The sequence below is a fragment of the Colias eurytheme genome, chromosome 5 (assembly GCF_061535395.1).
Source record: "Colias eurytheme isolate Ceu_HAF_F1 chromosome 5, ilColEury1 Martin Lab GWU primary, whole genome shotgun sequence".
Lineage (NCBI taxonomy): Eukaryota > Metazoa > Arthropoda > Insecta > Lepidoptera > Pieridae > Colias > Colias eurytheme.
In genome coordinates this window covers 92,957-205,561 of record NC_142984.1, presented here as the reverse complement: position 1 = coordinate 205,561, position 112,605 = coordinate 92,957, and the positions used below count along the sequence as shown (strand labels likewise).

General features: G+C 36.0%; 8 protein-coding genes and 1 pseudogene across 9 annotated transcripts; 5 read left to right on the top strand and 4 right to left on the bottom strand.

Annotated features, from left to right (window-relative positions):
- Nucleotides 1-4,686: 4,686 nt before the first annotated feature.
- Nucleotides 4,687-18,625, top strand: SPARC (secreted protein, acidic, cysteine-rich). The gene is made up of 9 exons (XM_090101653.1): nt 4,687-4,819; nt 9,911-9,979; nt 10,221-10,373; nt 10,707-10,785; nt 11,020-11,135; nt 11,505-11,651; nt 11,996-12,198; nt 12,658-12,805; nt 18,269-18,625. The coding sequence occupies exons 2-9, from the start codon at nt 9,917-9,919 to the stop codon at nt 18,314-18,316; spliced, it is 957 nt and encodes a 318-aa protein (XP_089957779.1). The 5' UTR covers nt 4,687-4,819; nt 9,911-9,916; the 3' UTR covers nt 18,317-18,625.
- Nucleotides 18,626-20,646: 2,021 nt separating this feature from the next.
- His2Av (Histone H2A variant) lies at nt 20,647-23,069 on the top strand. The gene is made up of 5 exons (XM_090101652.1): nt 20,647-20,799; nt 20,943-21,020; nt 21,194-21,307; nt 22,155-22,354; nt 22,534-23,069. The coding sequence occupies exons 1-4, from the start codon at nt 20,797-20,799 to the stop codon at nt 22,347-22,349; spliced, it is 390 nt and encodes a 129-aa protein (XP_089957778.1). The 5' UTR covers nt 20,647-20,796; the 3' UTR covers nt 22,350-22,354; nt 22,534-23,069.
- Nucleotides 23,070-25,231: 2,162 nt separating this feature from the next.
- Nucleotides 25,232-45,935, top strand: SF1 (splicing factor 1). Its single transcript, XM_090101651.1, has 16 exons — nt 25,232-25,699; nt 25,781-25,885; nt 25,967-26,099; nt 28,372-28,573; nt 28,938-29,084; nt 30,056-30,131; nt 31,257-31,409; nt 32,019-32,125; nt 32,402-32,568; nt 41,987-42,145; nt 42,772-42,897; nt 43,105-43,243; nt 43,398-43,487; nt 43,603-43,685; nt 43,991-44,051; nt 45,171-45,935. Exons 1-16 carry the CDS (start codon nt 25,413-25,415, stop codon nt 45,281-45,283), a joined length of 2,148 nt encoding a protein of 715 aa, XP_089957777.1. The 5' UTR covers nt 25,232-25,412; the 3' UTR covers nt 45,284-45,935.
- On the bottom strand, nt 35,603-41,012 carry LOC149908209 (uncharacterized). Its single transcript, XM_090102162.1, has 3 exons — nt 40,912-41,012; nt 40,526-40,832; nt 35,603-40,171 (listed from the first exon to the last, which is right to left on the bottom strand). Exons 2-3 carry the CDS (start codon nt 40,820-40,822, stop codon nt 35,603-35,605), a joined length of 4,866 nt encoding a protein of 1,621 aa, XP_089958288.1. The 5' UTR covers nt 40,823-40,832; nt 40,912-41,012.
- Nucleotides 45,936-49,155: 3,220 nt separating the features above from the next.
- Nucleotides 49,156-52,661, bottom strand: mats (MOB kinase activator-like 1). Its single transcript, XM_090101650.1, has 5 exons — nt 52,508-52,661; nt 52,102-52,268; nt 51,367-51,594; nt 50,948-51,111; nt 49,156-50,387 (listed from the first exon to the last, which is right to left on the bottom strand). Exons 1-5 carry the CDS (start codon nt 52,519-52,521, stop codon nt 50,307-50,309), a joined length of 654 nt encoding a protein of 217 aa, XP_089957776.1. The 5' UTR covers nt 52,522-52,661; the 3' UTR covers nt 49,156-50,306.
- A 213-nt stretch (nt 52,662-52,874) lies between these two features.
- ND-MLRQ (NADH dehydrogenase (ubiquinone) MLRQ subunit) lies at nt 52,875-54,040 on the top strand. The gene is made up of 3 exons (XM_090102233.1): nt 52,875-53,035; nt 53,452-53,598; nt 53,918-54,040. Exons 1-3 carry the CDS (start codon nt 52,994-52,996, stop codon nt 53,972-53,974), a joined length of 246 nt encoding a protein of 81 aa, XP_089958359.1. The 5' UTR covers nt 52,875-52,993; the 3' UTR covers nt 53,975-54,040.
- Nucleotides 54,041-54,413: 373 nt separating this feature from the next.
- On the bottom strand, nt 54,414-68,965 carry ALiX (programmed cell death 6-interacting protein-like protein AliX). Its single transcript, XM_090101646.1, has 13 exons — nt 68,696-68,965; nt 68,435-68,553; nt 68,235-68,362; nt 68,011-68,164; nt 67,516-67,640; nt 67,121-67,436; nt 66,735-66,858; nt 61,354-61,531; nt 60,193-60,387; nt 56,704-57,183; nt 56,336-56,491; nt 55,829-55,934; nt 54,414-55,618 (listed from the first exon to the last, which is right to left on the bottom strand). The coding sequence occupies exons 1-13, from the start codon at nt 68,893-68,895 to the stop codon at nt 55,416-55,418; spliced, it is 2,484 nt and encodes an 827-aa protein (XP_089957772.1). The 5' UTR covers nt 68,896-68,965; the 3' UTR covers nt 54,414-55,415.
- A 3,243-nt stretch (nt 68,966-72,208) lies between these two features.
- Nucleotides 72,209-95,976, top strand: LOC149908203 (uncharacterized). Of its 2 annotated transcripts, none has more exons than XM_090101647.1 (9): nt 72,209-72,322; nt 74,510-74,599; nt 77,275-77,400; nt 82,876-83,326; nt 88,223-88,367; nt 88,486-88,535; nt 89,326-89,557; nt 91,109-91,305; nt 94,891-95,976. In XM_090101647.1, exons 1-9 carry the CDS (start codon nt 72,216-72,218, stop codon nt 95,104-95,106), a joined length of 1,614 nt encoding a protein of 537 aa, XP_089957773.1. In that variant the 5' UTR covers nt 72,209-72,215; the 3' UTR covers nt 95,107-95,976. The 2 variants fall into 2 exon arrangements, with proteins under 2 accessions (XP_089957773.1, XP_089957774.1); XM_090101648.1 differs by having other exon boundaries at nt 93,463-94,981.
- LOC149908204 (uncharacterized) lies at nt 81,796-82,649 on the bottom strand (annotated as a pseudogene).
- Nucleotides 95,977-112,605: the final 16,629 nt, after the last annotated feature.

Below are 112,605 nucleotides of genomic sequence, written 5' to 3'. Positions count from 1 at the left end.
GGTTACATTATACAGAATATTGATTATAACATAGACAATATTTTTTTATTTGAATTAAGGTTTATAGTATTGTAAATCGTTCGAAAACGTCAAGGTGCCGTACGTCGGAATGTTCGTCGCTTACTTAACGCCTCGACTTAATAATTACAATAAAATTTTGTTTTGGAAACTGCAGTTTTACTTTTAGCTTCGTGCAACCCCATCTTCAGTTGGCGTTAAATGAACGACGCACTTGTCTCTGACGCCTTATGGTTGTTTCGTGAATCCTTACTACGGATTTGACTTGCAATAAAAGGGCCAGAAGTGTACTGTGACATGTTATTGTAATTTAAATGCAAATTGAATATTTTGAGATGAATAGATTATGAAAAACAAGAATTTCATTTATTTATTCATTCAAGTTCACTTAGAGGTATGAGGGAACTGGCAATACATGTCATAGTAAATCTGCCTGGTATAACTATATATTACGAATTTCTTTCAAATTTTATAGAGATGGCATTATTAAAAAAAAGACAGCCTCTATATGGTAAGTCTTGATTTACACCATAGCTCAACCATCAGGCGTGATCAAAACATATTATTTCGGCCAATAGGCAAGTTTTCTCTATCGCCTTTACAAAGTAATTATTTGTGTAAAGACAAGTTGTCTCGATTGCTATTGGTCGAAACATATATTAGAGATTTTACTCCTATCTACGCAAAGTGCGAAATATGTTTATCAAATTATGGTCCGTATTAATGTACATTATTATTATTTTTAAAAAATCTGTATATCTAAGTCATTTCAAAAGATTGTGTTTCTTATTTGTTGAAAACATTACAATACTACGGTCCATAAAAATGAATGTTTGTCCTGTAACGTGTGTAGCGTCCCGTCTTTACATCTATTTCCAGAAGCTTAATTCTACCAATAAAACATTTTAAATAGGCTTTGTGGTTTTGTTGATTTTTTCCCGCTTGTACCGAAGTCTAACATTTTCAGCCTAAATATTGCTGTGTAATTTACCGTCAGAGTTGTGTGGACGCTCCACATGTTGTGTGGCAAATCATTACATAGGACTATATCTTAGTGACCGTCTTACACTTCGTTCTATGTATATTTGTGTATTTTTATACCTTTTTTATTAGAACCTATTATCGACCTTGAAGAGTTCTTATTATTTTTTTTCATAAATTCGAATTATGTTACTGTGACAATCTAGTAGTGGTTTTTGTATACGTAGCGATATATCTTAAATGCCGATAACCACGCGAGGTGTCGCTGTATTTTTAATATAAATTGATAGTAATTAACACTTTGATCTTTAAATGTATGCATACTCGTAATTTGGAATAGCTTAGGATAGTAGAGTATTGAGTTTTAGATTATAATCATTCAATTATCAATCTAATTCGCTACATTTAACATAACTTCTAGTAAAGAGCCTTGAATTAATAATCACTGCATTAACAACAAAAAAATAACGCCTCAATTGTTTGTTAATATGCAAAAGACACCAAATTTCAGAAAAGGTTTCGCTCGTTCATAAAATACACAAGAACCTAAGAGTGCAAGTGAGAACAAGCTATAGGTTATAGAATTTTGAATGTATTCTTAATTGGCACGGGTTATACCTACAAAATATCGTCGACTTATGGCTGGCGTCCACTAGGCGGATCGGGCCGGGCCGCATCGCAACGCAAAAATACGCCGGCCTATGTTTTGTATGAAACATCGTCCATTAGCGACGGATCGGGCCGGGGCGGGCCGCAACGCATTGGCGGATATCGCTGCGCAGGCGGATTTCTGCCGGCGGTGCGCTGCGGCCCGGCCCGCCCCGACCCGTCTAGTGGACGCAGGCAGGCGGATGTAAGCGGCGAGCGTCTGTTAGATAAAATCCGCCTAGGCGGTCCGCCGCGCCCCGTACAGGTGGACGCAGGAGCAAACAGCGCGTCCATTAGAGACGGCCCGTTGCGATGCGGCCCGGCCCGATCCGCCTCTAATGGACGCCTAGCATTATAATGCGAACTGATCGCGCTAGTTGACGTGTGTAATGCGTATGCATTAGGTAGCTGCATGTTGCTGTGGGTGCGCCTCATCGTAAATAAATTGTTTATCTACCGCCACTTTCAGGAAATTGTTCGTTAGAACTGTGTTATCGCCGTGTCTCAAAGCAAATTCATCAGTGTCAGTAATTAAGAATCAGCAGGCAAATTATGAACTTTTTTTAATGAAAATAAACAATACAAAAGTATTTTTGTCATGGATACTAGAAGCAGTTTACACAAAACGACGTGAGAAAGTGCCATTCCTTCAAGACACAATATTATGTGCATTAAAGTTGTGTTAATTTTGAAAACATTCATCTGATTGAAATTTGTTGTGATTGGGCGGGTACCCACAGCGCAAGAATGAAATGTCACTAAGTGTTTGATTACACGTATCTCCGTACTGACTGCACTGTAAGTGGTTGTATGTGTGTGCGGTGTTGCTGCGTCTTAGCGTTATTAAGATTTTATTTTTTCAAGAATAAATGGTATAGATTACAGCTATTCCAATGAAAATTATGTGACTATATTACTTCCTAGAGTAAAAGGCAATGTTATTTTTATGAGACTTTGTCCAGTAACAGCCAAAAAATTTGTGAGAAGTAAAAAGATCCCAACAAAACACGAACCAGAAATAATGAAATTGAACGCGTTAAGATGAAGCAAACCCACACATAATGCTATCGTTTGTGAAAATTTGGATGTACTTATTTATTGTAAATGTACCTACCTATTTTCCCATCGCCGGCTTGGGGTTGTATCATTTATAATATATCTATCATATTATAGGTACATATTATTAAGAACCCGGCGGAGGCCGCTCGCAACTGCAATTCGAAGCGAAGTCAAAATACGCTCGAATATTGTTGTCTCTGTTGCACAATTCCCGCCGGCCCCACGCTTGAATGCGACAGCACGACGACCGATGAAAATTTGTGATCAATTTGAATGTGTGCCGTAATACCAAAAATGATGAATGAAAACTCGATGCTTTTCCAATTTTTTTTGCATATTGTGTAACTTAACAATATAAGCCATGTTTCGAATTACATTATATTAAGAATATTGCCGTTTTTAATACAGAATTGATGAGTAGAAAACATATCATATAAACTTAAAAAATGTGAGAAATACAAATTGTTTACAATTCGTTGTATTTAAGTATTTTGCAATAAAAATCATTTGGGAACCTAGATAAATACTGTCTTATTCCGAATAACAGCACAATAAAGTGGAAATATGCTCAAACTGAAAATGATTTTGGTATTACGTTTGTATGGAAAAATTGTCGTCCGCCGGCCCCTTAATATATTCTTATCCGCAACACTGCCAACATTTAAAACATATATGTATCCTATTGAATAAAGAAAATTTTACAATACTGACATGACTATAATAACCATAAACAATACACGATTGTTTTGATTAACAACATAATATAATTTATACCCATTTGCTGCCAGCACATAATTAATGATATAAGATTGTGAACATCAATATAAAGCCAAGTGTTCATATAAAGTATTTGTTGAGCAACAGTTGTTCAATGTTGCTGGCGGAGGTTGCTGGAAACTGTCTAAATGTTGGCACTGCAAGGGCGAAAACATTAAGACAGCAACTCTGCAACATGTTGAATCAACTCAAATGTTTACCAAGAATACTTTATATGAAATATTCCTCTAGAGCGATTCACTTTCTTGTCTTTCTGATTGGCCTCAATCAGACCAAGGTGCAAACGAACAAATATAAAACAGTATAGAGGTGTGTCCAAAGGAGTGACTTATTATTGAACATAGGTAAATAGGCTTCTTAAATAATATCACAACCCAAGCCGGTCCTTCGACTATACTACAAAAGACCCTGGAACGATAGCGATCATAGAAATTAATGTATATTTTCTAGCCATTAGAATTATTTCCAAATTTGTGACTAGGGGTCTTCAAATTCTTGTCAAATGTAATGGTGTAGTGTGCGTGACACGCGCGTGTGTACGTTCGTGCGTGTGACGCACACCACTGCAACAAGTTGTCCTCTGTAATAGAGATGTACTTTTTGTAACAATTCGGTTGTTTTATTTGGAAACTCCTCTCCTGTTAATTGATTCTATATAACTAAGTATTAACTCAAGATCTTTATAGAAAGTTTTTTTCAATATTTTCCAATTAACTAATAGACTCTATAACCTATACCTATTACCTACTGAGTTAAAATTAAGGATTAATAACATAATGTTAATATAATAGTAATTATTTAAAAGAATGATAACTAAGTGCAGCGTAGACAAAATTGAACAACAATTTTATCTTCGTAAGAAATATAAATAAATGATCTCATGCTAACCGTCCGGTATTGATTACAATCAATTAAAATATGTAGGACATACCGAAAGATTTAGAACTTTTTGTTGTTACATTACATTCTTTAGAAACGACCAGAAAAATTCAATTTATAATTTTAAACTTGATTCATTTTACAATTTTATCCTAATTCCTGGCTGCCTGTGAGTGTAGAATGTAGGTATAGGTATTTGCAAAATAAAAACCGTGTTCTACTAACTTTAAACTTCAAGCCATAATCAAGCATTCACAATAATAATTTAGGATCAACAATTTTTAACTAGAAAACAAGCCCAAGAAAATGGGTTACACATATAATTGCGTAGTGCGCATACGCATATATTCGGCGATCGATCAACACCTCGCACCAACGACCGAGCAGTCGCGTCGGCGGCGCGCGCTCACATTAGGAGCAGCTCCTCGACTTTACACACCCTGTGGACAGCGACAAGGTAAGTACATCGATATTACATACAAAATATATGTATGCAATATTCATTTATTTTTATTACCATTCTAAAGTGTTTATACATTACCTATTTCCCACATAAATTTTGACTTGTGTTACGTTCATTATTCAAATTAATATGGCAAAAATGAATAAAAATTAGGGACCCCAAATTCGATCCCGTTTGATAAACTGGTTTCTGGAACGTCTCCTGTGTTCTATTCAAGTTACAGGTTGTTTGAGCTTTATTGTGAGCTTTTCAAATTGGATTTAACTAGGAAAGTAATAGAGTAATTATAATAATATGTAATATACATTTAAAATTAACTAAGTACTAGTTAAATGAATAAATTTTTGAAAATGCAGAAATTAATTCGATATTTAAATAAATTAAATACATAACATGTTGTTTATGATATTTCATGCGAATGCATTTTAATTAAATACAGTCCAGAAGTCCTGTTTATTAGAAACGTAAAAATTAAATAAATCATTACTTACATAAGTAAGTAAATACGTTTAATTTAAATTATATGGAATACCTTATTCAGCACGCGAGAGGAATTTTGTTTGTATATTAGTGAAATCAAACAACAATATTATACAATATACAGGTCATTGTTTTGTGTTACTGTTTCGATTTTAATGTCTGATTTAGCGTACCTATACTAGCTTAAACTTCATAACTACGTATAAAATATTTTATGTAGGTATTACTTTGCTGGCCAGGACATTTTTGAAAATAAAATATGTACCTTATACTTTCAACTACGAATAATTAATCGGATAAATCGGAATGATTTTCAGTGATTTTTCACAATTTTCCCTTACAACACGAAGTTATTAATGATTTTTTTAATGTATGATAACTAGATGTTTACGTAAAATATATTCTGATTATTATTGTCAGGAAAACACGAAGGCATCAAAACTACATCGGCGTGCCAAGAAACGTTAATTTAAATTTCTTTCATACGTATATTCGTGAATAAATAATTTTTATTAGGTAATTATGTAGTTGCAACTGAAGTAGGCATTGTGGCAGTGATATAGGTATACAGGGCATTTCCAGACATTTATAAATGGATAGGATTAGATTTAGATTTAGACATTAAAAAAAAACTATTTCCGGCAATTTTATATATTTATTTATTTTATTTATTGAAATTATTCTTACAAATTATTACAATAACTTAAGTCTTAAGTCCCACAAAACTGCACATGCAGTTTGTCTGTGTCTAGTTACCAGCTGGCGCCTGGAACTGCAGCACCGTACTAAAAAAATGAAGCTAATTCAGGATACACCTTACAAATTATCTGATGGTACCGGCTTTCATCCACGTGAGCAAGAAACAAACATACACAAAACCCGGACAATACATAATATTATGTTTGTATTTATGTGATAGGTAGTTTTAAATCGAATGGTTCCTCTTATTATTATACAAAATATATACTTAGATAATAATTATATCTAACTGGTAGCAATAATTTAGGCCGTTATCATCGCACATCCCAATAAGTCCATATTCGCTTCAATTAACCCGTTTATCGCAGCAATGTGACACAAAAGCTGTGTTTTTAATATTTTTATCATCGAGGCGGGGTCACGACTATCAACGGACACCAGATAACTTGGCTTCCGTCCGTGCGAATAACCAACCATGTTTGCCGCGATTCACATGTGACCCAATTTTTTTAAAATTTGAGCTTTTCCTCTCATTAAAGTTATCAGAACTTGCAAAAAAGTTCAACATAAACATTGTCACGCCATAACTATAAATAGATCCAAACACATTTATGTTACAATATTTAGGTACCTACGAAGCAACAACTTATGGTTGTTGTAAAATAAAGCTATTCTTTAATTATTCAAACATTTTTAATAACTTTGTTTTTCTTAGTATATTTCATCTGGATCTAGTGTCCTCTAGGGCTCCATGTAATGCCATAGCTATAGGTAGCAAATGAATTAAAATCGTATAGTCGTGGTTTAAATCATTTTAACAGAGGACCAAAAGCTCGTTAGATGGCCACGCTATTTTAAACTGAAACCTACCTAAACCTAATATTAATGTAGATGTAGATTACCTCTAAAAGCTATTCCCTGAATAACGCATCACGGTAGACGGCACAGTTTGGATGCTGTGTTATGAGAAATCGTAAATTTTACGAGTTTCACCCAACAACGTGCGACCGGCGCACACAGCCCGCGATGCCGAGGGGTTATCGATGCCTTCATATTTATTTTAATCTATTTTAAAATATTTAACACAATCTTACTAGGTTACAAGTGCATGTTTTGAAACAATCAGTTAAAAACTTGTTATTTACGTCGCTACACTATCAACGAGTGCTGAAAGGGTTTTGTTAAAGCTCTCGTCTGTCGTAAATTCCCCATAATTATATCGTTTAGACTTTAGATAGATGGGTAATATATATTTGTATATCAACTGGAACTTGAATGGATAATTGAGAATGAAGTACCATCCATGTTAATTTAAAAATTATAGGTAGGTACAAACAATAACAAGCAAAGTAGCAATTATTCAGGCAGATATCTAATCCGGCTACCGGAAGGACACGTAATACTTGGTCAATAAGTTTGTGCCTACACAGTGGGCAGTGAGCACATCCTGATGACCTCCGCAGATGTGCGTCTGCAACTCGCATCAATATGATTAAGCACGTTTCATTTCGAAGCTTTTCATTCATCCCAACGCTGATTTATACAATGGCACCTTAACAACTTGGTAGCGTGTTAATCATATCAATTTACCCAACGTTAGAATAATCACCGAATAAAAACGGATTTATATTTCAATAAATTAGGTAATAATTCCTGAAGTCAAAAATAAAATATTTAGAATGCTTATTTTGTTAGACCTATTGATAAACGGTTAAACGTTAAAGAATAACAAAGTAGGGTAGGTAAGTACTTGGGAATTAATTTTATTTTTTTTCTGCTGTGGAACTTCTATTCTAGAAAATGTTTTACTAATTCAGCGTACTCGCCTTGAGTATCTAGAGTAACTCTCAATCTATTTCCAATATAGTTCAATTTCGTGGTGCAGATGATGCCCCGCCGCAGTTGACACGCTGACCGTCTGCAAGTGGAAATGCCTCTAGGGCTCGTATATCAATAATTCAATGACAATGATCATTCCAACGCTGTCATTGAATTAAATTGCGAGGTGACCGTTTATTGTGATTTGGGTCAATAGAAACAAATGATACGCGCCTTCGTCACCACCAATTACTCTATGGTCCAATTTCTTTCTCTTCGCATACGCAAATGGGTCGAATGAATAGAATTCGAATTATGGGATGCCTTTATAATTAAACCATAATAAAGATGTACCGCAATTTTTTATGATGTTTTGATTATTCAGCCAATATTAAACCTACTTATCAGTAAAGAACTTACGCTACTTGAAGAACTTGCAAAACATGTAACTACTCAAGATTTCTTCGTATCGTTTTTTCAATTGAATTCGTTTGTCGACCAAAACAAAATATTGCTGAAGGAATACATTCATAAGCTGCGGATCAGCATTAATAGAGTTAGCATCTGTGAGTGACATCATCGCAAGTTCGCAAAAGTTCAGAACGTGACCTAGTTACTGAAGCCATCATTTAATGTTTACTGCATACCTGACGGGCAATAGATATGCAAAATTTTTATTTGTATTGAAAAGCATTATCGTAAACTTACTGCATGCTGTGCAGGTGGCGCTTATCATTGAACTGAGTCGCAAAGACATATTATGAACTAGAAAAACTTATTGCTTTAATATTTACAATACATACTTAGATTTTCTTTAATCATTAATCATAATATGTTATTACTTACTGTGAAATAAAAATAGTTAATGTAAAATTAACAAAGTGTCAAATATATATTTTTTAATCTCCAGTTTTTATAAGCAATATATAACCATTGTAAGACGTTTAAGCACTTTCTTCACATTAGTCATAGGAAACGTGATAGTGTGGGGTCACTCGGCAGGTCGGCGGACACTGAACTTGCAAGACGAGCGGGTGCGATGCCCCTCGATACTGCTGACTGGCGACATCCACGTGGTGATCGTTAACGTCATTATATTTACACCAGTCCATATAAGTCCTATCACCTTACATTCTAACCCTATTCTAACTGTGCGAATGATCTTTCAATTGCACCCTAAATCTTTTAAAAGAGTAGGTAGTAAGCTACCTACCTACTGGGCAAGGTAGTAACAATCCTGAATTGCGCTCAAAATAAATTAGACAATAGCTGCTAAATGATGTTACGTGTAAGTGCAGTGTACAGCTGCCCTAGTTAAACATTGTATAAACATAGGATTACTGCTTTGGCCGGAAGCGAAACACCTCGATACAAGTCGTAAAAGCTCAGACAAATACTTGGCGGAAAATTAACTCGCACCTATAAACTATTTATTGTGGTGAACGATATTACTAAAATATATGTTTGCATATTTTTAAAGAATATTTGCTTCACGGAATATATGAATCGGATGTTAAATTAATTACAATGGTCGGAAATATGAATTAATGTCTCATTATTAAATACACCGGTTTAGCAAATAAATCTGCATTTATTTAAACGTAAAATCGGTTTGTGTACGGCCTATGCATAGTTATTCAAACCTGAAAATTCCTTGACCTGAAAATTTTTCTAAATTTTCATCCATAGTTACAACCATAATATGCCTCAGTTGTGTAGCGTTGCAAAGAACTGCAGCAGGCAGCAACTTAGTCATTTAATTTTATCGTTTTGAAATATTTAATACCTATGTACAAACAAGCTGCAGTTATAAAAATTATCGCTCCTGTCCCATTGCGTCATTATCGACATAATAATATGTATATTGTTATATCTACTGTCCTGCCTCGTTATGTTGCAATTGATTCCTAGAAGCTGCGGAGTGATTCATTGCAAAATTTACGACTGAACCAATTCAAGAGCGATTGCAGATTACTTTGCTATCTTTTATAAAATTACGAGTGAGGATAATTTTCATAATAATAAAATCAACTGAATATTCTGGTATCCTTATTTTGAATTCCAATAAACGATTGATATCTATTGCAGGATAAGATGAGGGGCCACCTGCTGTTGCTGACCTTAATGGTCGCAGTTATCTGCTCCACTGAAGCAGTTGTAAGTTATTGTTGTTGAGTTTTATAAAATTATTTTCGTTATAATCTGTTTAAAATATCTCGTAGGCACTTTTCAACACGCTTTTATTAGCTTCAACTGATTTTGACCAATTTTAAAGGGACAGATTTAATTAAAACTTTCTACACATCGGTGACAATACAATAATTTCATGAGTTTAAGCGTATTTTTGCTATATTTATAACGATCATATGTAAGTAAATAAATGAATATGTGGTGACAGCGGCGGCGGCACCGTCGGCTGCGCACGACGACGACGACCGAGCCGGCCATGCTGGCGGCGGCGCGGCTGTTCCCGCCCGCGCACCGCGCCGACAGCGAGGCCGAGCACATCGAGCTCGCCATGGCCGAGAAGCTGGACGAGAAGCGCTTCCAGGTGAGTTCACTGATATGTGTCAATATTTTTGATGGCAAAGCCGGTTGGAAGCTGCAGCCTAGCATTCACTACTGTATACACTGCGAACCGAGTTCCGAACCGAACCCATCCGTGGACAAATCCATCATCTTATACACATTACACAAATGCGGCGAACGCGTCGTAGGTACATTCACACGCAGATCCGCGTATGGGCGCGCCAAAAAATGGTAGTCATGAAAAGCTAATTTTATAAATTAAGTAATTCATCAATCATAGATATTTTTGGCAAGACCCATTATTTTATTTCATTCTTCATTAAAACACATTTGCTCAAGTGATAATATTTTTCAGGAATCAGAAAAAGCACGCGTAAATGAATTAATGAATGAAAACTCCAATGAAGAAAATGACAACGAAGTGTTCATGGATGGTGAGAACAAAAATTATAATTAACATCCTTTAACTTTTTTAAATCGGAATTATATAAGTGTATATTTTAAAATTTTACTGCTGCATCTCATCTCTTACAAATCACCTTTATAGAACGATGATGTAAAATAGAAAAACCATCTGCAATATATTCCAATATTGATTCACATTATTATCTGTATACATTGTATAAACGTATACATTATTTTTATCATATCTTGCGTGTTACCAATAGACCCGTGCCTGAAAGTGCACTGCAGCGCCGGGCGCGTGTGCGAGATCGACGAGCACGGCGACGCGGTCTGCAACTGCATCAAGGAGTGCCCCTACGAGACTGACTCTAGGAGAAAGGTCTGTTTTTGTAACATCATTACATAATATTATTAACAAACTTCTATTAAAATTTAAATGATCTAGAAATTAAAGACTTTTTAACGGATTTTAAAAGCGATTTATTCATTATAATTTTTTTTCCCGACGTGGTCTGGTCTTTAATTTCTAAATGTATATTAGGTACTCGCGTAAAATCAAACACTAGAAAATACTATCAAGAAAACTGCCTGATACACGCACAGGCAGAGTTTTGCTTCGGACTACTTTAAATTGAGACTATGATTGTGTGCAGTTGTATGTTTATATTTTAAGTCAATAATGAAATTACTTTCATACTTTTTTTTTGCTTTATGATGTTTATATTATCATTACATGGTTTTTCGCCAGGTGTGCACCCAAAACAACGAGACCTGGTCATCGGACTGCGAGGTGTACCGCCAGCGGTGCCTGTGCCTCGACAACTCGGAGCTGTGCAGAGGACCCGAGTACCACCACGTGCAGATTGAATACTACGGCGCCTGCCGTGAAATGCCGGTATGTTATAACGTTTTACATGTTAAAACTGACCTTTAGGATGAACATTAAAGTTAACTTATAGTTTTTTTTAATTCAGTAAGAGATTCCGATACAACGATAATTTACAGTCTTCTAATTACATAATATTATATAATTATAATTTATTTAGCTCCATTCTGAGATATGATTTACTTATTATTTCTTTACATTTTTCAGTTAGGCCAGCCACTTTTGCTTATAACTTTGCTTTTGCTTATATTTTTCGTGGTCAAGCGCTTCCCTATCCGACTATAATTCTTTGCCAATTTAGCTCTAAGCAAACCCTTGTATCATGTGCTATATCCCGTATTGTGTGTGTGCAGGAGTGCACGGAGAGCGAGATGTCGGACTTCCCGCGGCGCATGCGCGACTGGCTGTTCAACATCATGCGCGACATGGCCGAGCGCCGCGAGCTCACGCCGCACTTCCTGCGCATGGAGCGCGAGGCCGAGTCCAACCTCACGCGCCGCTGGACCAACGCCGCCATCTGGAAGTGGTGCGACCTCGACACGCACGACAACGACCGGTCAGTTCTTGTGCTCACCACGATAATAGATGTGCATAGTCCTTCCTAGTCAGGAATATTCAGTTATAATGACTGCTGTTCACTTCACCAGTCCGAGATATAAAGAAACGATAAGTAACGAGAATGTTGTCTAATACATTTAAATAGTAAGCTGAAATGTACGAATCATCAATCAGGGTACATTGGGTATCATAAAATAACAAATTCTTAAAGTTATTATATAACTGTTTTAATTAACAATACATAAATAGTTACTTACGTAACTACTTACTTACCACAGCGTCCTTTCGTAGTAATCTTTACTAATAAATATACTAATCTAAATCTATGCTTTCATCCAAATACAATCAGCACTATATACGCGACAACAAAATATACGTTCACGTATGTATACGCCCGCATGCGTATATATGTGTGCGTACGTGTATGTAATTCTCTACAACACATGTCTGTGTGCAGGTTCGTGTCCCGGCACGAGCTGTTCCCGATCCGCGCGCCGCTGATGGCGCTGGAGCACTGCATCGCGCCGTTCCTGGACCGCTGCGACGACGACAACGACCACCGCATCACGCTCGCCGAGTGGGGCAAGTGCTTGCAGCTCGATGAGGTACGTGCTGCAGCTTATATATATATGTATAATATATCTTATTCGATAACGTCATTATTCACTGTCTACCCCCTATTATTGGTTTTTTTTGTCCTCTTTTACATGAATTATATTTTCATAGCTCCATTCTTCAGATATAGTATTACCATGTAGTTTCCCTAACGTACTAGGTAGTGTCGCACTTTAAGATTTATATCGATTGTTTTTACTCGATTCGAATTTTAAAACCGTTATCTATAGCCTACGCATCCCTACCGCTCCAGTGAATTGCTCATTCCTTTTTAGTGCGCGGTAGTGAACGCACGTCGCTTAAAATTACATTTCAAATATGCCGAAAAGAAAGGCGGAAGACAAAATTAAGCGGTATAAAGAAAAAATAAAACGTTTAGAAGAGAAAACGAAAGGGCGTAAACATCGCCGTAATATTATAAATTCGGACTCAGAGAGTGATATCGAAAACCAAGGTAAGCAATTTTTAATTTTACAAGTGTTAACGAATTAATAATAATGTGTGCAATACAGTGTCTATAAGTCTGCCTGGAGGGTAACCGCGAGTTATACACGATGGTTAGACATGACACAAAAATTTAAGCCTGGAGGTTGACTGCGAGTCATACACGAAGGCATAATACATACAATGTACATTATGAGCATTTGACGAATACAAAAACTTTATTTTTATAATTATATAAACCTAATGTAAAACAACAAAGATTCATAAGATATTATAATAATAAGATATTATTTTTTATTTTAAAACTACCTCCAAAAAAAAAAAAAAAAAAAGTTATTTAAATTTTAACCTTATACTTTCAGATATCCAAATACCCGAAAATGATAATATTGAGGGAGTTGAGATTATGCACCATGATTACCCTAATATACAGGATGAATCATTACCGATGATACCGGTTGACATACCGTTAGCGAGTACATCAGTTATAGGCGACCCATTGTTATCGCAAAGATGCATGGACGGAGAAAGTAAAAATGATGGCGAATTATCTGAAACTCCAAATCCTCCACAAGACCAAATTAATACGGGTCCAGAATCCTCAAATGAATTACATATAGAACTTGATCCAGAAATACGTCTTGCATTGGGGGACCCCATTGAAGACAGTCCTAAATATGGACCCAATATTCACAGCGACTTGACACAGCGCTGGTTGCCTATATTAAAGAAAGGATTGACCAAAGAAGTTAAAGAAAACTTGTTGAAGGAATATCATATTCCAGGTAACTGCAAATTACTAAAATCACCCAGTTTAAACCCCGAGATAGCCGCTGCTGTCGCAGAAGCAGTTCGGAGTAGGGATAAAAAGATGGAAGTAAAACAAAACCAATTAGGCTTTGCTATTACTGCTATTTCAAGAGCTATGGAAACCATCATTAATGATGGAAATAAAATTACTGCTATAAAACATCTTTCTAATGGTTGTAGAATTTTGACAGATCTACATTATACAGAAACACAAATTCGTACTAAATGTATTACTCCGTGTCTAGATAAATCTATACTGAACATAATCCAAGAAGAGGAAAGAGACGAATTCTTATTTGGTAGTCAATTGTCGGAAAAAATAAAGGCTGCAAAAGCCATTGAAAAACAAGGCTCACAAATTAAAAGAAGCATACCGCAACGAAATAATCAAGCACAATCAACAAAAGGCAGATACACGGGAAACTGGCCACCTCCTCCTCGATATGCCTCGTCGTCGAGCAGGGGGGGGCGCGGAGCATACATGACGAGCAGATTACATCCGAACAGACAATTTCGCCCTCAAGCAGCGCAGCTGCCGCCACCGCAGTCGCAGGCGAAGCCAGCAACCAGACAACGTGCCCCAACACGTCAGTAGTTCAGGTACATGCAGGTCGATTAACTTTTTATTATGATTGTTGGCTACACATAACAAAAAATAAAACCGTGTTAGATTATATTTTAAATGGCTATCGTATACCATTAATAAATAATGTTTTACGGCCGTATATACCAAATAAATCTGTATCATATAAAGAAAAACAAAAAATTCAACTTGCCATTAATAACCTTCTTGACTTAGGAGCTATTTCTGTATGCGAAAAACGCACTGAACAATTTCTTTCACCGATTTTTTTGATTCCAAAACCTAATGGGACAGATCGTTTTATTTTAAATTTAAAATATTTCAATAAATATGTAGAAAACGAACATTTTAAGATGGAGGATTATAGAAGTGTATGTACTTTATTATCAAAGAACAGTTACATGGCTAGTATTGATTTGAAAGAGTCATATTTATTAGTTCCTATACACCCAGAACATAAAAAGTATTTAAGGTTTCAGAATGAAGACGATTCACAAAATTTAATCACATATGAATTTAATGCAATCCCTTACGGCCTATCATCAGCACCTAGAACATTTACAAAAATTATGAAGGAAGTAATCGGTTACTTAAGGAAACGTGGTTTTAGTTCAGTAACATATTTAGATGATACCTTGTGTATCGAGAATTCTTACGAAAAATGTCTTTTGAATGTAAATGAAACTGTGAGAATCCTCGAATGTTTAGGTTTTATCATAAATTTCGAAAAGAGCTCGTTAGAACCAAAACGAACATGCAAATTTTTAGGTTATATGTTTGACACAGAAAATATGACTATGTACTTACCAGAAAACAAACAAGGTCATATATTACATTTAGTGAAAAAATTCAAAACATTACATAAATGTACCATTCGAGAATTCTCTCAATTTATAGGTGTGTTAACAGCCGCATGCCCGGCAATTAAATATAGTTGGTTATACACAAAGAAATTTGAAAGGGAAAAGTATCTCGCCCTCAAAAAATCTAACAATAATTACGATTCAATTATGAGACTGTCAAATAACATTTTACCAGATTTAAATTGGTGGGAAAGTAATATTTTAATATCTAAAAGCTTTATTACGCCTCCGATATACAAATTGACAATTTTCACGGACGCGTCAAGGTCAGGCTGGGGTGCTGTCTGCAATAATATGCGCGCTAATGGCCACTGGAAAGAAAGTGAGCTAAAATATCACATTAATTATTTAGAGCTTAAAGCAGCATTTTTTGGCCTTAAATGTTTTGCCTATAATGTTACCAATTGCGCTATATTGATGCGAATCGACAACACAACGGCTATTAGTTATATCAACAGAATGGGTGGTATACAATTCCCACACCTTAATGAATTAACGAGATCCATTTGGCAGTGGTGCGAAGAACGCGACTTGTGGTTATTTGCATCTTATATCAACTCCAAAGAAAATAAAGAAGCTGACACCGAATCACGCAGAATTAATCCCGACACTGAAATAGAACTATGTTCGAATGCTTTTCAAAAAATCATTAATAAACTAGGTAAAGTTGATATAGATTTGTTTGCATCTCGCACCAATGCCAAATGTAGGGTATACGTTTCCTGGAGACCAGACCCAGATGCACTTACGGTTGATGCTTTTACAATATCATGGTCAAAATATTATTTTTACTGTTTTCCCCCTTTTGCAATAATTCAAAAATGTTTACAAAAAATTGTCAGCGAAAGGTCTACTGGAATTTTAGTTTTTCCTTATTGGCCCACCCAAGTGTGGTTTCCTTTGTTGAGCAATATTATAATATCAGATATTATTTTTCTAAAAAATGCAATTCGGTCAGATTACAGGCTACATCTTCCCACGCAGACTATCCTGGCAGCAGCCATTGTCTCCGGGAAGCCTTCATAAAACAAGGCATTCCATCAGAAGCGATATATCTAATGGTCTCTTCGTTGGCGGAAAACACTATTAAACAATATAACACATCGTTCAAACTTTGGTGGAATCATTGTTTAACCAATCATATAAACTACTTAGAAGCACCAAAATCAGAGGTAATTTTATTTCTTACTAAGCAATATGAGAATGGAGCTTCATATGGCACATTAAATAGCCATCGTTCAGCTATATCACTGCTGCTAGGCAATAATATAGGTTCTGATGTACAAGTGACACGGTTACTAAAAGGAGTCTTCAAATGTAGACCTAATATACCTAAATATAACACCATATGGGATCCACAAGTAACTTTAGACTTTATGGATAAATGGTTCCCTCATACAAATTTATCATTATGTCAACTTTCAAAAAAGTTGGCAACTCTTTTGGCCCTATGTACAGCACATCGCGTACAAACATTGTCTTTAATAAAAACTAATAATATTGTAGTTCAAAAAAATCAAATTATTATAACCATTACAAATTTAATTAAAACCTCTGCTATCAATCGCGAGCAGCCAACCTTAGTCATACCCTATTTCACTGACAAACCTAGCATTTGTCCTGCAAAATGTTTAGAAGATTACCTAGAAATTACTAAAAATATTAGAAATGGTTCTTCAAACTTATTTGTAACTTACAAACGTCCCCATAAGCCGGTGACGTCACAAACCATCAGTCGATGGATTAAAAGTATGTTAGCAGAGAGTGGCATTGACGTGACGAAATTTAGCGCTCATAGCACACGTCACGCCTCAACATCGGCCGCCCGCGCCGCAGGCGTATCCATAGACTCAATACGCAAAACAGCTGGATGGACGGCTTCATCACAGACGTTTGCAAAATTTTATAATCGTCCCATTATTTCACAAGAGGTAGCTAGGTCTGTCTTTGATAATGGTATTGACTAAGGTTGATTGATTATATAAAAATTGTATAAAATTATTGGAGATTGTTATTTATTTTGATTGTTATATTGATTGTTATATTTATTTTGATTGTTATATTTATTTTGATTGTTATATTGATTTGGAAGTTATTAAAATAAAAAATCATTTTGGTTTCAATAAGCTGTGTTTTATTTTATTTTATTTTATACGATTCCTACCAAAACTTTTAGAAAATATCTATTCATTACTTCAGTTCTCTGAACATCTACATGGTAATACTATATCTGAAGAATGGAGCTATGAAAATATAATATATGATCAAACGAACTTCTAGAAGGAAGTTCGATCATTATTATATGAATAGCTCCATTCGAAGATATAAGAACCCACCCACCTCAACCCTTTGTAAAAGTTTTGGTATCTCTAAAAAGAATGAGCAATTCACTGGAGCGGTAGGGATGCGTAGGCTATAGATAACGGTTTTAAAATTCGAATCGAGTAAAAACAATCGATATAAATCTTAAAGTGCGACACTACCTAGTACGTTAGGGAAACTACATGGTAATACTATATCTTCGAATGGAGCTATTCATATAATAATGATCGAACTTCCTTCTAGAAGTTCGTTTGATCATATATTTTATAGCGTATTCTGTTTTACTGCTTATCTAAATTATTTTACTTATTTTAGTATCAAGCTAAATCCTAAATTTGATGAAATTTTATTCCCATTTAATATGACACATTCGCAATTTTCATAACAATACAAACACACAACAAATACTTCAAATTTTATTTTATTTTTAGTATGAGCTGGAAGACCGTTGCGACGAGTTGTCGGACGACGCGCTGTGAGGGGCCGCTGATCCTCACTTACAACACTAGTGTACAAAACCTTATCATAAGCTGAATGCCTCTAGCTTTACTCACTCTAGAATACACTTATTGCATTTACTTATTAGTTTATTAATTGTATAAAACTTAAATAAAGAATAGCAATGAACAAACCGAATATTTCCTTTGTAAAAATTTTAATTAACATTATGTTTACTGTCTTCTCAACGATCACTGAAATCACTGTGATTATGGAAACCAAAAATTTGTAATTAAACTTATACATGTTATGTTACTTAAGTATTTTAATAAATTTTACTACTTACCAAATTGTTTTTTATTCATAGTAAGTTGTTGTTTCTTATTTTATTCTTGCTGAAAGCTATTACAATGCTTTTACATATTATTGTGAAAAAAAATTTACGTACTTTATACAATCAGACTCACAATCGCCTATTAATTTAGTGTTTAATAAAACGTTCATTGAAATCAACACGTTATTTTAGGCAATAATGTTCAAAATTTATTGTAACGCTCATTAAACAACTGTAGTCAAAGTACTGCTGCGGTTTTGAAAAAACTGAACCCATGTAGGATTACTTTGTTCTCTGCCTGTCTGTATGTCTGTCAAGACCCTTTTTCTTATAGTAATCAAGCAGAAATTTATATTGAAGCCCTTGAAGCTGTGAAAAAATCAAACTTATAATATGAGCCAAATTAAAACATAATAGGTTTGTTTGGAGCCTCGGTGCACGAGTCAACCTCGCACTTCGCCGATTTTGAGAAAGTTCTGGCGCGTTGTGAGTAAAATTTCAAGGTTGTGTCATGAGTCATGACTATAGCGCTACGTCATGGAGTAAGGCGACGATTTTGGTATCTTTGAACCTTGCCCAAAAAGTCTCACTTCTGACACGTGTGTTCGGTACACACGCTCTTATTTCAACTTATTCAATAGCATAAAAAATAAATAAGTAGGTGCTTATTTTGTTATTATTCCATTATTAATTAATGCCTAGCAGCTGTACTGGGCTACTTAACCTTATTGGAATTTATCACGGGTAGTGGGGCGCCGCGCCAGCGCGGCCCGGTCATTTCAAAACTATGTAATTGTGTATTATCTGGCAAGCAAAATCTCCTGACCTAAGAGTATTAATTAATTTGCATGATGTAAAGAAATAAAGTCTCAAGCATAGCGCAAGCGCATTTAAAATTACAAGGGTTAAAACTTAAAACCGTATTTTTAAATCTATGTTTGTTATGGGTTAAGAGGAGGCTCCCTAAATTTTATGTGAATATGCATTAATCTTGCATTAATATTCTGAAACAGTCACACATACCTACAATCAAAATGGAACTTTAGTAGATTTATTGGGTCTTTTTCTTTCCATGCACAAGACAGTTACGTAATTGCTTACGTAATTGTAACATTTTCGCTCGATTCATTTTTTTATTCAAAAATTATGCCCTTTTTAAGGATTATTAAATTTTTTTAAAGATTTACTTGGACTTTATGTCTAAAATAAATGTAAACAGTAAGAAAATACAGTTTACTATGCAATCCCAAGATATTTTTTCTCTAGATCAATTATTATTTATTACTTTAGGAGCCTCCTCTTAAAATGAATATATTCCAGTCGGCATGTCAATCATGGGTAGGTTCTACTAATGGTACTCGAGCCTCGAGGATGTTTATTGTACATATTGTATGTATTTTGTTCTAAGTAATATAACGACATTTTTTAATTGAGGTGTCGAGAAAATATAAGGTGCCCTGTTATACATTATACTCTTTGATATAAGGACAGACAGACGCGGCGGAAGACAACTTTCTTTACATTTTACAATAACTTCTGTCATTTTTAAAGTCGCTTTTTAAATAACTTTCTAAGTATATTATACATTACTACAGGACCTCACATTTTACACAGCATAGGTATCTTTTATTTTTTAATATCACTATTTAGTTCAAAATTATGCAATATTTAGAAATATTTCCTCAACAAATTTTGAGTTGTTGGGAAATAAATTTAATATTTTATTTTATACAAAAGAGTAAATCTCTATTAATTGAGGCCGTTCTGATTATAATATTAAAATTTACTTTATTTTTCAAATAGTGAAGTTAATTTAAATAGAAAAAGAAATTATTATAATAATCATGAAAAATCTTGTTAAAAATATTTTCTTTGCTAATTTTAGCATCTGTGCTACAAAACATCATCCTTGACTTTGACAATCATTGTCATAATGCAGTAGTGTTCGTTTAAGCCACTATTTGGCTTGGCAGCACTGAGCTAACCCGCCATTTTGAAGCACGCTTATTGGTATGCTTGGTCGATTTACGTCCTACGCAGTTTCCGCTTACTGTTGTTAGGTTGGCCAGCCTGTAAAAATTTCATCAAATAGCGCGGCGCTGCCATCTTTGTCTTGTCGATTTGGCTTGGCGCCTTTCCTGTGTTGGTTATTCTCAGTAGTGGTGATAGTGTGTTACACGTTTCAAAATGGTGAGTTTTGCAAGATTTTGTGAAAAATAGTTGGTGTTGTGTTTATTCTTTTACTTATTTCGGTGGACAATGTTGTGATTTACTTACTGGCAAAGTTTCAGCTTCGTACGACTAAATTAAATAGGTTTTTTCACGATTTTTAGGCTGGAGGTAAAGCTGGTAAAGATTCTGGTAAAGCTAAAGCGAAGGCGGTCTCAAGATCAGCAAGAGCAGGGCTACAGGTATGTTAATACACCATTTTAAATTATTTTATGATTTTACAAAGCATTAAATAAAGAAATCAATGTATTTTTACATATTTGATAAAATTAAATAATACGTATGACCGAATCAGTATGGCGGCTTTTTCTGTGAAGTGCTAAATCGATGATAACAAAAATGTTAATAATTTCAGTTTCCAGTTGGAAGAATTCATCGGCATTTAAAAAACAGAACGACAAGCCATGGACGCGTTGGAGCTACAGCAGCGGTATATTCTGCTGCTATTCTCGAATATCTTACGGCTGAGGTAAGCGACGCCTTATCAATATGGCGGCTGGGAATATAACAATTCTAATGTTATAATTCTAGCGTTTTCTAGAAATTTTCCCTTTGTTTTTGCATTTGTTATGTTCCGTTATATTACATTTCCATATTTTTTTACAAATTTATGTTAATTATTATAATGTTCTATTGACATTAATTTTGGCGGGAAATTAGTTCGTTTGTATACACTTTACATATAAATATATAATTACTTTGTCGTTATTAGAAATCATTTTCTAATGATAATTACAAAGCCATTTATTGAAAAATTTGCAATAGTTTATTTATACTAGTCATTAATAATTAAAACGTCTACTTATTTCATCACTTTGTGTTATTATTACTCGATAAATAAAATTGGCGCCAACATTGCTTTCTCCAATCTATTATTATAAATTATTATTGTTCTTACTCTTAATAATAAGATGAATGGAGTGGTTTTTGTGTTTACGATAAATATATATGTAGTTCAGGAATCAGGATGCAAAATGCAATGCTATTTTGATTTATTGATGTAATGACCTATGTCAGTTAAACAAATACTATGTAGGTACATAAAAATTTTAGTTTAGTTTAGTCATATTTTTATATTGAACTGATTGTTATCATGGTTTTTATAATTTATATAATATTAAATACTTACCTATAATAATGTTAAAATTACATCCAATGAATGTGTTGTCACAAATGCAAGTTTAATTGCATTTGTAAGAAGTAAATCAATGCTATTAAATTATTGTTTATCGTAACAAAAGCATATTTAAATAAAATATCTGATAGGTATTTCAATTGTTTTTATAAAAATGAAACCATTATTTATTTCATCCTAGGTTTTGGAGTTGGCTGGCAATGCATCAAAGGATCTTAAGGTGAAGCGCATCACTCCCCGGCACTTGCAGCTGGCCATCAGAGGAGACGAGGAGTTGGACAGTCTCATCAAAGCCACCATCGCTGGGGGTGGTGTCATCCCTCACATTCACAAGTCTCTCATCGGCAAAAAGGGAGGCCCTGGTGCTCCAGTCTAATAAAGGTACTACTCCATTATAACACTACTTTTAATTATTTGTATTACAAGGAAACATTTTCTCTTGGTTTTATTTGTATCTTTCATAAATGTAGATTTTAATGTGTAAATGTTTTATATTTAATCTTGCTGCTATAAAGTTTGTTTTCAGCCATGTTATTTCATAATAATCTTGTTTGTTTCAGTGTATAGCAAGAATTTCCGCATTGCATTTCACGTTGGGTACATTATCAGCATTGTAAAATTCATCACGCATTGGTTAATAGTTATTAGTGATGTGGACAGTGGAGTGACTTCATTGAACTGTCGGTCTGGACTAACTTGTAGCATAAGGCATAGAATATTTAGCTTAAGGAGATTTAAATATGATTGTATTAGGATTAAGTTTTATTTCCTCTGTTCATGATGGGAATGTTTTATTTAGTAAGCATTGTGTTCTACTTTGACTTATAAAATTTGTTGTTGCGAGCCTCGGCGGGGATCTGTTGTTATATCCCTGTCGCCAGCTGCATTGACATAATTTTATTACAATATAACTTTATCTACATTTTTTGTTTGTAAGCTATAAGCTATTTAACATAATTTGCAGCATTTTGTAATTTTTTTAAGACAAATTGTAATAAGCAATGGTATATTGTTTGTAATTTGGTATGATTGAACTGTTACAAGTTGTAAGAAATGTATTTTGATCTTTAAAATATATTGGAAAACAATTAAATAATTTTGTCTACTTCATTTCTATTCCTCTCTATTTTAGTATAGTAGTAGACTCACAATAAACTGATTTATTACTATCATCAATAACTACGGGAATGCATTAATATTTAAATACATATAACCAGATTTGTTTTCACAAATCCATAATCTTTTATTTTATTTATTATCTTAATACTAGCTGTGCCCTACGGTTTTACCCGCAGTGCTCCACTCCTGTTGGTCTTAGCGTGATGATATTATTTAGCCTATTGCCTTCCTCGATAATTGGGCTAACACCGAAAGAATTTTTCAAATCGGACCAGTATTTCCTGAGATTAGCACGTTCAAACAAACAAACTATTCAGCTTTATAATATTAGTATAGATGAGTATATAATACCATTGTATTATATTTACAGGGGTAATAATTATTTTGGAGTTATCATAAAAATTTGAATTCAATCAACTTATTATTTATAAATCAACTTGTTTCGCTGGGTGACTAAAATAATTAAGTGCCTATGCCACGCCTATGCATACATACATTTTATCACAGCATTTTATAAATTATAGTAATTATAATAGACTAGCTAGGCATTTGTTGCGGTTTGACGAGGGATAAAAAAGCCTGTTACATAGGTACTCCTGAATAGTGCATTCGAAGATTACAAACTAGCTCTTTATTAGCGATGGCGAATCCGTTTAAAATATGATATATTTTACAGTACACATTTTTCAAACAAATGAGTAGGTACCTAAACTAAATGATAAACTATTTTCAGCCTGAACTGCTGTAGGTACTGATTTGGATGGTTTTTGTTCAAGACGTAATCCTTAGTTCCTAAGTAGTTGATATAAATTTGTATGGAGTCCATCCAAAAGACATGATTAATTTTATCATTGTAATTAAATTATCCTTAATAATATTCTTCTTATCTATGAACTTCCTAATTATTATTATAAAAGCGAAATTTATTTTGTTTGTGTGTCTGTCTCTTGACGCCTACACCATTGAACCGATTTGGATGAAACATCGTGCAAAGTATTTTGAGATCTGAGAAAGGACATGATACCTATTACCTACCGAAAATCCCACGTGAATTAGAATTGTGCGAGTAAAATCCCGGGACTGTAATATATATTTCCGACTATGCGTATGCGGGCGAAAGCAGTAGTTGTGTATAATATTTTTTTAGAAAAGCAAGTATAATATATATTTATATATGTTATTTTGTAGGTATTTATCACTGATCAAAATGTTATGTGATAGGAATGTAATGTTGAAATAAAATGTTCAGCAGTTCAAGTGTGGTGTGTCCGTAACATTCTGGTTAAGGCTGGTAACTGGCCTATCAAGATTATATTTCAGATGATTAAAAACAGTGATAATACAAAAGTGCTTTGTAATAAATATACGAATTCGAATTAATAATGAAATTAGATGTATATTATGTAAAATCCTTAGTAAAATCACTGTAAAATCTTGTAAATTATATGCCTGTAGCAAACGTCAAATAAATGTCAGGCTGTATGGTTTTAAACCTTTGCTTCTTTATATGAAAAATCTTGGTTTTTGACATTATATCATTATATCATAGATGACTGTGTAACAGCGTTCCCAACCGTACGATAATTATCGTACAAACACGATAATTTGGTGCTTACGTACGATGTACGATAGCATGTTATTATCGTACGCTGATTTTACGATAATTTCTATCAGAAAAAATTCGAGAATTTATATTATTTCACCCATACAAATATGAAATTTTGACGTGTTTCATATCGAACTTTCATGGGAACAGTGAAATTTTGTCAGATTGAATTTTAAACTTGGCGCGTTTATTGAACATAAAGTGGAAATGGAGGTCTGTAGTCTGTACCACGCGTAAAACCAAAGAGTATAATGAATATTAGGGCACGTAAAACGTTTGGGTTTCAGTGTAAAACGTAGTGATTATATCCTCTTTGTTTCAGTGTCCCGTTGATTTGACAGCGGTAGTTAAACAAAGATTAACTATAGAGAACTTGCATACTTATCAATATTACAATTTATATGATTTATTTATTTATAATTGACTTTATTCTAAAAAGTACGATAATTTCGAACCAAAAACGCCTAATGTACGATAATTTTACGCCCCTGGTACGATAATCAGCTCACTTCAGGTTGCTAACACTGCTGTGTAATGTCAAAATCAAAACTCCATTTTGATTTGTCGTGTAGAATGTGGATTTGTTATTTGTGAATTTTTTAAATTGTTTTTTGCACGATAAACAAAGCTTTTTAGTATATAATTTTAACAATAATTGAAAAAAAGCAATACATAATAATATTATAGGAGTTAAGTTTCGATTAAGTAATAGTAATGAGTTCGCGACACAGAAGTCGTTCCAAATCTAAGGATAGGGATAGGCACAAGGAAAGAGATAGGGGCCGTGATCGTGAGCGTGATAGGGATCGGGATAAGGAGAGGGATAGGGACAGGGACCGGGACCGAGATCGTGACCGTGAACGAGATAGAGACCGTGATCGTGATCGTGGTCATCGTGATCGGGAACGTGACCGTGATCGCGACCGCGACAGAGATCGCGATAGGGACAGGGATCGTGACCGGGATCGCGATCGTGATCGCGACAGGCATCGCACCAAACGGTATGTTTAACTCAATTTGTCTTTATATGTTTCACAATTTATATCTGTAGCTAGGTCTATATTTATCACTGTTTTTCACAGGCGAAGCAGCAAAGAACGAGAAAGAAGTCGAAGCCGTCACAGAGAGAAAAAGCGAAGTAGAACTCGCTCTCGCTCACGCAGCAGGGGAAGAAAATCCAAAGACAGGTCATTTATTTATTCAATGGTTATATACTTTTTACTTTTGGATTATAATATTAATGTTATATGTATATATTACATTAACAGGGATGGCACAATTGCACTGCTGGACCAGATGGTGGGCACAACTACGAAGGCTACCGCCCGACAGGTCACCACAAACGGCAACATTAACCCGGCCACGCAGGCTGCTATACTTGCTGCAGCTGCCGTAGCACAGGTAAGAGTCCTCCTTAATACTTATTGTTTACTAACCCCTCGTATGTTGAACCACCGGCTCCCGGTTTGTCACATTTTTGCCGTGTCTGTTGAACAACCGGGGGCCGGTGAGGGTTCAAGTGTTTTGTTTTTACTATAAACAACGTCATTGTATATCAACCTATCCTTTCTAACACATTACAAATGCTTAAAGAAGAAACAGGCCGGCTAGTGACGCCAAAACTTGCGCAGCGCTAGTGAAAAAAATTTAAACTAGCGTCATTCAAAACTCCGTCATCGCACGTGGTGACTACGTATTTTTGTTTTGGTGAAAACTTGTACTAATCTTAAAGTGATTCGCTGAATATTAAAAGCAACGATGGATGGGTTATTAAATATTGATTATTTATACTAATTATATAATAGTTCTGTTAATTTTCACTAAAAATCGGTCTGTAACTATCAGCATGTGCAAGGTCGAACGCGTGATAGCGATTTTATTATCGTTATATTTCAGCCAGAAATGGATAAAAAGGCAAGTTGATGTTAAATCTAAAACGTAAAACTACTTAGTTTTGATATATTTCATAGGGTAGCATTATATTTGTTTCAAAAACATGAAAATATGTAGTGAAATACGATACTACGTTGTATCCACCGGGAGCCGGTGCGTCAACAGATTGCGTATTTTTAGGATGCTACCTAAGTATGGATATGCCTCAGGAATATTTTTGTATGCATTAAAATTTTAATTTATTGCTGACTGCGACATTACCGAAATATGACCAGAATAGATGTTTTGAATGTATGATAGTAAAAAACAAACACATCTAATAAGAGTCATACCTTGAAAATATTATGTTTTACGAAAAGTCGTATCCATACTTTTATAGCCTCCAGGTACCAAAATGAAAAATTTTTTGCTACTTTTAACAACTTATATCTTGAAATATTTCCTAGAACTGTACTGTTTTGTTGATTTGTTTTGATGCTTGAATCTATCTAAATCTTAGAAAATGTCTTAAAGTTCCGTTAGTTGCAATATTTTTTCCAAAAACTATGTTTTTAAATGTACGTAATTTTTGACCCAAATTTTTGACCCATTTTTGTTTAACTCCTACTCAAGATATATATAATATAGTGCTGCGATGCTTTCGTAATACATAGTTTATAAGCTTAAGTTTCTAATAAACAAAACATCGTGTCCATATCGGCATGCGTCATTTAAAATAAGGTTGAAATACGATACCCACTTTTGATGACTCGTTCAAGTGGCGGTTTTTTGTGACGATATTAAGATCGTGTGTTGTGTAAAAAATTTGTATGGTGGCACTTGAATTTTGTGTTTTATTTTAAACCTAATGTGATAAGTTGTAAATAAAATGTCTTAATTACTTCCAAATGTTGTTTTAATTCAAATTATAACCGAAACTTATCTAAATATCACAGTACCCTATGTTGAAAGTTCTATGTTAGCTTTGATTGAGTATTTATATAGAAATGGTTGAAAGTGAATAAAGATTATTCAATTGACAATAAGATTTATAACTTGAATTAACTTAATTCGTACTAGATACGGAGAAAATCGAGTTACAGTAAAAGTCTATCTCAAAATTTCGCTGTCTGTTGAGCAACCGGCTCCCGGTTGCCACAGTTTGGGAAAATCGGGAAAATGTCATTTCACAGATTCGCACGTATGAGGGGCTAAAGCTGCACATAATATTATTCTTAAATGTATTACAAATGGGTGGTAAATTCCAGCATAAAGCTCAAGAAGTGCAGGTAAATAAACTACTATCAAAATACTTATGTAATTCATAAATTCCTCTAAAGACTCAATATAATATGATTAATGTCCATATTAATTATTGTACTTATTATTTGTAGAATTACATCAATATAGCAGTAAGTTTTACTTCTATTGGAATTAATATTTATATTAAAACTATTGAATTGAATGTTAGGTAGAGGTTACATTTTATTGATATAACAATCTAAATTTATGACAAAGTCTTCTAAATGAATTTGAATGTGTTTCTAATAATGGATCGTAATAACCAGCCATGGTTAATAATGGAATTGTATGAATTTGCCAGTCAGTTCAATTCACGGTGTAAACTGACTGGGAATTAGAGGTCATAACATGCCCCCTGATGATAAATGATAAAAGTGTTGTATTTTGATTCTATATGAATATTATTTAATCAATTTACTAAGTTTTAAAAGTTTGTTTTGAGTATCTTTGACTAATTAGTTGGGAAAGTGTACATGTGTTGCATAAATATTGTGTGTAGACATTCGTCGCTCAGCGGCGCATCGCAGCCCCGGTGCAGCCCGCGGCAGCAGCGGCGGCCGCGCTGTCGGCCGCGACCGCCATTCCGCCGCCCACCTCCGTGCAGCAGAAGCTCGAGCTGCTGCAGGCGCGCACCGAGTCGCGCTACCGAGACAAGATGATGCTCGACCACCACCCCGACGACGACAAGGAGGACGGCCTCGGTGAGACTCCCCGCCCGCTATCTCTGGCCATTTGCTACTTATTCTGTGTTCACATGCTCATATTGCGTCAATGCTTACATATCACTCCCTGATGATAAGGAGGATGGATTGGGTGAGGCCTGCTTATTATTTTAACTATTTATAAATGTGCATCGCCTTACTTAAATTATTGTGCATATGCGTAAATTTAAATTGAATGAGCAAACGTTCAAATATAAATGTTAAATGTGTATCAGCAAATATTCTGTGAATGTACGATGCAACCTGTTTGTTGAGTGTTGTGTGGGCGCGCTACATATCGTTCTCTCGGTGTCGCTAGGCGCGGGGCACGCGTGTTATCATATGGAGTGCGACATGTGCGCAGGTCCGGAGGGCGAGACGGCGGCCGAGCGGCGCGCGCGGCGCCGGCGCACGCGCTGGATGGGCTCCGAGCACGACAAGACCTTCATCCCGGGCCTGCCCACCGTGCTGCCCTCCTCGCTCACCAAGGAGCAGGAGGAGCAGTACTTGTGTGAGTGTCCTCCCGCACGCCCACCACCCCTTTACACACACACATGCACATGCATTGCACCAAGCTTTGTGGCCAATTTGAAACATGTACTAGTATGAGACTAAAAAATGTTATGATAAGCGATCAAATACTGAAGTTAACATTGGTCAAAAAGATTGGTGTTGACCGTACACTCTTATAAAGTGTATTTAGCTGTGCTGAGAATTTCATGAAAATGAAAATTTTATCATGTTTTGTGCTTTGGTATAAATTATTAGATTTATGAGTGTGACTAAATGTATTATTTCCATCGAAATTCTCGGTATTGCTTGAATAATAACACTAATTAAATACATTCCACTATAGCTTTCAATCTATTTGTATCGACAAAACTATTGGAATTGAAAAACCCATTCTAAATAACATACCCATTAATTATCCCCCTATTATAACTGTATCAAATAGTATTGATGATTGAAAGTTATTGTTACAAATTATATCAAGAAATATAATTAAGACTTAATTAATGAACAACAAGACAAATTACAAACACCAAATACAAATGAAATAATATAAAATTTGCATTGATTGTAGGTAATCAATAACATTATTAATGCATAATTATTTTAATTTTAATTAATTAATTTACATTTCTAGGGGTTATTTTATTCTGAAATATTAAAATTTTATTTTCAGGATAACTAATGCTTAATGAATTTTAATATATTTTATATCCCCAAATTCAGGTTTAATTATTTTCAAATAACGATTAATTAATTTTTATTTTTTTCCTATTTTCGTAACGTAATTTTGTGTTTTCTAAACTTGCAGCATTAATAATAACAATGCAAAATATCAAGTTTGATTGATTTTTAACAATGAATTTAGAAAAAGATGAAAGTTTAAAGACGGATGCGCTAATTGCAGCCGGCGAAGTAAATGTAAATGTATGAGTATGTGTTGGTAAGTGTGTGTGTAATGCGCCCTTGCAGTGCAGCTGCAGATCGAGGAGGTGTCCCGCAAGCTGCGCTCGGGCGACCTCGGCATCCCGCCCAACGTGGAGGAGAGGTACACCAGCCTGAGTATCCGACACATCACATTATTACTAGACTTACACCCCCCCCCCCTCACTAATGTTTTCATGTTCGCAGGTTGCGCACGCGCCGCACCCGATAATTCAATTAAACTTAACGTTTTCAGGTTGACGATAACCTAACTTTTCAGCTCTAATCCCGATTGATGTTTCAGGATTTAATTGAATTATTTTTTCTCAGGGCGTTAGGTGTTAGGCGTAGGTTAGGTTCGGTGCTCCCCGCTACCGACGGTCGCACGAATACTACTATTTTCATCTTTGTGATCATGGGGTTTCTTTTTCTAATTATTCGCAATACTTGTTTTCAAATAAATTTCATTGGGGTTTTGGATTGGGGAGCATATAGGTAGCTTTTATACTACTTGAATAGCAATTCATTGTGGGAGAAGATAAAGGAATTGGAATAAATATATTATTTTTATTAAATTAGTCAAATATTTACTGAGAAACCCAAGTTTTTTTAAAGTCAATTATTGCTTGCGTAGAAAAATATTCTATCGAATCTTTCATCGTCCTTGTAAAAAAAATTGCCTGATAAAGTAACTTAAACCATTAATTTGACAAAAATTCTTACAAATACTCCTTTTAAAAAAACATTGATTGGCTAAATACAATTAAATTTATCCCTGTTTCTCCATAGATATCATTTTTGTATTTATTTATAATAATTCTTAATTTATCTAGTTTATTTTATAGGTGGAGTGTTGGATCTTACCATCGCACCCTATAATTATTATAAGCTAATATATTATCCAACAGACACATCAATATTTCAAATTTAATTGAATTTACAAATAATCTAATCTATATTATCCATTACAGCGAACATGTAGTTATGTCATAGTATATAGTTTATTTATAAGGGGATAGGTGTAATAATAGTTATTTTATAGAATTTAATAATAGTTTTAGAAGTGCAACTTCTTTAGGCGCGTTGAGAGTAAAATTTAACTGTCGCATCAAGACAATATCCTCACGTCATGGAGTCAAGTGACGATTTTGGTCTATCTTTGAATGTTGCCAAGGAAGTTTCACTTTTGACACGTGTGCTCTGTTTAGTCTGTATGTTGTTCGTGTTGATACGTGGCGGTATGTTGCAGGTCGCCGTCGCCGGAGCCGATCTACTCGACGGACGGCAAGCGGCTGAACACGCGCGAGTACCGCACGCGCCGCAAGCTGGAGGAGGAGCGGCACCGCCTCGTGCAGCGCATGCAGCAGATCAACCCCGAGTTCAAGCCGCCGCCCGACTACAAGTGAGTACCGCACGCGCCGCAAGCTGGAGGAGGAGCGGCACCGCCTCGTGCAGCGCATGCAGCAGATCAACCCCGAGTTCAAGCCGCCGCCCGACTACAAGTGAGTACCGCACGCGCCGCAAGCTGGAGGAGGAGCGGCACCGCCTCGTGCAGCGCATGCAGCAGATCAACCCCGAGTTCAAGCCGCCGCCCGACTACAAGTGAGTACCGCACGCGCCGCAAGCTGGAGGAGGAGCGGCACCGCCTCGTGCAGCGCATGCAGCAGATCAACCCCGAGTTCAAGCCGCCGCCCGACTACAAGTGAGCCGCGACATACGTGCTCTAGTTTCATTTCGTATGAGAAAATTTTCTCGTAAAATGAATTAAAAAATTATATAGTCTAAAAGTACCTTTCGATGACATCTTTTCATTCCGAATTGGCAGCAAAGTGTGAATATGAAAAGAGTCTCGATATCTATGAAATTACCAATTTTCTACGCTCCTGGAATTTTTTCTGAACTGACCTAATTTTTCGTAACAAATGACAAAGTGCGTGCTAAGAACTGTTGGTAAACAGGTATTATAATTTACAAAAATGAATATTATTAACAAAAACATATCTGTACGCAGGCCGCCAATAATCCGCGTGCACGACAAGGTGATGATCCCACAGGAAGAGCACCCCGACATCAACTTCGTGGGGCTGCTCATCGGGCCCCGCGGGAACACGCTTAAAGGTATGTTAGTCGCTATGCATTCCTACTTATAAATTTTGAGAATTTAACATTTATTTATGTCCTAATATAAGTTTTTTTTCTATGATTGCAAAATTGACAAAAATATTATAAATTTTTTTTATAGCTTGATAACATTGGTAGGATCATTAAATTATTAATAAAGTTATGATATAACTGTACTGTATACTGGTATATTATATCAAATATTTTAGTGGATTGTGCAGATTATATTAACTAGTATAAATTTTCTTATTAATATAATGAATGTTTTATTAGCAATGGAGAAAGAAACAGGCGCGAAGATAATAATCCGCGGCAAGGGCTCGGTGAAGGAGGGCAAGGTGGGGCGCAAGGACGGGCAGCCGCTGCCCGGCGAGGACGAGCCGCTGCACGCCTACATCACCGCCACCAACGCCGACTGCGTCAAGAAAGCTGTGGAGAAGGTGATGTGTTTTTTGTACTTTAATAGATTTATAATAGATTGGTTACAATGGTTATTACGTTGGTTTTTAATTTCAGGAATTGTAAACCTTTTTTTTGTTTTAACGTTTTTAAAATCGTTTTAGTCGGGTGACATGTTCAGAAACTGTGTCACACCAAAACCTCACGAGCGCGATCGCAGTTATAACGAGACAGAGACGGACCCATTACCGTCTTTACCATAGGGGCACAGGGGGCCAGTGCCCAGGGCCCCCCATCGTCTGGGGGCCCCCCTGGAGGAGATGTAGGACTGACAATTTTTCTCACATAAATCTCAAAATATTTTATTAAAAAGCAATACACTTTTCTCGTTGCCAGAGCCCAGAACGTCAGATCATTTCAGATTTATTCGAACACCATTATAATTAACTTATCAGACATTTACTCGAATTATTTATTTACTTACGTAATATAATATATTTTTACTTGAATTATTTTGGGAATTATGAATATTAATAACAAGGATAAGTTTACAGAATAGCATACAACTTGAAGGGCGTTGTGACAAAACTTTAATCTCTGGGCCTCTAGACAAGTGGCAGAAACGCTAGAGAATAAAATCCGTATTGATACTAATTGATATAAACTTATAACGTTTTGCTAATGTTTCGGTCACACTACCAAAGACGACGACGACCACGACCAAAATTCCCATCCAGCCGAAATTTGGTAAAATTATTAAAAACACAATCTATACTTAATATTATAAAGCTGAAGAGTTTGTTTATTTGAACGCGCTAATCTCGGGAACTACTGGTGCGATTTGAAAAATTATTTCGGTGCTAAATAGCCCACTTCTTTGGCAAGATTATAAGATACCAAAATCGTTGAATTACTTCATGACGTTACGGCATTGTTATGATGCGACCTTGAAATTTTACTCTAAACGCGCCTAAAGAAGTTTCACTTCAAAAATATATTAAAATTTCCTATCCTTCTGTTACTAGGAAAAAAAAATCCAAAAAGTCAATAGATAATATACCTATAGGTTTTTCGTGATTTTTACCGAAACGGTAAGTTTTAACATATAACCACTTTTACCCAAATTGTAGATCATAAATTAATTATCTATACAAAAGAATCAATACATTATTTTCCTAAGATGTAGCTTCCTACCATTTTCTAAGATATAACGATTTATAAACTGATCAATCGATCATTCAATCAATCAATCGATCGATCGATCAATCAATCAATAATCGATCAATCAATAATCGATCAATCGATATATCGATCGATCAATCGATCATTCAATCGATTGATTGATTGAATGATCGATTGATCGATCGATTGATCGATTGATTGATCGATTGATTGATCGATTATTGATTGATTGATCGATTGATCGATTATTGATTGATTGATCGATTATTGATTGATTGATCGATTGATCGATTATTGATTGATTGATCGATTATTGATTGATTGATCGATTGATCGATCGATATATCGATTGGTCGATTGATTGATCGATTATTGATTGATCGATTATTGATCGATTGATCAATTATTGATTGATCGATTATTGATTGATTGATCGATTGATCGATTATTGATTGATTGATCGATTATTGATTGATTGATCGATTGATCGATTATTGATTGATTGATCGATTATTGATTGATTGATCGATCGATATATCGATTGGTCGATTGATTGATCGATTATTGATTGATCGATTATTGATTGATCGATTATTGATTGATTGATCGATTATTGATTGATCGATTATTGATTGATTGATCGATTATTGATTGATTGATCGATTGATCGATCGATATATCGATTGATCGATTGATTGATTGATTGATTGAATGATCGATTGATCGATTGATTGATCGATTGATTGATTGAATGATCGATTGATCGATCGATATATCGATTGATCAATTATTGATTGATCGGTTATTGATTGATTGATTGATTGATCGATCGATCGATTGATTGATTGAATGACCGATTGATCGATTGATTGATCGATTGATTGGTTGAATGATCGATTGATCGATTGATCGATTATTGATTGATTGATTGATTGATCGATTATTGATTGATCTATTATTGATTGATTGATCGAATGATTGATCGATCGATATATCGATTGATCGATTATTGATTGATCTATTATTGATTGATTGATCGAATGATTGATCGATTGATCGATCGATCAATCATTCAATAAATAAGTCAACTTTGGATCGTCATTACAGCAGCAGCGTTTCAAATGAATTATATAAAAAATAAGGAAAAAAGTTTCCTCAAAAGACCATAATTATAATACTTACAAGATTGGTCAGAAGTAACTTTTTTGTAAAATGTATAAAAAAAATCTAGGAAAATTTTTCTCGTTTCTTATTACTTCTTTAAGTTTCAATTGAGGGCAAAAACATATATAAGTAATTGTACAATTTTCTAACCAAGGTGAATGGAAATAAAACAAATTATTGTGCACAAAGATCGTTTTAATGAAGACAACAAAACACTTATACAATTTGCAGAAAGAATTTCAATAGCGCCATTCAATGAGCGCGTGGCGCCATCTAATGTTAAACTTAGTACTATAACATATTTACTTATGCAACTTAAACATACCGCCCCCCATGGACCTAGTCCATAAAACAAAACTTAATGTTGATTGACAATTAAAATACATGTGTTGTAATACATTAAACCCTTTACCAGTAACACAATATTATTATACATCTATAAAGAAACATAAATTTATTTTTTAGCATTGCTATAGCATCACTTAGTAAGCCAATTTTAATTTAAACCATAATACATACTAGTATTTCATAAATGCCTAAAATATTTCAATACTTTGTTGTTGCTATAATTTATTACGTTTAATTATTTAATATGATTTGTTACAGTTAATTTGTCTTTTAGATTTAAATTTGTTAATGCAAAAAAAAAAAAAAAATGCGCAGCGTTTATTTTCACTTAGTACTTAAGGCAAATCACGAATATGAAAGGTAAGTTACAATTGTATATAATCACTCTGAATTTGGAATAAATATTAGTTTGGACAGAGGACGTTTGATAATGTGGCCCTTACATTTGAGGCTGCAAACGCGTGTAACCCCATCATGCCCAGGATGCTTCTCTACGATCACTCCATACAGCCATCGAGCGGGAGGTAATCCGTCTTCCCTTATTAGAACTAAATCTCCCACATTCGGTTCCGGAATACGACATCTCCATTTGTAGCGTTGTTGCAGTTGGGTGAGGTATTCCTCAGTCCATCTGCGCCAGAAGGTTTGTGTCATTCTTTGTGTGAGATGCCATCGCTTCAAATTAGTAACATTTGCCTTCTCATAATTGTCGTCTGGAACCAACACAAGAGGCTCACCCACTAAAAAGTGACCTGGCGTCAGCGGACAGGGATCTTGTGGGTCACTTGTGAGCTGCGAAATAGGCCTTGAATTGAGGCATGCCTCAATTTGAGCGAGAGTGGTGGACATCTCTTCGAATGTAAGTGTGGCATTTCCCACAATTCTGGCCAAATGGAATTTAATTGACTTTACAGCCGCCTCCCACAATCCTCCGAAATTTGGTGAATGAGGCGGAATGAAATGCCAATCCGTTCCATTTGACGCTAACCAGTCGGCGATTTCGGTGGCAACAATCGAGCTCTCGATGTCGAATAACTCAGTGAGTTGTCGAGCTGCACCCACAAATGTTGTGCCATTGTCGCTCCACATTTCTGTGACATGCCCGCGCCTAGCAACTAGTCTTTTAAAGGCTGCTATGAAAGCCTCTGCCGTCATGTCACTGACCACTTCTAAGTGTACCGCCTTTGTTGACATGCAAACGAACACACAAATGTAACCCTTTGTTGCATGATGACCCCTTCCCTTTGTAGCTCTTATGGCTATTGGACCGGCATAATCCACTCCCGTTTTGCTGAATGGGCGATGTGATGTTACTCTGACTGTCGGTAATTGACCCATCATTGGCTGATTATTTTGATTTGAATATCGCGTGCAAGTTACACATCTTCTTACAAACTGGCGAACCAATCCCTTGGCACCAATAATCCAATACATGGACCGCAAATAATTAAGCATTATCTGCGGACCTCCATGCAATGTGCTTACATGAGCTTCGTCAATAAGTAATTTTGTGAAATGCGATTTATGGGGAATTATGATTGGATGTTTCATATCCTCATTGAAAACAGAATTATTGAGACGACCACCAACTCTCAAAATTTGATGATCATCGAGATACGGATCCAGCGAAATGAGCGTGCTCTTCCGATGGACCATCTGCGAAGACGACAAACTCCGAATTTCCTCGGTAAAATATTTTCTTTGGCACATTTTTATGCAGGTACGTAATGACTCCTTTATTTCACTCGCTGATAACCTATTTACTAGATGTGTATTCTTCTTCTCAGATTTTCTCCAACGCAGTGTTCTTCGACAGAATGCAATCACCCGGGTAAGTTTTTTCAGTGAAGAAAACCTTGAAAGCAATTCTTCAGCATCATCATCGTCAGTAACAACTAGGTTGCACTTCCGGTTTGATGGTTTTTCTTCAAGGTGAGTATCCTTTAAAATGGTTTTATTGTATTTTATCTCAAACTTGTGTAAATAATCGGGTCCTTTTTTCCAGAGATCATTACAAACCAATTCACTAGACAGAAGACCCCGCGACGCGCTATCTGCAGGATTGTCTTCGCTGGAAACATGAGACCATTGATTGCCGTCCATTGAAGTTAAAATATCAGAAACCCTATTTGCAACAAATGTTTTCCATCTACTTGGATGGCTACTAAGCCATGCGAGTACAATGGTTGAGTCTGTCCAAGCATGAATGTTATTCTTTGAAACATTCAATACATTGCTTACTTCGTGTAGCAATTTTGATAGCAAGACTGCCCCACACAATTCCAGGCGGGGTATTGAAATCTGCTTTATCGGTGCTACACGAGTTTTAGACGTAACGAGATGAACATGAATATTTCTATTTTTATCAACAACTCTGGCATAAACGACGGCTGCATACGCCAAGTTGGAAGCATCTGAAAAGCCATGGAGTTCCAAAACCAAGTCATCCTTATTGAGTTGCATCCAACGAGGAATTACGAAAGACTCCAGATTGATTAAGTCCTCTCTAAAACTTAACCATTCCTCTAGTAACTGGGGACTCAATTGAGTATCCCAATCTATACCTGACAGCCATAGCCTTTGAATAAAGATTTTAGCCTTCGTTACAACCGGTGCTATCCAGCCTAAAGGATCGAATAATTTAGCAATATCGGATATAACTCGTCGTTTCGTCACCAAATTATTACCCAGGGTTGGTAACTTCACCTTAAAGTGAAAATTATCCATTTCTCTGTTCCATGCTATTCCTAAAATCTTAGTAATTTCGTCAATCTTGATCTCGAGGTTTGGAGCGTCACTCTTCCCGATGTTCTTTAAAAGTTCCTTACTATTACTGGACCATTTTTGAAGAGGAAATCCTGCACACTTGAGCAATTTAGTCATTTGCGTATAAATTTGCATTCCCTCCTCCACTGTATGACAACCAGTCATTAAATCGTCGACAAAAAAATCAGTAAAAACTCGTTCCGCCGCCGCCGGGAAATTGGACCCTTCATCTCGGGCTACCTGTTGTAGTGCACGAACGGCTAAGTAAGGCGCCGATGAAGTTCCAAAGGTGACCCGTAGCAACCGGAAATGTTGAATCGGATCATCAGGGTTCACGCGCCAGAGAATACGCTGGTAATCAGCGTCTTCGTCCGTCACCTTAACCTGGCGATACATTTTAACTATGTCTGCAACTAATGATATGGGGAAGCAGCGCCATCTCATTACTAAATGTCTCAATTCCGGTTGTAAATTAGGACCTACCATAAGATCACTATTAAGGGATGCCCCATTTGATCCCTTGCATGAGGCGTCAAATACAACCCTGACCTTTGAAGTGTCTTTATCTTCTCGAATTACCGCGTGATGGGGTAAGTATATGGCACCCTGTTTCTCCCCCTTTTTACATAACTCCATGTGACCCATATCCAAGTATTCCTTTATTACCTTGCAATACTCCTCCTTTAAGCCAGGGTTATTAGACAATCGTTTCTCAAGCATTAAAAAACGCCTATATGCAATGATTTCACTTTCACCATACTTAGAAGCAGGGTCATGATCCTTAAATGGAAGTTTGACTATATACCTTCCTGTTTCATCTCGGTTTGTGGTAGCTGCAAATAGCTCTTCACATGCCTTTTCTTCTTCAGTCATCATCTTAATGTGTTGTGTGGGTTCAGATTCTAGTTCCCAAAACAACTTGAGTAAAGCATCATCATTATGCTCACTAATTGTTATGGTATGACAATTAACCCCCTTCTCAGTTTGCTGGTTTGTATTGGAATTATCAATAAATCCAGACAAAATCCAGCCAAATTTAGTGTTTTGTGCTATAAAATTACCACCTACACCATGATGTAAACCTTGCATTAAGATTTTGCAATAAACCTCTGCACCTAGAAGTAAATCAATGCCACCTGGAATATTAAATGAAGGGTCAGCTAGCTCTAATTTAGGCAAATCTAGTTGAGAAGTATCCATTACCTCAATTTTATTGTTTGGCAACAAGGTTGTCAACTTATCCAAAACATGGGCCTTAACATTCAATGTAAATTTGGAATCATAACATGATGTAAGACATATATTCACTGATGCCTTAGATATAATTGATTTGCTGTTACCTACACCAGAGATTTTTATTGTTTCCTTAAGCTTCTTAATGCCCAACAACTGAACAGCCGATTCAGTGATAAATGTTGCCTGTGAACCTTGATCTAACAAAGATCTCAAAATGGTAGCTGAACCATCTGAATTTTGTGATCTGACATTCACCAAAGCAGTAGCCAGTAACACGGTATTGCTAAAGGTGGCAACACAACTTGTGACTATATCAGAAGATTCGTTGCAATCTGAATCTATTTCTGATGATGGTGATGCAGCTTCAGTCACGACAGCTACAACCTTACCTGTCTCCATATGTGAATTCATCTTACTGCCCTGTGTTAATTTAGGGTGTAACAATGAATGATGACGTTTCTTACATACACGGCATGTAGTGGACACTGTACATGCATAAGCAGAGTGTTCAGAACTGAAACAGTTGAAGCATAATCGTTGAGTCTGCACAAACTGCCGCCTCACATCAACAGTTTCGTTTGCAAACGCCTTACAATGAGCCAACTTATGTTTTTCAGAACAGAACAAGCATAGACTAGTCGCTATAGTTGTTCCCATTGAGAATTTTGAAGTATTCTGTATGACATTTTGGCCTTTGTCAGGCACTTTATACTCCAGTGACCTAAATCTAGTTTCAAGAAAATCCTCCAACTGCTTGTACTTAGGCAACCCTTCACAAGTTTCACTAACCTTAGACTCCCATTTACTTCTAGATTCCGGATCGAGTTTCTGGCAAATTACATAAATGAGAATTAAATCCCATGAACTGCAGTCAACTCCTATGTTTTGTAAAGATTGTAAGCACTCTCTAGTAGTGTCCAACAACTGTCGAATAGCCATGGCAGATTCCTGCGACAAAGATTTTTGATTCATTAATTTTCTGATAATAGAATTTGCCATAAGCCTTTTGTTGTCATACCTAAGCATCAACCTATCCCAACAAGTTTTATAATTGTCTGCTGTGACACCGATAGATTTTACAAGGTTTGCAGCCTCGCCAGTAAGTGAACCCTTCAAGTAATGTAGTCGCTGAACATCATCGAGCGATGAATTATTATGTATAAGAGATAAAAATAGATCTTTATAATTAGTCCAATCAGAATATTGCCCTGAAAATGAAGGCAAGGCAATTTCAGGCAATTTTACAAACACCTTCCTTGGTTCCTGACAATTTGAACTAACACTTAAATTATTACATTTTACCTTAAACTCGCTTATTTGTTCTTTTAATAATGTTTTATAATTTAAATATTCCTCCTCAACTGTATCATACACTTCACTTTTATTGTACTCTGTTCGTTGGTAGTCTTCTCTTTTCATTTCATATACAATTTTTCTATGAGTATTATGAAATTCATTCCATTGAGATTCTAAATTTTCTAAGCGTGTTTCTAAATAGGACAGAGTCAGACGTTCTTTCGGAGATTTCTTTAAATTAGTTTTACCCTTAACAATTTTAGATGCAAGATCGTCTTGCAATTTAAAATAGTTTTCAGCCATTTTAATAACACTGCAACAATAATATTAAATATAACAATTAAATACGTAAACAACAATACGTGCGGATAACCTTAAATTTACCTACTCACGTGTTTCTAACAATATTTTCTTACAATCCAAAATTATTGCTTCACACATATAACCTTTGTGATAAATTGGGCATAGGTTTCCCGTCACTCCACTTTTTTACGACTATTCTAAGTTAATGCAAACACGTAAACGAATATAATTTTTCAAATGATTCACTTTTTCTAAGTTAAATTGACCAACAATATAGAGTTCAAAGTTCAAGTTCAAGTTTTTTTTTTTGTTCCCTTTTTTTTTTTACTGACACTTAAAACGTCACAATCGTGTTCCAGATGACATTTGACAGCAAATGTCAATAATCTTCAATGACAGCAAATGTCAATGATCTTCAATGACAGACTCCAGTCTGCCAAACTTCATACGTCACCTAGGCTGGCTTCTTGTCATATATGAGTGATGACAGATGACAACTGACACCGATCCTGTGCGAAGAGGTGATCCGCTCTGATGTACTGTTCCCTCACGTAGGCAGCTCGATGACTCGGGGGGTGCTCCTCCCGCTCAGCTAAAGCCTCCCGTGCCTTGGATCTTCCAGGTTACCAGGGGTCGCTCTTCGGCCTTCGCTCCAGATTGTGTGCTCCACTTAGCAAACGAGGTGTACTAGTGCACTGTCAACTCTTTGCTTATATCCAGCAAGAAAGGACCATGTACAATTTTCTAACCAAGGTGAATGGAAATAAAACAAATTATTGTGCACAAAGATCGTTTTAATGAAGACAACAAAACACTTATACAATTTGCAGAAAGAATTTCAATAGCGCCATTCAATGAGCGCGTGGCGCCATCTAATGTTAAACTTAGTACTATAACATATTTACTTATGCAACTTAAACAGTAATTGTGGGAAAAAATTTGTATACCTATTATAGTTTGATTTCTTTATGTTTCAAAGGGCCCCCAATTCTTGTGTGCCCAAGGGCCCCGGCAGTGTCTAAGACGGCCCTGGACGGATCGATCTCCCGTCTCATCTCGAGCGCTGCCACTGCATTATGTTATCACGTAAACATCTCGATCGTAAACCTACTTTACAAACAACCATTTTTTTATTTAATTTTATGTTTCTTTTACTGTGTGCAGATCAAGGAAGTGATCCGGCAGGGCGTGGAGGTGCCGGAGGGGCAGAACGACCTGCGGCGCATGCAGCTGCGCGAGCTGGCCCAGCTCAACGGCACGCTGCGCGAGACCGACGGCCCGCGCTGCGCCAACTGCTCCGCGCTCGACCACAAGACCTGGCTCGTGCGTACATACACACATACACACACGCGAGCTGGCCCAGCTCAACGGCACGCTGCGCGAGACCGACGGCCCGCGCTGCGCCAACTGCTCCGCGCTCGACCACAAGACCTGGCTCGTGCGTACATACACACATACACACACGCGAGCTGGCCCAGCTCAACGGCACGCTGCGCGAGACCGACGGCCCGCGCTGCGCCAACTGCTCCGCGCTCGACCACAAGACCTGGCTCGTGCGTACATACACACATACACACACGCGAGCTGGCCCAGCTCAACGGCACGCTGCGCGAGACCGACGGCCCGCGCTGCGCCAACTGCTCCGCGCTCGACCACAAGACCTGGCTCGTGCGTACATACACACATACACACACGCGAGCTGGCCCAGCTCAACGGCACGCTGCGCGAGACCGACGGCCCGCGCTGCGCCAACTGCTCCGCGCTCGACCACAAGACCTGGCTCGTGCGTACATACACACATACACACACGCGAGCTGGCCCAGCTCAACGGCACGCTGCGCGAGACCGACGGCCCGCGCTGCGCCAACACCTATTGTCTATTCCATTTATCTGATAACTACATAATATTATGTGTGTAACTATAATAGCGATATTGGTTTGTGTGTCAGTGCCCGGACAAGCCGAACGTGACAAACAGCATCGTGTGCTCGTCGTGCGGCGGCGCGGGGCACATCGCGCGCGACTGCCGCGCCAAGCGGCCCGGCCAGGGGCAGCTGCTACCCGCCGCCAACAAGGTGCGCGCTACACACCTCACTATGTTTTGTTTGTTATTATTATTTAATATTTTCTGCGTCTCAGGTCAGACGCCTCAATACTTCGCTCAAACTTTTTAAAATTAATAACTAGTTGAAAAATTAAAATGTGTACTTGTTTTAATATATTTCTAAGGGTGCTATTAATATCAGTAGACTCTAATAATTATTATCTGTAACGCTCGGCAGGCGAAGATCGACGAGGAGTACATGTCGCTGATGGCGGAGCTGGGCGAGGCTGCGCCGGGCGGGCCCGCGCTGCGCCGCGCCGCGCCCTCGCTGTTCGCGCAGCACGCGCACCCGCCCCGAGCCATCATGCCGCCGCCCGGTAACCGCACACACAGTACATGTCGCTGATGGCGGAGCCGCCCGATTATATCACATCTCATACCTTTTTGTCCTTACACATATTTAGAAATAGGGTACTATACTAACTGAAACATTCCACTTCATAAATATAATAATGCTACTTTGTATGACAGGTATGTGCGGTCCAGGCGGGCCGGGCGTGCCGGGCTCGTTCCCGCCGCACCCGCCGCACGCGCACCCGCAGCACCACGCGCCCTGGCTAGGTCAGTGCATTACATTAACTCATTTAATCATCGAATAAGTCAAATTGCAAAAAAAAAATCATAATATATATTTTCTTTTAATACATTGTTAAAAAAAAAGAATATAATCGTGCAGGTGCAGGCAGCCAGCCGCCGCCGCCGGGCAGCCAGCCGCCGCCGCCCGCCTTCCCCCCACCGCCGCCGCCGTCAAGGCATCAGGTAATACAATCGTAGTCTAACACACAAATTAACTGAAATTGTCCAAAACTAAATTTGATCAAAAATTGTTCAAATTAACATCAAATCTATAAGTATAGATTTCAACATATTACTTTATATTTTAAAAACAGAGAAAAGTAATATTTTTAAATCACTGCACAAGTAAACATCATTAGTTTATCTCTTAGTGTATCGCAAGTATCTCAATAATATTATATGGTAAAATTCAAAATGATTTACAACTGTATATTTTATGAAAAAATCTTATATTATTTGAAATTCAAAAGACGTTTTAATAATTTCAGGGAGAGAACGGATCCGGCGGACCGGGGCCTAATCCTGGACAGATGCCGCCACCTCCACCGGGTAATTGTAATTTAATTTAGAACATAAATACGATATTTTAATTTATGTGCAAATGCAGACATATTATAATATTCACGGTTAATCAATACAAAGATTTTTGAAGTGAAACTTCTTTATCGGGGTTAGAAAAAAATTTAGTGTAACATTTTTTCGTTACGCGTGACTTTTTTCCGTTACGCGCCATCTATACGTAATAACGTATTTCTGTAAAGTTGCATATAGTAAATTATTTTTTGAAAAATAAAGAAGTTTCACTTCTTACGTGTGTACCTAGTACACGCACACATTTTTAGTCTAGGTATCTACTTTCTAAGTAAAATTGATAAATATTTTTTTATTTTATTTTATTTATTTATTTGATTTGCCAACAGATGTACATCTTATATTTATAATATATTTTGAGTATGTGACATAAATTAGCTTGCATAGCAAGATGTAGATCCAATTACAGGCAAATACAACATGCATTTTTGAGTTGTATCAAATAATAGCTTCTAATCGTAGTATAAATTCTAATCAGAAAACATTATTCTCATCAGTATATTTTTTATGTAAAACGCTTTTATATGCAAACAAACTAAGAAAGTTGATGTCAACTTTTGTGCTATTAAATAATCTATTATGTTCCCGACAAACTCTAGCAATGACGCTGTTGAAGCCTAAATTGGTTCTATATCTTTTGACAAAAAATACATTGGTTTTCCTAGAGTATCTCCTTGGAACAGCTATATTAATTTTTGATAGAAGATTAGGACAAATATACGAATTTGTAACAATTTTATATAACAACATTTGATCTGCCATCCATCTCCGATGTTTAAGACTTTCCATTTTAAAAAATTTTAATCTGAGGTCGTATGATTTTAAAGATTTAAGTTTTTGCTGATGAAAAGTAAGTAGATAAAGAAACTTTTTCTGTACAGACTCAAGTCTTTTTATGTGACATCGATAAGATGGATTCCAGACTGGTGAGCAATATTCCAAGAGAGATCTTACTAATGAACAATATACAATTTTTATAGGTAGCACACTTTTGAACATTTTGCAATTTCTCCATACATTATATTTTCTGTAATATTTAAAAATAGAATGTATTGATATGCATGTTGTTTGTCCCAGGCATGATGATGCCGGGTGGCGGGTGGCGCGGCGGGTTCCCCCCCCCGTGGGCCGCGCCGCCGCCGCCCTTCCTCGCGCCGCCGCCGCCGCCGCCGCCCATCTCCTCGTCCTAGCCGCGCGCACAGCCAGCTCGCGCCGCACACACAGCATGGGCACCGCACACAGCACGGGCCGAGCCGCACTCGCCCCCGCCGCCGCCGCCCGGCGACGAGCCGCCGCTCCCGCCATGTCGCTAGCCCACACTCGATACGCGTGTATTCAATTAAATGTACATTTAAAAACGTTCAACTTATTTAATTAAGATTAAGCGTTTGATTCTAAATTGATGTTTTAAACCGATAACGATTTTCGGTGACTCCGTGCGTCGCCCCGATGGACTGTGAAACTGTGGGTACAAATATATTTGCGAGCATTCGAGCGTAGACTTAATATGATAAATATTAATGTTGATAAGTAAAAAAAGTGTTCATGTCCATTTTACGCACACTTCGTCCGCATAGTTTCGTTACGTCTGATAAATAATTATTAATTAATTAATTAAAAATCGAGAATTAATGATATTGACGATTATGAAATATTGAGGACTGAATTAAATTTTACTAACTTAGTATTTTCTTCACTTTTTCTGCGAAACATTAGATTAAAATCGATAAGCATTAATGTGTTTGTTTAGTTCTTAGTTTAGAAACTGAGTAAGAGCTCTATCGGGTACACTATGTACTACTCTGTATTATAAATGATAATAAATTTATATAGCAATAAAAATTGTATTTTATTTTGATTTATTCCTCTCCTGCAGATATATGTATTATGTAGTGCCGTTGTTGAACAGAAATAGAAATTTTCCCGACGTATAGAAATTTTCCTGGCTTATAGAAATTTTCCCGACGTATTGAAATTTTCCAGGCGTATATAAATTTTCCAGGCGTATATAAATTTTCCTGACGTATAGAAATTTTCCTTTCTTATGGAAATTTTCCAGCTTGTAGAAATTTTCTCGACTTATGGAAATTTTCCTGACTTAGAAATTTTTCCTGACTTATAGTAATTTTTCTATCAATCGAAATTTCCCTAACTATTGACATATATGACATATTGGATTGGGGTTCAGGCCCCCTTAGTATTGTTTAAATCATTTTTTTAATCTTCCTAAAATTGGAAATTGTGACGACTGATTAAAGTAAAACCCATCTAAGTAACCCATCTATTCCCACCCACATCCCGTACGCTATGCTCTCTATCCACAGGCCGCGCGTGCGCAGATGGCTCAGTATCTGCATAGCTAGCGAACGTATTTAAACTCGCCTGGTCGTTGGGCGTTCATGAACAATATCATCATCATCATTTTTATTGAAAATAATATTCATATATTTTTCTTTGCCCGCGGATTCCCCTGATGTTAAATTCGCATTAGTATGAGTCGTTTCACCGCTGTCAAAAGTTACCCATGGCCATGTCACATTAAAACGAATAAACACACTTTCGCATTTATAATATTATGCTAGAGGTCCGCCCCCGGCCCCGGCTTCGCCCGTGGCACATATTTCGCAATAAAAGGTAGCCTATGTCCTTTCTCGGGTATCAAAATATCTCCATACCTTTCATGCAAATTGGTTCAGTAGTTTAGGCGTGATTGAGTAACAGGCAGACAGACAGAGTTTCTTTCGCATTTATAATATAAAATATTAGTATTAATGATTTGTCCTATGAAATTAATCACTCAAAATTTATAATATTCGCCGATGACCCTAAAATATTTAAAAATATAAATAATACAGAGGATGTTAAATTTCTTCGAGACGATCTAAATCGAATCTCGGAATGGACAGTATATCTAGCTTATTAGATTTAAATAAATGCAAATCTATAAAGTTTTCCAAAAAGTTACAACCTATCATCTTCGTATTCCATAAATAATATCATCCTTGAGGAAATTACCCAAGTGCGAGACTTAGGAGTAACATTTGATAAAAAATTAAGTTTTATTCATCATATTAGTTAGTAATATAGTAACGAAATCTCTAAAACTTCTTGGGTTTGTATGGAGAAATTTCAAAATGTTTAAAAGTGTGCTACCTTGAACCAAAAATTGTTTATTGTTCATTAGTAAGATCTCTCTTGGAATATTGCTCACCAGTCTGGAATCCATCTTATCGATGTCACATAAAAAGAAGTACAGTAAAAGTTTCTTTTTCTACTTACTTTTCATCAGCAAAAACGAATCTTTATAATCATAGGACCTCAGATGAAACTTTTTTAAAATGGAAAGTCATGGATGGCAGATCAAATGTTGTTATATAAAATTGTTACAAATTCGTATAGTTATTTGTCTTCTATCAAAAATTAATATAGCTGTTCCGAGGAGATACTCTAGAAAAACCAATGTATTTTTTGTCAAAAGATATAGAACCAATTTAGGCTTCAACAGCGTCATTGCTAGTTTGTCGGGAACATAATAGATTATTAATGAATAGTACAAAAGTTGACATCAACTTTCTTAGTTTGTTTGCATATAAATTATTAAAGCGTTTTACATAAAAATATTCGCAACGACGTGTACCTACGTGTAGCTTAATGAGGAAAATCTCCATTTCTCATTAACAAAAATCCTAAAACGTCTTCAAAGATGTAAACCACTAGGTTTTGATTTTACCATAAAGTGGATAAGTAAGTCGGAAAGTACTTAATATGTAATACTTATTTAATAATACATATATACGTTTGCTTATAAATACTTCTATCTTAAAGACAAAGTCCCATCAAAATCGGTCCAGCCGTTCCGGAGATTAGCCGGAACAAACACACGAAATTTGTAAAAATTACTATTTTTTTATAGTTAAAGCTGAAAGTTTGTATGTTTGTTTGTTTGTACGCGCTAATCTCAAGAACTACTACTGATCCTATTTTAAAAATTCTTTCGGTGTTAGATAGATAGTCATAGCCTAAGGTCATAGCCCATTTATCGAGGAAAGTTATAGGCTACATATCATCACCCTAGTCCCTAAGTTCAACAGGAGCGGAGCCACGCGGGTGAAACCGCGGAGCACAGCTAGTATTCAATAAGACAAGAATAATTTTTAATCATAATAAGTGTCTGAATTCTCGTGTTACCACTCATATTTAGAGCAGATGCAACATACCAACATACCTAATATGTTTCACTTATAGATGTTCGTCCAAGAATGTGATTACAAGAGATAGTCCGATTATTGGTTTTTTATTCGATATTGGGCAGCTTTACTTAATATTTGGCTGAATCACCTAATGTTCGGCAAAGTGATACTCAAAGCTTTTATTGTTAAGAGTTAAGACCCATGTAATGAGGTGGTATTTTAGTTGAGACACTGGAGACGGTTCGTTGGACAAAGAGCCTCGTACTTAAATTATTATTGAAGTGAAACTACTTTTACGCGTGACATTTTTCCGTAATACGCGCCATCTTTTTCTTATCCCTACCACGCGTGATTGACGTATTTCTGCTTATATTTCTGTAAAGTTGCATATACATAGTAAATATTTTTTCGAAAAATAAGGTCATAAAGAAGTTTCACTTCTTACGTGTGTAGGTACACTAGTACACGCACACATTATTTTACGCAAAGGATTACTATAAGTAGGAGAGGAAATTTTTTGAAGTGAAACTTCTTTATCGGGGTTGGACAAAAATAACACTTTTGCGTTACGCCGTACGCGTGGCATTTTTGCATTACGCCGTACGCGTGACATTTTTGCGTTACGCCATACTCGTGACATTTTTAAGGTCATAAAGAAGTTTCACTTCTTACGTGTGTACTCTAGTACACGCATACATTTTTTTATGTGGACACAAAAGGTCTACAAAGTTGTAGCTAACCAAACTCCGGTAAATGAATGTGAATGATTGGTATGGTGCTTCCCTAGAACGAACTCAATGGTGATAAATATTGTTCTCAAACCTAACAACGTACACAAGGAAGGAAATGAGGATATAAATAATAAAACAGTATATTTGATATTCCGTATAATACATTTGCTTCAAATACAAAATCATTATAAATAAATCGTACTATGTGAGTGTACACTAAATCAACAAATGTAAATGAAATGCATTCAATATCTACACTTAAACTATGAGATATTTTGTTAAATAAACTTATACATCGATTGCTCTCTACAAATAGAATATAAACTAAATTAAGTGTAACTCGAATGCTCGTGCACTCGAGTTCAATTCATCACAATAAATAAATAAGGAACTTAAACTAATTCGTTTCAAACTTTTGCCGTGTTAAGTTTTTGAAGTGAAACTTCTTTAGGCGAGTTGAGAGTAAAATTTCAATATCACGTCATGGCAATACCGTCACGCCATGGACTTAGGCGACGATTTTTGTAACTTTGACAAAGAAGTTTCACTCCTAACACGTGTGCTCGGCACACACGCTTCTTTTTTTATTTGTTTACTTATTGATAAGTCTGCAGTGTTAAGAAAATAAACACAGTATTAATGCCGAAAATAGTTGAAACAGCAAATAAATGTTTTTATTATAATTTTCACAGGTTATTTAACTGTCAAATAAAAAAGATTATTTTTTCCATTTGAGTTATAAAAAAAAAGTAATACAAGTTGATTAAAAAAAACAGATATAATATAAATAACTAATGTTTAATCTATTCTTATATAAACCGGGACGAGATCGGAACTGCGAATGATGAATCGTCCCACATCTTATAATAATTGATATATTTCTGTATCAAATCTAGATCCTCTTTACATATAAACACGTAATCTCTCGCGAGCGCTAAGGCAGTGGTCGGGCGTCGAGCGCGGCTTCTCGACTGTCATATAAAACTCAGTTATTATTAAGGAAATTCCGTTTATCGCTTTTATTTCGCTACACTTTAGAGTTCATATATAAAAAATCGGAGAGAGTAACTAGGCACTCTGTATTCAGTCAAATAGCGTACTAAAATTGTAAAGTCCATTTCATTTCATTTCTCTCCGTTTCTATGGCCATGTAAACATTGCGATGGCTTTCATATGTTTCGCTATTTCCGTATTTTTAAGGTAAGAGAAGATGATGAAGAAGAGATGTGACAGAGAGAGAGTAAGAGTGAGTGGGGGGAGGGGGAGAGGAGGGGGGAGGGTGGTGTGAGTCCTCATCGCGCTTCCTTGGCGGTGAGCTTCTCGATGAGCTCCTGCAGCGGCGCCAGCTCGCGTCGCTCGATCAGGTTGAACTCCTGGAAACGCGCATCTCATCATCCATACTAATATACATATTATAAATGCGAAAGTAACTCTGTCTGTCTGTCTGTTACTCAATCACGCCTTAACTACTGACCTATTTGCATGAAATTTGGTATAGAGATATTTTGAGACCCGAGAAAGGACATAGGCTACTTTTTACCCCGGGACATATGATAGGCTTTATCCCGGAAATCCCACTGGAACGGGAACTATGCGGGTTTTTCTTTGACTGCGCGGGCGAAGCCGCGGGTGGAAAGCTAGTTATTTATAATAATGGCGACTATTGTGTTACAATAAAATTTAAACTAAATAAATTGTGTTCGGTTTCTCATATTATTCTTATATCTAGAATGTAAGTAGCCGTATGATTGTAAAATGAATTTATAATACTAATAAGAAATTACAATCTTTTGGCTAGATTCCCGCGAGATTGTAACTTGTTTACAATTTTAGGGTGACTTACCAATTATACATTTTATTTCATTAAATGTTTGCTTAGCAATAAAGTAAATTGTAAGATAATAGACGTACAGAAGCCACATTTGTACAGTACCTGCACAAAGAAGATGAAGTGCTTGAAGGATGTGTTGAGGTGTGCCTCCTCGCCGAGCTGCACCACCTCGGGGAAGTGCTGGTGGTAGATGTGAGCGTACACGCGGAACAGCCGCTTGAGGATCGTCTTCGCCATCACCAGGAAGTTCTTGGGGAACGGCACACCTGTCCACACAACGCAGCGCTCAACATTTTTTCTCATTTATATTATATCTTGCCTCATTTTTTATTTTACAGAAAGTAATAAACATAAAACTTAAAACCATGTTTTTTATTATGAGTTACAGAATTAAATTGGAACATTTCATTGTTTCGTTATCATATTATATTACATTCCATTAAAAAGTAAACTGAAATATTAAATTAATGTTATCTCTCTGAAATGATAAGCTACCGTTCACTTATTACATGCATAATTACCTATTTTGGAGGGAAACAGTGTTTCATCATCGAGTTGATCCTGCGCCCACGTCATCAGGTAGTCAATGTACTTGGGGGCAGAGCACTTGATGGGCTTCTTGACGGTGTGTCCGTCGGCCCAGTGGTACTCGTACTTGGGCCCCGCGGACATCACCGCACACGACTCCTCCGTGCAGAACTCAGTTATTGTGCCGTACAACATGTTGATCTGGTTGAAGAAGTCTACAGCTGAAACATTTATATAAACATTATAACATTATACATATTTGATATTATGTAGACCAAGTATAATATTCACAAGCGTGTTTAAAAATAACTTATTAAAAAATAAAAATTAGATACAATACAATTCAATTCCTTCATTAAGTACCTTTTAGATCATTGTTTATTTAACAACAAATATCTATTACATTTTCTATGTTTATTTAATATTTATATTATATTAAGATGTGATAAAGTTCTTAGTTCAGTCAATTTAATATTGCACATTATACACAATGGCCAGCTGGTGTGAATCAACTTCCTGTGGCAGCAAGCAACCATATCTGTACAATACTGTTTAGCACAATCACATTGCCTCACACAAACATTACTCATTCATTTCTGAAGAACTGGATACAATTAAAATTTACAATATTACTTTTTTTTTCATTTAAATAAAATTTATACAATTTCTTATACCAAATGTATTGATAAAATAATTATTAAATGCTAGTCTATATTTGAAAGTCTCACTGTTGACGGCGACCCACTCGTTGAGGTCCTCCCCCTCGGGCAGCATGACGGCCAGCCGCAGGTTGCCCGAGCCCAGGGTCGCCGCCGCATGCCGCATGAGATCATATTGGTGGGTGCCCTCTGGGATGTTCTTCTTTGGCTTAAAAGTCTTGTTTGACCGGCTACCACTGGAAAAGTTAGCACAAAACTTTCGTGTTTCAAAACATATACATACAATGCGTTGTTCAATATTTTGAAAATGCGAACACTATCTATTAGGATAAAATATTTTTTAATTTAAAAAAAATAAACTTTCATAAATACAAAACATAAATGAATTTTAGGAAATAAACAAGACGTCAAACGACAGGAAGTCTTGTTAAAAATAGACCTTAACTATTAAAAACGATATTGCGGTTATACTCACAACAAAAAGCTCATTTTTTTTCCTTAGATTATTCGCTTCCACTTAATCAAAATATTTTTAAATAAATAGCACCGAATCATTAAAGAATAGGTTATATATTTTAATAACAATAAAAATCTAAAAATTCTAGTCTTGGTAGATTTGTCATTCAGCAATACACTTTTTTAATGTCAATATTGTTCATAGATACTTAAAATTATGTTAGACAATAAAACTATTAAATTTAATCATGCAATGTATATTTAAAAACATATTTAAATATTTTAAAATATGTATATTTCAATAGTTTATATTAATTTTAGTTTAATTTCTGAAAATGATAAAGAAATCAATTCATATTTTATATGTTGGCAACAAAGTCTGCGCAATGCGTCAGATTGTCAATTTTATCAATAAAATTTTCAGAAGTGTACATAGTCGAAAGCAATTTTACGCAGTATTTTCAGAATAGAATAGTAACGAAAAGGTTATAATAAAACATTCAAAATGCAAGGTCTCAGTATTCAAAGTCTTAAAAAGCACAAGGCCGTAAGTAAATACAGTATTCAATATACTTTCAACATTTACCTATTGCTTACATAATTAACCTCGAATCGTTCTTAAACTCATTAAGATTTTATATTCTCACATATCTGTTACAATTTGTATGTCATGAAAGTGATATAAACATAATCATATAGTCTGCTTGAATTAGTAGGTACCGATTTTTATTAAAAACTTTAGTATCAATGTACATAATATATCCAAAACAATAAAGTTTATTTGTTTTAATGATGAATCTTTAGCGATTAATTTTCCTGTAACTAAACAGTTATTTTTTTCCTATTTTGTAGTTATACAATATTATTTCAACTCCTATCAACTTATTACTGCTTCAATTGACCTATTTTCATTAAGTATATATATAGGAAATAAGTTAATTAAATGATAAATTGCGATTTCAGTTGATCCCCCTGTTTGTGTGTGTGGGTTTGGGTTGTGGAGCGTCAGTGTTCTACACCCTGCGTCTGGCGCTGCGCAACCCCGATGTGTCGTGGAACAAGAAGAGCAACCCTGAGCCCTGGGAGGAGTACAGAAACAAGCAGTACAAGGTACACTGTTTCATATAACACTTGCGAGATTATCAATTTGAAATATTTTTGTTTTAATTTTTATGGACTTTTCAATCTAAATCAATAAAAATGTCACATCCATGAATAGTAATAATTCACAAAAATCATAATTACAGCCAAGGCTCACCTTGTGTCTTTGCACAAGTATTAAAGCAGATTCATTAACCTATGGGTGTAATTATAAAATTTATTTATTGAAAAGGATTTACTATGTATATTTTTCAAATTAAAATTACATGCTACAAGTATTGTCACTATCTAAATGTATATTATTTTAATATTGATACTCTTATTGCAGTTCTACTCTCCAAACAGAGACTACAGCAAGGAGGAATGCCCCGCACCAAAATACTGAGCTCTCAATCATTATGTTGCATAAAGTTTTAGATGTTTTAATTTAATAAATAGCCAAATGTGATCACTTTTTTGTTTTTATTTCTCAAATCTCTGACTGAACTTACTTAGCAATTAGCATAGTTATCCGTTTCTATATCCTATATCAATTACATATTAAGCATTTACTTTTGTAATAAGTACAAGGGTTTTGGGGAAATCATTTGCATGAATTATTATTTATACTGCTCCAATTTAATAAAAAATAAAAAAAAATTCATCGTTTCAAAGGGCTGAGTTGATAAGACAGGTTCTTCAATTAATCTATGCTTAATCTATGTATTATATCTTAAAGAGGATGGGTTTGTTTGCAGTCCAGCAATCAATTTTTTAACTTTTTCTATACAGATTTACTCTTTGAGTAACTCGGGGTACATTATTTGTTCAATAAAAAACAACTGTTTAGATAAAAATATAATTATCAACTTATCAAAGTACCAATGAATTAAAATTAACATTCAATGAAATATTTCCCAGCCATGAGAAATATAGTTTGGTAAATTCATTAAAATAAATATTTGGAACTAATGCATTGTAACCGCGCACGTAGCACCTACAGCCTACGAAGTTCCTCCTACAGCAGATCAGATGAATTGGTACACATTATTCACAAGCATATTGATGTATACTACATACAGTAAAAATTAATTTAGTAACATTGAAGGATATAATATCTAATAATAATAATTTGAATATTCAACAATCACAACTCTTATAATAATAATTTCAAAGTCTAATAAAATGTTAGAATGTTACATGTTGAGCCTTACATAAAAATGCATAAACAATATCCAACACCTGTATAAGATCGCACCATTCCTTGTTTCCTCTCATTCCATCCCGTGAGTTAGACACTTGTCGCTGGCAGACCATACAACTCTATCGGATTTATTACAGCATGTTAGCAGAATTAATATTATCAGGTATAAATACTGAAATAGCGTTTGTGAATAGACGCTTTTATTTATTTCGAAAAAAATGACATAGAATTTAAATATTCTCTAAGTATGGTCTACCTTCGTATCAAAGTTGTGTTTAAAAAATTTAACACTCATAATTTTTATACTTTTCGAAGGCTCGTTGCTTATAAGTAAGCCTCGATAACTTGTTTGTTATATTATGAAGTTAATAATGAACATACTATATTATATTAGAACCTTATGAAATGCAACTTATATCTAATTCTTGACAGAGTTATAAAAATAAGTTTCGTTATACGCTTTCTACAAATAATATATTATGATCTTTGGGAAAAATACAATTGATTCCCGTTTATAGTATCGGATTTACGTAGTACAAAAAATATAAACAATTATTTTACAAAGGGATACCTTTGCATTGTATATTCTTGTGTGTGTGTGTGTGTGTGGGGTTGTGGGGTGTGTGGGGTATGTGGGGTGGTGTTACTGCGGCGCGGGCGGGTAGGGGTTGTAGCCGGCGGGCGGCGGCTGCGGGTAGCCGGCGGGCGGCGGCGGGTACTGGTAGGGCTGGTAGGGCTGCTGCGGGCGCGCGTGGTGCGGGTACGGCAGCGTGGCGTACGGGTTGTACATCGCGGGCATGGGCGCGTACACGGCGTACGGCGCCGCTCCGTACGGCAGCGGCATGCCTGCACAGTGCACACGCCACCAGTACATTATATTGCACACCAAGAAGAATCGGTATAAAACTCGATAGTTACTATTTTTAATGATATTAATATATTACAAAATACACAATAAAAGAGGATTTAAGTGTATTGGCTGCTAATAAACTGTCATATTATCGATTTGGACCGTAATATTGCACTTTGCATGAAATTTGTTATTCAAAGTCTCACCTTGTGGTTGTGCGGGGTAGGGCAGCGCGGAGGACGTGGCCGCGGGGGCGGAGCCCGCGCTGGGGGGCGGCGGCCGAGGGGGCGCCTCCTTCTTCACCACCGCCGGCTAGATAAGGGAAATAATAAAAAATGAATTTTACATTGAAACTGAATTAGAAATATTTTGGATTTATTTAAACAGCCATTTACAAACAAAAATGCGTAATATTAATACACAAACAAACCTAGTTTAATTTTTTACCTGAGTGTAATCATTATAATTTTAGGCATTACTATTTTGTGTGCCACAACATAAACATTAACAGAAACTTTAGTTTAGAGTTCATACAATTTATTTTTGTAATTACTGATATACGACATGATTCCACACAAATATCACCGTGAATAATGAATATACACCGTGTTCCTCGAAAGTTGTTAATGTGATTTGTAGTTATCGTCGTATGAATTCGCGCGTGTGTGAGTGGGTGTGTGTGTGCGCGTATGTGTACGTGTATGTACAGTCACCTCGTTGGCGGCGTCGACGTGGTGCTGCGGGGGGCTGGGCGCGGGGCGGGCGGTGCCGCGCGACGCCTCCTGCGTCAGATCCTTCAGCAGCTCCTCCTTCTCCGTCTTGCGCGCGAAGCAGAAGTCCGACACTTTGTTCTGGAACGCCACCAGCAGCTGGGAACGGGGAAATGAGAGACTCGTTATTAAAATATTCAATAAATTATGAAACATTTATAAAATATACCTACTCGACAATTTATTAGATAAAAATTTAATAGAAAATAATATTTAGTGAGTATGAAAATATGTTTTTTTTATCTTTTTTCAATTTAGGTAAACTGGAACTATTATATTCGCACAATAATCGTAACCGGCCAGAAGCGTACCTGCGTGAGGTCGTTGTAGAACTTGACGCCCTCGCGCAGGTTGCCGGTGAGGTCCTGGTAGGCGTCGTGCGCCGCGCACAGCTTGCCCAGCGCGGCGTCCCGGCCGCTGGCGCCGCCGCGCTGCGCCACGAGCCGCGCGTGCGCCGCCTGCAGCTCGGCCGCCAGGCGCTCCTGCGCGGCCAGCGACGCGGCGGCGCGGCGCTGCAGCGGCGCCAGCGCGGCGCCCAGCGCGGCGGCCGACAGCGCGGGCTCGTCCAGCGCGCCGTCGGCCGCCAGCGCCGCCAGGAAGCGCTCGCGCAGGTCCAGCGTGGCGTCCTTGAGCGCCGCCTCCAGCTCGTCGCGCTCCGCCTTGAGCGCCTCCACGTCGGCCACGAGCGCGCGCAGGGCCCGCGCCGCGTCGCCGTCCGCCCCGCGCGGCGCCGGCGCCTCCGGCACGTCCGCGTCGATCTCGCCCTCGCTGCGGCTCAGCAGCTCGATGCTCTGCCGACACGCTCGCTCATTTAATACTATGCGAGAATATGGCACATTCCACCGTATGCGAAAGATTAGAATGAGACGTCACGAAGAGTGATCTGCCGATGATTTTCCATTTTTGCTTTAAAAAAAAATAATATAAAAATTTCTATAAACAAGGAAAATTTCCATTGAGGAAAATTTATATAAGCCAGGAAAATTTCTATACGTCAGGATAATTTCTATACGTCAGGAAAATTTCTATGCGTCGGAAAAATTTCTATGCGTCCGGAAAATTTCTATACGCCAGGAAAAATTCGGAAAATTTCTATACGTCAAGAAAAATCCATAAGTCGGGAAAATTACGATAAGTCAGGAAAAATTTCCATAAGTCCGGAAAATTTCTATACGTCAGGAAAAATTCCATAAGTCGGGAAAATTTCTATAAGAAAGGAAAATTTCCATAAATCCGGAAAATTTCTATACGTCAGGAAAAATTCTATAAGCCAGGAAAATTTATATGCGTCGGGAAAATTTCTATAAGCCAGCAAAATTTCTATAGGCCAGGAAAATATCTATACGTCAGGAAAATTTCGATTAAGTCAATAAAAAATAATATTATACAGGGTGACTGGTAAGACGTCAGACGCATTTTGACAGGAGCTTCTTCTCATGAAACTGAACAACTTTTGTTCTACAACTTTGCTGAATTCGTAGAAAAAAATTGGACTTTGTATGGAAATCGGTCAGCTGATTAGCTAAGTTTCCTTACAAAGTCCAATTTTTTATTACGAATTCAGCAAAGTTGTAGAACAAAAATTGTTCAGTTTCATGAAGCTCCTGTCTAAATTCGTCTAATGTCTTACTTTTCACCTGGTAGATAAATTATGATAAAATACGTATTTAAGGCGATGGAAACGATTCAACTATAAATTTATATTTTAACATGGTATGCATAATAATTCAGAAGAGAACTTAATACAACGGTTCCGTGAGATGGGAGAGCATCTTGTTGTATTAAGTTCTCTTCTGAATTATTTCTGAGAAACACGAAATATAAGGTTATTTATTATGCATACCATGTTAAAATATAAATTTATAGTTGAATCGTTTCCATCGCCTTAAATACGTATTTTATACGGAAGATTGCTCTAAACCGTTGTTAGGCGATTGTGAAGGTAATATTATTATTTATTTAGGGCCGATTTTTCAATGCCCAGATAAACAGCTAGATAGACTTTATTCTTCAGTTAACAAAATATTCAATTTTTCAATAGACGAATAGGACTTATCTATCTAATAACTACGTTATTTGAGGAATAAATCTATTTGCCGCTCCAACGGCCAGATAGCGCGCTATTCGACTGTTAGGCGTTTGAGTTGACAACTGACGCGTCAAATTTGAGATATTTTCGTATGTCATAACATAGAGCGTAGAATTATTAACAATTAAACCTCTTTCTATATAATTATAATCAATTAAAATCATATTGAAATTGATGTTTTTGATAGTACTGATGACCATGCCATTGAAAATTTGCCGAACGCTGCCTTTAAGTATGTCGTTTCCATCGTAAAATATATAAATTGAAACACAAATTTAACCAAACTCTTTACTCGAATCAAAACAACAATCAACAATCATAGAAGACAAGTGCACTCCTGACGTGAGTCATAATGACGGTTGTTGACAAATTGCAAGATTTGACTCTATCCCGCTCTAACCTGACTAATTTAATATGTTTGTTTCGCCACTCCGAGAGCAGTGCTGCCAATATGGAAATATTTGGTCAGATAGTTATTCATCAAATAAATCACGATTGAAAAATAGGCGAGCCGTAATGAGTTAGATAAATAATTGAATAAATCTATTCGAGGGGTACTTATTAGATTGTTTATCTCGCGATTGAAAAATCGGCCCTTAATTAAGTATTTAATTTGATAGATAAATTAAAAAATTTAATCAGAGAGATAATTTAAAAAGCAGTTTTACCTACTAATATTATAAATGCGAAAGTTTGTGAGGATGTGTGTGTGTGTGTTTGTTACTCTTTCACGCAAATACTACTGAACCGATTACAATGAAATTTAGCACACATATAGAAGGTAACTTGGATTAACACATATTCCGGGTTTTATCCCGGAAATCTAACGGGAACGGGAACTATGCGGGTTTTCCATTGAAATCTAGTATATTAATAAGTTAAATAATGAGAGTACATAATGTTGAGATATTACTGAACTGACAACGAATAACGGAACATTTTTAATTTCTCCGAGTGAAATAATGTGATAAATCCTAAAATGTTTAAATCTATTTTGAATTGAAACTTCTTTAGGTGCGTTGAGAGTAAAAGTCTGTAGCGACTAAATATTTGTACGTATCAACAGTATAGTCACGTAGGTAGATCAACAAACGTTTAATTTATATTTTAAGATTGTAACAATTACGTATATGCAGTATATTAGCTATGTTGTAAGCGAAATAATTGAGTCATTTTATTGATCCGTCAAGTTTGTATTAGTCTTCATTAATAAAAAAAAAAATGTGTGCGTGTACTAGTGTACACACGTAAGAAGTGAAACTTCTTTATGACCTTATTTTTCAAAAAATAATTTACTATATGCAACTTTACAGAAATACGGCAATCACGCGTGGTAGGGATAAAAACAAGATGGCGCGTAACGAAAAAATGTTACACTAAATTTTTTTCCAATCCCGATAAAGAAGTTTCACTTCAATAATATCTTATACATTATGAACTATTTATATAAAGTTTTCTTAAGCGTCTAATATGGACATTTTAAGAGCAAAGGAAAAATGGTACATTTTTCCACAACTATGTATTTATGAAAATTTACAATCGTTCTTTATTGTATTAATTTGTATACTTTGTGTTCCCGCACTTGGCCAGCGTGGTGGATTATGGCCTGTGTTTAGGAAGCTTTACTTTAAGCAAAAGACAATGGCAGTTATGCGATAAACATTGATACAATGTTGACACGAGTGCGTGTGTACTTGTGCGCGGGTCTCACCTCCTTGTGCTGCTGGAACTTCTGCTGCACGATGGCGTCGGCGCGCACGGCGTTGTCGATGATCTGCGCGTACTTGGCGCTGTTGGCGCGGAACGCCTCCGTGAGCTGCGGCGAGGCGGTGCGCGCCCAGCGGGCCCCGAACTGCGCGCGCAGTGCGGCGTCGGCTTGCTCCTCCTCGCGCAGCATGCGGTCCGCCTGACACACGCAACGTGAGCTACACTTCTACGAGCTATAGTAGAACCATTGTAATAGGCAACACTTGACAGTTCAACAAAATTCAACAACTTAACCTAGTAACGACGACATAGAATATCATGATATTTCGTTTCGTTAGAACTGCACATTTGCTTAACTTTTTTCAATTACGATTACATATTTAGAATAATAATGACCTATACGAGTTATTTTATGATTTGATTTTACTGATAAACCATTCTAAACATAATAAGAAATTTCTGATTTAAAGAACTGACGTCGCTACAATTTTGTGTCACTAAACCTTTTTTCTTTTTAAATACCAGAGACTCTAAAAATCGAAATCTGACATCTAGAATCGAATGCATTGATTACTTGTGAATAAAAATCATCATAAATTAATAAATGCGTTGTGTTTTTTTTTAATTATGTATTATACTTGTCTTATTTTGCTCCTTAAATTTACGAAAGAAAGTGTATTATACTGGGACAGGGATACGCCTGATGAATTTTAAAATTGACACGTGTTTCAAGTTCGATTGACAAATGTTTCAAGTCCGTATCGATTAATTCACTTTAATCGATGTTTTTAAGCAGGTTACCTCTCTTCGAAGATAAAATTGATAGACGTCAAATGTTGCCTATTAAATCGGCTCGACTATAAAGACTCGATATTCTTATATTTATATACTTAATAGAATAAAAATAAATCCATTTTCAGAACTCGGCGAGCGTCTTTAACGTCGCAAACGGGTGTTCCGCAAGGTTTAGCTTTAGGTCCCAATCATATGGCAATAATATATAATATTCTGTCGAAAGACGATGATATCTTATTATTTTAAAATTTTATTGTACGTTTTGTGTAATACGATGCATCGCATCGCAATACCTGCATGAGGTCGTTACTTATATATATCAAATGTATCGGTATGCAATAAACGTGTAGAGCGCGGTGTCGGCGCGCACCTCGGTGAGTATGTCTCGGTTGCGCTGCAGCAGGTCGGGCAGGTCGGCCATGAGCTGCTCCAGCGCCGCCAGCCCGCCCGCCCCGCGCACGGCGCGCGCCTTGCTGCGGATGGACTCGGGCAGCCCGCCGCCGCTCGCGCTCTCGATGCACGCCGGCAGGTTCAGCGACGCCATTATGCTGCGGGCACATTGACACCGTGGTTGCCGCCCTCGGCCGATTCGTTTATTAGTTTTGTCCCGCATCACTATATGTTTTTAGGCCCGAAAAAATTTCGTTCTTGTTTTATTGGAAATATCTAAGGAGCTTCATTTTTTAAATGCACGAATGGAACACCCAGAGTTTTATTTCGAAAACACGATTTAAAAAAAAATGTTGTGTGGTTTTATGAAACCACGGTAAAAGTGAAACCGTTCGAACGGTTCCGAACGCTGCTTTGTGTAGCGCATGTCGCGTGACGGTCGGTTGCCGAGTCGAGATATGCGCTACACGGACCAAAAAGTTTGAGACGATGTAATAAAAGTTTCACTTTAAAAATATTTAAAATATTGGAATTTTCGCGGCCGACTGAGCTAAATAAATTTGTATAAAAAAAATAGATACACTAGATAATTTATTATGTTGCTAATATATGAAGTGATTACAAGCGCAAGTTATCCTTTTTGAAATTTTCGATATTGTCGATATTGGCGAAAATATTGTACTTTTTATTGATTTTCGTTTTTATTTTTTTAAATTATATGCATGCGTTAGTAGAAGCTCTGTTTAGTACCAAAAGAAGCCTTGAACTACATGTGACAAAAATACCACATTCTAACAACGAAGTTATTACGAGATATACATTTTCAAAGAATTCAAAGATAGGGTTGTCACTATTTTTACCATTAATTACGTTTGACTTTTAATGAGATTACTATGATCAATCTTCGCAATATTGACAAAAAGGAGATTAATTTTTATTAATTTGATATTATTGAATTGTCTTAAAAATCTAAGATATTTTTTTATTCAGTTAATTAATTACATATCATAAGGATTACCTACCTATAATAATGTATTGAATAATATTAAAATATCGACTATAACTAACGACTTAAGGCAATTACACGGTTCAACGACCTTAATGATTCTGTCACTACATTTGAATTTGTTTTTTTAACCGCCCTCTATAAATATACATCGTTGTTGCAGTAAAAGTGACCAAAGATTATGGAATTGTATACTGTATCGTATTGTATCGTAATGTGTTAGTTGGTTTCTACCTAATTTATGTTTTCTCTGAGAGGCAGTAACATATTACATTTATGAATAGTAAATATTGTGTATGTACCTACTATGTATGTTGTAAATGTAATGTAGGAAGACTCATCTTTCAACATTAAGCAAAGTCTCTACTACATGACCCATTCTGGAGACCTTAAGATGACTAAGCAAGTAATTATAAGTTCTAGAGTGGGGAACAGTTAAGAAAACACCGATTTAGAAATTAATTTTATTCAACACGGACTCTACTATATTCTGGAGACCTGATGATAGCTAGGGTGGAGAACATCTCACCTACAGAGATATAAAAATGGAGTACATTATTTGACGTAATTCTATAGAACGGCCTCTACCATGTCATGGTGTATCGAATGGTAATGGTGACCAGGCAAATGTATTTAGCGTTCTCTGTATATCTCTTCATACCTAGTAGGAATATATGCATGCAACCTACACACACCGAAAAAAATAGGGGAACGGACAAGAAATCACGTTTTTTTCGACTTGTTATGTATTTTGTAGTTAGTTCGGGGTTATTTTTTTAAATCCCTTACGTCTTTGAAATGATGACGAGAAATAAAATGTGTTTCGATTTTTAAACATTAAAATATTATACCCCTTAAAGAGTTTGGTGCCTATTTATCGACTATATAGCAGCTTAAAATCAAAAATATTATAACGTGTTTTAAACTGAGTTTATTTTTTTCTACTGTTTATCTTTGAACACATTACAAAATGAGTGATTTTCCTGCGACTGAAGTTACCAGAGCCTATGACTATGACTGATATGGGTCATACCTTCCGTTCAAAGAATACAGTGTTAGTTGTGTCGGTATCTATGGTCTATTACAATGTTCAACGCTATAGTTAAACAGTCTTACATAATATTATGTTGGCACGGGCAAGGAAGAAATTGGGCAACTTGGAATTGGTTTTATAAGGGTGCAAACTTGGATAATTTATTTTGTTGTGGCTTTGGAAAAAATGCATGTGACGTCTGTAGATCAGTACCACCATGTCATGGCAACAGGAAAATTATAGTACAGTTGAAGATTAAAGGTATTCGAGAAGGAAATAAAACCGACCCAGTACGAGTTAGACTCGCGCACTGAGGGCTCCGATCAAATCTATTTTTTATGATGTTGTAACTTTAAATTTATGTTTTTTAGCATTGTTTCCATTATTTGTGTCTATAAGACATCGCCGACATCTGATTAAATCTGATATTTGTTTGGATTACTAGGCCGAACGTTGATTTAACAAGCATCACTCACGACGTCCAACTAGTTAGCGAATTTATAGCCCTTTGAACAGAGCGGATAGAACGTTCGGCATATTGTTGGATGACGAGTTGTTCTTTAGTCATTCAATTAAATGTGGTCATTCAATAATCGCTCTAGTCTTCAATCAAATAGCAGATGACTGCGACATATTATCTAGTATCTTATTAAAATCCTCCGATTAAACAGATTTTCCAGAGAGTTGACGTCTTCAGAAGAGTTTTCGGTTTCGTGAAGTAAAAATTTAATAAAAAAATAATATTGAAAAAACCTTCCTTTTTCTTAAAAATATATTTATACGCCTTATTTGATTATTATTATCCCGAATGTTGGGTTGTAGAATAAAAACGCATTCGTCACAATTCATATTTTATTATTCCTTCACATTCACTTGATAGTTTTCTTAAATCTTACATAAATCACAAGGCACGGCTATGGCACTTATAGACCGCACTGGTCGGCTGTTTAAGATCAATTGGCTCGCTGATCGTCTCTTCAAAAAATGTAAGCGATCGACTGACAACTAACCAACTGGAGGGGAGGTTAAGTTGTCAGGCGGTAGATTATAAATACCAGAAAACCTTGTCGATGGAAATGTTCTATGTATGATTTTAAAATTTGTAACACGAATCTATTTCTTTTTTCCTCGGAGAGTCACTGCAAAGGAATTATTGTTATATAATTTATATTTTTATGAATCACTAGCTTTCCGCCGGCGGCTCCGCCCGCGGTTTCAAAGAAAAATTTGCATAGTTCCCGTTCCCGTGGAATTTCCGGGTAAAACCTATCCTATATTACTCGTGGATAATGTAGCTTTTGAATGGTGAACGGAATTTTTAAAATCGGTCCATTAGTTTATGAGCCTATTCATTACAATCAAACAAACAAACAAACAAAGTTTTCCTCTTAGTGTAGAAGAAATCATCGGTTCACCCAGTTAAAAGTGCGGAGGTAACGGAACCAACAAAAAATTCAGTTGAATTGAGAATTTCGTCCTATAATGGCGTCGGCTAAAAATGTTGCTATACGTTTATGTCAGTTTTGACTTTCCTACGATTTTATACAATAATATAAAATTAAATGATTTTATACAATATAAAAAAAATTGCTGATTTTCGGCGGTATGGCGACCATTTGGAACTGTCTGAAAAGTATGGCATGGCGATTTTCGTACATGGCTACTGGACGATTATTACCTGTGCAAAAATTAGCCTGGTACAAATGGTTGAATTTTTTTTTAAATCAACGCATTCACGTCGGTATTGTGGGCTGTAAATTACACCGGAAAAGTATGGCATGACACTACCGCCTTCTTCTTTCTTATGGGCTATCGGTAAATCCTAAAATTTTTGTGTTACAAATCGTTTGCCTTCCGTAATTTATCCGACGAGTTCGACTAACGCCCACGCGACTAGTCTGCCGGTACCACTGTTCTGACCATGATTTTTCTTTTTGTCATTGCGTACTAAGACCACTGTAGAACCGCCATCCGGTTACAAATGATCCAAAATTTTGTGTCAGTATCTCCCGGCTTTGGATTGTTTTGGACCCTTAAAATATACGATAGAACAGCAATTAATCTTTTTTAAAAAATATTCAAGGCACAGGGAAAGTCTGGTTACTGTTCTATAGGTATGTGTTTTCTGATAATATTTTACTGTCAAAAATTATCAACACTGGATATTATTCAATGACGCCTTTCAAAAACAAAACTAATTTACAAACAGATTTTTATATCTTTACATACCTATTTTTAACTTTCATTTCATGAACTGCTCATGTAAATACCTATTACAATCTGGTTTAATTTAACAAAACATTCAATTCGGTGAATTTTAGCGTTATTTTTCAAAAAAAACCGCACGTACAGTCCCCCGTCCGAGTCGAACTGACACCGTCAAATTTCGTCGAAAATATGCAATAGAGGTGAGGTTTTATGTGGGTTTTATTATAAATTCGAGTTTTTTCTTGATAATTTAACGATAATAATGAAAATTGAAAAAACAATCAATACAAATTGTTACAAATATCATAACATATTTTTGGTATAAATTTCATGTATAAATATGTAGCCGTTTTCCTAACAAAATGCGTTTTATGTTCAAAAAGGGGTTGATTTGTATGTATTTTTTTTATGTTTAGGCCGTTCTAAACTGAAAAGTAAACAATACACTTTGTTAATTATATCCTTGAGTATCACATATATTTTTTTTAAGACAATCGTACCAACAGTTTCCTCAACAAAATTCAATATGTATAAGGTGTTTTCCGGTTTTGACCATAGTAATCCCCTTAAAACATAAACAAAAACTTGGTAATAGAGAGATGATATATATAATTGTTAAAAACAGCTTTAACTTTTTCTTTACTAAAGACAACCCTGATATTGAATTCTTTGAAAATCTATATCTCGTAATAACTTCGTGGATTTCTCGTAATAAATGTGGTATTTTTGTCACATGTAGACTTCAGTTCAAGGCTTCTTTTGGTACTAAACAGAGCTTCTACTAACGCCTGCATACGAAAATTCCAATATTTTAAATATTTTTTAAAAAATCGTGTTTTTGAAATAAAACTCTGGGCGTTCTACTCGTGCATTTAAAAAGAGAAGCTCCTTAGATATTTCCAATAAAACAAGAATGAAACTTTTTCGGGTCTAAAAACATATAGTGCGCATTTCAACATGCGTTCTCGATAAACGGCCTATAGAACAGTGAATTGAGCAATGGTTCTTGAAATTTGCGCGTTAGAGCGAACGAAATCTTCACCTTTGCAATATTAGTATAGATAATATTATCTAATCGTCAACTAAGTAAAAACGAAATAATGACGAGGCGGACCTGTTGAGCAGCTGCGTGGCGTCGCGCAGCTTGTTGATCTCGGCGCCGACCAGCTCGGCGCGGCGCGCGTCGCTGGCCGCCAGCGCCGCGTGCACCGCCGCCGGCAGCAGCTTCTCCCACAGGTCTGCGCGCCCACGGGCAGAGGCGTTATAGGTACAGAGACATAATACTGATTATAAACATTTTGCTCCTAGAGTGAATTCAACTAACTACTGACAAATGACTACAAATAGAGGAGCCTCCGGATGAATATTCGGTGAACGTTTATGGCAAATTTGTGGGGGTTCTAATTTATTAAGTTATACTTGAGAAAAAAGAAAAAAGAGAACGGGTACGAAAAAATTCGGTGAAGCGGACACGATAGAGGTAAAACGAAAGTTCGGGACCTGGGGCGGCGCCCCAGCGGGGCTGCGGCGGCAGCGGCTTGGCGACGGGCGCGCGCGGCACGGGCTCCAGCGCGGCCGCCTCGGGCACGCGCTCGTGGTAGATGAAGTCGTTGTCGCGCGCGGCGGCGGCCAGCTGGCGCGCGGCCCGGCCCGCCAGCTCGGCCACGCGCCCGCCGCCCGCGCCCGGCGCCGCGCGCAGCAGCTCGCCCGCCAGCCGCAGCCGCGCGATCTCCTCGCCCACGCTCTTGTTGGCGCGGCACACCTGCGCCTGGTGGTACTGCGTCAGCCCGCGGAACGTGGCCTGCTTCGCGCTCATCTGGTGAGACACACGCGACGACGTCAAATATTGTTATTGTATCGAATATGAGTAACTTTACATGTGTGAGGACACTCACCGTGGATAGCCAATCTCTCTCCCACAGATTTTTGAGCGCATCCTTCTGCATGGAGCGCAGCGCATCCGTGAATAGCTCCTCGCACTGCGCGCACACCTTCGCGACCATGCTATCTTTCATTTCATCTAAAAAATTAATCCCATTGTGAAAATTAATTCTGTGTTTATTATAGTCTGATATGTTTACATGACAAATGCGACAAACTTTATTCCAGTTCCATTATGCGATCGAACACACTTTAAAGTTGTGACAATAAAATATAAATTAAATATTTGCACACCCAGATAGTGGGTAGAATGTATTAGCGCTATAAAATTGTAATAACAACACCTATATTTTTAACTGCATTCTTGCAAATAATTATAATTTGAATTTGAATAATACAGTATTATCTCACTAATACAGCACTTCAATATATACCAAACTAGTGAGATTCCACTGTATATTATAGATAAAATAAATAATGTGACAATTTTATTAAGTTAAGGTTTGTACCTCTGATACACTTGTATGCGATGACTTCCTGAGCCTGAGCCAGCATCAGTTGTGACAGAGCATTCAGAGTGTCTGGGTTGAGGTCGGGAGTGGTCTCCTGGTGCACCGCCAACATTATGTTCCCTTTCAGATATGCAAATATACCAGCCGATTGCTGTGAATTTAAACAAGCATATCAATCACAGGTCAGAAGAAGCAAACGATCAATGAAAGGATTTAAGTACCTGCAGTAGTTTAGCTGCTAGTTTTAGAGATTCTTCAGTGTCCAGAGGCTGCTGAGCAGCTATAGCACTCTGCATGGCTGCTATGTTGAACAGGATGCACATTCTTTCATAAGCTAAAGAGCTTATAGCTACAACACATTGAAAATTAATTTCCTGTAATAACAAATATATGAACAGCACTCTCTGACCGTTGTACTTACTGAGACTCATTCGACCGCCAAATATTGATCCTTTGTCGAAGGCATCCTTCCATTTAAACGGAATCTGCACCTCCTGCGGGGGAATCTTACTCTCCAGTGATACGAGTTGGTCATAGTAGCTAGAAAGATTACGTTTTCTTAATCCTTTTATCTTTTAGTATAAACTAAACGGATCGTATTTGTATAAACGATAGTAAATAGTTTTTATTAACTTGAAGTATGATTCAATAATAATGAATGACTCATACTGCGCTAATATACCTGTAAAGATCGTCCAGTGTGGACTTCTCGAACACTTTCCAAATAGCTGCGGTCCGCAGGCGGCTTAACTCGTTGATCGCATCGCTAAAGTCTTCTGTACTTTGACTACCACTATACGTATTTTGAATTAAATTTTTTAATGGTTTGACGATGTCTACGTCGGAAGATTTTTTAAACGGGACGGCTAATAGTTCAGCCATTTCTAGCTTCAATGACTTTGTTTGTGAAATGTCACAGTCACAGAAATGTGAATTGTGATTACTGATTACAGAAAAGTTGCGATATTTGACACATGTGACATGACAAACAAATACAAATGTTGGCAGTAGCAAAAAATACTTAATAAATTTAATGTCAATGCTCCTTGCAATGCTCTAAAATTAATAATTTTAGTGATTTTAATAGTTTCCTTTTCTAACTTATTCGTTTAATAACTTGCGTTCGTCCCAGATCTGCCCCGGATCTCGGTTTTAATTTTTTTTCGATGGGCCCTGGAAGGAAAGACGAAAGTACTTGAATAGAAATAGAAAGTTTTGCAGAAAAGAAACATTTCTATATTTTTAAAAATAAATAGAACTGCATTCAGAGATTTTCGAAAATTCACTTGCTTCAACCGGAAATTGAACTACCGTAACTAAAAATTGTTTGTCTCTTAACTCCTCTTAACGGCTGGACCGATTTTAAATAAAGTTTGGGTGGCTGATGCAGATTTGAAAATGGTTTAAATCACAGAAAGGTAAAAACAACTTAATTACTTTGTTTTTACTGTTCTGTGGTTTTAATTTAAAATGAAATGAATATAGTTTTATATTAGATACTACTACCACATCACAACACAACCACATCACAACACTACTACCGTGAAACCTGCTTACCATCTGCTTACTTTGCCACTTTTTCATGTGTCAAAAAGTTTGATTCGCTTTAAAAAAATATAATTGTATGAAAACGTAATGAGTAACCTGCACCTAGACGTAGTAAAATTCATGAAAATTTACATTATTACTAAATATCTATTTCATTTTTGTAAATTATAATATTTTAAGCATAAAAACAATTATGGCAAAGTTAGCTGTCACTTCTGGTAAATTTGCCATATGAAAGAAAAAATGAAATTTTTGGAGTTTATGAGGTTAAAAAGTAATATATTTGCACTCTTCCTATATCCCGTAAAATAAAGTAAAAACTTTATATTATTTAGCACTGGTAATTTAACTCTCTAAGAAGGTGGCAAATTCACCAACCTTTCCAAAATATTTCCTATAAATGAAGAAGTTAGGATTAGGGTTGTCAAATAAAAATGTATTCGTAGTAGGAACAATTTAGTAAAAGTAAAAAAAAAAAAATGTTGTGTGGTTTTATGAAACCACGGTAAAAGTGAAACTGTTCGAACGGTTCCGAACACTGCTTTGTGTAGCGCATGTCGCGTGACGGTCGGCTGCCGAGTAGGTATACCTACTCGGCAGCCGCGATACACGCGACATGCGCTACACAGACCAAAATGTTTGAGACGATGTAATAAAAGTTTCACTTTAAAAAACAATCAATTACTTCTAGTTAGTTTCTTAACTTTGAATTGTTTTACATAATAAAACAAAAAAAATAGTATTCATTAAAATAACTAACTTTTTTTTTAATATCACACATTACACGACATTCCTAAAAGATTTAAACAATGACAAATTCTTATTTATATGATCTTGATTGAATATAAAAATTGTTGTTATTTTAAACTTGATAAAATATTCATCAGAAATTTTGTGGCAGCCCTAACCTCCAACAAAACATGGCAAAGTCACCATCACAGACGTTGTGATTGGGGTTGTTGAATTTACCAATACCAATTGCGAAGTAAAGGTAGCTTGTAGCACAGTAAATCAGCTTTTATTTAGCTAAAGAACATTATATTAACATAATATCAAAAAAATACTTACGTAGGCAATGCTTTTCCCGTTTGTTTTTGTAAAAGTTCCGGAGCACTAAGTTTCATACCGCCAACATTCGAAAAAAGTAACCGCCGAAAACATCTCAAAAACAAGCTGGGTTGCCACATCTCATTCGGTGTTGCCATTTAACTCATAAATTTTACTATAAAGGCATGCATACATGACAAAAAACTGATATTAAGATGTGACTACACTTTTTCCCTCAGAAGTTGGCTATGGCAAAGTCTGCAACCGTTGGCAAAGCTAGCAGGTTTTACCGGTACTTACAATAGCGAGCAAAAAAAAACTAGAAAGGTCTTCACCAAAATATTGCTCTGTCGCTGTGCTCTGTCGTATGTGTAGACCACAGTGTAGACCAAAGGTTTAGACTGAAAAATAATATAGTATTGTGACTTGTGAGTATTATAGATAATATTATCATTATGTACATAATACTGTGGTATGGTATTTGGGTATAATACAATACCTATAGCCTATATACCTAATATCGTGTATCTGTTTTGGAGTTTAATAATATTCATTTGTTTTTTCATGGCCTATCTGTAAAAAGAGATTCATTTATTTTTATGTCGTTTTAGGTGTCATTTAAGAATATATTTCTTTTATAAAAAATATAAAATTTTTGTGAATATTGAAAGCAATAATTATGGTGTTAAAACCAATTTTGCTTAAAAAACCGTGAGTATAATAATTAATTTCTGACAAACAAATAAAACTAACAAAGTTGATTTATTATGCGGAAAAAATAAAAATATTTCATGAGTCGAGTGAATCTAGGCATTTCAAATTGCGCCCGCTCCAAATGTTTCCTCGGTGTGCGTGCTCGCGTACAAATATTATATGGGGGCGATAAATGTGTCGCGTTTCAAATGTGGCGCCACAATTATAGAGATACAAGCTCAGAGCATAGGTCTCCGCTAGGAGTAATAGTGTTCTGTGGCATAGGTTTATTCCTCTGAGGATACAAGTGTCGTGTGCGGCGCGCCTGACTTGTAGTTGTTAAAGTTGAACAGTAGCTTCAACTTTTTAATTAATAATTCACTTACCAATGTATCCTTTCTTTGCAAAGTAAGAGTCAAGAGACGTCATAATATTTATATTATAGCCTATTATAATAGGTATCCTTTCTCGATAATTCGATATACATATATGAACGTATACGTCTTAACTCATGATTATTGAAACTTCAGAAATAAATAGTTTGGAAAATCCAAAAGTGCACGCCTCATAATTTTTTTTTAATAATTATTTATTAATTTTTGTTTATTTAATAACAATTAAACCACATCGAATCAGACCCTGAAAAATGAAAGGGTTCTATTCCTGAGCATACTCAAGCGTAAGAGAAAAAAAAAAGACTCGATTAGTAAAGTATTTCGGTTGCTATCGTGTTAACAAGAAAATCCTCCGCACATACAGACACACGGACGTCCAAGACAGAACTTTTTTAAACTGTTTTTTAACTAGTTTAAATAACAAAAATGACATACATACAGTTGAATCGTACTATTTTATGCGTAAACGGTATATAGTATTATGTAGATAGGTACATACTACATACCATTAAATGGAGCATGCGCGATGAGATTTCCTTCGCGCGGCGTAGTATCGAATACTCGGAGGGAGCACAGTGGAAACGGCTTACGCCTTCCAACAACCCTAGAATTCCTTTGTTTCTCAAGTGAGTCGTTAGAAGTGTTCTGGAATAACTCCGTATATGGAGGTAATTTGCACAAAATATGTACGATACGGCATCCAGAGCATAGCGGATTACAGTAAAACTAACTGTTGCTCTTGAAATCGATAAGTACTGTATATTTTTGAGGTGTGCTTTTGTTTTGGTCACGATTATGCTTCGTATTAACTACGCAGTTTGTGAACGAGTGAGTTTGGATTTTTCAATGTTAAATATACCTAACTATGTGATACGTTTTAATGAATGGAAACTAAAGCTTTATCTATAGCTAGAGCCTAGATAATATCTAGTTTCTATAAACCAACAGCTAGCATATTCATATTAAAATAAGAATATATTGTTTAAAAATTCATACATATTTTCAATCACAATATTAACTACTAGATTTCCGCCCGCGGCTTCGCCCGCGTTTTCAAAGGAAAACCCGCATAGTTCCCGTTCCCGTGGGATTTCCGGGATAAAACCTAACCTATGTGTTAATCCAAGTTACCCTCTATATGTGTGCTAAATTTCATTGTAATCGGTTCAGTAGTTTTTACGTGAAAGAGTAACAAACATCCATACAAACTTTCGCCTTTATAATAGTATTAAGATTAAGATTAAGATAAGATATAAACTCAAACTCAAACATTTATTTATTCAATTAGACTTCTTGGAGAAGCACTTTTGAAACGTCAATACATATTTTTTACATTTACCACCGATTCGGAAAGCAGTATCAGAAGAACCGGCAAGAAACTCCATATTTGCTCTTTTAAATCATATCAGTACCTATTACAATTTAATTTTACAAAATATGTAACTGTATATTATCATAATATGCCAGAGAACTGTCCTGTGGTTTTTACGCGATAACCCTCCATGGGTTTTTATCTTCCATATATTCCTTATACCTGTCTATGTTCCTTATTAAGATTCAAACAAGAATACTAGGTAATAGATTATTATTTCATTCTTAGGAAATAATGTTTGAAATTTTATTCGGAGGTTATTAATGTCGTTTAATAAAGATATAGGATGAGGCCTGGAGGAAATCGCTTTTAAGCGATAAGGTCACCTTTTGTACTTTACCTCGCATTCATTGTATTGTTAAATAGTGTGGTATAATAAATGGTTAAATAAATTCATAAATAGGATGACGTATTTCGTACTGAATCCCAAAAAAAAAATTGGTACAGAAGTGATACATCTGTTTGAGATAAATATTAATTGTTTATGACGCACGATGGGAACTTGACAAGCCGGTGTACCGTGTACGCCGTGTACGCGTAACATCGTGTGTGGCTCACGGGCACCACGGGGTTTACTCCCTCACAAGTCACAACTCATAAGTCACAGTAGGCTCTGAACTCGTGGTTCGAAAGGTATACGAGTCGACTGGTTAAAAACATTGCATTCTTAAAAAAAAAGTATGCGTGTTCTAGAGTACACACGTAAGAAGTGAAACTTCTTTATGACCTTAAAAATGTCACGAGTATGGCGTAACGCAAAAATGTCACGCGTACGGCCGCGGCGTAACGCAAAAATGTCACGCGTACGGCGTAACTCTATGGGCGTAATGCAAAAATGTTACACTAAATTTTTGTCCAACCCCGATAAAGAAGTTACACTTCAAAAATAATTAAAATAAAATTATTTAGTGCATCAATGTTTAAATGCAATTCGGTGTTCTAGATTTTTTTAGCGTTAAAGTTAAGCGTTAAAGTTAAAGCGTTAGTGTTAAAGAAGAAGACAGTAAATTTTGCGCGTATATAAATTTATTCAAAATTACAAAATGCGTTTGGTACAATTAATTTTAGCGAGGGAGTGTCCTGCTCGGCGGTTGCGTGGCAAATCGAAGTAGTAGAGGACAGTGGGGTCAATCCGCGGCCAATCGCACGGCGCGGCGACGTGACGCCGCGATGACGCAGTACCAACGCTCCGTTCCGCACGATTTTGTTGCGGCAACACATAGCCATACGTATCGTGCCATTATCACGCACCATTTCGTGATATAGAACAGTTTCCGCTCGACCTACACTTACTGACTTACTGACCACTCCGTGACTCCACCATTCGCACGCTTTCGTTCTTCTCGACTCCTGAAAGAATACTCTAGGCATTATGATTATTATTTACTTACGATCTCTTTAAGAAACCGTTTTAATCAACTGAAAACAATGTTTTGCTCAGGTATACCACAGAGCGGCCGTCGGCTAAGAGTCCCAAGAAGGAAGTCATCGTGGTGCCCTCGCATCTCGCTGAGCGCTTCGACGAGATTGGGTACGTCATGCGGCATGCCTCATATCACGTATGATAGCTTTGTCGCAGCCAAATGATTGAATTGCATTGCAATTTCATAATTCATTACTAGCCTAGGCTCTTTATTAAAACTGAAAGTAGGTATTGCAGTTATATTATCTACCTATGTAAAAAAGAGCGTGTGTGCCGAGCACACGTGTCAGAAATGACACTTCTTTGGTAACATTCAAAGATACCAAAATCGTCGGCTAACTCCATGACGTGACGATGTCGTGGCCATATCGTAGATTTGCTCATTTCATGATAAGATCGATCATTTCGTGAAATGGTCGCATTTCATGAAATGATTGGATGTCTATTGGCCACATCATGATATTGTGGTTTGAGCAGATCAATGATAAGAAATCGTTTCTCGATATGGCCAACTAAACGCGCGGTTTTTTCATGAAATGATCAAAATTATTTGATCATATAGTAAAATAGTTACATTACTTATTGGTAGAGGCGCTGCAAGTGCTGTGTTTATATGATAAGATGGCGGCCGCTGGCGAAAATTTAATTATTCGCAGAAAAAACTTCATAATTCGTTTAATAATTACAATATGAAAAAGTCATAGCAAAGAATTTACGATGAAGAGGTTTGAGTACTATGGAAACTGCGGATATCTTATATTGAAGAAAAAATGTGTCTAAAATCTGTCCTATATCATACTATATTATTGTAATTGTTTCTTTTTTAAAAAGCGATTCGCTTCTGGCACTCGCCGGCCGCTGCCGCGGCACGCTCGCTTTGCTCGCTCGGCTCGCGCGTTGTTTATCAAAGTCTAACCTAACCTAACCTAACTGTTTTCTATTGCAAAAACCGCTGGCCGGCATTTAAGTTAGTGCAAAGTTACACGATAAACAGTTACAAGTTCTTAAAATATGCTTATCTAATCTAATCTAATCTAATATATATTATAAAGGCGAAAGTTTGTAAGGATGTATGGATGTATGGATGTATGGATGTATGGATGTATGGATGTATGGATGTATGGATGTATGGATGTATGGATGTATGGATGTATGGATGTATGGATGTTTGTTACTCTTTCACGTAAAAACTACTGAACCAATTACAATGAAATTTAGCACACATATAGAGGGTAACTTAACACATAGGATAGGTTTTATCCCGGAAATCCCACGGGAACGGGAACTATGCGGGTTTTCCTTTGAAAACGCGGGCGAAGCCGCGGGCGGAAATCTAGTTTGTCCATAAAAGGCCTGTAACACTTCTAGTGTTACAAGTGTTTATGGGCGGTGGTGACCACTTAACATCAGGTGGCCCACCTGCTCCTTTGCTTGCTCTGATATAAAAAAAAAATCTGGATTTTTTAAATATTTTATGGACTCTCTATATTTTATACGATCTGGCCCAATGTGGATGACCAAATCATGAAACATTGACGATTTAACGATCTGATCAAACTATGTTGGCCATTTCATGAAATGCGACCATTTCGTGAAATGATCAATCATTTTATGAAATGAGCAAATCTACGATATGGCCACGACAACGATATTGCCATGACGCGACCATGAAAATTTTACCTTCCACGCGTCTAAAGAAGTTTCACTTCAAAAAAACTGGGTAAGTTTATTTATAACTAGCGGTCCGCCCCGGCTTCGCCCGTGGTACATGTTTACGTTTTCTCTACATAAGAACCATCCTCGTACTTCAAGGAATATAATAAAAAAAGAATTATCGAAATCGGTTCAGCCGTTCTCGAGTTATGCGCTTACCAACACATTTTGCGATTCATTTTTATATATAAGAGAAGAAGAAGAAGATAAGATAAGATTAATTATTACATTTACATACTAATAACTACACCCTCTAAAACATTCTCGGACGGTATGTACGACCCAAACAAAACATAGATATGTACCTATATGATTGTATTTTATATTTAGTTATCTACTTGTACGATTCGGTGCGAACTGCGAAGTATGAGCGGCCGCGGCAGTGCCAGCATCGATCGCGGTAGATCTGGCTGTAGGAGCATTAACCCGTTCGTGGTTTCCACTAACCCACTTTTAATAAATATTTGTCTTGTACAGTTTTAAACTAAGTAAAGCAATTGCAAGCAATTTATATGAATTTCTAAATAGTAGGTAGTAGGTGATCAGCCTTTTGTGTAGTCTACCTGCTACCAGACCGTAACTTTTTTTTGTTTGTCACCATTGGGAATCGAACCCAGGGGTCAGGACCCCTCGTTTCAACGCTCTGGTGGTTAACGGACTACGCCTTGGTACCAAGGAGGAGGTCATGAAAAGATAAGGAAGATAATATGAATAACTAAAAACTAAAAAGTCGTATCGGTACAATATTAAGTTGTTGTGATTAGCAAAATACGTGTTACCTACTAGGTAATTTATAAAAAATAGCAATATTTTGATCCATTTCATCATATTTTTAGACGGAATTTTTATAGTATCATCCTACAAGCTTACTCAACACTTAGTTACTTAGTCAACATCAAACTAATACGAAATATGAAATAATATTAGCTGCGCCATTATCGAGTGTGGTCGAGGTGCTAATGCTTGTGTTAGGTACTGCTTTTATGCTGCCTTATCTAATAGTCTACTACTAATAATAAACTTTTCGTTTAATTATAAGAGTGAATTATGAATTAAGTATATATTTGTAGATCAGCAAGTGAGACAGGAGTGGATGTGATCGACCTGGGCGCTCCGCGGCGCGCGCGCCTCTCCCCCGCCCGCCCGCACACCGCCCCCGCCCGCCCGCGCCCTCTCTACACGCCCAATCCGCGCCTGTGAGTAAATGTTATATTTTTTTACTAGTAAGAAATAGATGTAACTAACTAATTGAAAAGAACTTTTTGACAGCAAATTTTTAGAAGATAAAAACGAGTAGAACTAGCTTAGACCGGACTCTCAGTGGAGTTTCGTTTGCAAAAATAGCGGACCTAAATCTGACTTCTGATATATATTGTATAGATCCCAGACATCCTATAGACAGATGTTGCCAACCAGTTTTGTGGTCCCCCTCTCCCCACAACGGTAATTAAATATGGCATACAAAGAAAAAAATAAACATTTCCAAAACATGCCGCGTGGGGTATCAAATGGAAGAGCTTATTGAGTAGATCACGAATATATAGCATACTATAACATTTCTTACACTTTCTCTAAGATTTTTTAGAAAATTTACGAAAATGGTCCATTTTTGAGTTAACTTTAAACCATTAAAGAAGAATATTTAAGAAGAATATTTACAAAAAGAAGTATATTTAAGTTTAGAAGAGACTGATGAAGTTAAGAGGCTGATTCAAGAATGTTCTGCCATATTTTTCATTCTGTCAAACACAACGATAGTGCAGAGATAATTATTCCAAGCCCTGACACCGATATTTTTGTATAAGGCCTTTATTTCTGGCATAAACTGGAAAATATACTCGCCATCTTTGAATGCTCCCCCCACTCCCCCATGCAACTATTTCACTGTACGAACTATTGAATCGTAAACAATGGACTATTGTTAATTATTTAAAATAATAATTTAAAAAATATATTCATGAGTTTTCAATCTATAGTGGTTTAAAGTTAACTCAAAAATGGAGCATTTTCGTAAATTTTCTAAAAAATCTTAGAGAAAGTGTAAGAAATGTTATAGTATGCTATATATTCGTGATCTACTCAATAAGCTCTTTCATTTGATACCCCACGCGGCATGTTTTGGAAATGTTTATTTTTTTCTTTGTATGCCATATTTAATTACCGGGGTGCGGGGAAGGGGACCACAAAACTGGTTGGCAACATCTGTCTATAGGATGTCTGGGATCTATACAATATATATCAGAAGTCAGATTTAGGTCCGCTATTTATGCAAACGAACATCTCCTTGGAGCCTGCTCTAGTTGTAACAAGTGCATTTAGCTATTAGGTACTACTACTAGGCCCAAATAGTTAAATGAAATGAAATGATAATTTATTTGTATGAATTGTGGTTACAAAGTTGTTATATAATAAATTTCACATCCGCACAATTCGCCAACAAATTGGCATACAAATATTTAATTTAGGTTATTATTATTATTATAGATATACATTATAATACAGCAATACTACAATTTTATTTATTAGTACAATTTGATTACTACAATATTATAATCGTTATTATTTTCTCCATTACAAAATTCGGGAATTATAGCCACGATTTTAATTTTTTCTGCATTAAATTTTTTGGCAGTTCCCTTATATGCTTTGGTATATGCAGGTTAGATATCTTTATACACATCACACTGGCATTCTTTTGGTAGAGTGCTGAACGGCAGTAATTAGGCATCATAAGACGTGTAGGATCTCTTAGTCCCAATCTAGAGTTATCTTTCATGTTTTTAAAAAGTTCACCGTGTTTTTTGACAAATAAACATATTTCCAAAATGTATAAACCCGTGAGTGTTAAAAGATGGTGCTTTTTGAATAATGGTCGACAAGATTCTAAGGGACCAATATTGCACAAAGCCCTTATGCACCTCTTCTGTGCCAAGAATACATTTGTCACGTCTGTCGAGTTGCCCCAGAATATAATTCCATACCGTATCACAGATGTAACGTATCCGTAATATGCGGTAAGCGCAGCATTAAAGGACACTGTTTTTCTTAATCTTCTTAATGCGTAAACGAACTTATTTATTTTTCCAGTAATCATGTCACAATGAGCTTTCCAATTGCAATTTTGATCTACATTTAACCCTAGGAACTTTATGTAATGTTTTGGTTCGATGGGCGGTGTGTGTCGAGCTTTATAATTCGAAAATTGAATAAATTTTGTTTTAGTCATAATTATTCGCAGATAGATTATTATCATTAAACCATGTCAATACTAATTCTAAATTATTGTTAATTGTCGTGTTATAGTTAATCTCTTTGTGATCGTCAGAATAAATTATTGAAATGTCGTCTGCAAAGAATATAACATTTTGGTCCATTATGTCAGGTAGATCATTTATGTAAATTAAAAATAATAAAGGCCCCAATATGCTGCCCTGTGGCACTCCGAAACTATTAGCTATAATAGAATAGGGGGACTTGTACGTGGTCATCTGTTGTCTCTGAAACAAATAATCATGAATCCATTCAAGAGCAGGACCTCTAATGCCATATTTCTCACATTTATATATGAGTAGTTTGTGGTCCACAAAGTCAAAAGCTTTTGACATGTCGAAGAAGATTGATGTAACCGGAATTTTATTATTAATGCACCTCGTTACTTCCTCAATTAAATAGAACGTAGCCAATGTAGTAGATTTATTTGCTTGAAATCCTGTTTGTTCTTTTTTAATTATATTATATAATTTGTTTAAAAATTTTAACAGTCTGGCACTCATGGCTTTTTCCAGAATTTTTGAAAAAATGGATATAGGTGTAATCGGGCGGTAATTTTTTATATCAGTTTTGCTACCTTTTTTGTAAAATGGTTTAACAATAGATACTTTCAGGATTTCAGGGAAGATGCCTTGCGAGAATGATTTATTATAATTAAATTCGCCAATAGGTACGTAAGAAAAGCTGTGTTTACATTCTTTCAGTATGCTTGTAGCTATTGAGTCATAACCTACAGCGTTTGTATTTCTAAGAGAATTTATAATTTTAACAATCTCTTGTTCTGTGCATGGTGAGAGAAATATGCTGCTATTGATTGAATTTATTCTATACTAGCTTTCCGCCCGCGGCTTCGCCCGCGTTTTCAAAAAAATCCGTTCCCGTAGGATTTCTGGGATAAAACCTATCCTATGTCCTTTATCGGGTATCAAAATATCTCTATACCAAATTTCATGCAAATTGGTTCAGTAGTTAAGGCGTGATTGAGTAACAGACAGACAGACAGAGTTACTTTCGCATTTATAATATTAGTATGGATTTGTAATGATTTGATTGATTAATGGAAGTAGTTATTGAATTAATACATGTCAAATTAGTAAAAAAATTATTAAATGTCATAGCAATTTTTAATGGATCTGTTATATCAACGTCATTATGTGAGATTAGGTCAATACAGTTGTTATCAGACATAATATTATGCGTCCAAGTATGCGTCCCTCTGATCTTTATCAAATCCCAAGTAGCTTTTGTTTTGTTTTTGGAATTTAATACTAATCTATTATTTATTATTCTTTTTGAGCAGTTTATACAAGATCGGAGTATCTTATTATATTTTTGAAATTCTAACTTTTTTTTCAAGGACTTTGATTTATAATGAATAAATCTTAGCTGTTTTTTCCTCGCGCATGCTATTTTTATACCCTTTGACATCCATTTCACGTGACTGAGAGTATTCGTTATCCTTCTTTTGTACAAAGGAAAACATAAATGATACAGTAAGCAGAACAACTCATGAAACTTTTTGAAAGCTGCGTTAGCATTTATTTCATTTAAAACATCCGTCCAATAAAGAGATTTCAAATGCATGTCAAATTTCCTAATATTTTCCTGGCAATAGTCTCTTCGCGTTACAAACCAATACTTTGGTTTATGGCCAGCTTGCTTTGGTAGACTAACTAGTTGACATGTTTCATGATCCGAGAGAAATACTTTCAGTACCTTACCCTCTGCTCGCGGTATATTTGTTGCAATTATATCTAGGCATGCTAGTTTACGAGTTGGTTGATTAATAATTATATTAATGTTGAAATTTTTTAGCAAATTTTTAAACCATTTTGAAGACTGGCTTTCTTTCATTACGTCAATATTAAAGTCTCCAGCCAATATGATATTAAAATTTTTGTTTGCGGTTAATTTATGAAGGAAAAGTTCAAATTTTTCGAAAAATTTTGTTATGTTTGAGTTAGGTGTTCTATATAGGTATACAAACCACGTAACAATTCATGCTTTGTATCTCAACGGCACAACATTCAAATATTTTTTCTACTGTATAATCGGCACAGTAGTTAATAGTCTTGCAATCAAGGGACTTGTCTAGTAAAATACAATAACCTCCACGCCTTTCTTGTGATCTACAGAAAGATGAAGCAACATAAAAATTTTGTAGAATAAGGTTGCATTCCTCTCCTTTTTTGATAAAAGTTTCAGTTAGACATATTATACTAATGTTTTCTTCAATTTCTGCCAAACACAACTCAAGCCACTCTATTTTATTCAGTATGCCTGCAATGTTTTGATGCAAAAGATATTTACCATCATATACTTTATGCTCGAAAAAACTCAGTCTCTTCAACCAAATTTTCTGCGTCAACGGTTTGCGTAGCTTTATCGCTAGTATTATAATAATTATTAACGTATGGTAACGAATTCTCAGCTTGGGTAGATGTATCTTTATAATATTTATTTTTTAAGTTAGTAACTGTACTACTGAATTTAATTTTATTAGTTGATTTTAATTTATTTAACCAGTCTTTGCAAACCAAAAATTCGTTACTGTAATGTTTGAATTCTAGTTCTGTATTAATTTTATAACATATTCTATTTAGGTAGTTACTGTGAGAGTTGCAATCATTTTCATTAACATTCAAGAATGTGCAATTCGAATATTTTAAAAATAACTAGTTATTTGTCTTTAATAATTATTAATAAGATTTTCATTTAAATATCTGTTTTTAACAATATTAAGTATAATTACACTAGTGTCCTTTAAATATCGGAGTATAGCCGCAGTTTCGGCCATAAAGTGGAATGGGTTATCATCGTGTTCTCCTAAACTTAAAATAAATTTATCCGTCGGTTTTGTTTTTATTTTGTAACATGGTGCTGTTATGTCTTCTGTGTGAGCAAAAGGTTTAGTTATTGATGATATTTCATATTTTGCGGCTAAGTTAAATGTGTTACGGTGAAGTCGAACAGCCATGTTTACACATTGTTGACCGCCGAAAATAAAAAGACGTTATTTAGATTTCTTTTCCATTATTGTATTGTTAATGCTCGAGTCTGGTTTTTGCAAGGTTGTTAAATTTTTTGACTGATTGTTTAAGGTTAATTCTAAAAGGTTTTCTTTATCAAAATCGATTCTTCGTTTAACTTTTATGATATTTAGCGATGAAGTTGTTCACTCACTGTACAGAGTTAGTTGTTCACTCACTGTACAGAGCTATCAACGCATATAGGTTGCTTTCGAATTGTAAGTATAATTTATAACTACGATGTTGATTCATAACATAAATGAGTCATCTTCTTTTGTTCTGACAGCTGCTGTTGCTGTGTAGTTAAAACCCGTATTACCCGTAAAACCCTAGGAAAACATAGGACATAATTTTGTTTCACTTGTCGCCCAGCTACCCGGGCCCAGCGATTCAATCGAAGCGGAAGGCGGACAGAGGGAGCTCGAATCGTGGTCGCAGACGAAAGCGCGTGTTCCGGCGACCCGTCCCGAACTCGCGCCTGTACCGGCCCGCGCCGCCGCGGCCCGCCCCGCCGCCGCCGCGGCCGCGCGCCGCCTGGCCGCCGCCCGCCAGCTCGGCGCCGCTCGCGCTGGACACGGCGTCGCGCGCCGCGCTGCGCCTGCTCAGCTCGCGGCTCGCGTCGCCGCCGCGCGCGCCCGCCGCGCCGCGCCCCGAGCGCCGCCTGGTGGTGAAGCTGCCGCCGGCGCCCGAGAGCGGGCACTCGGCCTCGCCGGAGCGGTTGGTGCGCGCCCGCGCCATGGACACCGCCACTCGACATTCCACCAGCCCGGATTGCTCGGACGGCAACGAGCCTTCCTCGGCGCCTTCAGAGTTTCTAGCTGAGGTGAGCTGTCATATTTCTTGAATTTATATTCAGACATATTATAACGATGAAAACGTGGGCGAAGCTGCAGGCCGGAAGCTAGTTAACCATAAAGTACTTACACAAGAATAAATGCAATTTTTGCACGCCTCATAAGCGAAGCGTTGAGGTGGGTACTACTGTCGCTTCGCGCAAAACATCTGATTTTTCAAACTTAAAATGTCTTTATGTATCATACATTGCACTTGTAAGATAATACATACACACACATATTAAGAAAAAACACTATTTTTAACGTTCATGATATTTTTGATGTCATTTTTGTTATTTAAACTAGTTAAAAAACAGTTTAAAAAAGTTCTGTCTTGGACGTCCGTGTGTCTGTATGTGCGGATCCTTTTTCTTGTTAACACGATAGCGACCGAAATACTTTACTAATCGAGTCTTTTTTTTTCTCTTACGCTTGAGTATGCTCAGGAATAGAACCCTTTCATTTTTCAGGGTCTGATTCGATGTGGTTTAATTGTTATTAAATAAACAAAAATTTTATTTATTATATTATAATTAATAAATATTTATTAAAAAAAAATTATGAGGCGTGCACTTTTGGATTTTCCAAATTATTTTTAAATTATAGGTAGTTACTCTTTTTATTTTGCTCCTTAAATTTACGAATAAAAATATTACCGGGACGGATTCACTTTAATATGACTTAGGTAAATCACTTTTCCTTAGGTAAATCTCATTCACAATTCACCTTTCTATGAAGATACAGTTTACTTAAAATGTTCTAATAGTCAAATGTTGGCTATTAAAATGACTCCACTATAAATCAGGCAAATTTCTCAAACAAGCTGGAATGTTTTTTTTTGAAATCATTTCATGTGTTTTGTGTTTGAATATGCTGCAAAATATTAGCTCTTGTATCGTTACTTTGAAGTTTGAACTCTTGACATTTTTTCTTTTGAAATATTATCGAAATTGCGAATTAATTGCAGATGCGTAGTAAATAGCTCACTAACCCGGTGCGGCAAACGCACATGCGCGTCCAATAAATATTTCGTGTGGTGCTATGAACGCGTTTGCGCGGTTGAAGAAAGTCTACCCAGTGCGGCTGGGCGCATTAGTGCGTCCATCAATACTTTGCCCAAGTGCGGCACGGCGCTTATGTGCGTTTGAAAATTTTCGTGTTTTATGACGGTCATAAAATTTATTGCGCTAAAAGTAAAAGCACAGTATTACAATATTATTTCCTACAGTAAGGAATCGCCTTTGATGTCGCGCGATGCCGCCGCCAGCGTAGGTACTTACGCTGCCACACGAAAATACGCTAGGGTTGCAACAAATGGGAAATAAAACAATTGTGATTATTAATATTTATATGATGAAATCATTTATTCATATTATGTACATTCAAAATAATTGCGATTATTAAATCTGATGTAATTATTTGTTCATAAATATATAATTACAGATATTGCACTGCTAAATATTATTTAAGTGGACACTATTTTTGGATGTTCTTAATTGTATATTATAACATTTAACTAAGTAATGCATTCGCATTGGGATGTACAATCTGATTAGAAAATAATGAGGACAACATATACATAGCTTTGATTTTAATTCAACAGATACAATTAATACAATCTTTCTGAAATATTGTTTCCTTCTGGGATTTCAATGTAGATTTACATCCGTAAACGGCACAGTTTGTGCGCGCCATAATAGAATATGTAAGTACCTATGTATAATAAAATTATTACACAAAAAATACGACTGCGTCGTCCTTTCGCGCTAGGTAAGGCAAACTAAGCGTGTTTGCCTTACGCGGCCCGCGTCGCCCGACCCCCGCCAGTTCCCCTCCGTTACTCTGCACAAGTACATTCGTCGCACTACTGTAGGAAATATGGTAATATATGGTAATACTGTGGTAATAAAAGTATAAACAGACGTTCGAATTTGGTACGGACCGCACCGTGACCTTGGTGCGCTCTGGACCATATTCGATCATGTGTACAGTGGTCCGCCGGACTATATACTTATTACAGCTTTAGTCACAGTTCTACCGCCAAACCAAACGGACGTCGGTCGATCGTTATCAATGGCGATGGCGTCGGATGACGTGGCTATTACTGAAAAAAGATTAATAATATAAATTTTAGAACTCTACAAAGATTTATGATATGACTGCATATGTCTGAATGAATCCCTGTCTTTTAAATATAATTTTGCCCATTCTTTTCTCTTCGTTTTCTTCTTTTCAATGGTTGTAACTTGTACTTGTACTTGTACCAAAAGAAGCCTTGAACTGAGGTCTACATGTGAAAAAAATACAACATTCTAACCACGAATTTAATATTTATTACGAGAAATAGATTTTCAAAGAATTCGGTTTGACTTTTAATGAGATTACTATGATCAATGCTCGAAATATTCACAAAAAAGGAGATTAATTTGTATTAATTTGATATTATTGAATTGTCTTATAAATCTAAGATTTTTTTTGTTCAGTTAATTTATTACATATAAGAATTAAGTATCTACCTATAATAATATATTGAAATATCGACTATAACTAACGACTAAAACATAAACAAAAACTTGGTAATAGATAGATGATATATATAATTTTGTTTACTAGGGACAACCCTGACAATCTTTGAAAATCTATATCTCGTAATACCTTCGTGGCTAGAAAGTGGTATTTTTGTCACATGTAGAACTCAGTTCAAGGTTTTTTTTGGTACTAAACAGAGCTTCTACTAACGCCTGCATATAATATAAAAAAATAAAAACGAAAATCAGTAAAAATTACAATACTTTCGCCTCTATCGACAATATCGAAAATTTCTAAAAGGGATAATTTGCGCCTTTAATCACTTCATATATTAGCAACATAATAAATTATCTAGTGTATCTATTTTTTTTATACGAATTTATTTAGCTCAGTCGGCCGCGAAAATTCCAATACATATTTTAAATGTTTTTTTAAAAATCGTAAATTTAATCGTAATTTTTAAACAACGAATATTTTTTTTGTGCGGCAATGCCTGGACGTATAGCCGAAACCGATTGAATATTGAAACTGTAAAGGCGGAGCTGCAAAATGAGCTGTAAATGTAATTTTAAATTATCGTGCAAAGATTTTTATACATTCGCTTTACTTTGAATGGACGCGCATACGCGCCCGCAAGCACATGTTAAAAGTCCGAAAAACGCGCATGTGCGTTGGCCGCACTAAATGAATTAAGTAAACCACTAAAAACTGAGAACAATTACTATTTGTACAATTTTCACAATCAAAAAGTAGAGATTTCAACGAACTAGAGGCACTAGGAAAAAAGGAAAGTTTTTTGAAACAGCTGATATTTTGACGTGAGAATTTTCGATTGAAAGTTAAGCTGCTCCTTTTATATTAAGTTGAAATAAGACGAAAAAGGAAATATTTGTAATCAAATTAATTACGGTGTATTTCGGATATTATAAGGTAAGTTTTCACCAAATATCGTAGAAAATTTTTTTTAAAGATATCTAAAAATAAAAAACGAAACACTTGGTTATTATGGTTGGCACATTTTTGACTAGCGTAAAAAAAAATTCGCGTTTTTCTGTTGAAATACATCCGTAAACAGCACAATATCTAACCATTTTCTACGAAAAACGATAATCACAAATCCAAAATAATAAAATTACTTTACTTAAGTCAATTTGATTAATGTTGTCAATCTTCGTTGCGTATCGTCTGTGCGTATCGTCCCTGTAGAAAAATATGGACCATTTTTAGACTCATCGTGCGGGTGAGGTAAGTGTTTAATTTTGGCGGGAGGCGGAGAGTGTCCGTTCTGTAGCGTTTAGCTACTAGGTATTATATTGTATTCTGTGGTTATGTGAAAAATTGTAGATACAAAAGTAAAGAATTAAAACCTACAGGGTACTTCCCGTGAACACAGAATCCTAAAATTTAGTACCAAGCAACGTTGTATATATAGCACTGACAAAGGAAACTTAGAAAAACAGTTTTATACAGAATCATCGGTGCGCGAGTCCGACTCCCTCTTGGCCGGAGTTACTTCCGTCACTTCCGCCCCACCTGTAAGAATGCTGCCCTACCTCAAATTTGACTGGCCACAGATTATATCTCTGGCTACGGCCCTGTCGCTATCGCGCTATCTTTTAACTCCGTTATTCACAAAATTTTATTTGATAACTAACTGCGCTCCGCAGTTTCACCCACGTGGCTCCGCTCCTGTTGGTCTTAGCGTGATGATATATAGCCTTATATAGCCTATAGCCTTCCTCGATGAATGGGCTATCTACCGGGCTATCACCGAAATAATTTTTCAAATCGGAGCAGTAGTTCCTGAGATTAGGGCGTTCAAACAAACAAACAAACATACTCTCCAGCTTTATAATATAAGTATAGATCTAAGTATAGATATAAGGCCGCCATTTGTACATACATACTTGCATCTGTTTGTTTTTTTTTTCTGTGTTTTATGTAAATCTTGTGTGTGTGCAATAAAGTATTATAGTACGTTCATTTCGTAACTTATATCTATTATCTTATATCTATTTGCCACCAGAGATACATTTTCTTTGCTATAAACCTCACGGAGCCCGAGACCTTTCCAACGAATGCAAAACCGTGGAAATCGGTTCGTGCGTTCTGGATAGGAGTTATAGCATCAGGAAGGAAAACCCGACTTATTTTTATATCTATTATAAAATATAAACAATAATCCACTATGTAAAATCCTACTTTTAGGTATATTATAGAATAGAGTTGAAATCGGTAGTCCTATAAATATTAGAACAGCTGATGAAGATAAGTGGAAATTTCCATCACATTCATAAATGTATATTATAGGTTCATAAAAAAATATTATGTGTGTTTATTGTCAGTTGTAATTTCAGTTTCTATCTGCGATAATGAGACGGCAGTACGCAGAGGCGCTGAAGTACTGCCGCTTGATCCTGCAGTACGAGCCGCACAACGCGACGGCGCGCGGCTTCTATCCGCTCCTGCAGCACAAGCTCAACAATCACAAAAGCAATAAAGGTAAATCTCTTCTTATTTCTTATTTCGTTCTAATAAAAAAAACAAATTAGTGATTGAATAAATGGTTGCATAAACACCTAGTTAAAAAGATACTCTTTATTATTCTCTTTTTTCGCAGATGAAACCAGTTCGAGCGAGGAAGCAAGCCCTCCGCATGATCTCAAAAATGTACGTTTATACCAAACCTAAAAAATAGGTAAATGAAGAAAGAATGTTGTAAACTGCATCTTGTAGGTATTGTAACTCTAGTTAATCTGTGACACAGTGGCGTAGCATGGGGGGGGGGGGGCGCCGGCTGCGGCCCGCACCGGGCGGCACTTCGGCGGAGACGGCACTTCGGCGGGGGCGGCATTTCACTGGTGGTCAAAAAAAAAAAGTTTTTTTCGTCAATTTTTTGATGCTGTTCCTATAAATTTATGTTGCATGGGTGATACAACGTTCTCCCGTTCTCCAATAACTATTATGTATTAAGAAAACTTATAATTACTTTGTTACAATTTTCATTAAAAAAAAACATCTGTCTTTGTCAATCCTTTGTACTTCATCGTAATGACAGAGGGTCTGGCATTCTGTCTGTCTTCTTTTTATTCAATCAGTTCATTCGTTTCAGTTTCGCATGTTTTGTAAGAATGACTGAGTAAACTTTTTTATGTGAGAACATTAATTAGTTTACTTTTCAGTTTAGTTATATTATGCTCGACATTTTTTGTAATTCATTTAAAAATGATAGGGCGGCAAATTCGGGATCCACACCGGTTGCTAATGACACGTGCTACGACACTGCTGTGTCACTGTGTTATACCTCGTAGTCGTAGACGTTATCGTTATTGTCACCTGACGAATTAATTCGAACGTCCAATATGTGATTAGTTCGGAAAAAATGAACATTAATAAATATTAAACCTTCCAAAATTGTATCAGTAAACGTCATCCTATAACAAAACCCCATATTATGTAGGAATGCGACACTGAGGAGGGTTCGGGCGGCTTGAAGGTGGACGGCGGGGCCGGCGCGACGGGCGGCACGGGCGGGACGGGCGGCACGGGGGCCACCGGGGCCACGGGCGGGGACGACAGTGAGGACGCCTGGGACGAGTCGGAGCGCTCCGGCGCCTCTTGTTCGTCCCTGGAGCTGGACTCGTCGTCTCCTAGCCGCGCACAAAATTCACGATCAACGCGCTCTTCCGACAGTAAGTACCTACCTACTTAAAATTGTGGAAAATCTTTATTTCGCCAAAACATTATAGCTCACGTAAATAACTTTTTTTTTTTTTTTTTATACATGATAGGCAGGCGTTTGACCACTATCCCGCCTGATGTAAAGCGGTGATGTGATCTATGAAGGAGCACGTCTGCCTAGAAGAAGCCTATTCACTCTAGACTTGAAGAGCTGCAGATTATAATGGTCCGGGAATACTGACGATGGAAGAGAATTCCACACCTTCGCAGTTCGAATGAAAAATGAATTCGCATAACGCTGAGTGCGTGTGTGCGGTATATCGACTGTGAAGGGATGGAACCCCATTCCACGCCTGGATGTTCGATAAAGAAATGGAGAAGGTGGAATAAGGTGGTGGAGTTCATACGCACATTCACCGAAATGTATTCTATAGAAGACCGACAGACATGCAACTTGTCGGCGGTGATCTAAACTTTGAAGGTTACGACGAATCAACGAGGTATCGGCAATAATTCTGCAAGCTCGTCGCTCGATGGAGTCCAAAGCTCCAAGGTGAGTTTTGGCGGAACCCGCCCAAAGATGACTACAATACTCCACACACGACCGAACTTGGGCTTGATAAAGTTTTAGAAGCTGTTCCGGTGTGAAGTATTGTCTCACTTTAGCAAGTATTCCAAGTTTTTTGGCTGCTATATGGGCTTTGGACTCGATGAATTGTCCGAAATTGAGATTTGCAGAAATCGATACACCAAGTAGATCAAGGCTGTCAGTTAATGAGATCGGTACATCACAGAAAGATGGAGTTAGATGGAGAGAAGTCCGTTTGGCAGTGAAAAAACACGCTTGTGTTTTTTTCGCGTTAAACTCTACCAGATTAGCGTCGCCCCAACTAGCGACATCCTGTAAGGCTGAGTTCATACGCGTAACCATAGCCTGCCGCTCGGATTTGGTGATGATTTGGGATGCTTGGGCATTGGACAGATACCTCTCCACAACAGTAGTATCATCTGCATATCCGAACATGTTGGGTTTGAGAAGGTCGTTTATGTGCAGAAGAAATAAAGTTGCAGAGAGGACGGATCCCTGAGGAACACCGGCATTAATAGTCATTTCATCTGATGAACAACCATCAATAATGACACGTATCGTGCGTTCTTTCAGGAAATCTTCTATCCAAGCACAAAGGACATGGGGAATACCGTAAACTATGTATACTGTGTTATAAAACTAGAAAAGCTCACATTGAAACATCTTATGAAAACACGTTCATTCCGCGCATTTCGATACCTATCCGATTTGAGAATGTTTTATTTTACTTTAATTTTTATAATTTATCAAAAAACATTTTTAGTAAACTTATCCTAATTTAAACTATAAAATAGGTATATAATATAATGCGCTGAATTACGAGCGGATCGAATATTGAGATACGGATCTAAATAATAAATATCCGTTAGCACTTAGCGAGATAGATAAGCGTCATGTTATCTAATCATGTACAACGAGCTTTCAAAGGCGCTGTAGATGAAAATGTGAATGATGTTGTATATGTGCGGTGCAGGCGCGTGGTCGCGCTGGGAGAGCAGCGGCTCGCGCTCGGAGCGCGACGACAACGGCAACGAGCTCGCCGCGCCGCTGTCGCCCGCCCCGCCCGCCCCGCCCGCCCCGCACCCTGCCGCCGCCGCGCCACTCTACTGCGACGGCGACATTGAGAACGACAATGCAGCCGGTGACTCCTACCCGTCTACCGCTCTTAAGGTAGGCAACGAACAGGCAGAAATATAAATTGTACCTAGGGTTACTACGTGCTATAATAGTCTCTATATACGCTTCGACCGGGCAAATAATATTTTGATTTCATGCATTTTTCCATTCGAAATGATAGTTGATTTTTTTATGATATACAGGGTTACTTGTAAAACACCAGCAACCTCGCAGGAAAAGACAGCTAACATCATAAGTAACAAAATTTTTTGTTCTACGACTTTTGATAATTTGTTATATATTTTATTTTCATACAAAAATAAATATTCATTTACTACGCGCTTTAACTACGCGCATCCCAAAAATTACGTTAACAAGAAGCGAACGAGAGGGGGGAGGTAGGGGCGGAGCGGCGCTAGTGCCTTTGAACTTGACCTATCTGCGACAGTCAGCGCCATAGAGTAAAGTAATGGTCAGCGCATAGACTTACAAGTGTTAGGAGAGTACAATAAAAGCTTAAAAAATCATTTAATTTATTTATTTAGCATCAAAAATTCGGATATCGTAGATCCATTTGTTAGTAAAACAAAAAAATAAACCTAAGTATTAATGTTAGTAAAATTACATCTAAAAAACTAAAAACTAAGTCCACCATAGGACACTCACTCTACGCGTAGACATGTCGCTTTGACGCATCACGCAACCAGTGTGCGCACAAAGTGTCCCATGATTGGCGCACTTACATCCTCCGCGATGGTCCTTATAATACTGTTGGAACTGCCCCGCACTCTCATTAAAAGAGAAGCTGTTTTTTTGCGAATGACGGCCCAGAAATCCGATGTGTGTGCTTGAGCGAACATCCCGGAGGCGCTGCAGAAGCATGGCAGTTTCAACAGTATTCGGAAGGCATTATTATGCAGGACACGAAGAGCATTTAGCGATCGATCCGCATAGTTGGCCCATAGACTGCTCGTGTAGAGATTCTGACAGAACGCCTTAAAAAGCATTATTTTTACGTCTTTACTACAACGAGCAAATCTACGAGCCAACATATTGGCTCTAACCGCCAACGCTCGTCGCTCCCGCTCAATGTCCACATTGTCTCGGAGGTCATCGGTAAGCATATGCCCAAGGTACTTAAATTGTTTAACTCTTTCTATAACTATACCATTAAGAGCTATGGTGGAAGTACATCTAGGATACTTACCGGTGTCCCCAAATACAACATATTGCACGCCTCATAAGCGAAGCGTTGAGGTGGGTACTACTGTCACTTCGCGCAAAACATCTGATTTTTCAAACTTAAAATGTCTTTATGTATCATACATTGCACTTGTAAGATAATACATACACACACATATTAAGAAAAAACACTATTTTTAACGTTCATGATATTTTTGATGTCATTTTTGTTATTTAAACTAGTTAAAAAACAGTTTAAAAAAGTTCTGTCTTGGACGTCCGTGTGTCTGTATGTGCGGATCCTTTTTCTTGTTAACACGATAGCGACCGAAATACTTTACTAATCGAGTCTTTTTTTTTCTCTTACGCTTGAGTATGCTCAGGAATAGAACCCTTTCATTTTTCAGGGTCTGATTCGATGTGGTTTAATTGTTATTAAATAAACAAAAATAATAATTAATAAATATTTATTAAAAAAAAATTATGAGGCGTGCACTTTTGGATTTTCCAAATTATTTACATTTGTCATTGTATTGCAGACCATGTGCCTCAACGTATTTCTCACAAACTCTCAATAATTCAGACACAGCAGAAGCAGTCGGGGCCAGCAACACCATATCATCGCGATCGGCATAACTGATATTATTAACGTTATAAATTATTTTTAAAAAATTTAAAAATAATTTATTGCGTTATGCCAATAGTCGTTGAACAAATGTTAATGTTACTTATGATGTTAGCTATCTTGTCCTGCGAGGTTGCGTAATCGCTTATCGCACATTTGTAATTATTGTTAGGTACATAGGTAATATTAATGTTATTCTAGCCGTGAGAATCTGTAAATGGCTTATTATGATTGAATCATGTGACTATTTTTAAGAATACAGCTGTAGATTCTCCCAAAATATGAATAAATTTAAATAAATTTTCTAGACGACTTCGTTGGACGACTGTATGATTTTTAGACTGTGCTTCTACCATTAATAAACTGTAATTTATGTTGAAACTTGAAAGTATCCGTTCGTGCAGGCCAGCTCGTCGGCGGCGTCGTCGCTGCGGCGGCTGCGCGCGCAGTTCGCGTGCTCCATCAAGTGAGCGCGCCGCCCTCAGCGAGCCCTCCGAGCCCCTCCCTCCCTCACTTAAAACTACTTTCTGTCCTTTTCTCACGAAACACGCGGAATTTTATACGAACACAAATTATTTGTACTTTTTATATTATACAAATTACAAACCTATATTTTATTCATAATTATTATTCTAATTGTTACCGCAAGCGAATAGAAGGTTACTAGAAAATTGTATAATTCAGTGACCTCTTGAGCTTCCTTGGTAGAGTAAGTACGGTGCCCTTTGTGCTCGGGTGTGGACTTACTAGCTGCTGCCTGTGACTTCGTCCGCGTGGATATAGTCACTTTGGGCCGACGCTAACTTTAACCCGCGATTTAGTTTATTGGTTATCATAAAAAAGTTATAGCGAGTCAACTATACAAGACAGCAATATGTTTGTGTTGTGGGGGGCACTGAAAACCAGCGTTATGCCGGTCCCATGTCGACATGACATATGCTGAGGGCCTCACCATTTAGGTCGCCACACTAATTTCTTATCGTGTTTTAGTTTAATTATTTTTGTTCATTAGTCTTTATTTTTTTACGTGTTATTTCTTTTTTTAAATTTTGTTATATTTATGTTCTATGTGGTGTACCTAATAAAAATGATTTTCTTTCTTTCTATCTTTCTTTCAATATATCATATTGACCTATGCTGTCGCTGAATTATTTTTAGTGCTTACTAGCAAACCGGGCGAACTCCGTTTCGCCACCAGAGATACCTTTTCTTTGCTATAAACCTGAGCCCGAGACCTTTCCAAATTCCAACGAACGCAAAACCGTGGAAATCGATTCTTGCGTTCTGGAGATATAGCGTCAGGAAGGAAAACCCGACTTATTTTTATATAGGTAGTAGATAAAGAGGAACAAATTATTGTGTCACGCATGGTTTTTGCGAAACTTTAACTATTTACAAAGCGGCTGCAACTGAAACTCTCAAAGGGAAATAAAAACGATTTTGAAATATTTTCCAGTAGTGCTCTCTGGTTGGTCGGTCCTAGCGAGCCGGCACCGTTGTAGTTTGTACTCGCTCTACCAGGAAGCAACCCACTACACACGTTGTATTGTATTATTATTACCTAGTACTTACCTGTATCATTTTCATTCATCAGTTTCTAAATTCGTACTACGTAGCATTTAAGATTATTTAAATTTAATAAAATTTGTCAACGATGAGATTTTTATAAATCATATTATATTGAGCGCATGCAAGTAAACAGTGTTTGTACGATGAATGTTTGAGAGTTAGATGTACTATTATATTATATTTTATAGAAAAGTATATTGTATGAAAGTATTATGGACCTAATGTAGTCGGCCTAAAGGCACTTTATGTAACATATTCTGTAGATACATATCTCGGAGCGTCGCGTGTGCGCGTCTACCCGTGCCCGGCGCGTCCCGTGCCCTGCGCGGTCCGTGCCCTGCGCGGTCCGTGCCCTGCGCGGTCCATGCCCTGCGCGGTCCATGCCCTGCGCGGTCCTGCCCCGGCGCGTCGGCTTTGTTATTGTAAATTTTCACTGTTGTTGTTGGTGTTATTTCTCATTAGACGTCATGGGACTGTAGTGTAGATATTTTTTTCTGGATATGTCTAAAACCTAAAATTACCTGATGTCTGTCATTTGACGTTTTTGAGAATGTCGGTTAAAATACATATTATATGACGTATATCGGTTATAATATGTACATATGTAAGTATATATATATATATACATATCCTGCGGAATTTGACACTGCAATGTACCTAACTACTTACTGGAAAAAATTACATCATTTTCATTAAATTAAAGAACCAAAGATAGTTAGTACCTATGTGTATAATGACATAATGTTAATTATTTATTATATCTCTATTTGTTGTTCATCAATAAAAAGGGATCAATTGCATATTGAAGTACCTATATACTTACTCTGTCTGTCAATCTGCAAATGTTCTCCCGCGGTGTGTATTAGAGATTTGAATTTTATCGATATGACCTCGATATACCTGTTGTAAATAAATATACCTACTTACTCGTATAGTGTAGCGAAGCCCTAACCCCGCGAACTGTGGTCCGAATGAGCCGAGTGTAACGAGAAGACTGAACGAATTGACGACTGTATTCTGTAGATTGTTTATGTCATTTGTCCTTTCCTAATGTCTGCGAATGTTTCCTATGAGAGCGGCAGCAACATGATCAGATATTTGATTTTTATTGTAATAAAATTAATTAATATAATACCAATCATTGATTGTCTATGGATGATAATAAGAATACGAACAATATACAGACAGCTCTTGCGCTCGCGTTGCACCGCTCTCAGCTCGTACTACTCCACTACTGTGTATTAGCGATGAGTACGGACGAAATGACTAGCTGATGCTGTAGGTGAAGTGCAGTATTGTCTTAACTATGTGAATCTTATATATGGTTTATTATATAATAAATTATAGATACAGTGTGTAAATATTTTTTTTTCTTTATCCAAGCCAAGTGCCAACAGAGCTAAAATGGCCTGTTCACAGTTCACACTGACCCTTGACTATAATGAATGTGGAGGCTTCAACTCCGGGTGAACACTATTGAAAATTAAAACAGACAGCACAAATATGCTGTCCTTACGTTTGTCATTATTGTCTCACAGTGAGAACTTACTATTGATGTACAATATTGATTAACAACACCTTAAAGTCATTTTTTTATTTGTAATATTAACCCCTCAGCTGTCGCGGCGCGCCGCGTCAAAAAGGTGCTGTCTGTCGGAGAAATTCGAGCGGTCGGCGCTGATTTGCCGATTTTTTTCGGTATTAAAATTTGTGATATAAACTTTAACCTGTGACACTCTTGTAAATTTTGATGCTAACTTGATAACCAAATTTTATATTAGTTACTTTACTTACTCCCTGGCGTGTTTATTTTACTTATTAGAAGCATTTTTTCCCACACATTTTGAAAAAATATGACATTGTAAAGAAAAATACTCTTAAAAAAATAATATCAAGGTATTTTAGATTTTTATTTTTATATTTTCACACTAGAATAGACAATCTTTTGAGTGAATATAACAAAAACATAGGTTTATTTTATAAAAATTCGAGAAAGTTGAGTATGAATATCATCGTTTACGCATGAAAATAAGTGGACGCGATCTCCACATATGTTCATACAAATACAGACTTTACAGGGTGCTCAAAAATTACAACATTTCAAAATTTTTTGCTACTTGTTTTTATTTTTATTTTAATCAAAACTAGATAAAAACTAATTATATTGACCGACCCGCGAAGGCGCAAAAAAAACCGAAATTTACTTATTAATAATTTATTGTAAAAAAATTACATGATAAATTATTCCTAACTTAAACTACGTCCCTCCCGGTTCAATGTTGGAACCAAGAGTGCTCGTCGTCCACAGCGGAGCAGCTACAGCGTCGCGGTGGCGATGATTGCCGCAACACTCTCTGGAATCGCAGGTGTGCGCGATGTCGCAATTGCTAACAGGTGCAAGTCCTTCTTGGGTGGCCCCATGCATCCTCTAATAGTTAAGGCGTGTATACACAGTACATAACACCTCCCTCCTGAAGTTCAGCGATTATTGGCGGGCAAGGCTCGTTAATATCGCTGAAATTTCACACTCCGCCGATTGATGTTCTATTTCTTCTCTTTGATTACCATGAACACTCGTAGTAATAGGCTTTGATGTACGCACTCTCCGTACGACGTACCATGTCACTAGGGCAACTGCACTCGTTATTAATATAACATATATCGGTATGATGGAAGGCTGCATATAGAGAATCTCGTATCCGTTGTTGGTACTGATAGGCATTTCCCTTGATATAGCTCTGTTACTAGCGTGTAATTTATCCAAACTTATCGAATTCAACTTCAGAACTTCTTCATCTGTATTATATTGGCTGGAATCTGGCAGGTTTGCAATTTCCATTATCTGTCCTTTGATATGGTCTTCTCGATTGACTATCTTGAAAGCCTCCGTTTGAAGAATGCAGTTTTTGGGTATTGTGGCTAAGTAGCTTCCTTTAATGACGTCATATTGATCTTGCGAGCATGATAGGTGAATTTTTGATGGCTTGGGGAAACTGATGACGTAGTGGGCGTCGTCTAATTTTTCTAGTGCGGGTGCTCCGAGCTCCACAGGCGTGAAGAGACAAGATGCGACGACTCGTTGCGTGGTAATAAGGTGATATACGCAGTCACGTAGATACTCTAGGCCAGACTTCGGGCATTCTGCCTCCATGTACATAAAATCCTCGTCGTGAATTGCCACAAAGGGATAGGGTGGAATTAGGACTTTACTATCTTTATTAGGAACTATGGATAATTTAAATAATTTAAAGGTAGTATGAAGGACAACCGGGAACGTAAAAACTATACCTAACTATATTTCTATATATTCTCTATAATTAACTTGAAGGATTTGCTCTTTGCCATAAAATTTGTGTAATTTATTTAACATTACTATCAAATTCTGGCAAAAGTCTAAGTGCGTTAAAAATTTTATCCAAATCTGACATTTTAAATATCTGTACTACCTTTATAGTCCATTGAATGAGTCCCTCCAAGGGGGGTCTAGAGTGCGTGAGTTAGTAACGTAAGATGTTTCTTCGGAAACATGTCAAGAGTCCCTAGGTAATAAACATACTAAAACCCCGGGCCACTAGGAGGAGCCCCGGAGTGGGGGGAGGGGGGAAATGGGTCCATTTTTTCATTTTTCGCTTAAATCTCAAAAACGGTACATGTTAGAGAAAAACTTTCAAGGAAAAATTGAAAGGCCATAAAATTATCTATAAGTTGTACCTGAATCATTTTTTCCTATATCCTACCGTTTCTGAGTTATACGCAGTAAAACATGATTTTGGCTCAAACAATTTCAACATCAATCGACCAAAAAATATTTCTTTCTTCCAAAAAACTCAAATGTGCAACTTGTGACCAGTACTGATAGATTGCTCTTAATTAGTTCTATAATTGGTAAAATAAACACATTCCTCCATGGAAGCCTTTAGGAGGAATCGATTGTCAAAATATTATATTAGGGCAGTTTGAGTTACTGAACTTGATCTTTTTATTTTTTTCTTCCAAAAAACTCAAAAGTGCAACTTGTGACCGGTACAGATTGATTGCTCATAATTAGGTCTATCATTGCTAAAAATACCAGATTCCACCACGGAGGCGTTTACGGGGAATTGAATTTTATCAGGGTAGTTACGATACATGAACTTTTTATTTTTTTCTTCCAAAAAGCTCAAAAGTGCAACTTGTGACCGGTACAGATAGATTGCTCATAATTAGGTCTATCATTGATAAAAATACCAGATTCCACCATGGAGGCGTTTACGGGGAATTGAATTTTATTAGGGTAGTTAGTTAAAAAGTTCATGTATCGTAACTACCCTAATAAAATTCAATACCTCCTAAAGGCCTCCATGGTGGAATCTGGTTTTTTTATCAATGATAGACCTAATTATGAGCAATCTATCGGTACCGGTCACAAGTTGCACTTTTGAGTTTTTTTGGAAGAAAAAAAATAAAAAGTTCAAGTATCGTATCTACCCTAATAAAATTCAATTCCCCGTAAACGCCTCCATGGTGGAATCTAGTATTTTTATCAATGATAGACCTAATTATGAGCAATCTATCTGTACCGGTCACAAGTTGCACTTTTGAGTTTTTTGGAAGAAAAAAATAAAAAGATCAAGTTCAGTAACTCAAACTACCCTAATATAGTATTTTGACAATCGATTCCTCCTAAAGGCTTCCATGGAGGAATGTGTTTATTTTACCAATTATAGACCTAATTAAGAGCAATCTAACAGTACCAGTCACAAGTTGCACTTTTGAGTTTTTTTGGAGAAAAAAAATAAAAAGTTCAAGTATCGTAACTACCCTAATAAAATTCAATTCCCCGTAAACGCCTCCGTGTTGTAATCTGGTATTTTTATCAATGATAGACCCAATTATGAGCAATCTATCTGTACCGGTCACAAGTTGCACTTATGAGTTTTTTGGAAGAAAAAAATAAAAAGATCAAGTTCAGTAACTCAAACTACCATAATATAATATTTTGACAATCGATTCCTCCTAAAGGCTTCCATGGAGGAATGTGTTTATTTTACCAATTATAGACCTAATTAAGAGCAATCTATCAGTACCGGTCACAAGTTGCACTTTTGAGTTTTTTGGTAGAAAGAAATATTTTTTGATCGATTGATGTGGAAATTGTTTGAGCCAAAATCATGTTTTACTGCGTATAACTCAGAAACGGTAGGATATAGGAAAAAATGATTCAGGTACAACTTGTAGATAATTTTATGGCCTTTCAACTTTTCCTTGAAAGTTTTTCTCTAACATGTACCGTTTTTGAGATTTAAGCGAAAAATGAAAAAATGGACCCATTTTCCCCCTCCCCCCACTCCGGGGCTCCTCCTAGTGGCCCGGGGTTTTAGTATGTTTATTACCTAGGGACTCTTGACATGTTTCCGAAGAAACATCTTACGTTACTTACTCACGCACTCTAGAACTTTTTATTCAATGGACTATTAGGAATATACTAAACTTAATTAAATTTATTAACTTCGTTAGATAAAAATACTTAATAATCTTTACTTAATATATTTAAATTTAAATTATAAAATTAATTGAATGGTAAAATTCTAAATTCAATTCATAATTAATTAATATTTGAACTTATTAATCTAACTATATTTGAATTTTACAAATTGATTTTGTAAAATTCGAAAATTAATTCGCGATGAATTAATATTTAAACTTATTAGTCTATATTTGAATTTTACAATTGATTTTGTAAAATTCGAAAATTAATTCGCGATGAATTAATTTTAAACCTACGCACTACAGTTCCTCGGTTCCCGTGAATGGGTAATCTAGGAAAACTTACAAATCTAGGAATGGCAAGTCACTAAGAGAATTAGTGTACTTACAGGATTTAAATTTCGGCCTTTCTTGCAGTATCAATGTTTGGATACCCTTCGCGTTGCGGCGGCCAACGGTGTAGGTTCTGGATCCCCGTCGTCGTCCCTCCGATGGAATAGCGATACTCGATGCTTGTAGTTTTGCGTTCCGAGAGACGGCTCTCAAGGATTATCCTACCGACTGCGCCAATTATATTGACCGACCCGCGAAGGCGCAAAAAAAACCGAAATTTACTTATTAATAATTTATTGTAAAAAAATTACATGATAAATTATTCCTAACTTAAACTACGTCCCTCCCGGTTCAATGTTGGAACCAAGAGTGCTCGTCGTCCACAGCGGAGCAGCTACAGCGTCGCGGTGGCGATGATTGCCGCAACACTCTCTGGAATCGCAGGTGTGCGCGATGTCGCAATTGCTAACAGGTGCAAGTCGTTCTTGGGTGGCCCCATGCATCCTCTAATAGTTAAGGCGTGTATACACAGTACATAACAAACTAACAGTAATTTTTACTTTTTGAAAATATTTAGGTTTTTATTAATGTTTAAAAATCGTCTTATTCCTAAATGACGTCATTCTTATGGTGGACTTTGTTCTAACGTCTGTATGTATAACGTCTCCACATCAATTTTAATTTTAATTTATTTTCTCTTAAAATTTGCGATAAAGAAAATATTTTTGTGGTAACAATAGCATTATGAATAAATGCTTTTTTTTTCTTTCATGCTCTTAATTATTATAATATAGTACCTATAAAATGAAATGTTGTCCAACTACAAATCGAAAGGCACTGTATCCATACAGAAAAATGTCTAAGCTGTACAAAAGTGAAATCTACATTTAATTATGCCATAACTTAATTATAAACCGTTACATTTAACTTATAAATCAAATATTTCGGAAATTCGAGTTTTAAACATTTTTTATAAAATACAGCTTATGTAAAGGATAAAAATCAATAAACTTAAAGATTCAGAATAAATAAATAATTATACATCTAAATGTTTTATTTACTTAAAAAAATTTTATTTAACTGACAGCAAAAAAAATTCTTATGAAGCTTTGTGTCTTATACACTCATGTGGTTGTAATGAGAAGCCAGTTTAATTTAAGTTTTCGACCAAACATATTTATTAATTACCATTTAATTAGGTATTATCTTCAGGTTTAGGCAATGGCTTGTCACTTTTTCATTTTTTTAGTCGACATTATAAATTCGTAGTTGTAGTTCAAGCGTTTATTTAGGTAAATACATATATGTATGTACCGATGTACCGATTCGATCCGCGAATAAAGAATTTTAGGCCGCGAATACAGGATTTAGGTCGCATTTTTTCCATCCGCAAATAGTGAAACCGCGAATGAAGGAAGCGCGAATAAGGAACTTTTACTGTAATTCATAAGCTATCAACTAAATAGTCGTTTATGCTGATTTGAACTATATTTGCGTTACAAGGAGCTCATTTCCAACCGGCGATGATTTGGCACAGATCTGTGTTCCGACAGACGAGGGTTTAAAACCCTTGTCTGTCGGAGCACAGATCTGTGTTATATATATATAGTTAAAATCTGCATAAAGGACTATTTATTTGATAGCTTATGGATTAATGAATATTTAAAGTCCATCAATTAATAATTTGACCGATAAATATTCGAAATATACCTAACAGTAATTATGTCATACTTTAGTCGAGTAACTTTTAAATTTTAAAGTTTTAAAAAATGTAAAATTTTGCGGAAAGTTGATAAACGGTAAGTATATATTGTTCTTTTTATTATTATTCACTATATATTCTAATGTTTATGTGCCGAAATAATGAAAATTACCAACAATTATACCACAAATAATGGCTCCAAATATGTATCTACCATTTAACTGTACGTTGCTTAGTTTTTGACCCCTGGTTAATCGTATTTTATTTTTAATATTGTATTTGTTTTTTACACTATTTTACAAGAAATTTTATGAAGATTTTTATAATATAATTCAAAATTTGATACTGTGTTCCATTTTAGAGATATTTCGTTTTCAATTCAGAACCGACAATAATTTCCCCGTAAAATCCGCGTACAGAATGTTCACAAATTCAACGTCACTTTTTTTTTAAATTTCGTCTTCAATTAAATTTTTCAATTTCATACAATATAAAATGTACATAATATGTTTTGTTTATATTGATAGGTTTCGTTTTTGTGGTATTTATTGTCCTCAGGTTTAAAACGATATAATCAACTATAAAAATTATAGTCCGTAACCTCTCTGGAATTCTTTTAATTTTAGTATATTATGGTTAAAAGTGTATAAATGCTGGAAAAATAGTAAAAAAAACCTACATCGGGAACAATGGTTTTCACTATGACCTATATATAGGACAAAGTGACTATGTTACTATGTAATTTGTGTAGGACAAACTGGAAAAGAAATTAAACACATTAACTGTACAACATATTCTTATCTTCATACAAATGCAACATACATATTATTTTTTATTGGGGAACCATATGATTCTGAAAAAATAAAAAACCGGCCAAGTGCGAGTCGGACTCGCGCACCGAGGGCTTCGTACAAACTTATTTTTTTTATTATGCTGTAGGAAGGCTGTAGGTATCTTTTAATTCATATTTTAGAATTCTTTATCTGTGCTATAAGACGTTGCTATTTAACAAATTTCAAGACTCTGTTCAGGGAAAGTAAGTTTTTATAACCTTGCAAATGTCGAAAATTACGAAAATTTGCAGCATAAACAGTTGTATCTTTTGATTGCGTTGGCATATATGTTTGATGAACTGTTTTTATTTTGTTTTTCTGTCGTCTCACAATTTCAAAATGAACGACAACACGGGAGTTGTCATTTATCTCTATTTTTGAAACCCAGATTGTCCAAAGATGTCACCACACACATATTTTGGGGTTATTTCTTTAAAACTGGAAGAATGTTTTTTTAGAGTTTTGAACCTCAATACGATTCGCGCTTCAAGGACTCCGAACAAACCTACTTTTTATTATGTTTTAACTTTAAAATTTATGTTTTTAGTGACTCTACTCTGTCAGTTTTGATTCTCTTGCAAATGTCAAAATATGCTAAATATTGCAGCATTAACGGCTGCATCCCAAAGGGTTTGGTTTTTAAGGGTCCAGAACCCTAATAGGATCACGTCTGTCCATCCCATCTGCCCATCTGTCTGTCAAGACCCATTTTCACAGGAACGCGTGATGTGATCATAAAACTGAAATTTATATTGAATACTTGAGTCGATTGAAGCTGTGAAAAAATCAAACTTATAAACCAACGCAATCAAAAGATAAAGCCGATTATTAACTCAGGCCCCGGAATCACAGACACAATAGAAAATCTATTGTATCGTGGACCGATCGGGCCGTTCGGGGCTCAATGGGTTATGCTGCAAATTTCGACATTCGCAAGGGAATCGACACCTACAGGGTACTTTCCGTGTACGTAGAGTTTTGAAATTGGGGTAAAATAAGGTCTTTTAGCGCAGATTGAGGAATAATTTCGTAACAACATAAAATTTTGGAGTTACAACATAATAAAAAATTGGTTTGTTCGGAGCCCTCGGTGTGCGAGACCGACTCTCACTTGGCCGGTTTTTTATTCTTATGTACTACTAGCGGTCCGCCCCGGCTTCGCCCGTGGTACATATTTCGCAATAAAAGTTAGCCTATGTTCTTTCTCAGGGTCTAAAGATTATCTGTGCCAAATTTCATCAAAATCGGTCCAATAGTTTATGCGTGAAAACCATATACATATACATACATACATACAAACCTTTCCTCTTTATAATATTAGTATAGAAGTATAGATATGTACCTAGTACATTCGTAGGCAGAATGTTAAAGATGTAGATCGCTGTCTGAAGATTATTTTTATTTGCATTAATGACTTTAAATAGCCTCGGAACATTACTTATTTAATAAAACGAATTAAATGCATCATTTGCAGTACGCCTGCAAATATAAATCTACCCTCTCATTTTGTAAATGACTAGCGATAACAATTATTGTATTTTTGCCTTTTGGTGTCAAAACTGCTTCTATTACCCAGAAGAAGAATGCAATTTTTCTATTTGAAGACATCACATTGCTATCTAAAACTACATAATCAATTATAACTTATTTGTTAGGTAACCCTAAAATAAACTTCCGTCTTGATATTTTAATTTTCTTTCAAAAATAAAAATTTGTAGGTATTTGATAAGCCGGCGCCAGACATGGGGATCAAAGTTTGAGCACACATTTTCAAAACTTCGATCAAACTTTATATGCACAAATGTATCCGGCTAGACTTGTATTTCAAATGATTTACGGGCACAGTTACCGCAAAGATGGCTCACAGAATAGACGACGATTTTGATGACTCCGTCAGACTGTTTTATTTGAGTGCCTTTAATTTTTTTGTTTGAAGTAGCTCAATAAATAATTCTATTACTGTGTCATTACCCCACTCCATTATTGACGCTCAAAGTACCACTCACAGATTAACTATTGCACACAACTGCTCCGTTCAGCGGCGCACACGCAACAAGTGTGGCAGGCCGCACAAACTTTGAACTTTGTTTACTTTGATGTGCGCACTAAAAACCGACACATGATGGCAAACTACAAATATGTGTTCAAACTTTGCACAAATACGCAAATGTCAGTGCCACACTTCGCGACTTTGTAGGTATTTGCGTATTTGAACATATGTCTGGCGCCGGCTATAGAATAACCTTTTCTGATTCCTAAGCATTTGAGTATCAATAAAAGAGAATTCAAATGGATCAAAAACGACGATCCTTGTGGCAATGGAAGACAAGACATTCCAAGGCTTACTTTAACAATAGGACGTAACAGTATTTGAAATCAAGAAATATAACTCTCTATATTTTGTCAAATGAACAGATAATAATACTAACACGATTTGGGAATTTACAGCTTTTAATTCCTAATACCAGGATTCTTCATGAAATTCTACACATAACACGTCTTACTTTATTCCAATCAAAATATTTTTAAATTTCATGCTGTTTGTGTACTATGGACTCCCTAAACTACTGAACCGATTTTAATACAATTTTACCGATTAGTTTATATCTTAATTACAATATGCTTGGAAATACTGCATGTATTGAAGTAAAACTAGATTGGATAGCGTTCATCACTTTCCTGATCACATTCAAGTGGAACCTCGTGGTAATAAATCGTCGTCTCGAGGCGGTCGTTGTGTCCGATGTATTATATGAGAAAAAATTAACAAAAGTTAACCTTATTTATGCTAAGTTGCAAATATGTATTCCTATTTATTGGCCACCACCACACATTACAACCACATGAGTATATAAATAGGACAGACACAAAGCTTCATAAGAATTTTTTTTGCTGTCAGTTAAATAAAATTTATTTAAGTAAATAAAACATTTAGATGTATAATTGTTTATTTATTCTGAAACTTTAAGTTTATTGATTTTTTCCTTTACATAAGCTGTATTTTATAAAAAATGTTTAAAACTCGAATTTCCGAAATATTTGATTTATAAGTTAAATGTAACGGTTTATAATTAAGTTATGGCATAATTAAATGTAGATTTCACTTTTGTACAGCTTAGACATTTTTCTGTATGGATACAGTGCCTTTCGATTTGTAGTTGGACAACATTTCATTTTATAGGTACTATATTATAAAAAAAAGCATTTCTTCATAATGATATTGTTACCACAAAAAATATTCTCTTAATCGCAAATTTTAAGAGAAAATAAATTAAAATTAAAATTGATGTGGAGACGTTATACATACAGACGTTAGAACAAAGTCCACCATAAGAATGACGTCATTCGTCGTAGTGACGGCACCCTGTAAAGTCTGTATTTGTATGAACATAAGTGGAGATCGCGTCCACTTATTTTCATGCGTAAACGATGATATTCATACTCAACTTTCTCGAATTTTTATAAAATAAACCTTTTTTTTTATATTCACTCAAAAGATTGTCTATTCTTATGTGAAAATACAAAAATAAAACTCTTAAATACCTTGATATTATTTTTTTATGATTATTTTTCCGACCCAAATATCGACCAATAGAATTGCACCATTCGACGTCACGTGGTACCTACATGGTATTATACTGATAATTTTTTGAAAATTTTCTCTGGTCGTTGACGTCAAACTGACAGGTTCAATTCAATTGTGAAATTATTGGCCGATATTTGGGACGGAAAAATAATCTCCCGAATACCACACGAGCTTCAAAATTATCTGGCATTTCCCTCAAGGTTCCCTGCAAACAAATAAAGTCGTCAAGTTTTTCAGGAAAAATCACTCGCGCTTCGCGCTCGTCATTTTTTAACCTTGACTAAAAACTTGACTCCTTCATTTGTTTGCAACGAACCTATCGGAAAATACCCGATAATTTTGAAGCTCTTGTGGTATTATAAGTGAGTATTTTTCTTTACAATGTCATATTTTTTCAAAATGTGTGGGAAAAAATTTCTCCGACAGACAGCACCTTTTTGACGCGGCGCGCCGCGACAGCTGAGGGGTTAATGAATATAATGATTAGGTATATTAAAAGTATTTGTTTTAGGAAAAATTTCGTTTGACTTTTATGTTAGGCTCGATAGGTAGTTTTTGAAAACATTAAAAAGAGTTTATTGTTCCTAAATTAATCCCGTAAAAAAATTCACAAGTTATTTCTCTGGAAATTATGAGTAATTGTATGGGCTGCTGAGGTGCCGTGATATGGTATCCCATACCTACACTCCTTTGTTGATAAGTTGATAGATGATGTAAAACCAGTTATTGCTTTTGATATCTTTATTGTTGAATACTACTATAAACTAATGATAATATGATGATTTGATTTATGATATTTGATAATAATTGATAGTTGATAATGATAATTATTATAGCGCATACACCCCGAGCGCTTAAGAGCGAACCGCGAACGCAGACTGACTCGGTAAAGATGTTGTTTTTACCGTAATGTAATAGGATCGTGTAAAGCGCTGAGTCAGGATGTCCGGCTAGCCCGTACATGCTCCCAGGCCAAAAAGATGATATTTATGATATGATAATGATCTAAAGCTAAACAAGGTGATAAACAATAATAACTTATGCCTAATGATGGTGATAGTACAAAATATGATCTTAACCCGCCAGCACTCGCGCCTCAAGAAATTACATCAGCACTCGCGTGTAGAGCATTTTGCTCACGTTTATGAATGTCAATAAATGCATGTTTTACAAAAAAATATTAATAAAAAAATATTTTATTCAATAAAATACACATTATTTATTCTACAAAATATATATTCAAAGAGTTAACATTATTAATCTTTTTTATTTTAATTAACAATCATAGACACTAATTTGCCAGTCTTGTAAGGCAGTCTTACGGAAAAAATTAGACAAAAAAAACTTTTCAAAAAATAACTTAACTAAATATAAATAACTAATCTTCGTCGTATACGCGAGCTTTACACATATCACATACTGTACGACTATGCTCGGTACATAAAAAATTTTGGCAGTAAATGCAGCTCTTTTTGGTCTTGCGATTTTTGCGTCTTGGGCAAACCGCGCAGATACCAGTTGGTTTTTCTTCTTCTGGTAACTCAGATTTTGGTAAAAAACGTTTGAACACTTGCTGAAGAGGATATGAAATATTTTGGAAGCTGCTTCTTCTTTGGATATGTGGCTGTGTTAGTTGAAAAGCTAGTTGCTTCAAGTAGTCTCTGCGCTTGATGATTATACCCGTATTTTCTTTGTAAATGGTTTGACTGTTGATTCCGATTTCCGGCTATGTTTAGGATCGTGAAAAATAATCTCAGCGGCCATCTACATGCCACTCTTGCCACAGAATACTCTTCTTTTAGTCGATCCACAACATCAACACCTCCTTTCGTTTTATTATATAAGGTGATAATTTCTGGTTTCGCGGTAGTTCCAGTTGTTGGATCGATTCGGTCGTCGTTATGAAGTGTACTTATCGTAAGAACATTTTTTTTTATTCTTTTTGTTTGGTGCGTAAGACACCAGAACCTTGCTCTTATGAAAACCAAAGATACTACTAAGTTTTGGTCTAAAATAAAATAAAATTTGTGCATCCCTTCAATCACGATCCATCTATAATAGAAATACATAATATATTACTATTTCAATAATGTAAAATCATAATATTACATAAAAGTAGCAGTAAAACTGTCGCTCAGATGAAAAAAAAATAAAGTCATGAGTAAAAAAAGTACTTGCGTCGATACCCGCGCGATGAGCAAAACGCCGCCTGATGGTACACGGCGCAACAAACCACCTCTTCCAAGTGACTGGCGCACACTATCGAGAAGTGAACTGCATGCAGGGGTGCGGGACGGAACAAAACTCAGCTACCAAATGAACGATATACGTACGAATAATTTTGACAAAATGGCGCGTGTTTTAAATTTACTGTGAGCAAAATGCTCATAGCGCGAGTGCTCGCGGGTTAAATTCTAAACACAGGGGATACTATAGGTACATTGAAAATTGATAGTGTTTATTTGGGGATGTGGACCGATCACACTTTTTACTTTTTGCACTTTCACTATCACTTTTCACAAACACTTGATGCTGCAATGGCGAGCCCTTAGCTCGCGCCACCGGCCCCAGCGGCCGCTGGAGAGGCGATCCTCTGGCTCGCGCCGACGCGACGACACCGGCGACTGCTGTAGTGGCGAGCCTCTAGCTCGCGCGGGAGACCCCTGCTGCTGTTGTTGAGACGGTGAGCTCTGTGCTCGTTGCCTTGCTCGCCAGAATAAGATACCACCGATCACCAGCACGGTGACCATGGCGAGATAAATCATCGTATAGTTGAATGAATAAATTAATAATAAATTATAGTATGCATATCATGATAAGATATGCGTCGATGCCTGGATCGATATTTTTGATGTTTTTAATTTGCTCTTAAATGTTGTACCTATTTGATTTGATATGATTTGTGCTCACATTAAATGGCAAATCAGTTAATAATAAATTTATTAAATAATTGATAGGTGATATCAAGGATGTGTTCATCTGGTGTTATTTGCAATATATTGTTCTTCTTTCAGTCTTAGTGTAGTTCTTACTGTACCATCACAGTATATATTTAATAATATTTTGCATGTACACAAAAACGCCGACTTACACACAAGAGTAGGAGATAGACACTGTTATGGCACAAGGAACAGAAATAGAATTGAAATGCCATTTTTCCGATTAGCTAAAGTTAAAAATTCATTTATGGGTCAAGGCTTTTACAATAGAATTCCTCATAATATTAAAGAGTTTAGTAGTTCTAAATTTAAAACTTATATAAAAAATGTACTAGTTCAGAGAGCGTACTACAGTATTCAGGAATATATGGACGATAAAAACCCATGGAGGGTTGTCGCGAAAAAACCACAGGACAGTTCTTTGGCATGTTATTATACAGTAGCACCTCTATAAGTCGAATATCAAGGGAGACGCCAAAAAATTCGAGTTATAGAGTTTTCAACTTATGGAGGATTTCGACTTAGGCGGATTTTGATTCGACATAAAGAGTTTGAGGTTTATTCTTATCAATTTTGAGTTACAGAGGTAAAATAAATTAAAATTCAACTTGCAGAGGTCACAAACATGTTTTTATTTATATCAATATTATTTCAAATCATTTTAAAATAAAAAATATGGCATTAAAAAAGTCAGTATTTTTTTTGCTTTAGATAATTTGGTTGTTCTCTAGCATTTTATAATCTATAAAGAGCAGAAAATTCTTCTTTTTCAAAGATACTGGTTTGCTTTATAAAATTTCGTAAGGTATTCAATACGGTTCTTGCCTCTTTGATGGAAACCCATGGAGCGCATGCGTACTATTCACGTCTTCTATGTCATCTTAATCATTAGTATCGGTTTTCTGAGCTACTGAATCGATAATTTCGTCATCAGATACTTAACGCAAACACGTGTTTCGTGAGTCATAAATTAATTATCGTATACTCCTAAAATGTTTTCTAAGAAACAATAGTATACTGGTTGTAAAATAAAACGTTGCTATGTTCGAGATACAGAGGTCAAATTTGATTTTTCGAGTTATAGAGTGAAAATATGTACCAAAATGGCTTGGAGGGACTCGGTGATTATTTCGACTAACAGAGGGACAAAATTTCAAGTAATAGAGGTTTTCGGGTTTGAAGGGAAGGGAACAAGACATTTTTTCGAGATTTGGAGGTTTTTGACTTATCGAGGTTCGACTTAACGAGGTGCTACTGTAATATAATATTATGATGTTAGGCATATGTATTTTGTAAAATTGTAAACCTGACATGATTTAAAAGAGCAACTATGGAGTTTCTTGCCGGTTCTTCTCCGTAGATACTGCTTTCCGAATCGGTGGTAAATTTTAAAATATGTAATGACGTTTCAAAAGTGCTTCTATATGAAGTCTTATTGAATGAATAAATGTTTGAGTTTGAGTTTGAGTCTTTCTATAAGTTTGAATATAAAATTCCGATGATTTTATCAAACAATTTTGATCAATTGACATGATTCTGTTTTTGTTCACATAATATCTTGTAACAGGCAACTGTTGTAGCAAAAATAAAAGTATTTATTGGGCTGATTGAAACTAAAATATTCTTGCTTATATGAACAATTAGACAACTGTTGGAGTTTTCTGCTTTCTTACATAAGTCTTTTTCGCAATAGGCTTGTCTCAATGTTTTGATTCTCACAAACATGTAATTCAATCTCTGATAGCATTATGAATGAGTTAACTATACCTACTGATCATAATATTATTTCCAAATTGTTTTGGTATAGCAATGACCTTGAGCAAAACATACGTATCTCTAGTAGGGGTACCTATTGATATTAATATTTTCAAATAAAAGAAACTTTTTTGATAATATTGCTTTGAAAGCAATTTATAAATAATTTATTTATTTATTAGAAAACAAAATTTCACATTTATTTAAAACACAATTTTGCGATGCGAAACCTTACGAGGTTTGTAGCAACGCTCACAGTCGCATAAACACCGTTTGTTATTCGCAAGGAAGACAAAAGATGTGACTACATAAACCGGTTCCTTATCTATTCATGACATACAAATACAGCGTGTTCATTACAATGTTGTTTTTTTATGTTTATTTTATTGTTTTAATTAGTTAATTCGAGAAAATATCTTTTGTATATTATTTTGTAGTTTTTAATATTAACATCCTTCTTGACTTTTTCTGGCATAGAATTAAGTATAGTGGGTAATAAGAAATTAGCCGTACGCTTCCCATAAAGATTGTGTACTTTAGGAATAATTAATTTATTATTAGTTATTTATCTGGTAGCAAACTGATGCGAAATGGCATTTTGAAAGTTTACGTTATGAAATTATTCTATGAGAAAAATCTTTTGAAACATTTGTCTTATTGGCAGTACCACAGACTAATAATAATATACTACGTGCAGTACATTACAATAGCTAAATAGTTCGAGAGGTTTATCTTTAAACTTGTTTTTTATATTAATAGGCACAATTTTTTTTTATTAGTCTTACTTGTAAATTTGTGATTCTATCAATGTAAGTATTTGTATAATGTATTTATTTATGACGTACATTTAACGTCCATAACTTGTGATACCGTATTGTATTATTGGTTCTGCCAAACCGAGAAGAATTTTGTATGGTACTTTATTTCTGATGATATTTAATGGTGGTTTATTTCTGATGATGGATTCGTGGGGTCAGTGGGTAATGGTAAATAGAGATATTCAATAAATATACATGTACATATATCCCTAATGTGACAACAAATTAAAAAGAGGCTGTATCTTTTATTTTTATAGATTGAAGAAAATTTTATTCGTGTGTAACAAAAAAAGTTATTGTAGCTAATATCGGAAGAGCGAGATGTTCTACCGACTAACACATGCATTTCAATTTTAAATGCTTAAAAGAATGTCTGGAAAAAAGTGTCGAACTTATAAACCAACGCAATCAAAAGATACAGCCGTAGATGTTGTATATTATCGCAAATTTCGATATTCGCAAGGGAATCAAATCCTACTACTACGGTACTTTCCGTGAACAGTCTTGAAATTTGGTTAAAAGCAATGTCTTATAGCATACATAAAG

Excerpts from the sequence above, each read along its gene's own strand:
- SF1 (XM_090101651.1), top strand. The coding sequence starts at position 25,413 with ATGAGTTCGCGACACAGAAGTCGTTCCAAATCTAAGGATAGGGATAGG. Across the intron at positions 31,410-32,018 it reads AAGCCGCCGCCCGACTACAA|GCCGCCAATAATCCGCGTGC; the intron begins GTGAGTACCGCA and ends ATCTGTACGCAG. Across the intron at positions 32,569-41,986 it reads TCAAGAAAGCTGTGGAGAAG|ATCAAGGAAGTGATCCGGCA; the intron begins GTGATGTGTTTT and ends TACTGTGTGCAG.
- ND-MLRQ (XM_090102233.1), top strand. The coding sequence starts at position 52,994 with ATGCAAGGTCTCAGTATTCAAAGTCTTAAAAAGCACAAGGCC. Across the intron at positions 53,036-53,451 it reads GTCTTAAAAAGCACAAGGCC|TTGATCCCCCTGTTTGTGTG; the intron begins GTAAGTAAATAC and ends TTGCGATTTCAG. Across the intron at positions 53,599-53,917 it reads ACAGAAACAAGCAGTACAAG|TTCTACTCTCCAAACAGAGA; the intron begins GTACACTGTTTC and ends CTCTTATTGCAG.
- SPARC (XM_090101653.1), top strand. The coding sequence starts at position 9,917 with ATGAGGGGCCACCTGCTGTTGCTGACCTTAATGGTCGCAGTTATCTGC. Across the intron at positions 9,980-10,220 it reads TCTGCTCCACTGAAGCAGTT|CGGCGGCGGCACCGTCGGCT; the intron begins GTAAGTTATTGT and ends ATGTGGTGACAG. Across the intron at positions 12,199-12,657 it reads GACACGCACGACAACGACCG|GTTCGTGTCCCGGCACGAGC; the intron begins GTCAGTTCTTGT and ends GTCTGTGTGCAG.
- His2Av (XM_090101652.1), top strand. Across the intron at positions 21,021-21,193 it reads CAGCAAGAGCAGGGCTACAG|TTTCCAGTTGGAAGAATTCA; the intron begins GTATGTTAATAC and ends TAATAATTTCAG. Across the intron at positions 21,308-22,154 it reads TCGAATATCTTACGGCTGAG|GTTTTGGAGTTGGCTGGCAA; the intron begins GTAAGCGACGCC and ends ATTTCATCCTAG.
- mats (XM_090101650.1), bottom strand. Across the intron at positions 51,595-52,101 it reads CGAGTGGGTCGCCGTCAACA|CTGTAGACTTCTTCAACCAG; the intron begins GTGAGACTTTCA and ends TAAATGTTTCAG. Across the intron at positions 50,388-50,947 it reads ACTTCATCTTCTTTGTGCAG|GAGTTCAACCTGATCGAGCG; the intron begins GTACTGTACAAA and ends GCGCGTTTCCAG.
- LOC149908203 (XM_090101647.1), top strand. The coding sequence starts at position 72,216 with ATGCGCGATGAGATTTCCTTCGCGCGGCGTAGTATCGAATACTCGGAG. Across the intron at positions 72,323-74,509 it reads AGAATTCCTTTGTTTCTCAA|GTATACCACAGAGCGGCCGT; the intron begins GTGAGTCGTTAG and ends TGTTTTGCTCAG. Across the intron at positions 74,600-77,274 it reads GAGCGCTTCGACGAGATTGG|ATCAGCAAGTGAGACAGGAG; the intron begins GTACGTCATGCG and ends ATATATTTGTAG.
- LOC149908209 (XM_090102162.1), bottom strand. The coding sequence starts at position 40,822 with ATGGCTGAAAACTATTTTAAATTGCAAGACGATCTTGCATCTAAAATT. Across the intron at positions 40,172-40,525 it reads AACAAATAAGCGAGTTTAAG|GAATCTGCCATGGCTATTCG; the intron begins GTAAAATGTAAT and ends TCTTTGTCGCAG.
- ALiX (XM_090101646.1), bottom strand. The coding sequence starts at position 68,895 with ATGGCTGAACTATTAGCCGTCCCGTTTAAAAAATCTTCCGACGTAGAC. Across the intron at positions 68,363-68,434 it reads TGGCGGTCGAATGAGTCTCA|CTATAAGCTCTTTAGCTTAT; the intron begins GTAAGTACAACG and ends AATGTGTTGTAG. Across the intron at positions 61,532-66,734 it reads GCCACGCAGCTGCTCAACAG|CATAATGGCGTCGCTGAACC; the intron begins GTCCGCCTCGTC and ends ATGTGCCCGCAG.